Source organism: Pristiophorus japonicus, chromosome 4 (genome assembly GCF_044704955.1).
Source record: "Pristiophorus japonicus isolate sPriJap1 chromosome 4, sPriJap1.hap1, whole genome shotgun sequence".
NCBI lineage: Eukaryota > Metazoa > Chordata > Chondrichthyes > Pristiophoridae > Pristiophorus > Pristiophorus japonicus.
In genome coordinates, this window is record NC_091980.1 from 157,929,098 (window position 1) to 158,044,097 (window position 115,000).

The following is a 115,000-nucleotide window of genomic DNA, read 5'->3' on the forward strand; positions in this document are numbered from 1 at the left end:
TCTCATTGTGCTGCTCCCTCTCTCTGTCCGCACTCTCACTGTGCTGCTCCCTCTCTCTGTCCGCACTCTCACTGTGCTGCTCCCTCTCTCTGCACGCTCACTGTGCGGCTCCCTCTCTCTCTCCGCACTCTCACTGTACTGCTCCCTCTCTCTCTCCGCACTCTCACTGTGCTGCTCCCTCCTTCTCTCCGCACTATCACTGTGCTGCTCCCTCTCTCCACACACTCACTGTGCGGCTCCCTCTCTCTCCACACTCTCACTGTGCTGCTCCCTCTCTCTCTCCACACTCTCACTGTGCTGCTCCCTCTCTCCGCACTCTCACTGTGCTGCACCCCCTCTCTCTCCGCACTCTCACTGTGCTGCTCCCTCTCTCTCTCCACACTCTCACTGTGCTGCTCCCTCTCTCCGCACTCTCACTGTGCTGCTCCCCCTCTCTCTCCGCACTCTCACTGTGCTGCTCCCTCTCTCTCTCCGCACTCTCACTGTGCGGCTCCCTCTCTCTCCGCACTCTCACTGTGCTGCTCCCTCTCTCTCCGCACTCTCACTGTGCTGCTCCCTCTCTCCACACTCTCACTGTACTGCTCCCTCTCTCTCTCCGCACTCTCACTGTGCTGCTCCCTCTCTCCACACTCTCACTGTGCTGCTCCCTTTCTCTCTCCGCACTCTTACTGTGCTGCTCCCTCTCTCTCTCCGCACTCTCACTGTGCTGCTCCCTCTCTCTCTCCGCACTCTCACTGTGCTGCTCCCTCTCTCTCTCCGCACTCTCACTGTGCTGCTCCCTCTCTCTCCGCACTCTCACTGTGCTGCTCCCTCCCTCTCTCCGCACTCTCATCGTGCTGCTCCCTCCTTCACTCCGCACTCTCACTGTGCTGCTCCCTCTCTCTCCACACTCTCACTGTGCTGCTCCCTCTCGCTCCGCACTCTCACTGTGCTGCTCCCTCTCTCTCTCCGCACTCTCACTGTGCTGCTCCCTCCCTCTCTCCGTACTCTCACTGTGCTGCTCCCTCTCTCCGCACTCTCACTGTGCTGCTCCCTCTCTCTCTCCGCACTCTCACTGTGCTGCTCCCTCCCTCTCTCTGCACTCTCACTGTGCTGCTCCCTCTCTCCGCACTCTCACTGTGCTGCTCCCTCTCTCTCCGCACTCTCACTGTGCTGCTCCCTCCCTCTCTCCGCACTCTCATCGTGCTGCTCCCTCCTTCACTCCGCACTCTCACTGTGCTGCTCCCTCTCTCCGCACTCTCACTGTGCTGCTCCCTCTCGCTCCGCACTCTCACTGTGCTGCTCCCTCTCTCTCTCCGCACTCTCACTGTGCTGCTCCCTCTCTCTCCGCACTCTCACTGTGCTGCTCCCTCTCTCTCCACACTCTCACTGTGCTGCTCCCTCTCTCTCCACACTCTCACTGTGCTGCTCCCTCCTTCACTCCGCACTCTCACTGTGCTGCTCCCTCTCTCTCCGCACTCTCACTGTGCTGCTCCCTCTCTCTCTCCGCACTCTCACTGTGCTGCTCCCTCCCTCTCTCCGCACTCTCACTGTGCGGCTCCCTCCTTCACTCCGCACTCTCACTGTGCTGCTCCCTCTCTCTCCACACTCTCACTGTGCTGCTCCCTCCCTCTCTCCGCACTCTCACTGTGCTGCTCCCTCTCTCTCCGCACTCTCACTGTGCTGCTCCCTCTCTCTCCGCACTCTCACTGTGCTGCTCCCTCTCTCTCTCCGCACTCTCACTGTGCTGCTCCCTCTCTCCGCACTCTCACTGTGCTGGACTCCCTCTCTCTCCGCACTCTCACTGTGCTGCTCCCTCTCTCCGCACTCTCACTGTGCTGCTCCCTCTCTCCACACTCTCACTGTACTGCTCCCTCTCTCTCTCCGCACTCTCACTGTGCTGCTCCCTCTCTCCGCACTCTCACTGTGCGGCTCCCTCTCTCTCCGCACTCTCACTGTGCTGCTCCCTCCTTCTCTCCGCACTCTCACTGTGCTGCTCCCTCTCTCCGCACTCTCACTGTGCTGCTCCCTCTCTCTCCGCACTCTCACTGTGCTGCTCCCTCCTTCTCTCCGCACGCTCACTGTGCTGCTCCCTCTCTCCGCACTCTCACTGTGCTGCTCCCTCTCTCCGCACTCTCACTGTGCTGCTCCCTCTCTCCGCACTCTCACTGTGCGGCTCCCTCTCTCTCCGCACTCTCACTGTGCTGCTCCCTCTCTCTCCGCACTCTCACTGTGCTGCTCCCTCTCTCTCCACACTCTCACTGTGCGGCTCCCTCTCTCTCCACACTCTCACTGTGCTGCTCCCTCTCTCTCTCCGCACTCTCACTGTGCTGCTCCCTCTCTCTGCGCACTCTCACTGTGCTGCTCCCTCTCTCCGCACTCTCACTGTGCTGCTCCCTCTCTCTCTCCGCACTCTCATTGTGCTGCTCCCTCTCTCTGTCCGCACTCTCACTGTGCTGCTCCCTCTCTCTGTCCGCACTCTCACTGTGCTGCTCCCTCTCTCTGCACGCTCACTGTGCGGCTCCCTCTCTCTCTCCGCACTCTCACTGTACTGCTCCCTCTCTCTCTCCGCACTCTCACTGTGCTGCTCCCTCCTTCTCTCCGCACTATCACTGTGCTGCTCCCTCTCTCCACACACTCACTGTGCGGCTCCCTCTCTCTCCACACTCTCACTGTGCTGCTCCCTCTCTCTCTCCACACTCTCACTGTGCTGCTCCCTCTCTCCGCACTCTCACTGTGCTGCTCCCCCTCTCTCTCCGCACTCTCACTGTGCTGCTCCCTCTCTCTCTCCACACTCTCACTGTGCTGCTCCCTCTCTCCGCACTCTCACTGTGCTGCTCCCCCTCTCTCTCCGCACTCTCACTGTGCTGCTCCCTTTCTCTCTCCGCACTCTCACTGTGCGGCTCCCTCTCTCTCCGCACTCTCACTGTGCTGCTCCCTCTCTCTCCGCACTCTCACTGTGCTGCTCCCTCTCTCCACACTCTCACTGTACTGCTCCCTCTCTCTCTCCGCACTCTCACTGTGCTGCTCCCTCTCTCCACACTCTCACTGTGCTGCTCCTTTCTCTCTCCGCACTCTTACTGTGCTGCTCCCTCTCTCTCTCCGCACTCTCACTGTGCTGCTCCCTCTCTCTCTCCGCACTCTCACTGTGCTGCTCCCTCTCTCTCTCCGCACTCTCACTGTGCTGCTCCCTCTCTCTCCGCACTCTCACTGTGCTGCTCCCTCCCTCTCTCCGCACACTCATCGTGCTGCTCCCTCCTTCACTCCGCACTCTCACTGTGCTGCTCCCTCTCTCTCCACACTCTCACTGTGCTGCTCCCTCTCGCTCCGCACTATCACTGTGCTGCTCCCTCTCTCTCTCCGCACTCTCACTGTGCTGCTCCCTCCCTCTCTCCGTACTCTCACTGTGCTGCTCCCTCTCTCCGCACTCTCACTGTGCTGCTCCCTCTCTCTCTCTGCACTCTCACTGTGCTGCTCCCTCCCTCTCTCTGCACTCTCACTGTGCTGCTCCCTCTCTCCGCACTCTCACTGTGCTGCTCCCTCTCTCTCCGCACTCTCACTGTGCTGCTCCCTCCCTCTCTCCGCACTCTCATCGTGCTGCTCCCTCCTTCACTCCGCACTCTCACTGTGCTGCTCCCTCTCTCCGCACTCTCACTGTGCTGCTCCCTCTCGCTCCGCACTCTCACTGTGCTGCTCCCTCTCTCTCTCCGCACTCTCACTGTGCTGCTCCCTCTCTCTCCGCACTCTCACTGTGCTGCTCCCTCTCTCTCCACACTCTCACTGTGCTGCTCCCTCTCTCTCCACACTCTCACTGTGCTGCTCCCTCCTTCACTCCGCACTCTCACTGTGCTGCTCCCTCTCTCTCCGCACTCTCACTGTGCTGCTCCCTCTCTCTCTCCGCACTCTCACTGTGCTGCTCCCTCCCTCTCTCCGCACTCTCACTGTGCGGCTCCCTCCTTCACTCCGCACTCTCACTGTGCTGCTCCCTCTCTCTCCACACTCTCACTGTGCTGCTCCCTCCCTCTCTCCGCACTCTCACTGTGCTGCTCCCTCTCTCTCCGCACTCTCACTGTGCTGCTCCCTCTCTCTCCGCACTCTCACTGTGCTGCTCCCTCTCTCTCTCCGCACTCTCACTGTGCTGCTACCTCTCTCCGCACTCTCACTGTGCTGGACTCCCTCTCTCTCCGCACTCTCACTGTGCTGCTCCCTCTCTCCGCACTCTCACTGTGCTGCTCCCTCTCTCCACACTCTCACTGTACTGCTCCCTCTCTCTCTCCGCACTCTCACTGTGCTGCTCCCTCTCTCCGCACTCTCACTGTGCGGCTCCCTCTCTCTCCGCACTCTCACTGTGCTGCTCCCTCCTTCTCTCCGCACTCTCACTGTGCTGCTCCCTCTCTCCGCACTCTCACTGTGCTGCTCCCTCTCTCTCCGCACTCTCACTGTGCTGCTCCCTCCTTCTCTCCGCACGCTCACTGTGCTGCTCCCTCTCTCCGCACTCTCACTGTGCTGCTCCCTCTCTCCGCACTCTCACTGTGCTGCTCCCTCTCTCCGCACTCTCACTGTGCGGCTCCCTCTCTCTCCGCACTCTCACTGTGCTGCTCCCTCTCTCTCCGCACTCTCACTGTGCTGCTCCCTCTCTCTCCACACTCTCACTGTGCGGCTCCCTCTCTCTCCACACTCTCACTGTGCTGCTCCCTCTCTCTCTCCGCACTCTCACTGTGCTGCTCCCTCTCTCTGCGCACTCTCACTGTGCTGCTCCCTCTCTCCGCACTCTCACTGTGCTGCTCCCTCTCTCTCTCCGCACTCTCATTGTGCTGCTCCCTCTCTCTGTCCGCACTCTCACTGTGCTGCTCCCTCTCTCTGTCCGCACTCTCACTGTGCTGCTCCCTCTCTCTGCACGCTCACTGTGCGGCTCCCTCTCTCTCTCCGCACTCTCACTGTACTGCTCCCTCTCTCTCTCCGCACTCTCACTGTGCTGCTCCCTCCTTCTCTCCGCACTATCACTGTGCTGCTCCCTCTCTCCACACACTCACTGTGCGGCTCCCTCTCTCTCCACACTCTCACTGTGCTGCTCCCTCTCTCTCTCCACACTCTCACTGTGCTGCTCCCTCTCTCCGCACTCTCACTGTGCTGCTCCCCCTCTCTCTCCGCACTCTCACTGTGCTGCTCCCTCTCTCTCTCCACACTCTCACTGTGCTGCTCCCTCTCTCCGCACTCTCACTGTGCTGCTCCCCCTCTCTCTCCGCACTCTCACTGTGCTGCTCCCTCTCTCTCTCCGCACTCTCACTGTGCGGCTCCCTCTCTCTCCGCACTCTCACTGTGCTGCTCCCTCTCTCTCCGCACTCTCACTGTGCTGCTCCCTCTCTCCACACTCTCACTGTACTGCTCCCTCTCTCTCTCCGCACTCTCACTGTGCTGCTCCCTCTCTCCACACTCTCACTGTGCTGCTCCCTTTCTCTCTCCGCACTCTTACTGTGCTGCTCCCTCTCTCTCTCCGCACTCTCACTGTGCTGCTCCCTCTCTCTCTCCGCACTCTCACTGTGCTGCTCCCTCTCTCTCTCCGCACTCTCACTGTGCTGCTCCCTCTCTCTCCGCACTCTCACTGTGCTGCTCCCTCCCTCTCTCCGCACTCTCATCGTGCTGCTCCCTCCTTCACTCCGCACTCTCACTGTGCTGCTCCCTCTCTCTCCACACTCTCACTGTGCTGCTCCCTCTCGCTCCGCACTCTCACTGTGCTGCTCCCTCTCTCTCTCCGCACTCTCACTGTGCTGCTCCCTCCCTCTCTCCGTACTCTCACTGTGCTGCTCCCTCTCTCCGCACTCTCACTGTGCTGCTCCCTCTCTCTCTCCGCACTCTCACTGTGCTGCTCCCTCCCTCTCTCTGCACTCTCACTGTGCTGCTCCCTCTCTCCGCACTCTCACTGTGCTGCTCCCTCTCTCTCCGCACTCTCACTGTGCTGCTCCCTCCCTCTCTCCGCACTCTCATCGTGCTGCTCCCTCCTTCACTCCGCACTCTCACTGTGCTGCTCCCTCTCTCCGCACTCTCACTGTGCTGCTCCCTCTCGCTCCGCACTCTCACTGTGCTGCTCCCTCTCTCTCTCCGCACTCTCACTGTGCTGCTCCCTCTCTCTCCGCACTCTCACTGTGCTGCTCCCTCTCTCTCCACACTCTCACTGTGCTGCTCCCTCTCTCTCCACACTCTCACTGTGCTGCTCCCTCCTTCACTCCGCACTCTCACTGTGCTGCTCCCTCTCTCTCCGCACTCTCACTGTGCTGCTCCCTCTCTTTCTCCGCACTCTCACTGTGCTGCTCCCTCCCTCTCTCCGCACTCTCACTGTGCGGCTCCCTCCTTCACTCCGCACTCTCACTGTGCTGCTCCCTCTCTCTCCACACTCTCACTGTGCTGCTCCCTCCCTCTCTCCGCACTCTCACTGTGCTGCTCCCTCTCTCTCCGCACTCTCACTGTGCTGCTCCCTCTCTCTCCGCACTCTCACTGTGCTGCTCCCTCTCTCTCTCCGCACTCTCACTGTGCTGCTCCCTCTCTCCGCACTCTCACTGTGCTGGACTCCCTCTCTCTCCGCACTCTCACTGTGCTGCTCCCTCTCTCCGCACTCTCACTGTGCTGCTCCCTCTCTCCACACTCTCACTGTACTGCTCCCTCTCTCTCTCCGCACTCTCACTGTGCTGCTCCCTCTCTCCGCACTCTCACTGTGCGGCTCCCTCTCTCTCCGCACTCTCACTGTGCTGCTCCCTCCTTCTCTCCGCACTCTCACTGTGCTGCTCCCTCTCTCCGCACTCTCACTGTGCTGCTCCCTCTCTCTCCGCACTCTCACTGTGCTGCTCCCTCCTTCTCTCCGCACGCTCACTGTGCTGCTCCCTCTCTCCGCACTCTCACTGTGCTGCTCCCTCTCTCCGCACTCTCACTGTGCTGCTCCCTCTCTCCGCACTCTCACTGTGCGGCTCCCTCTCTCTCCGCACTCTCACTGTGCTGCTCCCTCTCTCTCCGCACTCTCACTGTGCTGCTCCCTCTCTCTCCACACTCTCACTGTGCGGCTCCCTCTCTCTCCACACTCTCACTGTGCTGCTCCCTCTCTCTCTCCGCACTCTCACTGTGCTGCTCCCTCTCTCTGCGCACTCTCACTGTGCTGCTCCCTCTCTCCGCACTCTCACTGTGCTGCTCCCTCTCTCTCTCCGCACACTCATTGTGCTGCTCCCTCTCTCTGTCCGCACTCTCACTGTGCTGCTCCCTCTCTCTGTCCGCACTCTCACTGTGCTGCTCCCTCTCTCTGCACGCTCACTGTGCGGCTCCCTCTCTCTCTCCGCACTCTCACTGTACTGCTCCCTCTCTCTCTCCGCACTCTCACTGTGCTGCTCCCTCCTTCTCTCCGCACTATCACTGTGCTGCTCCCTCTCTCCACACACTCACTGTGCGGCTCCCTCTCTCTCCACACTCTCACTGTGCTGCTCCCTCTCTCTCTCCACACTCTCACTGTGCTGCTCCCTCTCTCCGCACTCTCACTGTGCTGCTCCCCCTCTCTCTCCGCACTCTCACTGTGCTGCTCCCTCTCTCTCTCCACACTCTCACTGTGCTGCTCCCTCTCTCCGCACTCTCACTGTGCTGCTCCCCCTCTCTCTCCGCACTCTCACTGTGCTGCTCCCTCTCTCTCTCCGCACTCTCACTGTGCGGCTCCCTCTCTCTCCGCACTCTCACTGTGCTGCTCCCTCTCTCTCCGCACTCTCACTGTGCTGCTCCCTCTCTCCACACTCTCACTGTACTGCTCCCTCTCTCTCTCCGCACTCTCACTGTGCTGCTCCCTCTCTCCACACTCTCACTGTGCTGCTCCCTTTCTCTCTCCGCACTCTTACTGTGCTGCTCCCTCTCTCTCTCCGCACTCTCACTGTGCTGCTCCCTCTCTCTCTCCGCACTCTCACTGTGCTGCTCCCTCTCTCTCTCCGCACTCTCACTGTGCTGCTCCCTCTCTCTCCGCACTCTCACTGTGCTGCTCCCTCCCTCTCTCCGCACTCTCATCGTGCTGCTCCCTCCTTCACTCCGCACTCTCACTGTGCTGCTCCCTCTCTCTCCACACTCTCACTGTGCTGCTCCCTCTCGCTCCGCACTCTCACTGTGCTGCTCCCTCTCTCTCTCCGCACTCTCACTGTGCTGCTCCCTCCCTCTCTCCGTACTCTCACTGTGCTGCTCCCTCTCTCCGCACTCTCACTGTGCTGCTCCCTCTCTCTCTCCGCACTCTCACTGTGTTGCTCCCTCTCTCCACACTCTCACTGTGCTGCTCCCTTTCTCTCTCCGCACTCTCACTGTGCTGCTCCCTCTCTCTCTCCGCACTCTCACTGTGCTGCTCCCTCTCTCTCTCCGCACTCTCGCTGTGCTGCTCCCTCTCTCCGCACTCTCACAGTGCTGCTCCTTCTCTCTCTCCGCACTCTCACTGTGCTGCTCCCTCTCTCTCTCCACACTCTCACTGTACTGCTCCCTCTCTCTCTCCGCACTCTCACTGTGCTGCTCCCTCTCTCTTCGCAATCTCACTGTGCTGCTCCCTCTCTCTCTCCGCACTCTCACTGTGCTGCTCCCTCTCTCTCCGCACTCTCACTGTGTTGCTCCCTCTCGCTCCGCACTCTCACTGTGCTGCTCCCTCTCTCTCTCCGCACTCTCACTGTACTGCTCCCTCTCTCTCTCCGCACTCTCACTGTGCTGCTCCCTTTCTCTCTCCGCACTCTCACTGTGCTGCTCCCTCTCTCTCCGCACTCTCACTGTACTGCTCCCTCTCTCTCCGCACTCTCACTGTGCTGCTCCCTCTCTCCGCACTCTCACTGTGCTGCTCCCTCTCTCTGCACTCTCACTGTGCTGCTCCCTCTTTCTCTCCGCACTCTCACTGTACTGCTCCCTCTCTCTCTCCGCACTCTCACTGTGCTGCTCCCTTTCTGTCTCCGCACTCTCACTGTGCTGCTCCCTCTCTCTCTCCGCACTCTCACTGTACTGCTCCCTCGCTCTCTCCGCACTCTCACTGTGCTGCTCCCTCTCTCTCCGCACTCTCACTGTGCTGCTCCCTCTCTCTGCACTTTCACTGTACTGCTCCCTCGCTCTCTCCGCACTCTCACTGTGCTGCTCCCTCTCTCCGCACTCTCACTGTGCTGCTCCCTCTCTTTGCACTCTCACTGTACTGCTCCCTCTCTCTCTGCACTCTCACTGTGCTGCTCCCTCTCTCTCCGCACTCTCACTGTGCTGCTCCCTCCCTCTCTCCGTACTCTCACTGTGCTGCTCCCTCTCTCTCCGCACTCTCACTGTGCTGCTCCCTCTCTCTCTCCGCACTCTCACTGTACTGCTCCCTCTCTCTCTCCGCACTCTCACTGTGCTGCTCCCTTTCTCTCTCCGCACTCTCACTGTGCTGCTCCCTCTCTCTCCGCACTCTCACTGTACTGCTCCCTCTCTCTCCGCACTCTCACTGTGCTGCTCCCTCTCTCTCCGCACTCTCACTGTGCTGCTCCCTCCCTCTCTCCGCACTCTCATCGTGCTGCTCCCTCCTTCACTCCGCACTCTCACTGTGCTGCTCCCTCTCGCTCCGCACTCTCACTGTGCTGCTCCCTCTCTCTCTCCGCACTCTCACTGTGCTGCTCCCTCTCTCTCCGCACTCTCACTGTGCTGCTCCCTCTCTCTCCACACTCTCACTGTGCTGCTCCCTCCTTCACTCCGCACTCTCACTGTGCTGCTCCCTCTCGCTCCGCACTCTCACTGTGCTGCTCCCTCTCTCTCCGCACTCTCACTGTGCTGCTCCCTCTCTCCACACTCTCACTGTGCTGCTCCCTCTCTCTCCACACTCTCACTGTGCTGCTCCCTCCTTCACTCCGCACTCTCACTGTGCTGCTCCCTCTCGCTCCGCACTCTCACTGTGCTGCTCCCTCTCTCTCTCCGCACTCTCACTGTGCTGCTCCCTCTCTCCGCACTCTCACTGTGCGGCTCCCTCCTTCACTCCGCACTCTCACTGTGCTGCTCCCTCTCTCTCCACACTCTCACTGTGCTGCTCCCTCCCTCTCTCCGCACTCTCACTGTGCTGCTCCCTCTCTCTCCGCACTCTCACTGTGCTGCTCCCTCTCTCTCCGCACTCTCACTGTGCTGCTCCCTCTCTCTCTCCGCACTCTCACTGTGCTGCTCCCTCTCTCCGCACTCTCACTGTGCTGGACTCCCTCTCTCTCCGCACTCTCACTGTGCTGCTCCCTCTCTCCGCACTCTCACTGTGCTGCTCCCTCTCTCCACACTCTCACTGTGCTGCTCCCTCTCTCCACACTCTCACTGTACTGCTCCCTCTCTCTCTCCGCACTCTCACTGTGCTGCTCCCTCTCTCCGCACTCTCACTGTGCGGCTCCCTCTCTCTCCGCACTCTCACTGTGCTGCTCCCTCCTTCTCTCCGCACTCTCACTGTGCTGCTGCCTCTCTCCGCACTCTCACTGTGCTGCTCCCTCTCTCTCCGCACTCTCACTGTGCTGCTCCCTCTCTCTCCGCACTCTCACTGTGCGGCTCCCTCTCTCTACGCACTCTCACTGTGCTGCTCCCTCTCTCCGCACTCTCACTGTGCTGCTCCCTCTCTCCGCACTCTCACTGTGCTGTTCCCTCTCTCTCCGCACTCTCACTGTGCTGCTCCCTCCTTCTCTCCGCACGCTCACTGTGCTGCTCCCTCTCTCCGCACTCTCACTGTGCTGCTCCCTCTCTCCGCACTCTCACTGTGCTGCTCCCTCTCTCCGCACTCTCACTGTGCGGCTCCCTCTCTCTCCGCACTCTCACTGTGCTGCTCCCTCTCTCTCCGCACTCTCACTGTGCGGCTCCCTCTCTCTCCACACTCTCACTGTGCTGCTCCCTCTCTCTCTCCGCACTCTCACTGTGCTGCTCCCTCTCTCTGCGCACTCTCACTGTGCTGCTCCCTCTCTCCGCACTCTCACTGTGCTGCTCCCTCTCTCTCTCCGCACTCTCATTGTGCTGCTCCCTCTCTCTGTCCGCACTCTCACTGTGCTGCTCCCTCTCTCCACACACTCACTGTGCTGCTCCCTCTCTCTGTCCGCACTCTCACTGTGCTGCTCCCTCTCTCTCCATACTCTCACTGTGCTGCTCCCTCTCTCTGCACGCTCACTGTGCGGCTCCCTCTCTCTCTCCGCACTCTCACTGTACTGCTCCCTCTCTCTCTCCGCACTCTCACTGTGCTGCTCCCTCCTTCTCTCCGCACTATCACTGTGCTGCTCCCTCTCTCCACACACTCACTGTGCGGCTCCCTCTCTCTCCACACTCTCACTGTGCTGCTCCCTCTCTCCGCACTCTCACTGTGCTGCTCCCTCTCTCCGCACTCTCACTGTGCTGCTCCCTCTCTCCGCACTCTCACTGTGCTGCTCCCCCTCTCTCTCCGCACTCTCACTGTGCTGCTCCCTCTCTCTCCGCACTCTCACTGTGCTGCTCCCTCTCTCTCCGCACTCTCACTGTGCTGCTCCCTCTCTCTCCGCACTCTCACTGTGCTGCTCCCTCTCTCCACACTCTCACTGTACTGCTCCCTCTCTCTCTCCGCACTCTCATTGTGCTGCTCCCTCTCTCCACACTCTCACTGTGCTGCTCCCTTTCTCTCTCCGCACTCTTACTGTGCTGCTCCCTCTCTCTCTCCGCACTCTCACTGTGCTGCTCCCTCTCTCTCTCCGCACTCTCACTGTGCTGCTCCCTCTCTCTCTCCGCACTCTCACTGTGCTGCTCCCTCTCTCTCTCCGCACTCTCACTGTACTGCTCCCTCTCTCTCTCCGCACTCTCACTGTGCTGCTCCCTCTCTCCACACTCTCACTGTGCTGCTCCATTTCTCTCTCCGCACTCTCACTGTGCTGCTCCCTCTCTCTCTCCGCACTCTCACTGTGCTGCTCCCTCTCTCTCTCCGCACTCTCGCTGTGCTGCTCCCTCTCTCCGCACTCTCACAGTGCTGCTCCTTCTCTCTCTCCGCACTCTCACTGTACTGCTCCCTCTCTCTCTCCACACTCTCACTGTACTGCTCCCTCTCTCTCTCCGCACTCTCACTGTGCTGCTCCCTCTCTCTCCCCACACTCTCACTGTGCTGCTCCCTCTCTCTCCGCACTCTCACTGTGTTGCTCCCTCTCGCTCCGCACTCTCACTGTGCTGCTCCCTCTCTTTCTCCGCACTCTCACTGTACTGCTCCCTCTCTCTCTCCGCACTCTCACTGTGCTGCTCCCTTTCTCTCTCCGCACTCTCACTGTGCTGCTCCCTCTCTCTCCGCACTCTCACTGTACTGCTCCCTCTCTCTCCGCACTCTCACTGTGCTGCTCCCTCTCTCCGCACTCTCACTGTGCTGCTCCCTCTCTCTGCACTCTCACTGTGCTGCTCCCTCTTTCTCTCCGCACTCTCACTGTACTGCTCCCTCTCTCTCTTCGCACTCTCACTGTGCTGCTCCCTTTCTCTCTCCGCACTCTCACTGTGCTGCTCCCTCTCTCTCTCCGCACTCTCACTGTACTGCTCCCTCGCTCTCTCCGCACTCTCACTGTGCTGCTCCCTCTCTCTGCACTTTCACTGTGCTGCTCCCTCTCTCCGCACTCTCACTGTGCTGCTCCCTCTCTTTGCACTCTCACTGTGCTGCTCCCTCTCTCTCCGCACTCTCACTGTGCTGCTCCCTCTCTCTCTCCGCACTCTCACTGTGCTGCTCCCTCTCTCTCTCCGCACTCTCACTGTGCTGCTTTCTCTCTCCGCACTCTCACTGTGCTGCTCCCTCTCTCTCTGCACTCTCACTGTGCTGCTCCCTCTCTCTCCGCACTCTCACTGTGCTGCTCCCTCTCTCTCTCGGCACTCTCACTGTGCTGCTCCCTCTCTCTCCGCACTCTCACTGTGCTGCTCCCTCCCTCTCTCCGCACTCTCACTGTGCTGCTCCCTCTCTCTCTCTCCGCACTCTCACTGTGCTGCTCCCTCTCTCTGCACTCTCACTGTACTGCTCCCTCTCTCTCTCCGCACTCTCACTGTGCTGCTCCCTCTCTCTCCGCACTCTCACTGTGCTGCTCCCTCTCTCTCTCCGCACTCTCACTGTGCTGCTTTCTCTCTCCGCTCTCTCACTGTGCTGCTCCCTCTCTCTCTGCACTCTCACTGTGCTGCTCCCTCTCTCTCCGCACTCTCACTGTGCTGCTCCCTCTCTCTCTCCGCACTCTCACTGTGCTGCTTTCTCTCTCCGCTCTCTCACTGTACTGCTCCCTCTCTCTCTCCGCACTCTCACTGTGCTGCTCCCTCTCTTTGCACTCTCACTGTGCTGCTCCCTCTCTCTCCGCACTCTCACTGTGCTGCTCCCTCTCTCTCCGCCCTCTCACTGTGCTGCTCCCTCTCTCTCTCCGCACTCTCACTGTGCTGCTCTCTCTCTCCGCACTCTTACTGTGCTGCTCCCTCCCTCTCTCCGCACTCTCACTGTGCTGCTCCCTCCCTCTCTCCGTACTCTCACTGTGCTGCTCCCTCTCTCCGTACTCTCACTGTGCTGCTCCCTCTCTCTCTCCGTACTCTCACTGTGCTGCTCCCTCTCTCTCTCCGCACTCTCACTGTGCTGCTCTCTCTCTCCGCACTCTTACTGTGCTGCTCCCTCCCTCTCTCCGTACTCTCACTGTGCTGCTCCCTCTCTCTCTCCGCACTCTCACTGTGCTGCTCCCTCTCTCTCTCCGCACTCTCACTGTGCTGCTCCCTCTCTCTCCGCACTCTCACTGTGCTGCTCCCTCTCTCTCCGTACTCTCACTGTGCTGCTCCCTCTCTCTCTCCGCACTCTCACTGTGCTGCTCCCTCTCTCTCTCCGCACTCTCACTGTGCTGCTCCCTTTCTCTCTCCGCACTCTCACTGTGCTGCTCCCTCTCTCTCTCCGCACTCTCACTGTGCTGCTTCCTCTCTCTCTCCGCACTCTCACTGTGCTGCTCCCTCTCTCTCTCCGCACTCTCACTGTGCTGCTCCCTCTCTCTCTCCGCACTCTCACTGTGCTGCTCCCTCTCTCTCTCCGCACTCTCACTGTGCTGCTCCCTCTCTCTCTCCGCACTCTCACTGTGCTGCTCCCTCTCTCTCTCCGCACTCTCACTGTGCTGCTCCCTCTCGCTCCGCACTCTCACTGTGCTGCTCCCTCTCTCTCTCCGCACTCTCACTGTGCTGCACACTCAGTCCCATTGGGTGAAGATCCTTCTTTAGGTTCTTAGTGCAGGTCTGGTGGAGCACTGAGCCAAGAGCTTTGTACAGAAAGTGTTATGTATGCGAACCTCACCTGTGTGTAAGCCTTACCACTGGGGGGCACACCTGTGGGAGACTCATGGGTCACCTGTGTACCCTGGCGCAACCTGGTATAAAAGACAGTCCACTGCCTCACTTTGAAGTTATATTAAAGAAACCAAGGTCACAATGGTTTGAGTTTACAACACAGTCTTGTGGAGTTATTCTGAACTTAACAACTGGCGACGAGTTACAGATCACGAACTTTCATTGAAATTGCTGCTATTGGTATTCTTGAGAGATTTGTTGAGGGTGATGATTGGGAAGCTTTCGTTGAGCGTCTCGACTAGTACTTCATGGCCAACGACCTGGACATGGCTGAGATGGAGACCAAGCGCAGGGCGATTCTCCTCACTGTATGTGGGTCGTCGATATATTGCCTCTTCAAAGATCTACTGGTCCCAGACAAACCAACGGACAAGACTTACACAGAGTTGTGCACGCTGACTCGGGAACTCCTCCAGCCGAAAGAGAGCATCTTGATGTCCAGGTATCGCTTTTACATGCACCATTGCTCCGAGGGCCAGAACGTGGAGAGTTTTGTCACCGACCTAAGATGCCTTGTGGGACAGGGCGACTTTGCAGGATCCTTGGGGGAAATGTTGTGGGACTTTTTCGTGCTTGGAATTGGCCACGAGGGCATCCTTCGCAAACTGCTGTCTGCCGAATCCCTGGATCTGAACAAGGCCATCACAATAGCCCAGGCCTTCACATCCACGAGCGACAACACGAAACAGATAGCTTCATAGAATCGAAGCTCACCGCAAGTACTATGCTTAAAATAATGCCTTCAGCAAGCAGGACTGTACAGGGTAGGGCCCACACGATGACAGAGGCCAGGCCTAGGATGACAGAGGTCGTTGGGGAGTGCTAATGTGAATCCATTAACACCATGCAGGCGCTGCGGGGGCAGTCACAGAGCCCATCAATGTCGATTCAAGCACTATGTGTGCAAGGGCTGTGGAACAATGGGGCACCTCCAGCGAATGTGCAAGCGACCTCGGACCCACCACGTGACAAAGTCAGCAGCGAGCGAGCGATCCAGCACAGATCACGCTGAACGAGCAGGAGAGGCAACTCAACCGGAGGATGAGGAGGAATGTATGGGGTACACACCTTCACCACCAAAACCCTCTGATAATGTTAAAAGTCAAACTTAACGGCATTCCAGTCCCCATGGAATTGGACACGGGGGCGAGTCAATCGATTATGAGCCAGAAGGCCTTTGCGAAACTGTGGAATAACAAGGCACAGAGGCCAAAACTGAGCCCGATTCACACTACACTGCGCACTTACACCAAAGAACTTATACCTGTTATCGGCAGTGAGGCAGTGAAAGTATCGTATGACGGAATGGTGCATGATTTACCACTATGGATTGTACCAGACAATGGCCCAGCGCTGTTCGGCAGGAGCTGGCTAGGCAAGATCCAATAGAACTGGGACGACATCAAAGCACTATCCTCGGCAGATGATGCCCTGTGCGCCCAGGTGCTAAACAAATTCCCGGCGTTATTTGAGCCAGGCATCGGCAACTTCATAGGTGCCAAAGTGCAGATCCACCTTGTTCCTGGGGCATGGTCCGTTCATCACAAGGCCTGAGCAGTCCCATATCGAAATCGAGCTGGACAGACTTCAATGAGAGGAAATCATATCGCCAATTGAGTTCAATGAGTGGGCCAGTCCAATCGTGCTGGTACTAAAGAGTGACGGGACGGTCAGAATCTGCGGGGACTACAAGGTGACGATCAACCGAGTCTTGTTACAGAACCAGTACCCACTACCCAAAGCGGAGGACTTATTCGCAATGCTAGCAGGGGGAAAGTCGTTCACCAAGCTAGACTTAATCTCCGCGTACATGACACAGGAGCTGGCTGAACCATCAAAGAAGTTGACATGCATCAACACACACAAAGCACTGTTCGTGTACCACAGATGCCCCTTTGGGATTCGCTCGGCTGCGGCCATCTTCCAGAGGAACATGGAGAGTCTGCTGAAATCGGTTCCATGCACAGTGGTGTTTCAAGGCGTTATCTTGATCACTGGTCGAAACACCACCGAGCACTTGTACAACCTGAAAGAGGTTCTAAAGCGACTGGACAGAGTGGGACTCAGGCTGAAACACTCCAAGTGTGTTTTCCTGGCGCCAGAGGTCGAATTTCTGGGGAGAAAGATTGCGGCGGACGGCATCAGACCCACGGACTCCAAGACGGAGGCCATCAAGAATGCACCCAGACCACAGAATGTGATGGAGCTGTGTTTGTTCCTGGGACTCAACTATTTTGGTAACTTTCTACCGGGGTTGAGCACTTTGCTGGAATCCTTGCATTTGTTGCTACGCAAGGGTGATGACTGGGTTTGGGATAAATCTCAAGAAACAGCCTTTAACAAGACCAGAAATCTGCTGTGCTCTAACAAGTTACTCGTATTGTATGACCCATGTAAACGTTTTGTACTAGCATGTGATGCGTCGTCGTACGGGTCGGTTGTGTGTTACAGCAAGCAAATGTATCAGACAAACTGCAACCAGTTGCATATGCATCCAGAAGTTTATCCAAGGCTGAAAGAGCCCACAGTATGTGTTATATATGTAAATCTGTAAATACCATGTCTAATCACCAGAGGGCTTATCCCCTGGAGTCCCAAGGGATCTCACAATCCCTTGGGAGCACCTGTAGATAAGGAGACCTCACAGGCAAGAGAGGCACTCTGAGATCTGTAATAAAAGACTATAGTCATACCTTACTTTGAGCTTGCAGTATCTAGTCTGACTGTTTATTCCAGACATAACAACTGGCGACGAGATACAGATGACGAACCCCACCGTAACAATGCAGAGAACCGTGAGCATCCTGGAGAAATTTTCAGAGGGAGATGATTGGGAAACCTTCGTGGAGCGACTCAAACAATACTTTGTGGCCAACGAGCAGGAAGGAGACGTGAACGCTGCCAAACGAAGGGCGATTCTCCTCACTGTTTGCGTGGCACCAACATATGGCCTCATGAAAAATCTGCTCGCTCCAGCGAAACCCACAGACAAGTCATACGATGAGTTGTGCACACTGGTCCGGGAGCATCTAAACCCGAAGGAAAGCGTTCTGATGGTGAGGTATCGGTTCTACACGTACAAGAGATCTGAAGGCCAGGAATTGGTGAGCCACATCGCTGAGCTAAGGCGCCTTGCAGGACATTGCGAATTTGAAGGACACTTGGAGCACATGCTCAGGGACTTCTTTGTACTTGGCATTGGCCATGAAGTAATACTTCGCAAACTTTTGACTGTAGAGACCCCAACCTTGAGTAAAGCCATAGCGATAGCCCAGGCCTTTATCTCCACCAGTGACAATACGAAACAAATTTCCCAGCACACTAGTGCTGCTGCAAGTACTGTGAACCAAGTAATGTTGTTCCTGAATCGAAATGTACAGGAGCAGGAATTACACGCCTGCAGCTGCACGTCCGCAGATGTCTCAGAGTCCACCATCAAGGGTGGTGAATACAAGGCCATTAACACCTTGTTAGCGCTGCGGGGGTGATTATCATTTCCATTCATGCCGCTTCAAAGGTTTGCAAGGGCTGTGGAACAATGGGACACCTCCAACGTATGTGCAGGTGAGCTGCAAACCCTGCTAATCTTGCAACCACAATGTTGCAGAGGAGGACAGATCTACAGCGGATCATGACGAATCAGAGCCTCAGACCGAGGAGGCAGAGATATATGGGGTGCACACATTTACCACAAAGTTTCTCCTGATGATGCTGAAGGTTGAATTAAATGGACTCCCAGTGTACTAAACTGAGAAAGTAACAAAGGAACTGATTCCCATAATCGGCAGTGCTACCGTAAAGGTCTCCTACGATGGAGCGGTGCACGCGTTACCACTCTGGGTGGTACCGGCCGATGCCCCCACGCTGTCTGAGCGCTTTCGTCCGTTGACGACACCTCATGAGCCCAGGTCCTAAACAAGTTCCCCTCGCTGTTCGAACCAAGCATCGGGAAGTTCCAAGGAGCAAAAGTGCAGATCCATTTGATTCCGGGGGTGCAACCCATCCATCACAATGCGAGAGTGGTACTTTACATGATGAGAGAGGGTGGAGATCGAGCTGGACAGGCTGCAACGAGAGGGCATCATTTCGCCGATTGAATTCAACGAGTGGGCCAGTCCAATTGTTCCAGTCCTCAAGGGAGACGGCACCGTCAGAACCTGTGGTGATTACAAAATAACTATCAATCGTTTCTCACTGCAGGATCAATATCCGCTACCAAAGGCAGATGACTTATTTGCGACGCTGGCGGGAGGGAAAATGTTCACGAAGCTGGACCTCGGCCTACATGATGCAGGAGCTGGAGGAATCATCGAAAGGCCTCACCTGCATCAACATGCACAAAGGTCTCTTCATTTACAACAGATGCCCATTTGGGATTTGATTGGCTGCGGCGATTTTCCAGAGGAACATGGAAAGCTTGCTGAAGTTGGTCCCGCGCACTGTGGTCTTCCAGGACAACATCTTGGTTACAGGTCGGGATACTGTCGACCACCTGCAGAACCTGGAGGAGGTTCTTAGTCAGCTTAACCGTGTGGGGCTCAGGCTAAAATGCTCGGTGTGTTTTCCTGGTGCCTGAAGTGGAGTTCCTGGGGAGAAGAATTGTGGCGGACGGCATCAGGCCCACCGAGTCGAAGACAAAGGCAATCAAGAACGCACCAAGACCACAGAACGTAACGGAGCTGCAGTCGTTTCTCGGACCCCTGAACTATTTTAGTAATTTCTTGCCGGGTCTTTACACATTGTTAGAACCCCTGCACTCTACTGTGTAAAGGAGATGAATGCGTATGGGGTAAAAGCCAAGAAAATGCCTTTGAGAAAGCTAGGAAGCTGTTATGTTCAAACAAATTGCTTGTGTTGTGCGATCCATGTAAGCGTTTGATACTAGCATGTGATGCGTCGTCATACGGGGTCTGGTGTGTACTGTGACAAGAATTTGGGAAATTGCAACCAGTTGTTTATGCATCCAGAAGTCTGTCTAAGGCTGAGAGGGCCTAAAGTATGATTGAAAAAGAAGCGTTCGCGTGTGTTTACGGGGTAAAGAAAATGCATCAATATCTGTTCGGGCTCAAATTTTAATTGGAAACCGACCATAAGCCACTTATATCCCTCTTTTCTGAAAGCAAGGGGATAAATACGAACACATTGGCCCACATCCAGAGATGGGCGCTCACGTTGTCCGCATACACCTACGCCATCCGCCACAGACAAGACGCAGAAAACTGTGCTGATGCTCTCAGTAGGCTGCCATTGCCCACCACAGGGGTGGAGATGGCAAAGCCCGCAGATTTAGTTATGGTAATGGAAGCATTCGAGATTGAATGCTCAACAGATTAGAACATGGACGAGCCAAGACCCCTTACTGTCCTTAGTAAAAAAACTGTATTCTCCACGGGAGTTGGTCTAGCGTCCTGTTAGAGATGCAGGAAGAAATAAAGCCGTACCAGCGGCGCAGAGATAGGTAGAGAGCAGGCGGCTTCAGCAGAATACATATCATGATCGTGCAAATGTGTCACGCGAAATTGAGATAAGTGATCCTGTATTTGTGTTGAACTATGGACAAGGTCCCAAGTGGCTTCCTGGCACGGTTTTGGCCAAAGAGGGGAGTAGGGTGTTTTTGATCAAACTTTCAAATGGACTTACTTGGACCAAACCAAACTCAGATTCACGGACTATCCAGAACAACCCACAATAAACTCTACCTTTTTCGACCCTCCAACACACACACAAGTGGCAACCGACCCAGCGGTTGACCACGAAGCAGAACCCATCACCAGCAGCAGCCCAGCAGGACTCACCACCCCCAGCAGCCCAGTAAGGCCAGCTGCACAGCAGCCCAGCAAGGGCCTAACAAATGACTCACCAAAACCAGCAACTGCGCCGAGACAATCAACCAGGGAAAGGAAGGCCCCAGATCGACTCACATTGTAAATAGTTACACTATTGGCTTTCGGGGGGAGTGTTGTTATGTATGTAAACCTGTAAATACCATGTCTAACCACCAGAGGTCTTATCCCCTGGAGTCCCAAGAGATCCCACAATCCCTTGGGAGCCCCTGTATATAAGGAGGTCTCACAGGCTGGAGAGGCGCTCTGAGATCTGCAATAAAGGACTACGGTCACACCTTACTTTGAGCTTGCAGTATCTAGTCTGACTCTTTATCCAAGACATAACAGTACGGTTGAAAAAGAAGCGTTGGCTTGTGTATACGGGGTTAAGAAAATGCACCAATATCTATTTGGTCTCTGGTTCAAGTTCGAAACCAACCACAAACCGCTCACTTCACTGTTTTCAGAAAGCAAAGATATTAACACCAATGCTTCGTCCCACACCCAAAGATGGGCATTAACATTATCTGCGTATGATTATGTAATCCGCCACACACCAGGCACACAGAACTGTGCGGATGCCCTCAGTCGTCTGCCATTGCCCACCACCGGGGTGGAAATGGCACAACCCGCAGACTTGCTTCTGGTAATGGATGCTTTTGAGAGCGAGGGGTCACCCGTCACGGCTTGCCAGATCAGGACCTGGACCAGCCAAGACCCCCTGCTATCACTAGTAAAAAGATGTATCCTCAATGGGGGCTGGTCAAGGGTTCCCGGGGAAATGCAAGATTAAATTAAGCCTTTTCATCAACGCAAGGATGAACTGTCAGTCCAGTCGGATTGCCTCCTATGGAGGAATCAAGTGATTTTGCCCAATAAGGGCAGGAAAACGTTTATACATGACCTACACAATACCCACCCAGGCATAGTCATGATGAAGGCTATCGCCAGGTCGCACGTCTGGTGGCCCGGCATTGACTCCAAATTAGAGTCATACATACACCAATGTGACACTTGCTCACAGCTGAGCAATGCACCCAGGGAGGCCCCCTGAGCCTGTGGTCATGGCCCTCCAAACCTTGGTCCAGGGTCCACGTAGATTTCACTGGCCCCTTTCGAGGGAAGATGTTTCTAGTAGCAGTGGACACTTACTCAAAATGGATTGAATGTATAATAATGTCATCATGTACGTCCACTGCCACTATTGAAAGCCTAAGAGCCATGTTCGCCACCCATGGTTTGCCCGACGTCCTTGTCAGTGACAATGGACCATGTTTCACCAGCTCGGAATTCAACGAGTTCATGACCTGCAATGGCATCAAGCATGTCGGGTCTGCCCCATTTAAGCCCACATCCAATGGTCAAGCAGAACGAGCAGTCCAAACCATCAAGCAAAGCTTGAGACGCGTAACAGACAGCTCCTTGCAGACCCGGTTATCCAGGGTCCTGCTCAGCTACCAGACACACCCCCACTCGCTCATCGGGGTTCCCCCTGCAGAATTGTTAATGAAGAGAGCACTCAAAACTAGGCTCTCCTTAGTCCACTCGGACCTCAATGATCACATAGAAACCCACGGTACAGGCATATCATGTACCATGATCGCGCGGCAGCCTCGCGTGACATTGAAGTTAATGACCCGGTGTTTGTTCTAAATTACAGTCACGGTCCCAAGTGGATTGTTGGCACTGTCTTAGCCAAGGAGGAGAATAGAATGTTTGTTGTGAATTTGTTGAATGGGCAAACGTGCAGAAAGCACCTGGATCAGACCAAACTGCGATTCACGGACTACCAAGAACAGTTTGAGGAAGACCCTCCCATCTATGATCCACCAACACACACCCAACCAACAATTGACCTCACTGTCAACCACGAGAATGATCCCGCCTTGCCCGACAGTCCGATCAGACCAGCCTAGCTGCCGTGCAGCGATGACCTGACCAACTCACCTATGCCAGGACTTCAACTCAAGCAATCGACCAGGGAATGCAGAGCACCAGATCGCCTCAACCTGTAAATAACTTGTACTCAAGACTTCGGGGGGGGGGGGGAGGGGGGAAGTGATGTTCTGTATGTGAACCTCACCTGTGTGTAAGACTTGCCACTAGGGGGAACACCTGTGGGAGACCTATGGGTCACCTGTGTACCCTGGACAAGCAGGTATAAAAGGCAGTCCACCACACTGCTGCCTCACTTTGGAGTTATATTAAAGAGACCAAGGTCACAATGGCTTGAGCTTACAACACAGTCTCGTGGAGTTATTCTGAACTTAACAGCTACCGACCGGCTCGCAGCTTCCTTTCCCAATATGTGCTGCACAACTGCAGGTTATTGTTAACATCGTGGGGTACTGGGTCATGGTGACTAACCCCAGTACGGACGGCCAAAGAATATCCTCCATCCTCACTGCAGTTATGCTCAGGTGCATCACCCTTTCACACAGTGTGACTAATTCTTCCTGTGTTCCTGGGTCGGCCTGATGATTGGGTGGTCCCAGGGTCCCTCAATCAGTGGGTGCAGAATACTGTTGGATGAGGAACTGCACCATTGCCTTCGCTCCCTCCAGCTCCCGATAACCGCGCCGGGCCATGACACACATTATCTGGGCAATGAGCTTCTTCTCCTGATTGCTGCTCTTGTCCAGAACTACTGGTTTTATTGCGACCACGATCTGAACCGCCTTCCTCTCCCAGTGTGCTGAGATCCAAGTGATGAGGTGCTTTAGCACAGTGAATCTTCCGACTCTCATTCCTTGGCCAGCTGAGGCAGGAGAACATTGAGCACATCTGCAGAAACTGGGCTCAGGACTCTGAAACAACGAAGGATCTCAGTCTGGGTCTTCACAGCAAGACCATCAGTAGACTCCAGCCAAGCACCAATCTGCCGATGGAGCTGGTTAAGCAGGTTGTCCATTGGTGATTTTAGCCCGAGACACTTTACAATGCCACATCAGCCATCTGATGCAGAAATGCACAGTTTGTACCACTGTGCTGTGTTTTGTCCACCCCTGGGTTTCTGTGTTGGCATGGTTTTCATTGTGAGGCCGGGTTACATCACCCCCAGTTGTGAAGTGGGCCCTGGGTCATGTGCCCATATTGTCCTGCCCGCTGTGTGTGTCAGTTTAAAGTGGATGTTGGGTGTTAAGCCCAGACCTGAGATACAGACCTTACAGACAAGGCAACATTCACAACCCTGCACAGCCATATTGGATTCAGCAGCTGTTTGTTCCCAATAATGAACCCACCGCACCCCAGACTCTCAAAGTACTTGTGACACAATGTGTCGAAATGGGAGTGTCGGAGAGACATTTCGAGCAGAATTGCCCCAAATTGTTCATGTGTCAGGGATTGAAGCTGCTTAATGATGTCATCAGAAAGTTGTTGTGACATCAGAGCAGCCCATTGTGACATCAGAGCGGCCCTCTCTGACATCAGAGCGGCCTGCTGTGACATCAGAGCGACCTGTTGTGACATCGGAGCAGCCCTCTGTGACATCAGAGCGACCCGTTGTGACATCGGAGCAGCCCTCTGTGACATCAGAGCGGCCCGCTGTGACATCAGAGCGACCCGTTGTGACATCGGAGCAGCCCTCTGTGACAGCAGAGCGGCCTGTTGTGAGAGGTTTAAAACCCTTGTTGTCGATTGCCGACCAGCCCAGATTTCTCACCCATATGCTCCTTGCTTTCCTCCTTCAGCCTCTGCACTCAGTGACTCCTCATCCTCACTCATTTCAATCTCCCTCTCAACTCCCCTTATCCTTTCTCCTCCCATTTTACTGCCTCCCTGTTGTCCCTCAAACACTCCTAGCCATCACGGCCTCCCCTCTACTCGGTCATCTCTCCTGGCCTCACTACTTGCATGGTCTCAGTCATGGACAAGGCCATCTCTGACCATCCATTTTAACACCTGTAACCTCCTAACATCCAACCTTATTTTCATCTGCGTCCACCCCCGCAAAAAACTCTCTCACAAGAAGATAGGAACAGAACAGAGGGAGGCCATTCAGCCCCTCGGGTTTGCTCCACCATTCAATTAGATCATGGCTGATCTGTACCTCAACTCCACTTATCCACCTTTGCTCCAGATGCTTCCATAGCCTTACATAACAAAAATCTGTCTATCTCAGTCTTGAATTGTCCTAAAATCCACAGCCTTTTGTAGGGGGGAGTTCCTGATTTCTGCTACCCTAAGTGTTAAAACATTATTTCTTATTTCACTCCTGAATGGCTTGGCAGCGATACAGATACAGAGCCATACCTCTGCACTCACTGGTCAGTGACATGTGCCATTATGTAGCACCTATTCAGATCGAGGTCCGTTCCTCGCCAGGCTCTGGCTCCACCCCTTTCCCCTCTTGTGTAAGAATGTGACAAAGGATTTGTTTAACTGTAAAAGCTAACTTTTTCTTCAATTATATTACAGTCATTTAGAGAGAAACCTGCAGCAAGAAAGGATGATGTAATTTATTATTTTTTTGTAAACAGATGATTGTATCTGTTCTGTACTGTTTAATGAAATATTGGTCCAAATTAAATTGGAACTATTGAGGTAAATGAGCTTATTAAATGGTGAAAACCCAACTTTCATTGTGGCCACAGTGAAATTCTGGTTATTATTTGAAATTGTGTGAAGGTTTCTAATTCCGGACGTGAGACTTTCACATTTCAAAATTGGCAGTTTTAAGTTTGATAAATGTTTAATGATTGAATTGAAATTTTAAGACATTGGAGGTGATTCTGTTTGTTTAATCATCTTGGTGGTACAGGAAACATCTGGGATTGGAAACCTCTTTTAAAAAACAAACGCTAAAAGCTTAAAGACAATTGGGCCACGAAATCGGAGCCTTTACCGTAAGCCGATAAGGCTGGTTTGGAAGAAAACATGGTGGCCGCCTCGCTTCCGGGGTGTCCCGCGGCGGCGGCCATTTTGGGAAGGTCGGCAGCACTGCTGCTGCCTGCACTCGATGTGGAAAGATAGATCAGGCAGATGGTGACCTCAGTGAGTCTGCAATGCCGATTTGACGCATGATGTGCCATTTTGGACGTCGCCGCTCCATTTAACGTCCTCTCTCAATCACAAGCAGCTGAACGTGTATCCACTAGAAGAATGGACCCTACCAGCGCTACGTAAAGCGATCATCAACAGCTTGCAGCTGACTTGCTTTCGCATTTCTACAGTAGCATTGGGCTCAGTTCCCAGGGACTTTCGACAAATATTGGATATCAGAACAAATCTCTGCTGAAAGTTCACCAGCCTGTTTGTAAAGATGGGCGAGGCCCAGGTGAACTGTGATGGACAGAAATTCCCTACCAATCAAGGCGGATTGCTGTGTAAACAGACTCCTTTGGGAAAACAATGTCCCGAGAAGTGCACTCCCAACTGGTGACCAGCAGGAGATGGCTGGCCCATTGTCTGTCGGGCAATGAGCCAGTTAACTAGATCGGTTTGGAGAAATCACCGACCATTAAGGACATTAAAACATATCAAGAAGACATCAAACCTTTTGTTACCACGGAGACCAGGCCCCAGAAGGTGGGAAGAGGCCACAAAGGACTGGAGTGGATGACCCATCCAGACCTGGGAGGGAGCCTGGAAACCAGGCCCCGAGGCCCTGCATCCATTATAACACAGACAGCGGTCTGTGTATCGGAGGGGTATATCCGAGAGCCCTTTTGGATAGCTCGCTCTCTCTCTCGCCACTTCGCTCACCAAGAAACCAGCACCCCACCACGGGACGGATGGAACATCACGGAGAGCTGAGCCTCGCTCTTTCACCCCAATATGGACTGTAACTCAAACTGGGACTGGAATACTGCATCGGCGGTACAGAGCCAGGAGCCATGGCGTACGGGAAGCTGCAGCAAGTCCGCGGACAATTGGGGTGAGCATTGTCCACGCATTGTCCACGCCTACACATCCTTAACACCACTTAGCTGTGTGAAGGGGCGCTGTATGTCTGAGCCAAACCATAGGGGTTTAGTCTGGGAAGGTTCTTTTCCTGTGTACTGTATATTATATGTTAGGCCGTGGTAACTTGACATGGCAGGGGCTTGTTGGACAAGCCAGGGATGTATGTTTGTACTGTATTACACACTGTGCACTGTTTTACTAGTGGTGCGGTTGAACTTTATTAAACACTATACGGTTGAGCCTGTAAAATATCCGTGCCAGGTCTGTCCGTAGTAATCCCTATCGTCCAGAGCTTGTAGTAGGAGGTGTGTTTCGGGACGCCCGAGCAAACCACTACAGGCTCTGTGTAAGTTTGTGCAACTGTTTGGAGCTTTCTAGAGTTGCTCAAAGTTGCTGAGGTGACCGGGAGAGGTGCTGCAAGTGGAGAATGCCTTGATTCTCATTTAAAAGATTCTGCTCACACCACTTGCTCCCAGTCATACCGGCTGTAATTGCAGTCCCCCCGACAGGTAGACGGAACTTTCCGGAGGCAGTGAAGAAGAGGACAAGATGCTCGCAGAGGGAGGAGAAGGAGGGACTTGAGGGCACTCAGCAGGAGGCCTTACCCACCCAGGGTTTTCCGACAGCGCTTCTCTTCACTGCTCCTCAGCCAGGAGCCGTGTATTAGGTTCCGTTTCACCAAGGAGGTGGTCACAGAAGTCTGCCACCTCCTGGAACCAGGCCTGTAGCCTCCGAGCCGGGTAACGACGGCTCTCCCAGTGGCCTTCTAGGTCACCGGGCCCTCAATTCTTTCACCACCGGATCCTTCCAGTCCGGAGCAGGCGACACAGCTAACATCGCACAGTTTTCCATCTATCGCTGCATCTGGGAGGTCACAGACCCTCTGTACTGCAGGAGAAAGGACTTCACCCCACTCCAGGGATGAGCACAAAAATCTAGGCCGACACTCCAGAACAGTGCTGACGGAGTGCTGCAATGTCGGAGGGGCAGCGTTGAGGGAGTGCCGCACTGTCGGAGGTGCCGTCTTTTGTATGAGACGTTAAACCGAGGTCCTGTCTGCTCTCTCACGTGGATGTAAAAGATCCCATGACACTATTTCGAAGAAGAGCAGGACAGTTATCCCCGATGTCCTGGCCAATATTTATCCCTCAATCAACAGAACAAAAAAACAGATTATCTGGTCATTATCACATTGCTGTTTGTGGGAGCTTGCTGTGCACAAATTGGCTGCCGCGTTTCCCACATTACAACAGTGACTACACTCCAAAAGTATTTCATCGGCTGTAAAGTGATTTGAGACATCCGGTGGTCATGAAAGGTGCTATATAAATGCAAGTCTTTCTTTATTTTCTTTCTAGGAACCAATCATTCTTCCCAGTCCTTCCTGTAAATCCCCGATTTAAAAAAGGTGCGTCTGGACGTGACAAGAAGGGATCAGGCCTGTCCAGGATGCCCCTACAGTCAAATAGCCAGACAAGAGTGGCTGTCTCGGGTCACCCAGGAGAGAGACGAGAGGGGGGTTCATCATCACCATCATCATCATCATAGGCAGTCACTCGAAATCGAGGAAGACTTGCTTCCACTCAAAGTGAGTTCTTAGGTGGCTGAACAGTCCAATACAGGAATTACAGTCTCTGTCACAGGTGGGACAGACAGTGGTTGAGGGAAGGGGTGAGTGGGACTGGTTTGCTGCACGCTCCTTCCGCTGCCTGCGCTTGGTTTCTGCATGCTCTCGGCGACGAGATTCAAGGTGCTCAGCGCCCTCCCGGATGCACTTCCTCCACTTAGGGCGGTCTTTGGCCAGGGACTCCCAGGTGTCAGGGGGGCTTTGAGGGTGGCCTTGTAACGTTTGCTCTGCCCACCTGGGACTCGCTTGCCTTGTAGGAGTTCTGAGTAGAGCGCTTGCTTTGGGCGTCATGTGTCGGGCATGCGAGCAATGTGGCCTGCTCAGCGGAGCTGGTCGAGTGTGGTCAGTGCTTCGATGCTGGGGATGTTGGCCTGATCGAGGATACTAACGTTGGTGTGTCTGTCCTCCCAGGGGATTTTCAGGATCTTGCAGAGACATCATTGGTGGTATTTCTCCAATGATTTGAGGTGTCTACTGTATATAGTCCACAGGGACCTCATAGAAACATTTAAAATTCTGACGGGGTTAGACAGGTTAGATGCAGGAAGAATGTTCCCAATGTTGGGGAAGTCCAGAACCAGAGGTCACAGTCTAAGGATAAGGGGTAAGCCATTTAGGACCGAGATGCGGAGGAACTTCTTCACCCAGAGAGTGGTGAACCTGTGGAATTCTCTACCACAGAAAGTTGTTGAGGCCAATTCACTAAATATATTCAAAAAGGAGTTAGATGAGGTCCTTACTACTAGGGGGAACAAGGGGTATGGCGAGAAAGCAGGAATGGGGTACTGAAGTTGAATGTTCAGCCATGAACTCATTGAATGGTGGTGCAGGCTAGAAGGGCCGAATGGCCTACTCCTGCACCTATTTTCTATGTTTCTATGTTTCTATCTCTGATCCATACAGGAGGGCAGGTATCACTACAGCCCTGTAGACCATGAGCTTGGTGCCTGATCTGAGGGCCTGGTCTTCGAACACTCTTTTCCTCAGGCGACCGAAGGCTGCACTGGTGCACTGGAGGCGATGTTGAACCTCGTCATTGATGCCTGCCCTTGCTGATAGTAGGCTCCTGAGGTATGGGAAATGGTCCACATTGTCCAGGGCTGCGCCGTGGATCTTGATGACTGGGGGACGACTCAGGAGAGAGACGAAAGAGGGGGGGGGTTACACCTATACAAGTGCCCCCAGGAAGGGGGCAGGGGGAAATATACATTGGCATCTGTGCACCACAACTTAACTTAGCAGCTGGAAAGGAAAATAAACAAAACTGAGAAAGGTCGAGAAATGTTTGGCAATAGTTTATTATCAGTAAAAGATAATGGAATAGCGTTTAACTTAATGCATGTTAACGGGAAGCTTCTCTTCGCAGATGCTTTTTTAAAAAAAAGAAACAGGGTACTTGAAGTGTACTTTGCATGATATAACACTGTAATGACAGGAAACCCCACGGCCCCCTTCCAACGGGGAGAAATCGAGATATACACTGAGGGATGAGGGGATTAGACAGTCGGGAAGGCTTCATAAAACAGGACGGATGTCACATGGAGAACAATACATTGTGACTCACGGATGGTGTTACCCCAGCTGCGCTCGAAAGATATTTCAACAGGTATACAACAGCGAAATACTGCGGATGCTGGAATCTGAAACAAAAACAGTAAATGCTGGAAATCTCAGCGGGTCAGGCAGCTTCTGTGGGGAGAGAAACAGAGTTAACGTTTCAGGTCTGTGACCCTCGGTCAGAACTGGGAAAGTCCAAGATGTAACAGGTTCTTCAGGAAGTGCAGGGGCAGGGAAAGGGGGCGGGGAGGGAAGAACAAAAGGGAAGGTCTGTGATAGGGTGGAAGGCAGGAGAGATTTGAGAGACAAAGGGGATGATGGGCCAAAATGAGATGGTAATGGCACAAATTAGGGACAAAAGATGAGTCTACATAGGGTGTGAATGGCGGAATCATCACCAGCTGCCCTCGGAAAGAGAGAGGAAGAAGGGAGTTTGTAAAAAAAAAGGGGGGAAAAGGGAAATAAAATATGGGCAGAGGTTATGGCCTGAAATTGTTGAACTCTCTGTCCTCGGTCTCCTCCACTGTTCCAACGAAGCTCAACGCAAGCTTGAGGAATAGCACCTCATCTTTCGTTTAGGTACTTTACAGCTTTCTGGACTCAGCATCGAGTTCAACTTCCTGACGAACCGGTTACATCTCAAACTTTTCCAGTTCTAACCAAGGGTCACAGACCTGAAACGTTAACTCTGTTTCTCTCTCTCCACAGATGCTGCCTGACCCCTGAGTTTTTGCTCCAACAGGTACTCACTCCGCCTGTAAAAGGGGCGCGAACTCAGCCCTGACCGGTACTCTCCGGCTCGAGATCCAGCTTTGGCAAATTCGCGCTGGTGTTAACAGCTGTCAGCAGCTGTGCGCTGTGTTAGTATTTGAGAGATAGCGATCGGAGGCGGCCAAGTCCTGCAAGCTGCCTCTCCCCCTCCGGTGACAGTTCACACAAATTGCCCATTTAATACTAGTCGGTCAACAGCACACTACAGATCAAACTACATTTAATACCTCCAAACATGTCTAGTTCTGTTTCTAAACTATTGTTACTGTGTGTTACGGTGAATACAGGGTCTGTGAGCTTTGCTTCAGCAACAGCCACCCACCCACAATGCTGGGCTTGCAATCTCCCCGAGGTTGGTCGTCCCATCACTGGTCCCCAGCACTCTCAGTCTTCTCATAGATGTAGCTCCCGACAACTCCAGTGTTGACCCCTGTAAACAACAGCAAGGAAAGGACATGGGAGATGGAAACTGAGGCAGATTCATTGCTAACAGGTTCGAGCTGCTGAAACCCCCCCCCCCCCCCACACTCCTCCACGGCCTAGCTCCTCCCTATCTCTGTAAACTCCTGCACACCCCTCAGCTCTCCCAGACCTCCAATTCTGGCCTCTTGTATAACACCCCCTCTTCCGTGGCCCCACCATTTCCGGCCGTGCCTTCAGCACCCGAGGCCCCAAACACTGCCAGGTCGCTTAGGAATTCCGGGCCATAGAACAAACCATCCCAGTCAGAGGAGAGAGTCTTCTACACATAGATCATGGGATCCCAGTCAGAGGGGATCTGGTCTACACATAACCCACTGGATCCCAGTCAGAGGGGATCTGCTCTACACATAACCCACTGGATCCCAGTCAGAGGGGATCTGGTCTACACATAACCCACTGGATCCCAGTCAGAGGGGACCTGTTCTACACATAGATCACAGGATCCCAGTCAGAGGGGATCTGTTGTAGATATCAGTGAAGTGAATGGAGAGTGGGTCAGGTGTAAAATGGAGGCCGATTCTCCATAGCCCACGGTGTGTGATCCCCAGGACTAACCCATCCCCACGGTGTGTGATCCCCAGGACTAACCCATCCCCACGGTGTGTGATCCCCAGGACTAACCCATCCCCACGGTGTGTGATCCCCAGGACTAACCCATCCCCACGGTGTGTGATCCCCAGGACTAACCCATCCCCACGGTGTGTGATCCCCAGGACTAACCCATCCCCACGGTGTGTGATCCCCAGGACTAACCCATCCCCACGGTGTGTGATCCCCAGGACTAACCCATCCCCACGGTGTGTGATCCCCAGGACTAACCCATCCCCACGGTGTGTGATCCCCAGGACTAACCCATCCCCATGGTGTCTCCTTTATCCTCATTACCTTTAGGTCCAAACAGGATTCCGTAGCAGGGCTTGTGGCAGTATGGCTGCCCATCGTGCTGCATGAAGACAGACAGAAAGGCCCGTTAGTGCACAGCAACCCTCCTCACAGCTCACCTCCATTCACAGTCAAACACCAGCTCCTCTCAGCCAACATCACCAACACAGAGGATCTGGTCATTATCACATTTCTGTTTGTGGGATCTTGCTGTGCATTTCCCACATTACAACCGTGACTACTGTCTAAAAGTACTCCATTAGCTGTTAAGCACTTTGGGCCGTGCTGAGGTCCTGAAAGGCACCATACAAATGCAAGTCTTTCTTAACTGAAAACATTGCACGATGCGTAATTGTATGGTGAGGTCCCTCACCAATACCATGCGTATATTCACTCTGAATCACCTAAGTCTGGATGCTGCTCAGGGCTGGATTTTGGGCTTTGCTAATTACGGGGCGGTAATGGTGGCGGGGCGGTAAAGTTTACGCCCGGGAACAGTTTGCGTCTCAGTCAGCAAAATTGGTCAGCTGGGCCCTGAGTGTGGGGTGGACGCTAAGGGAGGCGTTACACACCGGCTCACCTCCCCCGGGCGGTAATGCCCTGCGACCCGCCGACACTGGCCCCGAAAACCCCGGCGGGGCGTTGGAATCTGGTCCCCCGCCTGGAACAGCTCACCGCCGCCATTGCGGCCTCTCTGGGGCAAAAACAGAGACAGACAGGAACGGGAAATCCAGCCCGAAATGTTCATGAAAAATAGCAAAGCAGAGAGCGCCATCCAGTGGCACACAGTATAGTGCAGCTGACAGCTCCTCACAGATCGCTCACTCTTAATCACCGGTGTCTCTGGTGCTTGTAACGTGTCAAATCATGAAGTGAGGGCGCCCCCAGGGTATTCTAAAGCTTCCCTTTCAATATTTTGCCTTGTGTTGAGTGTCCTGGGATTAAGACAGGCCAGTGGTTGAGGGGTGAGCTCACTCTCGTTGGGTAGAGCACAACGAGAGATTGGGAATGGCCGCACTTACAGAACTCCGCTCGAGACTTTTCTCTCAACCTTTTTTTTTTTGCGCTTCTGCTGAAGACCAAAATCACCCACAGATTGGTAAGTACCTGAAGGAAAGAAAGTTGTAGGGATAGGGGGAAAGGGCAGGGGAGTGGGACTAGCTGAAGGTGCTCTTGCAGAGAGCTGGCACGGGCCTGACGGGCCGAATGTCCACCTTCTGCACCGTAACCATTCTAGGATTGGTATTCAACACTGGCACCTGTGTAGGCACCGATCAACAAGCAGCTAACCCATACCCAGCTCACACTGACAGACATTTCCCCACACTGTCCTGAACTCACATATCCCCCAACCCCGGTCCCTACCCCCCGCACTGTCCTGAACTCACATATCCCCCAACATCAGGTCCCTACAACTCCCATGGGATCTTTTATGTCCACCTGAGAGCGTGGTTAATATCTCAGCCGAAAGACGGCACCTCCGACAGTGCAGCACACCCTCACCACTGGAGTGTCAGCCTAGATTTATGTGCTTAAGCCCTGGAGTGGGACTTGAACCCACAACCTCCTGACTCAGAGGCAAGAGTGCTACCCACTGAGCCACAGCTGACACCCAGCGTGGTATGTACCTGTATCAGCATCCCTCTCCACACTGGAGAATCCAAGGTCGTGGAGAGGCGCGAGTTGATATTTATAGAGAATTCGTAGACTCAGAATGATACCGGAGTTTAGAATGTTACATTGTGAGGGCAGGTTGCACAGACTAGGCTTATATTCCCTTGAATATAGAAGGTTAAGGGGTGATCTAATTGAGGTGTTTAAGCTGATTAAAGGATTCGATGGAGGGAAACTATTTCCTCCGGTGGGAGAGTTCAGAACACGGGGGCATAACCTTATAATTAGAGCCAGGCCGTTCAGGGAGTGATGTCAGGAAGCACTTCTTCACACAAAGGGCAGTGGGAATGTGGAACTCTCTCCCTGAAAAGGCTGTGGATGCTGGGGGGGCTCAATTGGAGCTTTTGCGACTGAGGTGGGTAGATTGTTGCTGGGTACGGATAGCGAGGGATGTGGAGTAAAGGTGGAGTTGCGACCAGATCCGCCACGATCTGATTCAATGGTGGAGCAGGTTCAAGGGGCTGAATGGCCTCCTCCTGCTCCTGAACAGATGTAAAGGGTGTCAATAACTGATGGAAACAGAAAGCAGAGAGAGAAATGGGCATGTGTTTATTGTTAAGAGTGAAGAATGGCCATGTAAAGTGCTGTAAAGTGAGCCTGGCTCTAAATCCAGCTGGGTGCCGACCCGAATCGTACATATCCTCGTCATCCCTGTGAGTGTTTCAGTCAGTCTGTAGTCAAACACCTCATCAATCTCATTCCCCACCTTCCCCCATGTTGACCACGTTGGCCTGTGATGGGTGTCCAGGATACAACTAATGACAGATCAGTTAAACACACGTCTGCTGTAACATGGTTACAGTAGCAACACATTCGCTCTCTGTAACCCCAGCAGGGGCATGTGACAGAGGCAGAGAATGAAGGCCTTTCTGTCTTGACATTAATTGGATTAAATAGGCATTCATTTTAGAATCATTCGACTGAGGAAAAAAATGTCATGCGCCATGCCAACAATTAAAGTCATGTCAACATTATTTAGTTCCATTTTTGTCTTCTCTTATAACCATTCAGCGTATTTGACTCGAACATTTTTGACCCACGCCCCGATCCAGCTCCAAGCCTCACAGTGAATAAAGAAGTTTTAAACACTAGGAAATATTGTTGTGATGAGGGTCTAGAGAAGCTTACGAAAAGATATACTTGCTTTGGAGGTAGTGCAGAGAAGGTTCACTGGGTTGATTCCAGAGATGAGGGGGTTAACTTATGAGGAAAGGTTGAGTAGGTTGGGCCTCTACTCATTGGAATTCAGAAGAATGAGAGGTGATCTTATCGAAACGTATAAGATTATGAGGGGGCTTGACAAGGTGGATGCAGAGAGGATGTTTCCACTGATGGGGAGACTAGAACTAGGGGGCATGGTCTTAGAATAAGGGGCCGACCATTTAAAACTGAGATGAGGAGGAATTTCTTCTCTCAGAGGGTTGTGGATCTGTGGAATTTGCTGCCTCAGAGAGCTGTGGAAGCTGGGACATTGAATACATTTAAGACTGAGATAGACAGTTTCTTAACCGATAAAGGGATAAGGGGTTATGGGGAGCAGGTGGGGAAGTGGTCCTGAGTCCATGATCAGATCAGCCATGATCGTATTAAATGGTGGAGCAGGCTCGAGGGGCCGTATGGCCTACTCCTGCTCCTATTTCTTATGTTCTTATGGGATTGTTCCCCTAAAAGCAGAGCAGGTTGTGGGCTGATTTGATCGAGGTGTTCAAAATGATGAGGGATTTGATGGAGTAGATCGGGAGAACCTGTTCCCACTGGCAGGAGGGTTGGTAATCAGAGGACACGGATTGAAGAGAATCAACAAAAGAATCAGAGGGAAGATGTGGAGGTATTTTTTTACGCAGCGAGTTATTGTGATCTGGAACGTGCTGCCTGAAAGGGAGGTGGCAGCAGATTCGATAGTAACTTTCAAAAGGGAATTGGATATATACTTGAAAAGGAAACATTAACTGGGCTACAGGGAAAGAGCGGGGGAGTGGGACTAATTGGACAGCTCTACCAAAGATCGGGCACAGGCACGATGGGCCGAATGGCCTCTTCCTGTGCCGTGAGATTCTATTACTCTATGATTCCATGTTTGAATCTCTCCAATCTGGTTTCCGCCTCTGTCACAGTACTGAAACAGCTCTCATCAAAGTCACAAATGACATCCTTTGTGACTGTGACAAAGGTAAACTATCCCTCCTCCTCCTTCTCGACCTGTCTGCAGCCTTTGACACGGTTGACCACTCCATCCTCCTCCAACGCCTCTCCACGGTCGTCCAGCTGGGTGGGACTGCACTCGCCTGGTTCCATTCTTATCTATCTAATCGTAGCCAGAGAATCACCTGCAACGGCTTCTCTTCCCACCCCCACATAGTTACATCTGGTGTCCCCCAAGGTTCTATCCTTGGCCCCCTCCTATTTCTCATCTATATGTTGCCCCTTGGTGATATCATCTGGAAACACAACGTCAGTTTCCACATGTACGCTGATGACACCCAGCTCTACTTGCATCCCTGATTATAATCGCTCAACCATTGGTGGCTGTGCCTTCTGTTGCCTGGGTCCCAAGCTCTGGAACTCCCTGCCTAAACTTCTCCGCCTCTCTACCTCTCTTTCCTCCTTCAAGACACTCCTTAAACCATACCTCTTTGACCAAGCTTTTGGTCACCTGCGCTAATTTCTCCTTATGTGGCTCGGTGTCAAATTTTTATCTCATAATGCTCCTGTGAAGCGCCTGGGGACGTTTCACTACGTTAAAGGTGCTATATAAATACAAGTTGTTGTTTTGTGGAAATACACCCCCGATAGGATTACCGTCATTCGGGTTTGGAGTAGCTGGGGTTTGAGTGGGACTTTTTCACTTCCTTCTATGAAATTAATGTGGCGACGTCTATTATTAACGTTACTGTGATATTTTACTAATTATCATTATCAAATGCACTCCTCGAAACCTGATCCCAACCTCGGTCCCGGTCCAGCTCTGCATAGGAACAGGAAAAGGCCATTCAGCCCGTCAACCTGTTCAAGGAGAAAATGCCAGGGTATCCCTCTCCCTTACCCGATGTTGTACGTCCAACCCCAGCGTGTCACCTTGATCAACAGCCACTGTGTGAACCAGCAAAGCTCACTCAACAGACACTGCCACAGCCATCGGAGTTAGGCAAAGGATGCCCCTGTAATGTTATGCTTGAACTGTATAAAACACTAGTTAGGCCACAGCTGGAGTACTGCGTGCAGTTCTGGTCACCACATTACAGGAAAGATGTGATTGCACTGGAGAGGGTACAGAGCAGATTTATGAGGATGTTGCCTAGTCTAGAGAATTTTGGCTATGAGGAAAGATTGGATAGGCTGGGTTTGTTTTCTTTGGAACAGAGGAGGCCGAGGGAAGATCTTATTGAGGCAGATAGAATTATAAAGGGCCTGGATAGAGTGGATAGGAAGGACCTATTTTCCTTAGCAGAGGGGTCAACAACCAGGGGGCATAGATTTAAAGTAATTGGTAGGAGGTTTAGAAGGGATATGAGAGGAATTTTTTTCACCCAGAGGGTGGTGGGGGTTTAGAACTCACTGCCTGAAAGAGTGGTAGAGGCAGAAACCCCCACATTTAAAAAGTACTGGGATGTGCACTTGAAGTGCCGTAACCTACAGGGCTATGGACCAAGAGCTGGAAAGTCATCATCATAGGCAGTCCCTCGGAATCGAGGAAGACTTGTTTCCACTCTTAAAGTGATTTCTTAGGTGGCTGAACAGTCCAATACAGGAATTACAGTCTCTGTCACAGGTGGGACAGACAGTGGTTGAGGGATGGGGTGGGTGGGACAGGTTTGCCGCACGCTCTTTCGCTGCCTGTGCTTGATTTCTGCATACTCTCGCCGATGAGACTCGAGGTGCTCAGCGCCCTCCCGGATGCTCTTCCTCCACTTAGGGCGGTCTTTGGCCAGGGACTCCCAGGTGTCTGGGGATGTTGTACTTTATCAGGGAGGCGTTGAGGGTGTCCTTGTAACGTTTCCGCTGCCCACCTTTGGCTCGTTTGACGTGAAGGAGTTCCGAGTAGAGCGTTTGCTTTGGGAGTCTCGTGTCTGGCATGCGGACTATGTGGCCTGCCCAGTGGAGCTGATCGAGTGTGGTCAGTGCTTCAATGCTGGGGATGTTGGCCTGGTCGAGGACGCTAACGTTGGTGCGTCTGTCCTCCCAGGGGATTTGTAGGATCTTGCGGAGACATTGTTGGTGGTATTTCTCCAGCGACTTGAGGTGTCTACTGTACATGGTCCATGTCTCTGAGGGACAGTACCCAACACTATTCACCCTCCAAACTGATACAATGAAAGTCTATCATCATCATCATCATCATAGGCAGTCCCTCGAGTCGAGGATGACTTGCTTCCACGTCAAAAAGTTCACAGTTGTTTCAATGAAGGACCTAATATTCCAGATCCTGAACTACATCCTGAAGGGTGGAAGATGCCTGTGCGTGGATTATTTTAACGTGTGGTGACCGTTGCACACCAGCCACCACACGGGCTTGACAGAGCTAGGTCTTGGTCCAGTGGCAAGGGTTAACCCAGACGACTGGAGACCTGCTCTGCTGCACGGACCTAGTGCGCGCACATATCGCAGTGTGGGCTGGCCCGTGCTGCCCCTGGCCCCGAACTCACGCCTCTCCTGGGCCCAGATCATGTCCCTCTAGTCTCTCGCCGCTCCTTCGCCCCGACCCCGCCGCTCCTGCTGTATCTGCCCATGCTCCAATCACCGACCTGGACCTTGCTGACATCAGTCTTCACTGCCGTCACCCTCCTGCACCAGCTCATGCTGCTCCCTGGAGTGGTAGGCAGCTACGCTGCTCCTTCCACTCCCCGGCCTGCTCCGATGGTGCTCGCAGGCCGGGGAGTGGAAGGAGCAGCGGGGCGGCCTGGCTCAGCAGGCTGAAAGTCTATGGGCACTGCTGTTTACTTTTCTCGCTGGACAAAAAGCAATTGTATTGAAAGAAAGGGCTGGTATTTATATAGCGCCTTTCACTAACCCAGGACGTATCAAAGTGCTTTCCGGCCAATGAAGTGCTTTTGAAGTGTAGTCACTGTTGCAATGTAGGAAACGTGGCAGCCAATTTTACATATTACATCGGATAACATTACATCAGATATACGGTACAGAAACAGGCCATTCGGCCCATCCAGTCCATGCCGACATTTATGCTCCACTCGAGCCTCCTCTCGACTTTCCTCATTTAACTCTATCAGCATAACCCTCTATTCCCTTCTCCCTCATATACTTGTCTAGCCTCCCCTTAAATGCATCTATGCTATTCACTTCAACCACTCCCTGTGGTAGCGAGTTCCACATTCTCACCACTCTCTGGGTAAAGAAGTTTCTTCTGAATTCCCTATTGGGTTTCTTGATGACTATCTGATTTTGATGGTCTCTAGTTATGCTCTTCCCCACAAGTGGAAACATTCTCTCTGTATCCACTCTATCAAAACCTTTCATCATTTTAAAGACATCTATTAGGTCACCCCTCAGCCTCTTTTTTCAAGAGAAAAGAGACCCAGCCTGTTCCTCCTTTCTTGATATGTATACCCTCGCATTTCTGGTATCATCCTTGTAAATCTTCTCTGCACCCTCTCCAGTGCCTCTATATCCTTTTTATAATACGGCGACCAGAATTGTACGTTGCGCACAGCAAGCTCCCACAGACAGCAATGTGACCAAAGAATCTGTTTTAATGACGTTGATTGAGGGATAAATACTCCCCTCTGCTCTTCTTCAAATAGTGATGTGACACTTTTAAAAAAAAAAATCTGGCATTTAGCTTTTAAAATATTTAATGTCTTTTTTCCTTTAAGTGTCCTTTAGGTTACTGCAGATGCTACGTGGTGTTTTTGTGAAATGTGTTGGGGAGGAGACTGAAAATATCTTTGGAGAACTGGCACCTTACACTGAGTCACGCTGCCATGTCAGCAGGCTGATAATAGGCACAGAACACAGCCAGGGAGGACTGGGACTGGGACAAGTATGTGTGGCATTTGACTGTGGCGGGGGCTGAGAACACACGCTACCCTGCACTGAGAATACAAAAGGGCAGATCACAGGCTTCCCACGGCCTCAGGCCTAGTCCATCAATTCTGATCCGCTCACTCTCGGCTAATTCTTAACTTCCATCTCAAAATTAAACTCCCTGACCTTTGGAACGAGTTGCCAAGTGAGGGCGGATTGACTGAAATGGAGCCAGGGGACGTCCTGAATATGCTGATTATCACAGTGTACAGAAGCACACAAGAAATAGGAGCAGGAGCAGGACATTGAATAAATTGAAGTCAGAGATAGACAGTTTCTTAACCGATAAGGGGTTATGGGGAGCGGGCAGGGAAGTGGACCTGAGTCCATGATTGGATCAGCCATGATTGTATTAAATGGCGGAGCAGGCTTGAGGGGCCGTATGGCCTACTCCTGCTCCTATTTCTTATGTTCTTAGGAGTAGGCCATTCGGCCCCTCGAGCCTGTTCTGCCATTCAATGAGATCATGGCTGATCTTCTACTTCAACTCCATTTTCCTGCACTATCTCCATATCCCTTGATTCCCTTAATATCCAAAAATCTAGCGATCTCGGTCTTGAATATACTCAAAGACCGAGCCTCCACAGCCCTCTGGGGTAGAGAATTACAAAGATTCACCACCCTCAGTGAAGAAATTTCTCCTCATCTCAGTCCTAAATGGCCGACCCCTTATTCTGGGACTGTGACCCCTGGTTCTAGACTCCTCAGCCAGAGGAAATATCCTCCCCACATCTACCCTGTCAAGCCCTGTCAGGCACGTGAGGTTATGTCTGATGCAGCCCAATAACAACAACAACTTGTATCTATATAGCACCTTTAACATAGTAAAATGATCCAAGGTACTTCACAGGAGTGAGATCTGCAAGGATTTGACACCGAGCCAAAAAAGGAAGGGCTGAGAAACGCCTTGGGGTGTTTGACTGTATTGAAAGGGTTATATAAATGTAAGTTGTTGTAGTTAGATTGACCCAGTTCTCTCAGCCACGTTGCAGCTCAATATCCTGTTGTAATTGTGCGATTTTCTCCTGGATTATAAATCTAGGTCAGCCCCAGTAAGCAACATCTGTAGCTGTATTGAGGCGGAAGTTTCATTTCCCACGGCGCTCCAGGAGCCCGACTCAGATCCACAACAGCTCAGGGAGCGGGGACAGATTAACTGATACCAGCCCCTGAAACCAGTGCCTCCACACACATGTGTAACAACGGCCTTCGCCCACCAGTCTCACGCCGGGTCCCACCCAATTAGAACATCGGGACAAGAAGCAACATGCAAACCCGCCCAGTGTCCGCCATCGTCATAAACGGTTCAATGGGGGGGGGGGCGGAAAGAAGACACGGGGTTGGGAGGGAGAGGAGACGGGGTGGGGGGGGGGGACTGGGGGGGTTGTGAAGGGGGATGGGAGGGGAGGGAGGAGGGGACAGTGGGCGTGGAGAGGGCTGGGGGGAGAAGGGAATGGGAGGGGATGGGGATGGGGGTTGATGGGAGACGTGGGGAAGAGGGAATGATGGGGTGGTGAAGGGAGACGGGGGGGGGCTAGGACGGGATGGGGGGAAGGAGGAAAAGAAGGATGGGGAGGAGGGTACGGAGCAGGGGGTAGGAGGGGACTGGGGGGGGTGATGGGAGACAATGAGGGGAGGGGACTGGGGAGAGGGGATGGGGAGGTTGAAGGGAGACGGGGAAGGAAGGAATGAGGGGGGTGAAGGGAGACGGGGGAGGAGGGAATGAGGGGGGTGAGGGGAGACGGGGGAGGAGGGAACGAGGGGGTGAGGGGAGATGGGGGGAGGAGGGGATGAGGAGGGGGGTGATGGGAGATGGAGGGACGGACGAGGGAGGCGATGGGAGACGAGAGAGAAGAGGGGACGAGGGGGGTGATGGGAAATGGGGGGAAGGGGACTGGGGGAGGATCAGTTCCTCTCTGATAGAAACATAGAAACATAGAAAATAGGTGCAGGAGTCGGCCATTCGGCCCTTCTAGCCTGCACCGCCATTCAATGAATTCATGGCTGAACATGCAACTTCAGTACCCCATTCCTGCTTTCTCGCCATACCCCTTGATCCCCCTAGTGTAAAGGACCTCATCTAACTCCTTTTTGAATATATTTAGTGAATTGGCCTCAACAACTTTCTGTGGTAGAGAATTCCACAGGTTCACCACTCTCTGGGTGAAGAAGTTTCTCCTCATCTCGGTCCTAAATGGCTTACCCCTTATCCTTAGGCTGTGACCCCTGGTTCTGAACTTCCCCAACATTGGGAACATTCTTCCTGCATCTAACCTGTCTAAACCCGTCAGAATTTTAAATGTTTCTATGAGAACCCCTCTCATTCTTCTGAACTCCAGTGAATACAAGTCCAGTTGATCCAGTCTTTCTTGATATGTCAGTCCCGCCATCCCGGGAATCAGTCTGGTGAACCTTCGCTGCACTCCCTCAATAGCAAGAATGTCCTTCCTCAAGTTAGGAGACCAAAACTGTACACAATATTCCAGGTGTGGCCTCATCAAGGCCCTGTACAACTGTAGCAACACCTCCCTGCCCCTGTACTCAAAACCCCTCGCTATGAAGGCCAACATGCCATTTGCTTTCTTAACCGCCTGCTGTACCTGCATGCCAACCTTCAATGACTGATGTACCATGACACCCAGGTCTCGTTGCACCTCCCCTTTTCCTAATCTGTCACCATTCAGATAATAGTCTGTCTCTCTGTTTTTACCACCAAAGTGGATAACCTCACATTTATCCACATTATACTTCATCTGCCATGCCTTTGCCCACTCACCTAACCTATCCAAGTCACTCTGCAGCCTCATAGCATCCTCCTCGCAGCTCACACTGCCACCCAACTTAGTGTCATCTGCAAATTTGGAGATACTACATTTAATCCCCTTGTCCAAATCATTAATGTACAATGTAAACAGCTGGAGCCCCAGCACAGAACCTTGCGGTACCCCACTAGTCACTGCCTGCCATTCTGAAAAGTACCCATTTACTCCTACTCTTTGTTTCCTGTCTGCCAACCAGTTCTCAATACACGTCAGCACACTACCCCCAATCCTATGTGCTTTAACTTTGCACATTAATCTCTTGTGTGGGACCTTGTCGAAAGCCTTCTGAAAGTCCAAATACACCACATCAACTGGTTCCCCCCTTGTCCACTCTACTGGAAACATCCTCAAAAAATTCCAGAAGATTTGTCAAGCAGGATTTCCCTTTCACAAATCCATGCTGACTTGGACCTATCATGTCACCTCTTTCCAAATGCGCTGCTATGGCATCCTTAATAATTGATTCCATCATTTTACCCAGTACCGATGTCAGGCTGACCGGTCTGTAATTCCCTGTTTTCTCTCTCCTTCCTTTTTTAAAAAGTGGGGTTACATTGGCTCCCCTCCACTCCAAAAGAACTGATCCAGAGTCTATGGAATGTTGGAAAATGACTGTCAATGCATCCGATATTTCCAAGGCCACCTCCTTAAGTACTCTGGGATGCAGTCCATCAGGCCCTGGGGATTTATCGGCCTTCAATCCCATCAATTTTCCTAACACAATTTCCTGACTAATAAGGATTTCCCTCAGTTCCTCCTTCTTACTAGACCCTCTGACCCCTTTTATATCCGGAAGGTTATTTGTGTCCTCCTTAGTGAATACCGAACCAAAGTACTTGTTCAATTGGTCTGCCATTTCTTTGTTCCCAGTTATGACTTCCCCTGATTCTGACTGCAGGGGACCTACGTTTGTCTTTACTAACCTTTTTCTCTTTACATACCTATAGAAACTTTTGCAGTCCGTTTTAATGTTCCCTGCAAGCTTCCTCTCGTACTCTATTTTCCCTGCCCTAATCAAACCCTTTGTCCTCCTCTGCTGAGTTCTAAATTTCTCCCAGTCCCGTTACAGGTGCTGCAGATATTCGGGCAAATGACCAAAAGCTCGGTCAAAGAGGTGGGTTTTAAGGAGCTTTATAAAAGGAGGATGGAGAGACGCAGAGGTTTAGGCAGGGAATTCCAGAGCTTTGGGCCTAGCCAACTGAAGGCACGGCCACCGATGGTGGGGCGAAGGGAATGGGCTGAGGCATTGTCAGACCGGGAGCCAATGTAGGTCAGCGAGCCCTGGGATAATGGGTGATAATGAGAGATTTAGAGAACATGATCCGTTCCCCCCAGCCCCTCACACTTTACCGGTATTGGAGTCTGAACATAAACACTTCCCTTAAAATAGTGGACAAATATGTGTGTTTTATTCTACGAATATCACCATGGGTAAGCTTCAGCCTAAAAGGCAGATATTGGCTGAAACCCCCAACTACCCATCTTTCTAAAGGGGGCTCTGCCAACTTGGGATTAACATACTGATCCCATTAGCCCCCTCTGTAACCTCTGACCTTCCGCTGGTTCCATTTTGTGCTGGCTCTACTTTTTCTCACAGTTTGGGATTTTTGATTTTGTTTTTTTTTCTTCACACAAACGCTGGGACTGATCAACACCTGGACTGACATCAGCTCAACACCACTGAGAGCAGAATAACTGAGCATTCACCTCGTTTGCTATTTATGGGACCTTGCTGTGCGCAAAATGGCTGTCACCTACATAAAAGAAAGACTTTCACGCCCACCGGATGTCGCAAAGTGCTTTACAGCCAATGAAGTACTTTTGGAGTGTGGTCACTGTTGTAACGTGGGAAACACGGCAGCCAATTTGTGCACAGCAAGATCCCACAAACAGCAATGTGATAATGACCAGATAATCTGTTTTGTTGGTTGAGGGATAAATATTGGCCCCAGGACACCGGGGAGAACTCCCCTGCTCTTCTTCAAAGTAGTGCCATGGGATCTTTTACATCCACCTGAGAGAGCAGACAAGGCCTCAGTTTAACATCTCATCCAAAAGGCAGCACCTCCGACTGTGCAGCACTCCCTCAGTACTGCACTGGAGTATCAGCCTGGATTTTTTACGCTCAAAGTTCTTGGAGTGAGACCTGAACCCACAACCTTCTGACTCCAAGGCAAGTAGCACTACCCACTGAGCCACAGCTAACACATAACAGCAGTGCTAAAGGACAGAAAGACTTGTATGTCTTCAGCACCTTTCACCACCTCAGGAAGCCGCAAAGCACTCCACAGACAAGCACCCAGTGCAATACTTTCACGTATCCCTCAACCCCGTCTGCCCTCTCAGGTTGGATGGAAAAGATTCCGTGGCAGTATTTGAAGAGCAGGAGAGCTCTCCCTCGTGCCTCGGACAAGATTTATCCCTCGACCAACATCACTGAAACTGATTATCTGGTCATTTATCTCACTGCTGTTTGTGGGAGCTTGCTGTGCACAAATTGGCTGCTGTGTTTCCCACATTACAACAGTGACTGCACTCTGAAAGTACTTCATTGTAAAGCACTTTGCGATGTCCTGAGGCTGCAAAAGGAGCTGTAAAAATGTGAGACTTTCGTTCGTTCTACTGTCAAGCTCTCTATTGTAAGGGCCTTAGCTTCTACTTGCATTGCGTCCTGTGTGATGGGATGTTTCCTGTGTATGTGGGCTCGACTCACTTTAATGCATTGGGCCCTCACGACACTACTATAATGAGGTGAGGTCCATTAGGATTTAGGCTAAGATTGTTCTAATCATTTCCATTTTGATGTTCTGGCAATGTAACCTTGTTAAAAATCCAATGATTAAACTGCAGGTCGTCAGCAATTAAGCTCGCACAACTTGGCGTGAAGTGAACTCATTCTTCGGCGTAGAAATTCGGGTGTGCCCATTTTTGGACGTGGTGGTGGGGGGGGGGGGGGCAGTGGTGGTTCCCAGGCCTGAATCGTGGGCCCCGATGTAATAGAGCTCCACCTAGTGGACTACGGCTGTAATAACAATAAACACAGTGACTATTTGCACTGTCCTTGTTCTGTCCTCCTGCGCCTGCGTCCGCTTGACTCCGCCTCCAACGCCCCCTGCCCGGAAACAGAACTGGAGGGGGGGCCCGGTAATTGACCATGTTGTTCCTCCAGGCCTGCGGGCGGCGGGCAGAGAGGCAGGTTGGGAGGAAGGGGAGAGAGAGACGGGGGGGGGGGGAGAGAGAGAGAGACACGGGGAGGGGAAAGAGAGAGAGCGATGCGGCGGGGGGGGGGTGCGTAGAGAGGCTGGGGGACAGAGTGAGAGAGAGACACGGGGAGGGGAATGAGAGAGAGAGAGATGGGGGGTAGAGAGAGACGGGGGAGGAGGCGAGAGAGAGAGATGGGGGGAGGAGGGAGAGAGACAGGGGGGGAGAAACTGGGGGGGTGGAGAGAGAGAGAGATGGGGGAGAGAGGAGAGACTGGGGGAGGAGAGAGACAGGGGAGGGGGGAGAGAGAGACGGAGGAGGGGGGAGAGAGAGACGGGGGAAGGGGAGAGAGACTGGGGCAGGGGGGAGAGAGAGATTCATGGGGAGGGGAGAGAGAGAGAGACTGGTGGGGGGCGGATAGAGAGAAAGACACGGGGAGAGGAGGAGAGGCGATCGGAGGTGAAAGAGGGAACACAGGGAAGACAGATCACATTCTTCCAGCCTCCTCTACACCCACACACGATTATTCGGAAAACTCATTGGAGGGAATGAAATCCGTAAGTCATGACACTGTCACTACTCACTTCATACCCAATAAACCTGTTAACAATCCATGACCCGCTGGGGAGACAGTATTTGTGCTGGGGTAAGGCACTTGGGCTGGAACTTGGGAGGTTTTTGCTGGAGATCTGTCTTCTGTGGCTTCTGAAGTCAGAATTGATCGAATTACACTTTGCAAAGTCAGTCATAACTTGGGCTAGGCAGTTCCAGTTACACATTCCAGAGAAACCTAAAGGTGTGACTTATCCTCCAAGGGGACCAATCAGCAAGAGGTCATGTGATAATGGAAAGCCAATCAGAGACAATGCGGCCATTTCGGTAGTGCAAATAAGCACGTCCAACAATATGCGCCATGCGGCAAGGTCATGTGACTCAGTCTCATTAAGGAGCCATCTTGTGTGTCTGTGCTTGGATAAAGTTAGCTGTATAAGGATATCACCCCCGAGGTACCCCCGATATTGCAGCGAGCTAGGCGATCGGACCGCTGCCCTCGGGTAAGTGAGGAGATGGGGGGAAGCGAGTCGGGGGATGGATAGGCGGGGGGAAATCAGTAGCCAGAGCGTTCTTTTAATGTGGGGTGGAGGGGCGTACTCTTGCTTCTCCCGACTCCACATTCAGGCAAGTATATTTTAAAACCGTATCTCGTTGGTTGTGGCCTAACAGGCGGTCACTTTACGGTTCTGTTAGGCTGCATGTTGGCCTGATTTTCCTGAGGGCAAACCAGTGGGGCCCCAAACAGGCATTAGGTCCTGTATTTGCATTATGCAAAGGCCCCAACACCCATTTCAGGCCTGGGCACTGCACGCTGATCCTTTGGCCTACACCAATATGGCGGGCAATGCACTTCCTGTCTGCCGATGGGAGGTTTAGCGGGCCAGTTAGTCCACCAAAAACAGCAGTGGCATGGCTAAATTTATAGGCCAAGGTCTTTTCCTCTTTTGATGACACTCTGACCTGAATTTCCATCGTCTCTTAGCCCCCAGTATAATCCCAGTGCTCACCTCGGCATGACCTCCGGAATTCAGGGTCTTGTTGCAGCGCTCACAGCGCAGACAAGGTCGGTGCCAATCCTTGCCCAGCGATGTCACCTTCTCAGCTGTGGACGATAAAAGGGACCGCACTTCACAAAATGGATCATTTCGAATTTCAGCTACAATTCCAATCTGATGGAGAAGGGAAAGTCTTGGGGGGGGGGATGGGGGGGGAATTGCCCCCTTTCTTTAAGATCTTTCCGCCCCAGGGCAGGCAGTGGGGCCGACCCATCCGGAACTGCCCCTGAGTCAGGGGGCGGTGGGCCGACCCATCCGGGATTGCCCCTCGGTTGGGGGGGGGGGGGGTGGAACAACCCATCCCCTGGGTCGGGGGGTGGAACGAACTATCCCCTGGGATGGGGGGGTGCGGGTGGGATGTCCCATCCGGGATTGCTCCTGGGTCAGGGGGCAGTGGGCACGTGATCCCCCCCGCGCCCCGTGTTTCCACTCCACCCGGCGAGCCAACCCCTTACTGCCCGTCGGGGGGGAAATTGCTCCGTAGAACCGTAACTGCTGCCGCCTGGCACACCTCAAAAGCTTTGCACGGCGGGCAGCTACCAATTAAAACAAAATGGCGGCCGGACTCCTGTGCCGGGCCCGACAATGGCGGATGCGGGTTCGGTCTGGCCGTCAGGCTCTTGGGTACCAGGCCACTGGCCCGGCAGAACCCCTCCCTGGTGGCCCAGTGGGCAACACCTCGGCCTCCCAGCGACTCTCGCCTTTAAGTGAAAGGGGGGGTGACATTGTGATGCGGCACGCCCGTGTCGCGCTGACCTCATCACCGCCGCGCTAACACGGTCAGCACGTGATGGACGCCGCTCTGCTCCCTCACAAACCCGCCCCTACACCACCTGAAACGACGCTCCAAAGCGCGGGGAGACGGTGTCAGAGTTAAAGAGCCCAATTTTCCCGGCTCTTCCCTCTGACTCTTGCCGGGCGTTAAATTTCCTGATCATCCCAATCGGCCTCCCCAACTTCCTGCTGAGGGAAATTTCGGCCCCTTACAGTCAGGGAGGTGGAGGTCTGCCCAGTTGGGGGGTTGGGCTGGGGGCGGTGGGGGGCGCGATTAAAAGGACACCTCTCACTGCTGTTACAACTCAAAGTACGTTCTGTCCTCGGGCTCCACGGAGATAGAGCCACAAACCCGCCAGCCTCAATTCTCCAGCTCGGCGGTCCCGCCAAACTGTCCCTCTGCATGGAGCGCAGGTTCACCTCCCAAATCTGCACGTGCTCCCCGACAGTGAGCAGCTGCCCATACCATGTGCTGGACTTACCAAAGTAGACCTTCTTCTCACACCGTGGGCAAATGTTGGGTTCCCCGGCAAAGGTAGTCATGCTTGACGCTGAGAAAGATTAAAAGAATCATGTTAAAGGGTTTGCAGAGTGTGTTGAACTGACTCGACACTAACTTTCAGTCTCTGTAAAGCTGTGGAATTCGCTGCCTCAGGGAGCTGTGGAAGCTGGGACATTGAATGGATTTGACAGAGATAGACAGTTTCTTAACCGATAAAGGATTAAGGAGTAGGCAGGGAAGTGGAGCTGAGTCCATGATCTGATCAACCATGATCGTATTAAATGGCGGAGCAGGCTCGAGGGGCCGTATGGCCTACTCCTGCTCCTATTTCTTATGTTCTTATGTATGCTCACAGGTTTGTAGAGCTGTTGAGTTGGGAGTGGCTTAGCTAGTCAAGTGATGGTCACAAGACTCAATAAAACCCCAGCCAGTTGGGCTCGGGGGATCCACGATGGGGCAGGTGGTTGTGAGCCTGGCGGATGAACTGGTAATGTGTAGTGTGATTGTTAAATCTTTTGCTAATAAACCAACTAGTTCTTCATAGCAATGTGTTGGTATGAATTCTTAAGCAAGGAACCATGAAGCAAATACATTACATCCTTAAAGTAGTAAAATGTCCCAAGGTGCTTCACAGGAGCATAATTAAACAAAGATTTGACACCGAGCCACATAAGGAGATATTAGGACAGGTGACCTAAGTCTTGGTTAAAGAGATAGGTTTTAAGGATTGAATTAAAGGAGGAGGCTGAGGTGGAGAGGTTCAGGGAGAGAGTTCCAGAGCTTGTTGCCTGGGCAGCTGAAGGCACGGCCAACAAAGATAGGACGAAGGAAATTGGGGATGGCCAAGAGGCCAGAATTGGAGGAGCGCAGAGATCTCGGAGGATTGTAGGGGCTGGAGGAGTTTATAGAGATAGGAAGGGTTGTGGGGCTGGAGGAGTTTACAGAGTAGGAAGGGTTGTAGGGCTGGAGGAGTTTACAGAGATAGGGAGGGTTGTAGGGCTGGAGGAGTTTACAGAGATAGGGAGGGTTGTGGGGCTGGAGGAGGTTACAGAGATAGGGAGGGTTGTGGGGCTGGAGGAGTTTACAGAGATAGGGAGGGTTGTGGGGCTGGAGGAGTTTACAGAGTAGGAAGGGTTGTGGGGCTGGAGGAGTTTACAGAGATAGGGAGGGTTGTGGGGCTGGAGGAGTTTACAGAGTAGGAAGGGTTGTGGGGCTGGAGGAGTTTACAGAGATAGGGAGGGTTGTGGGGCTGGAGGAGTTTACAGAGTAGGAAGGGTTGTAGGGCTGGAGGAGTTTACAGAGATAGGGAGGGTTGTGGGACTGGAGGAGTTTACAGAGATAGGGAGGGTTGTAGGGCTGGAGGAGTTTACAGAGTAGGAAGGGTTGTAGGGCTGGAGGAGTTTACAGAGATAGGGAGGGTTGTGGGGCTGGAGGAGTTTACAGAGATAGGGAGGGTTGTGGGGCTGGAGGAGTTTACAGAGATAGGGAGGGTTGTGGGGCTGGAGGAGTTTACAGAGATAGGGAGGGTTGTGGGGCTGGAGGAGTTTACAGAGATAGGGAGGGTTGTGGGGCTGGAGGAGTTTACAGAGATAGGGAGGGTTGTAGGGCTGGAGGAGTTTACAGAGATAGGGAGGGTTGTGGGGCTGGAGGAGTTTACAGAGATAGGGAGGGTTGTGGGGCTGGAGGAGTTTACAGAGATAGGGAGGGTTGTGGGGCTGGAGGAGTTTACAGAGATAGGGAGGGTTGTGGGGCTGGAGGAGGTTACAGAGATAGGGAGGGTTGTGGGGCTGGAGGAGTTTACAGAGATAGGGAGGGTTGTAGGGCTGGAGGAGTTTACAGAGTAGGGAGGGTTGTAGGGCTGGAGGAGTTTACAGAGATAGGGAGGGTTGTGGGGCTGGAGGAGTTTACAGAGTAGGGAGGGTTGTAGGGCTGGAGGAGTTTACAGAGATAGGGAGGGTTGTGGGGCTGGAGGAGTTTACAGAGATAGGGAGGGTTGTGGGACTGGAGGAGTTTACAGAGATAGGGAGGGTTGTAGGGCTGGAGGAGGTTACAGAGATAGGGAGGGTTGTGGGACTGGAGGAGTTTACAGAGATAGGGAGGGTTGTAGGGCTGGAGGAGTTTACAGTGTAGGGAGGGTTGTGGGACTGGAGGAGTTTACAGAGATAGGGAAGGTTGTGGGGCTGGAGGAGTTTACAGAGATAGGGAGGGTTGTGGGGCTGGAGGAGTTTACAGAAATAGGGAGGGTTGTGGGGCTGGAGGAGTTTACAGAGATAGGGAGGGTTGTGGGGCTGGAGGAGTTTACAGAGATAGGGAGGGTTGTGGGGCTGGAGGAGTTTACAGAGATAGGGAGGGTTGTGGGGCTGGAGGAGTTTACAGAGATAGGGAGGGTTGTAGGGCTGGAGGAGTTTACAGAGTAGGGAGGGTTGTGGGACTGGAGGAGTTTACAGAGATAGGGAGGGTTGTGGGACTGGAGGAGTTTACAGAGATAGGGAGGGTTGTGGGACTGGAGGAGTTTACAGAGATAGGGAGGGTTGTGGGACTGGAGGAGTTTACAGAGATAGGGAGGGTTGTGGGGCTGGAGGAGTTTACAGAGATAGGGAGGGTTGTGGGGCTGGAGGAGTTTACAGAGATAGGGAGGGTTGTGGGGCTGGAGGAGGTTACAGAGATAGGGAGGGTTGTGGGACTGGAGGAGTTTACAGAGATAGGGAGGGTTGTGGGGCTGGAGGAGTTTACAGAGATAGGGAGGGTTGTGGGGCTGGAGGAGTTTACAGAGATAGGGAGGGTTGTGGGGCTGGAGGAGTTTACAGAGATAGGGAGGGTTGTGGGGCTGGAGGAGTTTACAGAGTAGGGAGGGTTGTAGGGCTGGAGGAGTTTACAGAGATAGGGAGGGTTGTGGGGCTGGAGGAGTTTACAGAGTAGGGAGGATTGTAGGGCTGGAGGAGTTTACAGAGTAGGGAGGATTGTGGGGCTGGAGGAGTTTACAGAGTAGGGAGGGTTGTAGGGCTGGAGGAGTTTACAGAGTAGGGAGGGTTGTGGGGCTGGAGGAGTTTACAAAGTAGGGAGGGTTGTGGGGCTGGAGGAGTTTACAGAGATAGGGAGGGTTGTGGGACTGGAGGAGTTTACAGAGATAGGGAGGGTTGTAGGGCTGGAGGAGGTTACAGAGATAGGGAGGGTTCTGGGACTGGAGGAGTTTACAGAGATAGGGAGGGTTGTGGGGCTGGAGGAGTTTACAGAGATAGGGAGGGTTGTGGGACTGGAGGAGTTTACAGAGATAGGGAGGGTTGTGGGGCTGGAGGAGTTTACAGAGATAGGGATGGTTGTGGGGCTGGAGGAGTTTACAGAGATAGGGAGGGTTGTGGGGCTGGAGGAATTTACAGAGATAGGGAGGGTTGTGGGGCTGGAGGAGTTTACAGAGTAGGGAGGGTTGTAGGGCTGGAGGAGTTTACAGAGTAGGGAGGGTTGTGGGACTGGAGGAGTTTACAGAGATAGGGAAGGTTGTGGGGCTGGAGGAGTTTACAGAGATAGGGAGGGTTGTGGGGCTGGAGGAGTTTTACAGAGATAGGGAGGGTTGTGGGGCTGGAGGAGTTTACAGAGATAGGAAGGGTTGTGGGGCTGGAGGAGGTTACAGAGATAGGAAGGGTTGTGGGGCTGGAGGAGGTTACAGAGATAGGGAGGGTTGTGGGGCTGGAGGAGTTTACAGAGATAGGGAGGGTTGTAGGGCTGGAGGAGTTTACAGAGTAGGGAGGGTTGTGGGGCTGGAGGAGTTTACAGAGATAGGGAGGGTTGTGGGGCTGGAGGAGTTTACAGAGATAGGGAAGGTTGTAGGGCTGGAGGAGTTTACAGAGTAGGGAGGGTTGTGGGGCTGGAGGAGTTTACAGAGATAGGGAGGGTTGTGGGGCTGGAGGAGTTTACAGAGATAGGGAAGGTTGTGGGGCTGGAGGAGTTTACAGAGATAGGGAGGGTTGTAGGGCTGGAGGAGTTTACAGAGATAGGGAGGGTTGTGGGGCTGGAGGAGTTTACAGAGATAGGGAGGGATTTGAAAGCGAGGTGAGAATTTTAAAATCAAGGGGTTGCCGGACTAAGATCCAGTGTCGGTCAGCAAGCACTGGGGTGATGGGTGAACGGGACTTGGTGCGAGTTAGGACATGGGCTGACCATCCCCAGCAGCCCTGAGAATGTGGTGGTGAGCTGCTGTATAGCGCTGTAGGATTGATGCAACTGAGGGGGCAGTTAAGAGTTAACCACGTTGGTGTGGGACTGGAGTCACATGTAGGCCTCACTGGGTATGGACGGCAGGTATATAAATGGGGTCGGAGAGTCTAGTAAGGAGGAGAAACTGAGGGAAATCCTTATTAGTCGGGAAATTGTGTTGGGGAAATTGATGGGATTGAAGGCCGATAAATCCCCAGGGCCTGATGGACTGCATCCCAGAGTACTTAAGGAGGTGGCCTTGGAAATAGTGGATGCATTCACAGTCATTTTCCAACATTCCATTGACTCTGGATCAGTTTCTATGGAGTGGAGGGTAGCCAATGTAACCCCACTTTTTAAAAAAGGAGGGAGAGAGAAAACAGGGAATTATAGACCGGTCAGCCTGACATCAGTAGTGGGTAAAATGATGGAATCAATTATTAAGGATGTCATAGCAGCACATTTGGAAAGAGGTGACATGATAGGTTCAAGTCAGCATGGATTTGTGAAAGGGAAATCATGCTTGACAAATCTTCTGGAATCTTTTGAGGATGTTTCCAGTAGAGTGGACAAGGGAGAACCAGTTGATGTGGTATATTTGGACTTTCAGAAGGCTTTCGACAAGGTCCCACACAAGAGATTAATGTGCAAAGTTAAAGCACATGGGATTGGAGGTAGTGTGCTGACATGGATTGAGAACTGGTTGTCAGACAGGAAGCAAAGAGTAGGAGTAAATGGGGACTTTTCAGAATGGCAGGCAGTGACTAGTGGGGTACCGCAAGGTTCTGTGCTGGGGCCCCAGCTGTTTACACTGTATATTAATGATTTAGACGAGGGGATTAAATGTAGTATCTCCAAATTTGCGGATGACACTAAGTTGAGTGGCAGTGTGAGCTGCGAGGAGGATGCTATGAGGCTGCAGAGCGACTTGGATAGGTTAGGTGAGTGGGCAAATGCATGGCAGATGAAGTATAATGTGGATAAATGTGAGGTTATCCACTTTGGTGGTAAAAACAGAGAAACAGACTATTATCTGAATGGTGACAGATTAGGAAAAGGGGAGGTGCAACGAGACCTGGGTGTCATGGTACATCAGTCATTGAAAGTTGGCATGCAGGTACAGCAGGCGGTTAAGAAAGCAAATGGCATGTTGGCCTTCATAGCGAGGGGATTTGAGTACAGGGGCAGGGAGGTGTTGCTACAGTTGTACAGGGCCTTGGTGAGGCCACACCTGGAGTATTGTGTACAATTTTGGTCTCCTAACCTGAGGAAGGACATTCTTGCTATTGAGGGAATGCAGCGAAGGTTCACCAGACTGATTCCCGGGATGGCGGGACTGACCTATCAAGAAAGACTGGATCAACTGGGCTTGTATTCACTGGAGTTCAGAAGAATGAGAGGGGACCTCATAGAAACGTTTAAAATTCTGACGGGTTTAGACAGGTTAGATGCAGGAAGAATGTTCCCAATGTTGGGGAAGTCCAGAACCAGGGGACGCAGTCTAAGGATAAGGGGTAAGCCATTTAGGACCGAGATGAGGAGGAATTTCTTCACCCAGAGAGTGGTGAACCTGTGGAATTCTCTACCACAGAAAGTTGTTGAGGCCAATTCACTAAATATATTCAAAAAGGAATGAGATGAGGTCCTTACTACTAGGGGAATGAAGGGGTATGGTGAGAAAGCAGGAATGGGGTACTGAAGTTGCATGTTCAGCCATGAACTCATTGAATGGCGGTGCAGGCTAGAAGGGCCGAATGGCCTACTCCTGCACCTATTTTCTATGTTTCTATGTTTCTATGTATCCTTCCCTAAAAAACATTAGTGACCCAGTTGGGATGTTTTTATTACAACAATTTGACAGGGTTTACCTTTACCACCTTATTATTTTCAGATTTTTCAAACCGAATTCAAATTCTCAAACTGTGGTGGTGGGATTTAAACTCACGCTGTACGGAATTATTATTGCAGGCCCCTGGATTACTAGCCCGTGTAATATAACCACTACACCGCCATGCCCAACAGCAGTCGCTGGCTGCCTGTCACCAGCTGTAATGTTTTCCTCCACAATCAATGCTCAACGTCTCTCGCGGGTTTCCATGGCAACGCCAAGAATTCAATCACACAGAGCCAATCACACAGGAAAAATAATGGAGACTGTCATCGCACAGTGACAAAGAGGTGACCCAGTTGCATTCAGTGCCTTCAGTCATGTAACCGCGCTCTCAACATTCATTATTCATGCTGCTTTCCATTGCTTTGATGGTCCGAATGTAGTCACAAGGATGGAACGAAAACAAAGCTACTGTTTGGGTTACACGAGAAGCCAGAGATAAGCAGAACAATCGCAAATGCTGGAAACGCCTCAGCAAGTCAGGCAGATGGGTGGACATTTGAGGTGTGGCCCTTCATCAGCCCGACTGCTGGGGGAAAGAGGCCCTTGGATGGGACTGACTGAAACTAAAGTGGGCAGTGGCGAATAGTTGAAAGTCAAAAGTACAGACACATCAGGCACATTTACAGATAAAAGAACTTGCATTTATATAGCAAGTTTCACAACCTCAAGACATCCCAAAGCGCTTTACAGCCAGTGACGTATTTTTTTGAAGCATAGTCACTGTTGTAATGCGGAAAACATGGCAGCCAATGTGTACACAGCAAGCTCCCACAAGCAGATAATCTGTGTTAGTGATGTTGGTTGAGGGTTAAATATTGGCCATGGGCTATTTAACATCCACCTGAGAGAGCAGACAAGGCCTCAGTTTAACCTTCAACCTGGACAATGCTGCACTCCCTCAGCACTACACTGGAGGACCAAGCCAAGGTGTTGTGCTCGAGTCTCCAGAGCAGGGCTTGAATCCATGACCTTCTGCCACAGAGGCCAGAGTAAGTTACCACTGAGCCACGACTGCCACCTCAATAGCCTGTAAAACAAATTGTAAAATGCAGCAAAGAAGTCGAGGCTGAGGGTCATGCACTGGGCCTGAGGCCCTGGTCCTCGCACCTTTGCTGGGGCCCTTGGGAGGGGCCGCAGTTTTCAGCGCCACTGTCTTTGGAGCTTGGTCCTCGTGGGCGGTGGCCGGCTGTGCATTGTTGGCTGGCGGAGGCTGGTCATAGATGAAGGAGCCGAAACCTCCAATGTTGACGCCTGAAAACAAGAGGCAAGAACAAAGTGTGAAACAACGAGCGCAAAATCAACAAATGTCATGTATGCACCTGACAGGATGCTCACAGGATTGTAGAGTTGATGTTGCCTGCCTCTCTTCCGCGGTTATGTTCGCGCCAGGGTGTCCCTGGAGATGGAGCACGCGGTGTCCACCGGTACGCTCGCGGCCTTCCGCGAGAGGTGGGCGCCGGAGGGACTGGAGTGCATCATCACCCTCGGCAACCAAATTTTAATTTGACCGTTTACGGTTCACAAAGTTTTATTTGTTTATTTGTCGGTTCTAGTGCCCCTTTAATAAGGGGGCACGTAGCTTTATAGTTTAATTAAAATAGTTGTAGAGCTGTTGAGTTGGGAATGGCTTAGCCAGTCATGTGATGGTCACAAGACTCAATAAAACCCCAGCCAGTTGGGTTCGGGGGATCCACGATGGGGCAGGTGGTTGTGAGCCTGGTGGATGAACTGGTAATGTGTCGTGTTAAATCTTTTGCTAAAAAACCAACTAGTTCTTAATAGCAATGTGTTGCTATGAATTCTTAAGCAAAGAACCCATGGAGCAAATACATTACACCTCCAACCATATCACGGATGTTGCTGTCAACTGTGTTACTTTTCCCAAGGGGCTTAGGGCGTTACATTGTGAGGACAGGTTGCAGAAACTTGGCTTGTAGAAGATTAAGGGCTGATCTGTATGAGGTGATGATTAAAGGAGTTGATATGGTAGAGAGAGAGTGAAACTATTTCCTCTGGAGTCCAGAACAAGGGGATCATAACCTTGAAATCAGAGCTGGGCCGTTCAGGGGTATCAAGCGCTTCTTCACACAAAGGGTGGAGTAAATGTGAAACTCTCTCCCCCAAAAGGCTGTGGATGCTGAGGGTCAATTGGAACTTTCAAGATGGAGATGGATAGATATTTGTTAGGTCATTGGCAAAAGAACCATTGGGTATTTTTTTAAATAGAGCTAGTTGTTGTGATCTGCAACAGGCAGTGGGAGCAGATTCAATAGTAGCTTTCAAACGGGAATTGGATAAATACTATACGGGCAAATTTTGCAGGACTATGGGGAAAGAGCAGGGGAGTGGGACTAATTGGATAGCTTTCAAAGAGCCGGCACAGGCACGGTGGGCTCCTCCTGTGCTGTACGATTCTATAACTGACTTAAAATGTGGCACAGAGGAAGTTTGTAATCCTATTAAGAAAGAAAGACTTGCATTTATATAGCGCCTTTCACGACCACCGGACGTCTCAAAGCGCTTTACAGCCAATGAAGTACTTTTGGAGTGCAGTCACTGTTGTAATGTGGGAAATGCAGCAGCCAATTTGCGCACAGCAAGCTCCCACAAACAGCAATGTGATAATGACCAGATAATCTGCTTTTGTTCTGTTGATTGAGGGATAAATATTGGCCAGGACACCGGGGATAACTCACCGGCTCTTCTTCGAAATAGCACCATGGGATCTTTTACGTCCACCTGAGAGGGCAAACGGGGCCTCGGTTTAATGTCTCATCCAAAAGATGGCACCTCTGACAGTGCAACACTCCCTCAGCACTGCATTGGAGTGTCAGTCTAGATTTTTGTGCTCAAGTCCCTGGAGTGGAACTTGAACCTACGACCTTCTGACTCAGAGGCGAAAGTGCTACCCACTGAGCGACGGCTGACAGCTGTTGACCCAGGGTGGGTATTAGTGCTGGGGTTAGCTGCCCCACTATGCTGGGAGGATCGATTCGCCACTCACCTTTCGGTCCGTACAACGTTGCGTAGCAGGGCTTGTGGCAGTAAGGCTTGTCATCATGCTGCAGAATAGGGAGAGAGAGAGAAAGATTGTTAGTGACAAATCATTCAACCCGCACAACATTTCTTCATATTGTAGCAGTGAACACGAAATATACAAAGCAAGGCAGACAAATTGAATGGATCACTTGTGTAGATTCCAAAATACAGCAAAGTCCAGGAATGAAGCATGTCGGCTTAATTCACCAACGCACTGCCCGACAGTGTCTCCCATATCACCGTGCTCGGCAGTGTCTCCCATATCACCGTGCCTGACAGTGTCTCCCATATCACCGTGCCCGGCAGTGTCTCCCATATCACCGTGCCCGACAGTGTCTCCCATATCACCGTGCTCGGCAGTGTCTCCCATATCACCGTGCCCGACAGTGTCTCCCATATCACCGTGCTCGGCAGTGTCTCCCATATCACCGTGCCCGACAGTGTCTCCCATATCACCGTGCTCGGCAGTGTCTCCCATATCACCGTGCCCGACAGTGTCTCCCATATCACCGTGCCTGACAGTGTCTCCCATATCACCGTGCCTGACAGTGTCTCCCATATCACCGTGCCCGACAGTGTCTCCCATATCACCGTGCTCGGCAGTGTCTCCCATATCACCGTGCCCGACAGTGTCTCCCATATCACCGTGCCTGACAGTGTCTCCCATATCACCGTGCTCGGCAGTGTCTCCCATATCACCGTGCCTGACAGTGTCTCCCATATCACCGTGCTCGGCAGTGTCTCCCATATCACCGTGCTCGGCAGTGTCTCCCACATCACCGTGCCTGACAGTGTCTCCCATATCACCGTGCCCAGCAGTGTCTCCCATATCACCGTGCCTGACAGTGTCTCCCATATCACCGTGCCTGACAGTGTCTCCCATATCACCGTGCCTGACAGTGTCTCCCATATCACCGTGCTCGGCAGTGTCTCCCACATCACCGTGCCTGACAGTGTCTCCCATATCACCGTGCCTGACAGTGTCTCCCATATCACCGTGCTCGGCAGTGTCTCCCACATCACCGTGCCTGACAGTGTCTCCCATATCACCGTGCCCAGCAGTGTCTCCCATATCACCGTGCCTGACAGTGTCTCCCATATCACCGTGCCTGACAGTGTCTCCCATATCACCGTGCCTGACAGTGTCTCCCATATCACCGTGCCCGGCAGTGTCTCCCATATCACCGTGCCCGACAGTGTCTCCCATATCACCGTGCTCGGCAGTGTCTCCCATATCACCGTGCCTGACAGTGTCTCCCACATCACCGTGCCTGACAGTGTCTCCCATATCACCGTGCTCGGCAGTGTCTCCCATATCACCGTGCCTGACAGTGTCTCCCACATCACCGTGCCTGACAGTGTCTCCCATATCACCGTGCCTGACAGTGTCTCCCATATCACCGTGCCTGACAGTGTCTCCCATATCACCGTGCCTGACAGTGTCTCCCATATCACCGTGCCTGACAGTGTCTCCCACATCACCGTGCCCGGCAGTGTCTCCCATATCACCGTGCCCGACAGTGTCTCCCATATCACCGTGCTCGGCAGTGTCTCCCATATCACCGTGCCTGACAGTGTCTCCCATATCACCGTGCCTGACAGTGTCTCCCATATCACCGTGCCCGGCAGTGTCTCCCATATCACCGTGCTCGGCAGTGTCTCCCATATCACCGTGCTCGGCAGTGTCTCCCATATCACCGTGCTCGGCAGTGTCTCCCATATCACCGTGCCTGACAGTGTCTCCCATATCACCGTGCCTGACAGTGTCTCCCATATCACCGTGCCCGGCAGTGTCTCCCATATCACCGTGCTCGGCAGTGTCTCCCATATCACCGTGCTCGACAGTGTCTCCCATATCACCGTGCCCGACAGTGTCTCCCATATCACCGTGCTCGGCAGTGTCTCCCATATCACCGTGCTCGGCAGTGTCTCCCATATCACCGTGCCTGACAGTGTCTCCCACATCACCGTGCCTGACAGTGTCTCCCATATCACCGTGCCTGACAGTGTCTCCCATATCACCGTGCTCGGCAGTGTCTCCCATATCACCGTGCTCGGCAGTGTCTCCCATATCACCGTGCCTGACAGTGTCTCCCACATCACCGTGCCTGACAGTGTCTCCCATATCACCGTGCCTGACAGTGTCTCCCATATCACCGTGCCTGACAGTGTCTCCCATATCACCGTGCCTGACAGTGTCTCCCATATCACCGTGCCCGACAGTGTCTCCCATATCACCGTGCCCGACAGTGTCTCCCATATCACCGTGCTCGGCAGTGTCTCCCATATCACCGTGCCCGACAGTGTCTCCCATATCACCGTGCTCGGCAGTGTCTCCCATATCACCGTGCCCGACAGTGTCTCCCATATCACCGTGCCGGGCAGTTGCACTTTATCAGGGAGGCTTTGAGGCTGCCCCTGTAATGTTTCCGCTGCCCACCTGGGGCTCGTTTGCCATGAAGGAGTTCCGAGTAGAGCGCTTGCTTTGGAAGTCTCGTGTCGGGCATGCGGACAATGTGGCCCGCCCAGCAAAGCTGGTCGAATGTGGTCAGTGCTTCAATGCTGGGGATGTTGGCCTGGTCGAGGACGCTAATGTTGGTGCATCTGTCCTCCCAGGGGATTTGTAGGATCTTGCGGAGGCATCGTTGGTGGTATTTCTCCAGTGACTTGAGGTGTCGACTGTACATGGTCCATGTCTCTGAGCCGTACAGGAGAGCGGGTATTACTACAGCCCTGTAGACCCTGATAAAGTGCAACATCCCCACTGACACCTGGGAGTCCCTGGCCAAAAACCGCCCTAAGTGGAGGAAGTGCATCCGGGAGGGCTCTGAGCACCTCGAGTCTCATCGCCGAGAGCATGCAGAAATCAAGCACAGGGAGCGGAAAGAGCGTGCGGCAAACCAGTCCCACCCACCCCTTCCCTCAACTACTGTCTGTCCCAACTGTGACAGGAACTGTGGCTCTCGTATTGGACTGTTCAGCCACCTAAGGACTCATTTTTAGAGTGGAAGCAAGTCTTCCTCGATTCCGAGGGACTGCCTCTGATGATGATGATGCCTGACTGTGTCTCCGATATCACTGTATCGGGCTGTGTCACAGTGTGTTACTCAGCAGAAAGCCCTGGGGAACTGCACCACACTTAATGTTCCTGAGCTATTTCCGCACTTACGTCCCTGAGGGTTCTAGGACCACCCCACCTGATCGAATGCGTCGCTATTTCTTTGTCACCCACTGGCATAGTTGGTCTCTGCACCTGTTACACTCTCCAGAGACAGTGTGACTCTGTCTGAAATGTGTCCGCAGCCAAGACCGACTCGAAGAATTCGCAAAATGTATCTCAAATTTCCAGATGCTCCCCGCTAAAATCGCTTCAAAGGGATCATAAAATCTCGCAGCGCAGGAGGAAGCCATTCAGCCCATCGTGCCTGTGCCGGCTCTCTGAAAGAGCTGTCCCATTAGTTCCACTCCCCTGCTCCTTCCCCATAGCCCTGCTAATTTTTCCTTTTTCAGTATTTATCCAATTCTTTTTTGAAAGTCACTGTTGAATCTGCTCCCACCACCCTTTCAGGCTGCGCGTTCCCGATCATAACTCGCTGCATAAAAACATTCTCAATTCTTGCCCAGGTTCTTTTGTCAATTATCTTAAATCTGTGTCCTCTGGTTATCGACTCCCCCTCGCCAGTGGAAACTGTCTCTCCTTATTTACTCGATCACAACTCCTCATAATTGTGAACGCCTCTATTAACTCTTCCCTTAACCTTCTCTGCTCCAAGGAGAGCAATCCCAGCTTCTCCAGTCTCTGCATGTAACTGAAGTCTTTCATCCCTGGCACCGGCCTAGTAAATCCCCTCTGCACCCTCTCCAAGGCCCTGACATCCTTCCTAAAGCATGGTGCCCAGAGCTGAACACAATACTCCAGCTGGGGCCTAACCCGGGTTGTATATAGGTTTAGTGTAACTTCCTTGCTTTTGAACTCTATTCATAAAGCCCGGGATTCTATTTTTTTTTTTCCGTAGGATATAACAGACCCATCTGCTCCTGCGATCACTGGAGCCTTGAAATTACAGTTGGTGAGATCAATGGACAGACGACATTCCTTCATGTGCGATGTTACAGGAGACGTCAGCCCACTTAAAATAAACAGGGAAAATGCCCGTATTCAAATCATGGCCCGAGGATTATCACATGACTGGAGTAAAGCTTTCATCCTGTAATGGTGCCCACAGTAATTTTGAGGCTTACATACATGTAAATAGTCGTAACATAGCTACCAGGGACTGCTGCCCTGTTAACCCTTCGAGTACTTATCTTTATTCTCTTTAATCTTCCCTACATTTCATTCCCTGTACCTGTTGAAATTATTCCTTTCATCCATTAGGTTTGACCTTGTCCTTCAGAAATTGGTTCTTGCAATTTTAAGGACACTATTTTGTCCTTGTACAAGACCTTTATCAGGCCTCAACAACAACAACTTGTATTTATATAGCGCCTTTAACGTAGTGAAACGTCCCAAGGCGCTTCACAGGAGTATTATGCGATAAACATTTGACACCGAGCCGCATAAGTAGAAATTAGTGCAGGTGACCAAGGTATGTTTTAAGAAGCGTCTTGAAGGAGGAAAGAGAGGTAGAGAGGTGGAGAGGTTTAGGGAGGGAATTCCAGAGCTTGGGGCCTAGACAACAGAAGGCATGGCCACCGATGGTTGAGCGATTATAATCAGGGATGCTCAGGAGGACAGAATTAGAGGAGCGCAGACATCTCGGGGGGTTGTGGGGCTGAAGGAGATTACAGAGATAGGGAGGGGCAAGGCCATGGATGGATTTGAAAATAAGGATGAGAATTTTGAAATCGAAGCGTGGCTTAACTGGGAGCCAATGTAGGTCAGCGAGCACAGGGGTGATGGGTGAGCGGGACTTGGTGCGAGTTAGGACACAGTCAGCCGAGTTTTGGATCACCTCTAGTATACGTAGGGTAGAATGTGGGAGGCCAGCCAGGAGTGCGTTGGAATAGTCAAATCTAGAGGTAACAAAGGCATGGATGTGGGCTTCAGCAGCAGATGAGCTGAGGAAAGGGCGGAGACGGGCGATGTTATGGAGGTGGAAATAGGCGGTCTTAGTTATGCTGCGGATATGTGGTCGAAAGCTCATTTCAGGGTCAAATACGACACCAAGGTTGCGAACAGTCTGGATCAGTCTCAAACAGGAGTTGGGGAGATGGATGGAGTCAGTGGCTAGGGAACGGAATCGATGGCTTCGGTCTTCACAATATTCAATTGGAGAAAATTTCTGCTCATCCAGAACTGGTTGTTGGACAATTTAGAGACTGTGGAGGGTTCGAGAGAAGTGGTAGTGATCCTGTCACTAGGAATACTGTGTCCAGTTTCAGTCTCCTCAAATGGTGGTTGATATTAAGGCTTTGGAAGGGGTGCAGAGGAGGGTCACTAGACTAATTCCCAGTTTAAAGCATCTTCGTTACCCAGATAGGTACTACACTCAGATGCTGAGAGGCCTTTCCCTTGGCTGGAGAATCTCGAACTAGGGGGCACATTCTCAGGATAAGGGGTTGGCCATTTAGGACTGAGATGAGGAGAAATGTTTTCACTCAGAATGGTGAATCTTTGGAATTTTCTACCTTAGAGGGCTGTGGAGGCTCAGTCTTTGAGTATATTTGAGGCTGAGACTGATAGAGGTTTGGACTCTGAGGTATATGGGGATCAGGTGGGAAAGTGGAGTTGAGGGTGAAATCAGCCAAGATCTTATTAAATGGCGGAGCAGGCTCGAGGCCTACTCCTGCTCCTATTTATTATGTTCTTATGTCAACCTGGATTGTGTGCTCAACGAACCCACGACCTTATGACTCATGGGCGAGTGTGTTATCACTGAGCCATGGCTGACACCACATTGACCAGCTTCCTGAGGCAGAGGAGTTGAGGTGACTCCAGATTGACACACTGGGCAGTGGAAGTTCAAACCAAGTCAACCGTCTGCCAGCCTCGGTCACCTGCTATCGGTATTGGGCAGACCTGCTCTACTCCACTTGTTGATATGAGCCAGACTGGCTGGCTCAATAAAGGGACCTGAAAGGTCAGGCCTATCTGGGCAGGGGTGGGGGGTGGGGTCTGGGAGTCGACCCACCCACCTCCAGATCACCCTGCCAGCCAATGGTCTGACTGATCATGAAAATAAAATGGAATCATAGAATGGTTACAGCACAGAAGGAGGCCATTCGGCCTGTCGAGTCCGTGCCGGCTCTCTACAAGAGCACTTCAGCCAGTCCCATTCCCCCGCCCTTTCCCCGTAGCCCTGCAAATTTTCAATTCTCTCAGGTACTTATCCAACTCCCTCTTGAAAGCCACGATTGAGTCTGCCTCCACCGCCCTTTCAGGCCGTGCATTCCAGATCCTAATCACTCGCAGCATAGTCATTTTTTCCTCATTTCGCCTTTGGTTCTTCTGCTAAGCACCTTAAATCTGTGTCCTCTGGTTCTCGACCCTTCTGCCAATGGAAACAGTTTCTCTCAGTCTACTCTGTCCAGACCCCTCATGATTTTGAACACCTCGATCAAATCTCCTCTCAACCTTCTCTGCTCCAAGGAGAACAACCCCAGCTTCTCCAGTCTATCCACGTAACTGAAGTCCCTCATCCCTGGAACCAGTCTTGTAAACCTTTTCTGCACCCTCTCTAAGACCTTCACATCCTTCCTAAAGTGCGACTCTCAGAATTGGACACAATATTCCAGTTGAGGCCGAACCAGTGTTTTATAAAGGTTCATCAAAACTTCCTTGCTTTTGTACTCTATGCCTCTATTTATGAAGCCCAGGCTCCCGTATGCTTTTATAACCGCTTTCTCAACCTGCCCTGTCACCTTCAACGATTTGTGCTCATACACCCCCAGGTCTCTCTGTTCATGCACCCCCTTTAGAACCCTTTAGTTTCTATTGCCTCTCCCCATTCTTTCTACCAAAATATATCACTTTGCACTTTTCTGCTTTAAATTCCATCTGCCACGTGTCTGCCCATCCCACCAGCCTGTCGATATCCTCCTGAAGTCTCTCACTATCCACCTCACTGTTCACTATACTTCCAAGTTTTGTGTCATCTGCAAATTTTGAAATTATGCCCTGTACACCCACATCCAAGTCATTAATATATATCAAGAAAAGCAGTGTTCCCAGTACCGACCCCCGGGGGAACACCACTGTATACCTTCCTCCAGTCTGAAAAACAACCGTTCACCACTACTCTCTGTTCCCTGTCACTGAGCCAATCCCGTATCCATACTGCCACTGTCCCTTTTATTCCATGGGCTTCAACTTTGCTGGCAAGCCTATTAAGTGGCACTTTATCAAACGTCTTTTAGAAGTCCATGTACACCACGTCAACCGCATTTCCCTCTCTGTTACCTCATCAAAAACTCAGTTGGTTAAACACGATTTGCCTTCAACAAATCTGTGCTGGCTTTCCTTAATTAATCCACACTTGTCCAGGTGACTGCTAGTTTTGTCCCGGATTATCGTTTCTAAAAGATTCCCCACACCGAGGTGAAACTGAATACTGAACACGTGTGCAATTATTAAATAAGCAAACAGCAAGGATAAAGTCTGGTGCCGGTTACAATATGAATCAGCTGTTGAAAACCACTGACAGTGGCAGTCAGGCAGAAAGCTGACCACCACCTTGTCAAGGGCAGCTAGGCTTGGGTGCTAAATGTTGGCCTCGCACGCAGCATCCACATCCCACAATGTATTCAAAATATGCCTCGACATTGCTGTTGAAGTGATGGATGGATAGCCTTGTGAGACTCCTTAACACAAGACAATCTATCAGTACAATGGGCCAAACACTCTTTCATTGATTTGAAAACCTCAGAGTACTGGGCTTTGTTATATTTTCTAAATAGAATGAGGCCTTCAAACAGTGCGATCAGTGATACGCAGCGCTTCTCCTTGGTCGAGAAGGGGTTAACAATTTTTGCCCCTTTCCGTGCTGCTCAGTGGCTCTGGTGGCTTTAACACATTGCAGATTAGCCCTGTCAGAAACAATTGAAGGCAGGCTTCCAGAATGCCAAAACAAATATTGTGGCTGAGATTGGAAACACATGCCTTCTATTACTAAGTGCCGCAGCAGCCCGGCAGTCAAGCAAGCTCTCTTCCTGATTTCCTGGGGATTGTGACCATTTATCATCGGCACAGTCAGCTATCGGGGTAAGATGATAAGCAAGAAGCCGAGAGCAGGCTGTTGGACCCTCCAGAGCCCCGGATACAGTCACTCCCCTCGATCCATGGTGATCAGCATGTCATCGAGCCCAAGCTCCGCAACAGTACACTGCAAGCTTCTGGGGTTCTGGGGAGACTAATCGTCCGTCCGTGCCCACATCCACTGCTCCAGTTCAGGCTGGGCATTGTGCCTTGTCCACCGGATCTTTGGGGAGGAGACGGCCTGATTCATGTTCTTGGCAGCCCAGTGAGCCCGGCAGCTTCAGCTGGCCCCCTCCCATCTGGCCCCCTCCCAATGACCCCTCCCAACTGTACACCCTCCCAACTGTACACCCTCCCAACTGTACACCCTCGCAATGACCCCTCCCATGACCCCACCCATGACCCCGCCCAATGACCCCTCCCAACTGTACACCCTCCCAACTGTACACCCTTGCAATGACCCCTCCCATGACCCCACCCATGACCCCGCCCAATGACCCCGCCCAATGACCCCTCCCAATGGCCCCTCCCAATGACCCTCCCACCTGTACTCCCTCCCAATGACCCCTCCCAATGGCCCCTCCCACCTGTACTCCCTCCCAATGATCCCTCCCAATGACCCTCCCACCTGTACTCCCTCCCAATGACCTCTCCCAATGACCCTCCCACCTGTACTCCCTCCCAATGACCCTCCCACCTGTACTCCCTCCCAATGACCCCTCCCAATGACCCCTCCCAATGACCCCTCCCACCTGTACTCCCTCCCAATGACCCCTCCCAATGACCCTCCCACCTGTACTCCCTCCCAATGATCCCTCCCAATGACCCTCCCACCTGTACTCCCTCCCAATGACCCCTCCCAATGACCCTCCCACCTGTACTCCCTCCCAATGACCCCTCCCACCTGTACTCTCTCCCAATGACCCTCCCACCTGTACTCCCTCCCAATGACCCCTCCCAATGACCCCTCCCAATGACCCCATCAATGACCCCTCGCAATGACCCCTCGCAATGACCTCTCCCAATGACCCTCCCACCTGTACTCCCTCCCAATGACCCTCCCACCTGTACTCCCTCCCAATGACCCCTCCCAATGACCCCTCCCACCTGTACTCCCTCCCAATGACCCTCCCACCTGTACTCCCTCCCAATGACCCCTCCCAATGACCCTCCCACCTGTACTCCCTCCCAATGATCCCTCCCAATGACCCTCCCACCTGTACTCCCTCCCAATGACCCCTCCCAATGACCCTCCCACCTGTACTCCCTCCCAATGACCCCTCCCACCTGTACTCCCTCCCAATGACCCTCCCACCTGTACTCCCTCCCAATGACCCCTCCCAATGACCCCTCCCAATGACCCCTCCAAATGACTCCATCAATGACCACTTGCAATGACCCCTCCCAATGACCCCTCCCACCTGTACACCCTCGCAATGACCCCTCTCATGACCCCTCCCATGACCCCTCCCACCTGTACATCCTCGCAATGATACCTTTCACCTCCATCCAATGACTCCTTCTGCCAATTCCCCCCTTTCCTCCCATCTGTCCTCCAACTCCCTCCAATTCAGAACAACCCCCTGCGTTCCTCATGCAGAGATCAAGGGCCAAAATTGCCCCTCCTCCAGGTCCATTAGAGGCAATAATAGGACGGTGAGGCCTTCCCGATGGGGCTAGAGGATGGGCCGACACATCCACAATTGTCCCCGTTGGGTACCTGCCGACCCCTTACCGCCTGGCGGTGAGGGAAATTGCCCCACGGGAGCAAACGCACTCCAGGCGGTGCCCCCGACAGTGTTTCCCGGCCAGAGGCCGCCAGTGTCTGGGAGGCCCCGCCGCCCTTAACAGGAAGGGCGCTAGGCCTCGGCCGCCATTTTAGTTTAATTGGCGGCCGACAATGACAGTCACGGGTTCAGCCGGGCCGCCAGCAGGCAGCCTGGCACCTCCTCTTGGGTACGGTGTCGCTGATCTGTTTGGAGCCCTCCCTGGTGGCTCAGTGTGCGCCACTAAAGTGGCTGCAAAATGGATTGGGGCGGAGAATAACCATTTAAGTCGAATTAACCGCCCCGTTTGGGACAGAGGGTAATTTCGGAACCAAAGCCTCTGTACAGCAGGAAGGAGAAGGCGATACGGGGGGGAAGGCAAAGAGATGGGAAGGGAGGCCAAATGCAAAGTCAAAGGATTTAAGGATAATTTTTGAAAGGGACAGATGACTTCCTAATACTTTATTGACCTTAGTGATGACACCTTTATAATTACAAAGAAATGCACAAAATGTACAGCACAGATACAAGCCATTCGGCCGAACGGGTCCGTGCCGGTGTTTATGCTCCAGACCAGCCTCCTCCCTCCCTCCTTCATCTCACCCCATCAACATATCCTTCTACTCCTTTCTCCCTCACGTGCTCATCGGGATTCCCATTAAACGTAACCTTGCTATTCGCATTAACTATACCTTGCCACAGCAAATTCCGCATTCTAACCACTCTGTCCGTAAAGAGGTTTCTTCTGGATTCCGTATTGGGTTTATTAGAGATTATCTTGCCTCTGGTTTTGGACTCTCCCACAAGTGGAAACATCGGGGGTGCGGGGGGTGATTTTAACCTCCGAAAATGGATGGATTTTGGTCGGGTGGGATGTAAAAATGTTAAAAACCTGAATCCCAACTTCAACCGGCCCCTGTGCGGCTTTAATGGAGGCGGGACGGGACGGGTGGGTGGGTGGCCATTCACCCCAGTCACAGGCGGCAGGGTGGTCATTTAAATATTACAATGAGGCTGTGTGCCTCATATTTAAAGAACATATTAAATTTCACACTCACCGGCCAGGTTTCTTGGGCCTTGGGAAACCTGGCAGCTAAAGGGAGGCGAGCAGGTGGTAAGTGCCTTTCCACTTAGCGACTGGGTCCAACTTACCTGCTCCACGCACCCGCAGCAATCTCCACCCCCGCACACCCCCCCCCGTCCCCCAGCTCGTGCGATCTCCCCTCCCCTGCTACCAGCCTAGCTTCTCTACGTTTACCCAATCAAACCCTTCAACATCTCACCACTCAGCCGTCTCTTCTCTAGACCCTGCCTGTTCAGCAATTCCCGATAGTTATACAGTGACCAGATACATCACTAGTTGTAATGTATTTGCTCCACGGGTTCTTTGCTTAAGAATTCCTAGCAACACATCACTGTTAAGAACTAGTTGGTTTATTAGCAAAAGGTTTAACAATCTCACTACACATTACCAGTTCATCCACCAGGCACTCAGCCACCTGCCTCATCGTGGATCCCCTGAACCCAACTGGCTGGGGTTTTATTGAGTCTTGTGAACATCACGTGACTGGCTAAGCCACTCCCAACGCAACAGCTCATACTTTCAAGAGCATACGTTGCAATAATCATGCCCAAATCATCTTTATTAATGGACACCTATTCATCGTGTCTATGTTTAATAGTTAATAATGTGATCGGAGAAGCATGAGTTTGGGCCCAGAAGAACCGAGGGCCCGGGGGAAGCACGGGCCAGCCCACACTGTGATATGTGTGCGCACTAGGTCTGTGCAGCAGAGCTGGTCTCCAGTCATCCTGGGTAACCCTTGCCACTGGACCAAGGCCTAGCTCTGTCAAGCCCGTGTGGTGGCTGGAGTGTAATGATTACCACACGTTAAAATCCACGCACAGGCATCTTCCACCCTTCAGGATGTAGTTCAGGATCTGGAATATTAGGTCCTTCATTGAAACACCTGTGAACTCATCCTTTTCTGGTGTGGAAGGAAGTCATCGTTGTTTCAAGGGGCTGCCTATGATGATGATGGTTTAATAGTTCCTCTCCCAACATTCATTGCCTCACATCTCTCACATTAAATTCTCTCTCCCAGGCCTCAGCTCATTCACTTCATTTCTTCAGATCCCTTTGAACGGGTCAATCTCTCCTTCACTGCTGTCATCGCGCCTATTTTACAATCTCTGCTCTCAGTTGCTGGTCATGGAGGGAGAGGTCTCTGATTGGACGGAGGCTCATCAGAAACACATTTCCCAGAGGGCTCCTTTAATAGGCATTAGGCCCCAAGGTAGCATAGGCGACCGCCAGGGACACCTAAATAAATGGGCCCAACGGTTTCTGCGGCGGCCGGAACACACACACATTCGCCATTGCTAGATTTGTCAGCGTCACGCCGAGAAACAGGCACAATGCAAACCAATTCTTACCCCCACAATAAAACTATGAGGGGTCTGGATAGAGTGGATAGGACTAACCCGTTTCCCTTTGCAGAGGGGTCAACAACCAGGGGGCATAGATTTAAAGTAATTGGGAGGATTAGAGGGGATTTGAGGAGACATTTCTTCACCCAGAGGGTGGTGGGGGTCTGGAACCCACTGCCTGAAAGGGTGGTAGAGGCAGAAACCCTCACCACATTTAAAAAGTGTGTGGGTGTGTTGTGAGGGTGTGTTGTGTGGGTGTGTTGTGTGGGTGTGTTGTGTGGGTGTGTGTGTGTGAGTATGAGTGTGAGTGTGTGTGTGTGTGGGGTGTGTGTGTGAATGGGTGTGTGTGTGTGGGTGTGTGTGTGTGTGTGTGTGTGGGTGTGTGAATGGGTGTGTGTGTGTGGGTGTGTGTGTGTGGGTGTGTGTGTGAATGGGTGTGTGTGAATGGGTGTGTGTGTGTGGGTGTGTGGGTATGTGGGTGTGTGTCTGTGTGGGTGTGTGTGTGTGTGAGAGTGTGTGAGTGTGTGAGTGTGGGTGGGTGTGTGTGGGGGTGTCTGTAATGTATGTACCTGCGAGTATGCTTGAGTTGGGAGTGGCTTAGCCAATCACACGATGTTCACAAGACTCAATAAAACCTCAGCCAGTTGGGTTCGGGGGATCCACGGTGGGGCAGGTGGTTGTGAGCCTGATGGATGAACTGGTAATATGTAGTGCGATTGTTAAACCTTTGCTAATAAACCAACTAGTTCTTAATAGCAATGTGTTGTTGTGAATTCTTAAGCAAAGAACCCATGAAGCAAATACATTACAATGTGTGTAGGCGTGAGGTGTCAGTGTCGGGTGTGTGTCGGGTGTGTGTGGGTGTGTGTGGGTGTGTGTGGGTGTGTGTGTGGGTGTGTGTAGGTGGGGTGTGTGGGTATGAGGTGTAAGATGTGTGCATGTGAACAGAGAGTTTGACGGGGAACTGCTAACTTTCACATTGGGCCTTCTGCCCCTCGCTAGCTGGTTACAGGGGTCCCAGCGGGTTACGGAGGTCCCAATGGGTTATGGAGGTCCCAGTGGGTTACGGAGGTCCCAGCGGGAGGTACTCACCGAGGCGTGGCTGCCTGCTGACAGGATCTTGTTGCATCGCTCACATTTCAGACAGAACTTGTGCCAGTCTCTCCCCAGCGAAGACACCTTCTCAGCTGCAACAACAGAAGCATCAGTCAGTCAGAATCCTCACTCAGTTACTCATTGACCCACAACAGGCACATTCGCAGCCTCACCGCGCCAAAGTGGCTATCGCTTTCCTGCACGTATGTCTGAACTCCAAAGGGGCAGGGAAACCATTAACGGATAAATGTTCCCCATGTTAACTCCTTAATCTGAATCCCCCTCCCTGTTTATCTTCTCTAAGTCCTCTGCTTTCTCCCAAAGGAGAAAGGGCAGGGGACCTATCCCCTGTCAGAGCAGCTGTCTGAAAAGAAAGGACTGCATTTATATAGTGCCTTTCATGACCTCAGGGTGTCCCAAAGTGTTTCAAAACCAATGAAATGCTTTTGAAGTGTAGTCCCTGCAGTAATATAGGAAAGTCGGCAGCCAATTTGCGCACAGTAAGCTCCCACAAACAGCAATGATCAGATAACTTGTTATAGTGATACTCTTTAGGTCCGAGGTCATTCACTTTGGACCGATAAAGGATACTTTCTAAATGGTGAAAAGCTAAAAACAGCAGAGATCCAAAGAGACTTGGGGGCCCAGATACACAGATCATTAAAATGCCACGAATAGGTTCAGAAAATAATCAAACAGGCTAATGGAATGCTGGCCTTTAAATCTAGAGGACTAGAGTACCAGGGGGTAGAAGTTATGCTGCAGCTATACAAAGCCCTGGTTAGACCACACCTGGAGCACTGTGAGCACCACACCTTAGGGAGGATATATTGGCCTTGGAGGGAGTGCAGCGTAGGTTTACCAGAATGATACCTGGACTCCAAGGGTTAAGTTACGAGGAGAGATTAAACAAATTAGGGTTAAGCAGTGATCTGATCGAAGTTTTCAGGATATTGAGGGGAACAGATAGAGTTAGACTATTTCCGCTGGTTGGGGACTCTGGGACGAGGGAGCACAGTCTAAAAATTAGAGCCAGTCTTTCAGAAGAGAAATGAGGAAACACTTCTACACACAAGGGATGGTAGAAGTTTGGAACTCTCTTCTGCAAACAGCAATTGATGCGAGGTCAATTGTTCATTTTAAATCGGAGATTGGTAGATTTTTGTTGACCAAAGGCATTGAGGGATATGGACCAATGGGTATATGGAGTTAGGCCACAGATCAGCCATGATCTCATTGAATGGTGGAACAGGCTCAAGAGGCTCAATGGCCTCCTCCTGTTCCTATGTTCCTATGATGTTGGTGGAGTCATAAATCGTGGCCAGGTCACTGGAGATAACGTTGTTTTTCTCTCCTTCCCTCCAAGCAACTCCAACGGCCGAGATTGGAAATTTTAAACATCCAGAATCGTGGGGAGACGAGACCGAGATACTGAGATACACTGAGTATCATCCACACTCAATTCAAAGTAGCTTAATTCAAACAATTGCTTCATTCAAATTAGCATTAAATGCTTTTCTGTGTTATTTACATTATTTAATTTTGGATAACTCAATTTTCTATCATGTCATCATCATCACAGGCAGTCCCTCGAAGGATGACTTGCTTCCACGCCAAAAAAGGATAAATTCACAGGTGTTTCAATGAAGGACCCAATATTCCAGATCCCGAACTACATCCTGAAGGGTGGAAGGTGCCTGTGCGTGGATTTTTTTGCACACCAGCCACCACACGGGCTTGACAGAGCTAGGTCTTGGTCCAGTGGCAAGGGTTAACCAGGACCTAGTGCGGACACATATCAGTGTGGGCTGGCCCGTGCTGCCACTGGGCCCTTGCCTCTTCCGGGCCCCGATCGCATTGCTCCACGATCACGCGCCACTCCTGCGCCCCAACCTCACCGCTCCTGCTGTACCTGCCCACGCTCCAATCAGTGACCTGGATTTTGGTGATGTCCAGTCCAGTCGCCCTCTTCACAGCACGCACTGTACCGTGACATGGTATGCTCCTTTGAAGGTCCTGACCTGTTGATGGTCCTTGAGGTCTAGTATGTAAAAGGACTTTGAATCGCCAGCAGTGCATTGTAAAACAGCTCTGAACTCAAGGTACCCAAACAGGAATATAACGGATATATTCATAATTATATTTCGACTGCTTGCTATTTTTGGACAGTGGAGGGCATTTCCTCTTGGCTGGGAATCTTTGGTACAATGCATTCCAATTCTATTCCCCCCAGATTTCTAATGTGACCAATGCTTTGGCATTGGGTCGGAGTTTAACCCTTTCATTGCTTCACTTTGATGATGCAGAAGCTCTCAGTACTTTTCTTTTTAAGTACATAAAAGATCCCACGGCACTTATTCGAAGAGGAGCAGGGGAGTTCTCCCCGGTGTCCTGCCCAATATTTATCCCTCAATCAACACCTGGATCAGATTATCTGGTCATTATCACATTGCTGTTTGTGGGAGTTTGCTGTGCGCAAATTGGCTGCCGCGTTTCCCACATTACAACAGTACTTCATTGGCTGTAAAGAGCTTTTGGACATCCTGAGGTCGTGAAAGGCGCTAAATAAATGCAAGTCTTTCTTTCTAATGTCACTGTATGTACTGGATTCACACCTGGGGAACGATCACTTCCCAGGGCACGGGGCAGGGGAGGGGAGGGGCGGAGGGATGTGGGCCCTGTACTATGGTATTCTGGCCAACATGCTTCCCTCATCCAAAACAGGATTAACATCACATTCCTGTGACCAGAACAACGACTCCATTTGCAGACAGAGGTAAGTGTCAGCTGTCACTCAGTGGGTAGCACCCTCACCTCTGAGTCAGAAGGTTGTGGGTTCAAGTCCCACTCCAGGGACTTGAGCACATAAATCTAGGCTGACACTCCCAGTGCAGTGCTGAGGGAACGCCGCACGGTCGGAGGTGCTGTCTTTCAGATGAGATGTTAAACCGAGGCCCCGTCTGCTCTCTCGGGTATATGTAAAAGATCCCATGGCACTATTTCTTCGAAGATAAGCTGGGGAGTTATCCCTGGTGTCCTGGCCAATATTTATCCCTCAATCAACATAACGAAAAAGCAGATTATCTGGTCATTATCGCATTGCTGTTTGTGGGAGCTTGCTGTGCAAATTGGCTGCCGCGTTTCCCACATTACAACAGTGACTACACCCCAAAAGTACTTCATTGGCTGTAAAGCGCTTTGAGACGTCTGGTGGTCATGAAAGGCGCTATATAAATGCAAGTCTTTCTTTAATTCATTGCTGTGACGTGCTTTGTGTGTAACTGCCAGTATGGTTAGGATTGTCCCTTTAGAGAGCGAATTCAGACGTCTGGTGTCAACAGATTAGCTCAAGTATTAATAATAAACACTGCTCAATAAATCATCCCTTTCAAGAAATGTTATAAAGCTGAAGAATTGTATAAACAGGGCAGCGACCATCGTTGTTCTCAGCGGGACACACAGCTCTATCACGGAGGAAGCACCTTCCATCCCCAGCTCCAGGCCCTTCCCAGTGGAATTCCAATCCCACCACTTCCTACAGAAGTTGCTTACAGCGTTGGGACAGATTTTTCAAACCTTCCCCACTGTCAGCTTCCTGAACGTGCCGACATTTTCATTTCAATCTGGGATAGATTGAAACGAGAAGCGAGGTGGGTGGATGCCAGACACGAGAATCCCAAAGTAAGCGCTCTACTCGGAATTCCTTCACGGCAAACGGGCCAAAGGTGGGCAGCGGAAACGTTACAAGGACACCCTCAAAGCCTCCCTGATAAAGTGCAACATCCCCACTGACACCTGGGAGTCCCTGGCCAAAGACCGCCCTAAGTGGAGGAAGTGCATCCGGGAGGGCGCTGAGCACCTCGAGTCTCATCGCCGAGAGCATGCAGAAAACAAGCGCAGGCAGCGGAAGGAGCGTGCGGCAAACCAGTCCCACCACCCCTTCCCTCAACGACTATCTGTCCCACCTGTGACAGGGACTCTGGTTCTCATATTGGACTGTTCAGCCACCTAAGGACTCATTTTTAGAGTGGAAGCAAGTCTTCCTGGATTTCGAGGGACTGTCGATGATGATGGGGTGGATGGAGTTCAGATACAGATCAGCCACGACCTAAGTGAATGGTGGAGCAGGCTGGAGGGGCTGAATGGCCTGCTCCTGCTCCTGTGATCCGACGCGGAATGGGCTGGTGGAGACGGGAGGCGCGCACTGGGAGTAAGTGGGCTGAGGGGTCCGTCCAAACGTGTGGGGAAAGCCTGCAGTTCCCTCGCTGGGAGGCCCGCCCACACCACGAACCTCAGAGTGAGCCAGGTCTCAATGTCCACAGCCTTCAAAACCCAGCGATCCTTGGAGCCAAATTAGGGGAAGGCCCCAGGCAAACTATTAACTATCGCACCGTGAAAACAACCCGTCACATCAGCCAAGTCCTCAAGATGGTGAGGCCACACCTGGAATACTGCGTGCAGTTTTGGTTTCCATATTTACGAAAGGATATACTTGCTTTGGAGGCAGTTCAGAGAAGGTTCACTAGGTTGATTCCAGAGATGAGGGGGTTGACTTATGATAAAGGTTGAGTAGGTTGGGTCTCTACTCATTGGAATTCAGAAGAATGAGAGGTGATCTTATCGAAACGTATAAGATTATGAGGGGGCTTGACAAGATGGATGCAGAGAGGATGTTTCCACCGATGGGGGAGACTAGAACTAGAGGGCATGATCTTAGAATAAGGGGCTGCCCATTTAAAACTGAGATGAGGAGGAATTTCTTCTCTCAGAGAGTTGTAAATCTGTGGAATTCGCTGCCTTAGAGAGCTGTGGAAGCTGGGACACTGAATAAATTTAAGACAGAAAATAGACAGTTTCTTAAACAATAAGGGGATAAAGGGTTATGGGGAGCAGGTGTGGAAGTGGACCTGAGTCTATGATCAGATCAGCCTTGATCTTATTGAATGGCAGAGCAGGCTCGAGGGGCCGTATGGCCTTACTCCTGCTCCTATTTCATGTTCGTATGTTCTTATGTAAGTGCAAGCTGGTGGGACTGGGCACTGCAGGACTAGAGGGCAGGAGTATGGATTAATATGTTCCCAGCAAGGCCGACTATTTCAGCGATTCGCCAACAGAGTAACTGACATTATACTTGAGCACATAATCTAGGCTGACACTCCATTGCAGTGCTGAGGGAGTGCTGCACTGTCGGAGGTGCCGTCTTTCGGATGAGACGTTAAACTAAGGCCCCGCCTGCTCTCTCAGGTGGATGTAAAAGATCCCATGGCACTATTTTGAAGAGTAGCAGGGGAGTTATCCCTGGTGTCCTGGCCAATATTTATCCCTCAATCAACATAACAAAACAGATTATCTGGTCATTAACACATTGCTGTTTGTGGGAGCTTGCTGTGCGCAAATTGGCTGCTGCGTTTCCTACATTACAACAGTGACTGCACTCCAAAAGTACTTCATTGGCTGTAAAACACTTTGGGACGTCCTGAAGTTGTGAAAGGCGCTATACAAGAAGGGTAAGAGAGATAAACAAGAAAATTATAGGCCTATTAGTCTAACTTCAGTTGTGGGATAGTGACTATAATCTGTTATTGGGGACAGAGTGACGGAGCATCTGGACAGATATAAGATGATCAGAGTAAGCCATACATAACAGACCTAGTTGAATTTTTTGAGGAGGCAACTGAAATGGTGGATATGGGAGTATCTATGGATGTTATTTATATGGATTTCCAGAAAGCATTCGACAAGGTTGCACGTAAGAGACCATTAACAAAAATGACAGCACATGGAATTGGAGGCAACCTATTGGCTTGGATAGGGAATTGGATAGGAGACAGAGGGTAGGGATAATGGGTATGTACTCTAATTGACAGGATGTGACCCGTGGCGTTACCCCAGGGATCTGGACTGGGACTGAAGCTTTTCACTATTTATAAATGAGTTGGATGACGGAATAGAGAGCCGTGTATCTCGGTTTGCTGACAGCATTAAGTTAGGTGGCTCAGTAACTTGTGTAGATGGGAGCAGAAAGATGCAAAGGGACATTGATTGGTTAAACGAGTGGGCAGAACTGTGGCAGATGGAGTTCAATGTGGGAAAGTGTGAGGTCATCCAGCTTGGACCTGAGAAAGATAAATCAGAGTATTTTCTTAATGGCGAGAAGTTAGGAACTGTGGATAAGCAGAGGGATTTAGGGGTTCAAGTACAGAAATCACTAAAAGCTAAGTGGGCAGGTACAAATTTTTTTTTTAAATGCTAATGGAATAAAAGCAGAAAATGCTGGAAATACTCAATAGGTCAGGCAACATCTGTGGTGAGAGAACAACAGAGTTAATGGTTCAGGTCAGTGACCCTCCGTCAGAACTGAAAAAAGTTAGCGATGTAACGGGTTTTAAGCGGGTGCAGAGACAGGGGGAGGGGAGGAGCGGAGGTCTGTGATCGGGTGGAAGGATGGAGAGATCAAACGACAAAATGGATAATGGTGCAAGGCAATTGGATGTTGGCCTTTATCCCCCAAGAGGGCTGCAATACAAAGGGTGTCACGTTATGTTACAGCTGTACAGAGCTCTGGTTAGATCTCATCTGGGGCACTGCATTCAGTTCTGGGTATCTCACCCTCGGAAGGATATATTGGATTTGGAGAGGGTGCAGAATCTGGATCTAACAGGGTTAAATTATGAGGGCAGGTTGCATAGACTAGGCTTATGTTCCCTTGAATATAGCTTAATGGGTGATCTAATTCCAGTGTTCCAGATGATTAAAGGATTTAATAGGGTAGATACAGAGAAACTATTTCCTCTGGTGGGAAAGTCCAGAACACGGGGGCATAACCTTAAAATTAGAGCCAGGGTTTTCAGGGAGCGAAGTCAGGAAGCATCTCCTCACACAAAGGGTAGTGGAAATCTGGAACTCTCTCCCCCAAAAAGCTGTTGAGCCTGAGGGTCAATAAAAAAATTTCAAAACTGAGATTGATAGATTTTTGTTAGGTAAGGGCATTAAGAAATCAAGGCGGGGCGATGGAGTTAAGAACATAAGAAATAGGAGTAGGAGTAGGCCATACGGCCCTTCGAGACCGCACCGCCATTCAATATGATCACGGCTGCCTTAGGCCAGTTAAGGTACAGATCAGCGATGATCTAACTGCTCGGCGGAACAGGCTCAAGGGGCTAAATGGCCTACTCCTGTTCCCATAAATACAAGTTTGCTCTTGCTTACTTTTAAACAGAAGTGTGAAATGTCAAGGTTGGGGGGGAAGCTCAGAGAGTGACTGCCCAGCCCCGCCATTAACAGCCCCTGCCTTTAAGAAACTAAAATGCCGTGACAGGATGTAGTAACTCATCTCCTAAAATAGCAGCTGACGAGCGGGCCAATGATGGAAAGGCAGTTAAACTATTGGAATAATGGTAGGAAATAACTGAGGGAAATTGAGTGACCGGTGCACCGGGCTCCATTGTTCTTGATGGAGCGTCAAGTGCGCGTGACATTTGAACCATCAGGGTGCAGAGTGAAAGAGAGAGACAGGCATATTCTGGGCCTAATCCGAGTATGGGGCCTGCGGGGCCTGGTTGCCATGGGCGACCAGTGGGATGATGGAAAGTGAATCTGAAGAGCTCTTTGAACTGGCTGTGTCCCTGGACCTTTCACAGGCTTCAGCAATTCTGAAGTCATGGCATGATGCTTTCCAAAACTACGCATCGCCCAACCCTTTCAACTTGAATCCTGCTGTAAATAAATGAATAATGTGGCCTTTTGTTCACTGGGCTGCATAGAGCAACTGGCCTGAGGCAGCTGGCGCCCTCCTACACACACTCAATACAGATGCACAAGCAACTCCCTGCTCCCGTCTTCATGCTGCAGAGGTATCGGCAAAAGACGGACACGCAGACAGAGCAGACAGACAGGCAGGCAGGCAGGCAGGCACAGACAGACATAGAGCCAGAAAGATAGAAAGGCAGCAAGAAAGAGAGCAAGAAAGAGAGAGAGAGAAGAAGAGAGCGAGAAAGGGAGCGAGGAAGATCGAGAAAGAGAGGGAGGAAGAGAGCGAGAAAGAGAGAGAGGAAGAGCAAGAAAAAGAGAGAGGAAGAAAACGAGAAAGAAAAGGAGAGAGGAAGAGAACGAGAAAGAAAGAAAGGACTTGCATTAATATAGCATCTTTGTGTACGCGCGTGTGTGTGTGCTTATGTGTATACGGTGTGTGTGTGTGTGCTTATGTGTGTACGGTGTGTGTGTGTGTGCTTATGTGTATACGGTGTGTGTGTGTGCTTATATGTGTACGGTGTGTGTGTGCTTATGTGTGTACGGTGTGTGTGTGTGCTTATGTGTGTACGGTGTGTGTGTGCTTATGTGTGTACGGTGTGTGTGTGTGCTTATGTGTGTACGGTGTGTGTGTGTGTGCTTATGTGTGTACAGTGTGTGTGTGTGCTTATGTGTGTACGGTGTGTGTGTGTGTGCTTATGTGTATACGGTGTGTGTGTGTGCTTATGTGTGTACGGTGTTTGTGTGTGTGTGTGTGCTTATGTGTGTACAGTGTGTGTGTGTGCTTATGTGTGTACGGTGTGTGTGTGTGTGCTTATGTGTATACGGTGTGTGTGTGTGCTTATGTGTGTACGGTGTGTGTGTGTGTGTGTGTGTGTGCTTATGTGTGTACGGTGTGTGTGTGTGTGTGTGTGTGCTTATGTGTGTACAGTGTGTGTGTGTGCTTATGTGTATACGGTGTGTGTGTGTGCTTATGTGTGTACGGTGTGTGTGTGTGCTTATGTGTATACGGTGTGTGTGTGTGTGTGTGTGTGCTTATGTGTGTACAGTGTGTGTGTGTGCGTGTGCGTATGTCAATGTTCCCATGAAGCTATGTGCCCGCCCGCGATCTGGAGGTCCCACGCAGGTCACCCACCGGCTGTAGATTGGGAACGTCGTGCCTGGGGGGGAAAGTGAATGGGGCCCGCAGCCTGATAAAGGGGCATGCCTGCCGAAACCTGAGAGGGAACATTGGTGTGTGGGTGTGTGACCTGATAGAGGTCGGTGAAATTGTGAAAGGGTTTGATAGGGTAGACGCAGAGAAGGTGTTTGCACTGGGAGGGGTGGGGGTTGGGAAAACCAAAACTGGGGACCATAAATACAATACACTCACTAATAAATCCAATCGGGAATTTAGAGAAACTTCGTTATAGAAAGAAAGACTTGCATTTATATAGCGCCTTTCACAACCACCGGACGTCTCAAAGTGCTTTACAGCCAATGAAGTACATTTGGGTGTAGTCACTGTTGTAATGTGGGAAACACAGCAGCCAACTTGCGCACAGCAAGCTCCCACAAACAGCATTGTGATAATGACCAGATAATCTGTTTTTTTGTTATGTTGATTGAGGGATAAATATTGGCCAGGACACCGGGGCTAACTCCCCTGCTCTTCTTCAAAATAGTGCCATAGGATCTTTTGCATCCACCTGAGAGGGCAGACGGGGCCTCGGTTTAACGTCTCATCCAAAAGACAGCACCTCCAACAATGCAGCACTCCCTCAGCATTGCACTGGAGTGTCAACCTAGATTTATGCACTCAAGTCTCTGGAGTGGGACTTGAACCCACAATCTTCTAACTCAGAGGTGAGTGTGTTACTCACTGAGTCACGGCTGGCACTGCGGCCTAGAGAGAATGGTGAGACTGTGGAACCCGCTACCACAGGGAGTAGTTGAGGCGAATAGCATAGATGTATTTAAGGGGAAGCTGGATAAACACATGAGGGAGAAAGGAATAGAAGGATATGTTGATGGGGTGAGATGGAGAGGGGTGGGAGGGGGCTCGAGTGGAGCTTAAACCCCGGCACGGACTCTTTGGGCCGAAGGGCCTGTTTCTGTGCTGTACATTCTGTGAATTTTTGATTCCACTCTCTCCACACAGTGGTGGGGCCAGCACCTGGGGAATTTTTAGCCACACACACACACACACACACACACACACACACACAAACGCACGCCATGTCTCGGCCCACAGCTGAAACGCCCCACCCATCTTCCTGGACTGTTCCAGACACACACAGTATGCTCTCTACAGCAGGTGTCCTCACACACAGGCTGCACATTCTCACAGGCGGAGAATTTATTCCAAACACCCAGTCAGCTCACCACCCGCAGAGCCTGACCACAACTGGCGGCAACTCGATCCCCCCCACCCCCCCCCACCCCCAGACTGCCCGTGCCGATCTGCCCAGTGACAGTGCGGAGGGAGGCACGAAAGACAAGCGGAACCAATCCAGGGGTTGGAGTGATTCAGACATCGGGCAGCACGCGGCAAGTATCGGCAACGCTGAGAGGCACAGTGTCCTTTTACAGGAGAATAGCTAGCTCCCCGTTAATGCAGCAGGCATCTGGTGTGAGAGAACGCTGACCCAACCCGTCGATCGAGGGGCAGAACACACACCCTGAAACGACTGCAGCCCTGTCTGCCTCGTCTTGCTCAAACTTTCGCTTACTTGTCCGCTCATTTTTTTTCTCCAATAAAAATGTTACAAATGTAACGTGCACTTTGCCCGTGATATTTTTTCCATCTGTAACACTCAAACTTCAAAACCAGCAGCAAGCCTCCCTATTCCTGTAGTGTAGTGGCTACGTTACTCGACCAATAACCCTGAGAACGTGAGTTCTAATCCCACTGTGGCAGTTTGACAACTTGTGAAGTTAATTTAATAGAAAAACTCGGGGCTGGATTTCCCGGTGCTGTCCGCTTCTGTTTGTGCCCAGGGGGGGCGACAATGGCGGCGGTGATCTGTTCTGGGTGGGCGGCCAGCTCCCAGCATCCCGTGGGGTTTTCGGGGCCGGTATCGGCAGGACGTGGAGCTTTGCCACCCGTGGGAGGCGAGCCGGTGTGTAACGCCCTCGGTTGTGACATCGGCTCGATTTATGACTCCTGCCCGACCCATAATGCTGCATGGTAAAACAGGCGGTCCGAGCTGTAGTAGCTGCACTGAGGTCAGTAATGTCCACCTCAGGGAAGTCTGATCCTTTCTTCTTTTACTTTTTTTGCAATTTATGTTGTGGTGGCGTGGGCTATGTTTTGGGACTGTTTTGGGTGGGGCATTTTCAGGGTTTTTCTCTCCCCCGGCCTCTCTCAGGGCGCTCCCAGGCCGGCTGTTTAGCTGGGGATTTTCCCTTGCTCAGCCGGCCTAGCGCCCCGAGAGAGGTGTCTAACGCCTCCCTTAGCGCTCCGCCCCACACTCAGGGCCCAGCTGACCAATTTTGCTGACTGAGGCACAAACTGTTCCCGGGCGCAGACTTTACCGCCCCGCCGCCATTACCGCCCCGAAATCAGCAACGCCCAAAATCCAAAGTCTGGTATCAGCAACCATGAAACAGCCGGATCGTCGTTAAAAACACTCTGGTTGTTGTAACAAAGTCGGATTGCCCCAGCACTGCACGAGGAGTGGTCAGGAACCTCCGTCAATGCCACATTAACAGGTTCAATCTCGCTCCCCTATCTCCTCGGACTCCGGGCCCATTGTGCAGGTGACCACCCTGAGCTGTGAGCCTCAGTCAAAGGTAATCCACTGGGCTTCACACGTCAAAACTGGCCGCTATACACAGGCCTGAACCAACGGCAGAGATCGGAGTGGGCTCGGGGTTTGGGACACCTCTCACAGGACACATCCTCAATCCTGTGCTCTAATAGCTCTCTGTTCAAAAAAACCTCCCTTCCTCCCGTCTGCAATGTGTTTGCTTCATGGGTTCTTTGCTTAAGAATTCATAGCAACACATTGCTATTAAGAACAAGTTGGTTTATGAGCAAAGGTTTAACAATCACACAATACATTACCAGTTCATCCACCAGGCTCACAACCACCTGCCCCATCGTGGATCCCCCGAACCCAACTGGCTGGGGTTTTATTGAGTCTTGTGAACATCACGTGACTGGCTAAGCCACTCACAATGCAACAGCTCTACAAACTGTGAGCATACTCACCGGTGTTTACATTACACTGGGTGCTTCCAGTGAGATGCCTTGTTTCCTGTCCCCCCGGTTCCCCATTCGCCCACTTGTGGAAACAATCTCTCAGGTGTTTACCCATAGTAAGGTCGCCAGGTTTATCGCGTCCCTTCACCAGTCTGCTCTCGCTCTGCAGGAAATGCTGGTTCCCCCACATCCACCCCACCCCCCAGTCTCCCTCTCCCCCCACACACACCCCACCCCCCAGTCTCCCTCTCCCCCCACACCCACCCCACCCCCCAGTCTCCCTCTCCCCCCACACCCACCCCACCCCCCAGTCTCCCTCTCCTCCCACACCCACCCCACCCCCCCAGTCTCTCTCTCCCCCCACACCCACCCCACCCCCCAGTCTCTCTCTCCCCCCACACCCACCCCACCCCACAGTCTCCCTCTCCCCCCACACCCACCCCATTCCCCAGTCTCCCTCTCCCCCCACACCCACCCTAACCCCCAGTCTCCCTCTCCCCCCACACCCACCCCACCCCCCAGTCTCTCTCTCCCCCCACACCCACCCCACCCCCCCCCAGTCTCCCTCTCCCCCCACACCCACCCCATTCCCCAGTCTCCCTCTCCCCCCACACCCACCCTAACCCCCAGTCTCCCTCTCCCCCCACACCCACCTTAACCCCCAGTCTCTCTCTCCCCCCACACCCACCCCACCCCCCAGTCTCCCTCTCCCCCCACACCCACCCCATTCCCCAGTCTCCCTCTTCCCCCACACCCACCCCACCCCCCCAGTCTCCCTCTTCCCCCACACCCACCCCACCCCCCCAGTCTTCCTCTCCCCCACACCCACCCCACCCCCCAGTCTCCCTCTTCCACCTCCGACCAATCCCCTGACCCCCAGTCCCTTGTCTCCCTCTTCTTCTCAGTCTGCTGAAACTCTCTCCTTTCCCTGCCCCCCTCACCCCGCCCCCCCCCCCACACGAACCCTGTCCCGTGGTCCTTGCTTCCCCCAGTCAGAACATAACATAAGAGCATAAGAATTAGGAGCAGGAGTAGGCCATTCAGCCTCTGAAGCCTGCTCCGCCATTCAGTGAGATCATGGCTGATCTTCGACCTCAACTCCACTTTCCCGCCCGATCCCCATATCCCTTGATGCCCTTAATATCCAAAAATCTATCCATCTCAGTCTTGAATATTCTCAAAGACTGAGCCGCCACAGCCCTCTGGGTTAGATAATTCCAAAGATTCACCACCCTCTGAGTGAAGAAATTCCTCCTCATCTCAATCCGAAATGGCCGACTCCTTCTCCTGAGACTGTGACCCCTGGTCCCGCTCCCTCCTCAGGAAGGCAGAGTGTCAGCACCAACCACACCAGCCGGCAACGTTCCACGGGGAAAGAGATAAACCCTGTCACATCCAGTCTATTCCTGTGGACTGTCAGGGCCATAGGGTAAACGAGTTCCCCGACCACTCACTGTGCCAACAGATTATGGGCCACATTTCCCATCTTATCGTCACCTACTAACAGCAACACACACCCAAAGGTCTGAGCATGAATCTGCACAACAGTAAGTGCCGTCAATCAACCTGCCTTTGACACAGCTCCGTCCAGGACCTGGCAATGGTTGAGCAAGCCCTGTATTTTATTTTAATATTTACTCTGCCTTTCCGACCTGCCCGGATGGAGCAGGCCCTCTTGCACCATCTTGCTTCAATCTTCTTGTGATCATATCTCCTCCTTTGTAGGGGAGCATGTCAGCTGTGGCTCAGTGGGCGGCACTCTCGCCTCGAAGTCAGAAGGTTGTGGGTTCAAGTCCCACTCCAGGGACTTGAGTGTAAAAATCCAGGCTGACACTCCAGTGCAGTGCTGAGGGAGTGCTGCACTGTCGGAGGTGCCGTCTTTCAGAATGCGATGTTAAACCGAGGTCCCGTCTGCTCTCTCAGGTGGATGTAAAAGATCCCATGGCACTATTTCGAAGATGAGCAGGGGAGTTATCCCTGGGGCCAATATTTATTCCTCAATCAACATAACAAAAAAAACAGATTATCTGGTCATTATCACATTGCTGTTTGTGGGAGCTTGCTGTGTGCAAATTGGCTGCTGTGTTTCCCACATTACAACAGTGACTACACTCCAAAAGTATTTCATTGGCTGTAAAGCGCTTTGGGGTGTCCGGTGGTTGTGAGAGGTGCTATATAAATGCAAGTCTTTCTTTCCTTTCCCTGCTTCCCTGATGCCGGAGTCGGACGAGAATGTAGGAATTCCCATGGTTACAAATCCATTATAATAAAAGGAGATCAGTTCAAAACTCAGCACCAGCTCTCCGGGCTCATCCTGCCCCGAACGGTTCGACTTTGTGATCAGGGGCCTGTAATGTATGCACCGGAGAGAATGCTCACAGGTTTGTGGAGCTGTTGAGTTGTCAATCACGTGATGTTCACTAGACTCAATAAAACCCCAACCAGTTGGGTTCGGGGGATCCACGATGAGGCAGGTGGTTGTGAGCCTGGTGGATGAACTGGTAATGTGTAGTGTAATTGTTAAACCTTTGCTAATAAACCAACTAGTTCTTAATAGCAATGTGTTGCTGTGAATTCTTAAGCAAAGAACCCATCGAGCAAATACATGCCTGGGCCCAGAAACAGCCATTTATCCCGCGGCCCTGCCCACCCAATCCTGCTGATCCTTTCTTCACAAGCTGTGGTCCCAGAAAATCCATGGATCCTGATTGCTACAACATGAGCTGCTGGCCTTCGATTGCTTTTCTTGCCAACATTTTTCAGGCCAACATCCCCAGCATCGAAGCACTGACCACACTGGGCCACACTGTCCACATGCCCGACACAAGACTCCCAAAGCAAGTGCTCTACTCGGAACTTCTTCACGGCAAGCGAGCCAAAGGTGGGCAGAGGAAACGTTACAAGCCTCAAAGCCTCCCTGATAAAGTGTAAAACCCCCACTGACACCTGGGAGTCCCTGGTCATAGACCGCCCTAAGTGGAGGAAGTGCATCCGGGAGGACGCTGAGCACCTTGAGTCTCATCACCGAGAGCATGCAGAAACCAAGCACAGGCAGCGGAAGGAGCGTGCGGCAAACCTGTCCCACCCTCCCCTTCCCTCACTGACTATCTGTCCCATCTGTGACAGGGACTGTGGTTCTCGTATTGGACTGTTCAGCCACCTAAGGACTCATTCTAAGAGTGGAAGCAAGTCTTCCTCAATTCCGAGGGACTGTCTAAGATGCTTTTCTTGTGTCGGGTATTCAGTCCAAGCAGTCCTGAGTTGTACTGTTTCCTGCCTTGACGATTTGCGTGTTGCACGGTGTAAACCTTGCTTTGACTACTGTGAAAATCTTCAACACAGCGACGGTTAATCCCAAAATAGATGTAAAGCTGGTGCCTTCCAGTGCTGTGTGTAGAGAGAGGTCACAGCACAGCCCACTGAATGAGCATTCAAAAACATCTACAGGCTGCAGAAGGTATCATTCAGGCAGATACTTGGGCAGCGAGACCTTCCCACAGCAAGAATATAAGAAATAAGAATGGGAGTAGGCCATTTGGCCACTCGAGCCTGCTCCGCCATTCAATAAGATCATGGCTGATCTGATCATGGACTCAACTCCACTTCCCTACCTGCTCCACATAACTCTTCACTCCTTTATCGCTCAAAGATCTGTCTATGCCTTAAATATATTCAATGACCCAGCCTCCACAACTCTCTGGGGCAGAGAATTCCAAAGATTCACGTCGCTCAGAGAAGAAATTCCTCCTCATCTCCGTTTTAAATGGGCGACCCCTTATTCTGAAACTATGCCCCCTAGTTCTCGATTCCCCCACGAGGGGAAACATCCTCTCTGCATCTACCCTGTCAAGCCACCTCAGAATCTTATATGTTTCAATAAGGTCACCTCTCAATTCTTCTAAACTCCAATGAGTATCAGTGGTATGGAAGCTGCCCGATCGCAGCCAGTACCCCCAAACCCAATCCCACCCCTCCGAGCTGAGACAAGGTCAAGCCGATGATGCAGGACATCTGTGGCCCATTCCACCCGGAGCTGAGGGCCCAATCGCACCTCCAGCTCTGTGTAAGACTGCTGGCTCCCTCTTCAAACACATCGCTCGCCTCCACTCCCGCCCCAACCTCAGCCCCACAGACATCTTCATCACTGCCGGACTCCCTTCTCGAATACCTTGGCTCCTGGCCTCCCGGCCTCCACCGCACAGAATCGTGCAGCACAGAGAGACAAGGGCTTGACCAGGTGGATGCTTGGAGGATGTTTCCACTGATGGGGGAGACTAGAACCAGAGGGCACGATCTTAGAATAAGGGGCCGCCCATTTAAAACTGAGATGAGGAGGAATTGCTTCTCTCTGAGGGTTGTGAATCTGTGGAATTCGCTGCCTCAGAGAGTTATGGAAGCTGAGACATTGAATAAATTTAAGACAGAGACAGACAGTTTCTTAAACGATAAGGGAATAAAGGGTTATGGGGAGTGGGCGGGGAAGTGGACCTGAGTCCATGATCAGATCAGCCATGATCGTATTGAATGGTGGAGCAGGCTCGAGGGGCCGTATGGCCGACTCCTGCTCCTATTTCTTATGTTTTTCTGTATAAAGAGGCCATTCAGCCCATCGTGTCTGTGTCAGCCCTTTGAAGGAGCTGTCCAAATAGTTCCACCCACTGATCCTTTCCCCATAGCCCTGTATTTTTAAAGTATTCATCTAACTCCCTTTTGAAAGTTATTATTGAATCTGCTCCCACCGCCCTTTCAGGCAGCGTGTTCCAGATCACAGCAACTCGCTGCATTAAAACAAAATTCTCCTCATCTCCCTGTGGTTCTTTTGCCGATTACCTTAAATCTGTCTCCTCTGATCACTGACCCTTCTGCCAGTGGAACCCGCTTCTCCTTATTTACTGCCAAAATCCCTCATGAAGTCGAACACCTCTATCAAAGCTCCCCTTAAACTTCTCTGCTTTAAGGACAATCCCAGTTTCTCTAGTCTGTGCACATCCAGAACCCAACCCCAGGGCATCCCGCTCATCCATCACCCCAAACTTTGCCCATCTGCTCGGTTCACTGTCCCGTCAGCACAGCAAGCTCAAAATCCTCATCATTATCTTCCCCTCTTCCCCAGCTCCGCTGCCCCCCCCCAGTCACATGGTGCAGATGGTGATCAAGTGGTGCGGAGGGTGATCCAGTCACATGGTGCGGAGGGTGATCCAGTCACATGGTGCGAAGGGTGATCCAGTCACATGGTGTGGAGGTGATCCAGTCACATGGTGCGTAGGGTGATCCAATCACATGGTGTGGAGGATGATCCAGTCATATGGTGCGGAGGGTGATCCAATCACATGGTGCGGAGGGTGATCCAGTCACATGGTGCAGATGGTGCTCACATGGTGCGGAGGGTGATCCAGTCACATGGTGTGGAGGGTGATCCAGTCACATGGTGCGGAGGGTGATCCAGTCACATGGTGCAGATGGTGATCACATGGTGCGGAGGGTGATCCAGTCACATGGTGTGGAGGGTGATCCAGTCACATGGTGCAGATGGTGATCACATGGTGCGGAGGGTGATCCAGTCACATGGTACGGAGGGTGATCACATGGTGCGGAGGGTGATCCAGTCACATGGTGTGGAGGGTGATCCAGTCACATGGTGCAGATGGTGATCACATGGTGCGGAGGGTGATCCAGTCACATGGTGCGGAGGGTGATCACATGGTGCGGAGGGTGATCCAGTCACATGGTGCAGACGGTGATCACATGGTGCGGAGGGTGATCCAGTCACATGGTGTGGAGGGTGATCCAGTCACATGGTGCAGATGGTGATCACATGGTGCGGAGGGTGATCCAGTCACATGGTACGGAGGGTGATTACATGGTGCGGAGGGTGATCCAGTCACATGGTGCGGAGGGTGATCACATGGTGCGGAGGGTGATCCAGTCACATGGTGTGGAGGGTGATCCAGTCACATGGTGCGGAGGGTGATCCAGTCACATGGTGCAGATGGTGATCACATGGTGTGGAGGGTGATCCAGTCACATGGTGTGGAGGGTGATCCAGTCACATGGTGCAGATGGTGATCACATGGTGCGGAGGGTGATCCAGTCACATGGTGCGGAGGGTGATCACATGGTGCGGAGGGTGATCCAGTCACATGGTGCAGATGGTGATCACATGGTGCGGAGGGTGATCCAGTCACATGGTGCGGAGGGTGATCACATGGTGCGGAGGGTGATCCAGTCACATGGTGCGAAGGGTGATCCAGTCACATGGTGTGGATGACTAGGAAACCATTACGGCGAAGCTCTTGTGGTTTATTACTTTATTTCAGCTCCTTCCTCGGATTACAGCCGTAGAAATCCATGGACTCCCCTTCAGTCTCCTTTATCTGGCTCCTGGACACAGCTGCCCGGCTCCCTCTCCTGCTCCAGGCTTCATTCTTCTTTGGCAAACCGTTTTGGCAGGAACCATGGAAAAGTCAAGTGCTTCGGATTTAACCGATGGGCCAACAGCTGAGGCAGATCGCAATTTTCGGAGCCGTTCTTGAGAATAAATGAAGAGAATGGCAGGGGCAGGTAGCAGGCCAGTAACCAGAAGAACTGCACAATTCAGTCAGCTTCGGAAGAGAAAGACCAACCAAGCTTTCAGTTCCCTCCAATTCTGGCCCCTGGCACATTGCTGATTAGGGTTAGGGTTAGGGTTAGGGTTAGGGTTAGGGTTAGGGTTAGGGTTAGGGTTAGGGTTGCTCCACCATCAGTGGCTGCGCCTTCTGTTGCCTGGGCCCCAAGCTCTGGAACTCCCTCCCTAAACCTCTCCGCCTCTCTACCTCTCTCTCCTCCTTCAAGACGCTCCTTAAAACATACCTCTTTGACCAAGCTTTTGGTCACCTGTGCTAATTTCTCATGTGGTTTGGCGTCAAACTTTGTTTGAAAACTGTCCCGTGAAGGGTCTCGAGATGCTCCACTACATTAAAGGCGCTATATAAATACATGTTGTTGTTGTTCTTTGGATCCATGGACCCCGATATTTAAGAGGAGTGAGTGGGGGGGGCGGGGGGTGGAGGTTAAGCAGGGGCAACCCAGAAATCCCGTGGCCACAGAGGTCCTGCAGGCATTAACGACATTGTTTTTTTGATGCTGCGCTCTTTGTCCGCCGCCTTTGCCTCCGTGCCCACTTCTTCAGCCAGGAGTCCCCCTCCCCCCACACACACAGCGGATGCTCTCTCTGGTCTCGCACTACCCAGACCCCTCCCTCTGACCTCTCACCCTCTCTAGATTTTTTCATTGGGAAATGCCGACGGGACATTGGCCATCTCAATGTCTCTGCTCCCCTCACTCACTCCAACCGACCTCCTTCTGAACTTGCAGCACTCCGCTCACTCAGATCCAACCCTAACCTTGTCATTAACCCTGCTGACAAGGGTGGCGCTGTTGTTGTTTAGCGAACAGACCTTGCAGAGGCTGATCGCCAACTCTCTGACACCTCCTCCTACCTCCCCCTGGACCATGACCCCACCACTGAACGTCAAGCCATCATTTCCCAGACTGTCACTGACCTCATCTCCTCTGGAGATCTTCCCTCCACAGCCAGCAACCTCATAGTTCCCCAATCCCACGCAGTCCGCTTCTACCTCCTTCCCAAGACCCACAAGCAGGACTGCCCCGGTAGACCCATCATTTCAGCCTGTCCTTGCCCCACAGAACTTATTTCTTCCTATCCTGACTCTATTTTTCTCCCCTTGTCCAGTCTCTTCCCACCTACATCCACGACTCCTCCGACACTCTCCGTCACAGCTTCCAGATTCCTGGCCCTAACCGTCTCCTTTTCACCACGGACGTCCAATCCCTCTACACTTCCATCCCCCACCAGGATAGCCTGAGGGCGCTATGCTTCTTCCTCGAGTGAGGCCCAACCAGTCCCCATCCACCACCACACTCCTCCGCCTGGCTGAACTTGTTCTCACATTGAACAACTTCTCCTTTAACTCCACTCACTTCCTCCAAATTAAAAGTATTGCTATGGGAACCCGCATGGATCCTAGCTGTGCCTGCCTTTTCGTGGGATATGTGGAACATTATTTGTTCCAGTCTTACTCGGGTCCCCTCCCTCACCTCTTTTTCCGGTACATCGATGACTGTATCGGTGCCATTTCCTGCTCTCGCCCTGAACTGGAAAATGTCATTCACTTTGCTTCCAATTTCCACCCTTCCTTCACCTTCACATGGTCCATCTCCGACTCTTCCCTTCCCTTCCTCCACTTCTCTGTCTCCATCTCTGGGGATAGGCTATTGACCAGTACCCACTATAAGCCCACTGACTCCCACAGCTACCTGGACTGCACTTCCTCCCACCCCACATCCTGTAAGGACACCATTCCATTCTCCCAGTTTCTCCGTCTCCGTCGCACCTGCTCTGATGACGCCATCTTCCACACTCATTTCTCTGACATGTCTTCCTTTTTCCTTAACCGAGGATTCCCCTCCGCCGTGGTTAACATGGCCCTCGACCGTGTCTGTTCTATTTCCTGCACCCCTGCTCTCACCCCTTCCCCTCCCTCTCAGAACCACGACAGGGTTCCCCTTGTCCTCACCTTTCACCCCACCAGCCTCCACGTTCAACGGATCATCCTCCGCCATTTCCGCCACCTCCAGCGTGATCCCACCACCAATCACATCTTCCCCTCCCCTCCACTCTCAGCGTTCCAAAGGGACTGCTCCCTCCGCGACACCCTGGTCCATTCCGCAGTCACCCCCAGCACCCCCTCCCCTTCCCACAGCATCTTCCCGTACAAGCGCAGGAGATGCAACACCTGCCCTTTTACCTCCTCCCTTCCCACTATCCAGGGACCCAAATACTCCTTCCAGGTGAAACAATGATTTACTTGTTCTTCTTTCAATTTAGTATCCTGTATTCGCTGCTCACGATGTGGTCTCCTCGACATCGGGGAGACCTAGCGTTGATTGGGTGACCGCTTTGCAGAGCACCTCCTTTCATTCTGTAAGTGTGACCCTGAGCTTCCGGTCGCCTGTCACTTTAATTCCCCGCTCCACTCCCACTCCGTCCTCAGCCTCCTACACTGTTCCAATGGAGCTCAACGCAAGCTCGAGGAACAGCACCTCATCTCTTGTTTAGGCAATTTACAGCCTTCTGGACTCAACATCGAGTTCCATAATTTCAGACCATAACCTCTGGCCCTATTTTCCAGGCAGCAGCTGTTTATGATTCTGCCATTCCCGTTTGCAACATTTAATCTCTCCTGCCTTCCACCCTATCACAGAACGTCCCCTTTGTTCTTTTCCACCCTTTCCCCTGCCCCTGAAATTGCTTAAAACTTGTTACATCTCTAGCTTTTCCCAGTTCTGACGAAGGGTCATCGACCTGAAACGTTAACTCTGTTTCTCTCCCCACAGACGCTGCCTGAACCGTTGAGTATTTCCAGCATTTTCCTGCTTTTGTTTCTATCTTTTTGTTTAAATGTTGTTTCCCCACACACGGCAGCCGGCCAGATCGGCAGGCGGGGGACCACAGCGGGGGACCCCTGGAGACTCCCGACTGGTGGCCGAGGAGTTAATATCGAGGTCTAAAGGGCGAAGCCTGAAACGTTAACCTAACTTTCTCTTTCGGATGAGATGTTAAACTGAGGCCCTGTCTGCCCCCTCAAGTAAAAGATCCCATGGCACTATTTCGAAGAAGAGCAGGGCAGTTATCCTCGGTGTCCTGGCCAATATTTATCCCTCAAGCAACATAACAAAAAAACAAGATCTGGTCATTATCACATTGCTGTTTGTGGGAGCTTGCTGTGCGCAAATTGGCTGCTGCGTTTCTCACATTACAACAGTGACTGCACTCCAAAAGTACTTCATTGGCTGTAAAGTGCTTTGAGACACCCGGTAGTCATGAAAGGCGCTATATAAATGCAAGTCTTTCATTTTTTCTCTTTCAGACGCTGTGTGTTTCCAACTCTGTCTGTGTGTTATATTAAAACGCCACTGAGAAAGTGAAACGTATCTTAGAAGAAAAGAGAGAGAGAGAGAGAGAGGGGGAGAATTGATCTTCAGAAGCTGCAACGTCCAAAAAGTATCAGCACAGGAAGGAGAGAGGCAGCGAAGTAGCTGTGTTTCAGTGACAATTGCAACGCCCAACGCCCCAGCCACAGGACATCAAAAGGTCATCTGTGTGTCTGCACAATGCTGTCCTGTTTATTCTCTCCCCGCTGGAAATGGAGATGGAAGCAGAGATTCCCCATGGAAAAAATTACCAGCACGCCAGGGAGACCATGTGACAGGTATACGACAAAAGCCCCCCTTGTCTCTCGCAGGGCAGCCCCTGCCACCCAGCCCCCTTCCCCTGCCATGCTGTCTCTCGCAGGGCAGCCCCTGCCACCCAGCCCCCTTCCCCTGCCATGCTGTCTCTCGCAGGGCAGCCCCTGCCCCCCAGCCCCCTTCCCCTGCCACGCTGTCTCTCGCAGGGCAGCCCCTGCCCCCCAGCCCCCTTCCCCTGCCACGCTGTCTCTCGCAGGGCAGCCCCTGCCCCCTAGCCCCCCCTCCCCTGCCCCGCCCCCCTCCCATTTAACCCACCCACAAACCATTCAATACTTTCCTGCCTCCAAATCATTGGCACCTTTTATTGCTGAAGTAAACCATTCGTCATGATGAATAATAGACTGCCAAAACCCAAACGTTTCCACTCACCTTCCGCTCTTTACGTGACTTTGTTTTGAACCAGTGAGTTTGTTTAAACACAGTATGAGGGTATTCATTCAAAAATATTTGGACAGGAGTCAATTTGCTTATAGCTTTGGCTGTTGTATTATGAAAACCCTCGCAGCCTGCTAAACACTAACAGCAATATCATAAACGCAGCACTCCCAGGAGCCCTGCAGATTTAATTCCCAGCCCTGAAATAATTCCCTCACTGTTGGCTCCTCAAAATGGAACTATTATTATTCCTTCGCTGTCCTGTTGTTATGACAACTCAGTACCGCCCATCAGTTCCATCCCAACTGTCAATTCTGCTCTGTTTAGAATTCTCCGCAGATTAGAATGATTTATCTGCTTATTATAAATATACCAGATGACAGGATTAACTTAAAATCCAGAGATTGCAATGGTATTCACAATCCACTCAATCTTTCATAATCTGTTTTCCTACATTACAACAGTGACTACGCCTCAAAAACTACCTCGTTGTCTGCAAACGCACTCGGGGACATCCCGAGGTCACGGAAGACTCGGTGTCACTGAAAGTCCTTTCTATCTTTGGACCCATTGGGACTCACAGCTGCCAATGTGCCAAAACGGGCTTGGTGCTTGGGGCAGAACTTTGCGTCACTGTCGCGCTTTCGGTCCACTGGAAATCAGCATGAGCTTTCAACTCCTGCATTTCCCAGCACACTTCAACATCCACATTTCCTGATTCAAATAGGAGAGTTCAGAAATATGCTAGGGTCCGACCTAGAGCTTTTCGCTCGTTCATTGCAATCTACAGTTCACACATATACTTATCTATCTCTCCCCTCAATCTCGCTAACTTATACGAACATAATAAATAGGAGCAGGAGTAGGCCATTCGGCCCCTCGAGCCTGCTCCGCCATTCAATAAGATCATGGCTGATCTGACCTTGGCCTCAACTCAACTTCCCTGTCCGCTCCCCATAACCCCTTATCGCTCAAAAATCTGTCTATCTCCACCTTAAATATATTCAATGACCCAGCCTCCACAGCTCTCTGGGGCAGAGAATTCCAAAGATTCACGACCCTCTGAGAGAAGAAATTCCTCCTCATCTCTGTCTTAAATGGGCTTCCCCTTATTTTGAAACTATTCCCCCTAGTTCTAGTCTCCCCATGAGCGGAACCATCCTCTCTGCATCTACCTTGTCGCGCCCCCTCAGAATCTTATATGTTTCAATTAGATCATCTCTCATTCTTCTAAACTCCAATGAGTAGAGGCTCAACCTGCTCAACCTTTCTTTATAAGACAACCCATTCATCTCTGGAATCAACCACATGAACCTTCTCTGAACTGCCCCCAATGCAAGTATATCCCTCCTTAAATACGGAGACCAAAACTGTACACAGTACTCTAGGTGTGGCCTCACCAAAACCTGTACAGTTGTAGCAGGACTTCCCTACTTTTATACTCCATCCCGCTTCTATCTATCAATCTAAGGAAAAAGGAAGACTTGTCTTTATAAAGCTCCTTTCATGACCAAAGTGCTTCACAGCCAATTAAGTACTTTTGAAGCGTAGTCACTGCTGTAATCTAGGAAATGCGGCAGCCTATTTATGCACAGCAAGCTCCCACAAACAGCAATGAGTAAATGACCAGGTAGTCTGTTTTAGTGATGTTGGCCAGGACGCTGGGGATAACTCCCCTGCTCTTCTTCCAATAGTGCCATGGGATCTTTTACATCCACCTGAGAGAGCAGTTTAATGTCTCATCCGAAAGGTGGCACCTCCGACAGTGCAGCGGTCCCTTAGCACTGCACTGGAGTGTCAGCCTAGATTTATACGCTCAAGTTTCTGGAGTGGGACTTGAATCCACAACCTTTTGACTCAGAGGCGAGTATGCTGCCCACTGAGAAGGGAGAAGATGGAGAAGATATTTTTTTAAAGATTGACTCACCTATTGGCAGATAACTGGTTTACATTGATACACTTAGGCCACATTGTCCGCATGCCAGACATGAGACTCCCAAAGCAAGCGCTCTACTCGGAACTCCTTCACGGCAAGCGAGCCCCAGGTGGGCAGAGGAAACGTTACAAGGACACCCTCAAAGCCTCCCTTGTAAAGTGCAACATCCCCACTGACACCTGGGCGTCCCTGGCCAAAGACCGCCCTAAGTGGAGGAGGTTCATCTGGGAGGGCGCTGAGCACCTTGAGTCTCATCGCCGAGAGCATGCAGAAATCAAGCGCAGGCAGCGGAAGGAGCGTGCAGCAAACCAGTCCCACCCACCCCTTCCCTCAACGGCTATCTGTCCTACCTGTGACAGGGACTGTGGTTCTCGTATTGGACTGTTCAGTCACCTAAGAACTCACTTTAAGAGTGGAAGCAAGTCTTCCTCGATTCCGAGGGACTGCCCATGATGATAGCGGTGAGTGCGGACTGGAATTTCACGGATATGCCCTGCCTCTACCCCAGACAGTCTCCCAAAGTCCTGCATTATCTGTTATTACTCCATGTGATTTATTGCTGAAACTAATTACTCGGAGTTGATTTTAGAGGCTCGTGACAAGGCTGGATGGCTTTATGGAACGCGCTGAAATTCTGCAACACTGAGTCTTCAAACAGTAGCTGGAGATTTTACAAGTTACTCCCATCCACCACCCCCGCAAGTTGTAAAACATTTTGCCAATCATTTCCACGACTCTAAAGAAGTTAAAAGATCTTTATTTTTTCTTTCCCAGTCACATGTTAAGGGTTGTAGCATTTCATGGTGCGGGTCAAAATAATTGCAGCTGTCTTTCAACAGTGAGGCTACACCTCACCACCATCTGGACCAAGAACTGTAAGCAACACCCAGGAACAACCACAATGTGTATTTATATAGCGCCTTTAACGTAGTGAGACGTCCCAACGCGCTTCACAGGAGTATTATGAGATAAAAAATGACACCGAGCCGCGTAAGTAGAAATTAGCTCAGGGCTTGGTCAAAGAGGTAGGTTTTAAGCAGCGTCTTGAAGGAGGACAGAGAGGTAGAGAGGCAGAGAGGTTTAGGGACGGAGTTCCAGAGCTTGGGGTCTAGGCAACAGAAGGCGGGACTGGACAGGTTAGATGCAGGAAGAATGTTCCCGATGTTGGGGAAGTCCAGAACCAGGGGTCACAGTCTAAGGATAAGGGGTAAGCCATTTAGGACTGAGATGAGGAGAAACTTCTTCACTCAGAGAGTGGTTAACCTGTGGAATTCCCTACTGTAGAAAGTTGTTGATGCCAGTTCATTAGATATATTCAAAAGGGAGTTAGATATGGCCCTTACGGCCAAAGGGATCAAGGGGTATGGAGAGAAAGCAGGAAAGGGGTACTGAGGTTGAATGATCAGCCATGATCTTATTGAATGGTGGTGCAGGCTCGAAGGGCCGAATGGCCTACTCCTGCACCTAGTTTCTATGTTTCTATGTAAGGTATGGCCACCAAGGGTTGAGCGATTATAGTCAGGGGTGCTCGAGATGGCAGAATTAGAGGAGCGCAGACATCTCGGGGGGTCGTGGGGCTGGAGGAGATTACAGAGATAGGGAGGGGTGAGGCCATGGAGGGATTTGAAAATGAGGATGAGAATTTTGAAATTGAGGCGATGCTTAACCGGAAGCCAATGTAGGTCAGCGAGTACAGGGCTGATGGGTGAGCGGGACTTGGTGCGAGTTAGGACACCTCTAACTTACGTAGGGTGGAATGTGGGAGGCCAGCCAGGAGTCTAGAGGTAACAAAGGCATGGATATGGGCTTCAGCAGCGGATGAGCTGAGGCAGGATAAAAATCTCTGGTTACCTTGTTAGGTTAACAGTTTACAAACTATTCTTTGTGAGGAACTCCCTGTAAATATTCACACACTCCCGGGGACCCCCTGTAAATACTGACACAGTCCCGGGGACCCCCTGTAAATACTGACACACTCCCGGGAACCCCCTGTGAATATTCACACACTCCCGGGGACCCCTTGTAAATACTGACACACTCCTGGGGACCCCCTGTGAATATTCATACACTCCCGGGGACCCCCTGTAAATATTCACACACTCCCAGGGACCCCCTGTAAATATTCACACACTCCCGGGGACCCCCTGTAAATACTGACACACTCCCGGGGACCCCCTGTAAATATTCACACACTCCCAGGGACCCCCTGTAAATATTCACACACTCCCGGGGACCCCCTGTAAATATTCACACACTCCCAGGGATCCTCTGTAAGTACTGACATACTTCTAAAAAGCTCTGGAAAGTAGTGGTATATTCTTGGGCCCCCTATAAATTGACTCACTCCTCGTGACACCCTCCCCAAGCAAAATGCCTCTGGGATCCCCTCTCATAACAGCTGAAAGAGTTAACAACGTCAAAGGAAAACATTATTGCTTTTGTAAGGAAGTAGACATAACAGACCAGTAACAGCAAATACAGCAGCCAGACAATAGAACTTCAGATACTCAGTAACGCCCCATTATTCAGTCTGATTATGTGCTCAAGTCCCTGGAGTGGGACATGAGCCCATGACCTTCCGACTCAGAGGTGAGAGTGCTACCCATTGAGCCACAGCTGACACCTTGGAGAAGGACTCGAGAAAAGAAATATACCTCCTGCCTTGAAAAAGTTTGGTTCAGTCGGCAGGCACTGGGCCTCCCGTTCACCCCGTTGCTGGGAGTGATGGGCTGACTATGGGAAGGGTCTGATTCAAATTCCCGCTCGCAGAGTCAGCCTCCGAGAAAAACAGGAGTCGCTGGGTGTAAAAAGACCCAGGTCCATCTCGTTCGCCTTCCATCATCCTGGTCGTCACATGGTACAGCGATAATGGAGCTGTTGGCCAATCACAGCAATCGATCTCTATCAATTGGTCCAGAACAGACCCAGACCCAGTGGTGGGGAGCTTTGGGAAACACAGGTCCACAGTCACTGGTTCCTCCGGAGCACTACACTCCCCACACGCCATGTCTCAGATTACTCACATACTGGATCCCAAAATAAGAAAAAGATTTATCGTGGCATTTGAACATTTAAATAATGCAGCGCAGGCTGGTAACAGAGCGGGGGTATAGCTGACCATTTGAAAAGTCTACACTCTCTCGTTGCTTCCTCCACACTCCTCACGTGTCCATTTTTCAGTCACCAGCATTTCCCCCATAAAGGTTTGCTGCAGCCTTTCAGAGCTGCGGCCTTGCTCCATGGTTCCCCAAGACCTTCATTATTTGGAGCCAAACTGCACTTTGCAAGAATCAAGAGTGCTCAGCAAACTGGGCAGTGCATCACCATGTAAAATCTGCTTCCGTGTTGATCCCTGCAGGGATCAGTATCATCTGGTGGATGGCTATTGAGCAATGTGCCGATCTATTCCACGCCTGCAGGGATCAATATCAGAAGGTGATGTCTATTGAGCAATGTGCCGATCTATTCCACGCCTGCAGGGATCAATATCAGAAGGTGATGTCTATTGAGCAATGTGCTGATCCCTGCTCTTCGGTTAGTTTTCAAAATGAAAAAAAAAAGAAAAGCAAAGAGCAGTCGTCAGTAGCACCCAAACCAGACCTGGTCCCGACACCGCACTCGGGAATTGTCTCCAACATAAAGCTGGCAGCTTTCCTGCGGAGCTGCTGACGGTGAAGCAGGGCCCTCTTGTTGTGGGAACAATAAGCTTGACAGAGGGTGCTGGAGAAAGTGTCATGGGGCATTGAGTGGGACAATTACAGAGAGTGCATGCTACACACACACACATCAATGTTCGCTCTCATTTTTTTTGCCCGCGCACCCCTTTAATGGGCTGTGCAGGCCGTTCAAAATTCCACGGATGTGCGTTTTTTCTGTTTAAAAGCTGGCTCATTGGCTGCGCGGGACCTGCAGAGCGCTGCACGACTGTGCAGCTTAACGGCAACATTGACACGCACACATATAGATATAGATACAGATACACACACACACACACACACAGACATATACATACACACACACACAGACATATACATATATACACACATATATATACACACATATATATACACACATATATATATACATATACATACATATACATACACATATATACATGCATACATATATATACACATATACATATATACACACACGCATATATATATAGACATTTAGAGACCGCATGGATGAACTACAACAATTGTACATCCCTGTCTGGCGTAAAAATAAAAAAGGGGAGATGGCTCAACCGTGGCTATCGAGGGAAATCAGGGATAGTATTAAAGCCAAGGAAGTGGCATACAAATTGGCTAGAAATAGCAGTGAACCCGGGGACTGGGAGAAATTTAGAACTCAGCAGAGGAGGACAAAGGGTTTGATTAGGGCAGGGAAAATAGAGTACGAGAGGCAGCTTGCAGGGAACATTAAGACGGATTGCAAAAGCTTCTATAGATATGTAAAGAGAAAAAGGTTAGTAAAGACAAACGTAGGTCCCCTGCAGTCAGAATCAGGGTAAGTCATAACGGGGAACAAAGAAATGGCGGACCAATTGAACAAGTACTTTGGTTTGGTATTCACTAAGGAGGACACAAACAACCTTCCGGATATAAAAGAGGTCAGAGGGTCTAGTAAGAAGGAGGAACTGAGGGAAATCCTTATTAGTCGGAAAATTGTGTTGGGAAATTGATGGGATTGAAGGCCGATAAATCCCCAGGGCCTGATGGACTGCATCCCAGAGTACTTAAGGAGGTGGCCTTGGAAATAGCGGATGCATTAACAGTCATTTTCCAACATTCCATAGATTCTGGATCAGTTCCTATGGAGTGGAGGGTAGCCAATGTAACCCCACTTTTTAAAAAAGGAGGGAGAGAGAAAACAGGGAATTATAGACCGGTCAATCTGACATCGGTAGTGGGTAAAATGAAGGAATCAATTATTAAGGATGTCATAGCAGCGCATTTGGAAAGAGGTGACATGATAGGTCCAAGTCAGCATGGATTTGTGAAAGGGAAATCATGCTTGACAAATCTTCTGGAATTTTTTGAGGATGTTTCCAGTAGAGTGGACAAGGGAGAACCAGTTAATGTGGTGTATTTGGACTTTCAGAAGGCTTTCGACAAGGTCCCACACAAGAGATTAATGTGCAAAGTTAAAGCACATGGGATTGGGGGTAGTGTGCTGATGTGGATTGAGAACTGGTTGTCAGACAGGAAGCAAAGAGTAGGAGTAAATGGGTACTTTTCAGAATGGCAGGCAGTGACTAGTGGAGTGCCGCAAGGTTCTGTGCTGGGGCCCCAGCTGTTTACATTGTACATTAATGATTTAGACGAGGGGATTAAATGTAGTATCTCCAAATTTGCGGATGACACTAAGTTGGGTGGCAGTGTAAGCTGCGATGAGGATGCTATGAGGCCGCAGAGTGACTTGGATAGGTTAGGTGAATGGGCAAATGCATGGCAAATGAAGTATAATGTGGATAAATGTGAGGTTATCCACTTTGGTGGTAAAAACAGAGAGACAGATTATTATCTGAATGGTGACAAATTAGGAAAAGGGGAGGTGCAATGAGACCTGGGTGTCATGGTACATCAATCATTGAAGGCAGGCATGCAGGTACAGCAGGCGGTTAAGAAAGCAAATGGCATGTTGGCCTTCAAAGCGAGGGAATTTGAGTATGGGAGGGAGTTGTTACTACAGTTGTACAGGGCCTTGGTGAGGCCACACCTGGAGTATTGTGTACAGTTTTGGTCTCCTAACTTGACGAAGGACATTCTTGCTATTGAGGGAGTGCAGCGAAGGTTCACCAGACTGATTCCCGGGATGGCGGGACTGACATATCAAGAAAGACTGGATCAACTGTGCTTGTATTCACTGGAGTTCAGAAGAATGAGAGGGGATCTCATAGAAACATTTAAAATTCTGACGGGTTTAGACAGGTTAGATGCAGGAAGAATGTTCCCAATATTGGGGAAGTCCAGAACCAGGGGTCACAGTCTAAGGATAAGGGGTAAACCATTTAGGACCGAGATGAGGAGAAGCTTCTTCACCCAGAGAGTGGTGAACCTGTGGAATTCTCTACCACAGAAAGTTGTTGAGGCCAATACACTAAATATATTCAAAAAGGAGCTAGATGTAGTCCTTACTACTAGGGGGATCAAGGGGTATGGCGAGAAAGCAGGAATGGGGTACTGAAGTTGCATGCTCAGCCATGAACACATTGAATGCAGTGCAGGCTCGAAGGGCCGAATGGCCTACTCCTGCACCTATTTTCTATGTTTCTATGTTTCTATATACACATAGATATACACACACACATATATACACACACACATATATACACACACACATATATATGTATATATACGTGTATATATGCATTTATACATATATGCACACATACATATGTACACATACGTATATACACACACATATATATACATATACATACATATATATATACATACATATGCATATATATATAAATAAATACATATATACATATACATTTGCACATACATAAACACACACACACACACATATATCTATATATACATGCATATATATATATACATACATATATATATGTATATATACACACACATACGTGCATACATATATTCACACATATGTCATCATCATCATTGGCAGTCCCTCAAATTGAGGATGACTTGCTTCCACGTCAAAAAGTTCACAGGAAAGGACCTAATATTCCAGGTCCTGAACTACATGTTGAAGGATGGGAGATGCCTGTGTGTGGATTTTTTTAACGTGTGGTGGCCGTTGCACACCAACAACCACATGGGCTTGACAGAGCTAGGTCTTGGTCCAGTGGCAAGGGTTAACCAAGACGATGGGAGACCAGCCCTGCTGCACGGACCTAGTGCACACAGATATCGCAGTGTGGGCTGGCCCGTGCTGCCCCTGGGCCCTCGCCTCTTCTGGGCCGCCCACTATACAGCATCTGAAGCAACAAACATTTGGTCAGACAGCAGCTATGTATGCAATGCAGTTATGGCCTTGCCCCATACCAAAAAACTGCGTACTATTATACACACACATATATACACACATATACATATATATATACACACACATATATATACATGCATATACATACACACACACACATATACATACACATTAACACACATAAATACATACATATATACATAAATAAATACATGCATACATACATATATATATACACTTACACATATACATCGACATACATATATACATCCACATACATATGTACATGTATACATATATACACATATATACATACACATATACACATACATATATACACATATACACTCAAATATATATATACACATACAATTAAACACACACATATATATACACACAGAAAAATATATGTAATTTATACATACACATATATATGCTCACACTCACAAATATATACACACACACATATATAGATATATATGTATGTATATATATATATATAATGCAATACATATAGTGAAAAATGTACCTTTAGGCAAATGACAGTTGCTATTAATGCACAGATGAAGCAAAATTGCTGATACAGTATCCGAACAAACTCCCTAGTTAGCAACATCGCAACAGCTCACATCTGCTGGAAGAAAAATCTCCTCATCTTCCCTCTGGTTCTTTTGGCAATTATGCTCAAGGTAATTCAGCTCTCTCATGGTGCTCGGCTGCAGCTCAACACCGAATGTTCATGTCCGCTATACCCCCATATATTCATAAAAGCCAGCGCACCCTGGGTGCAGCATTCGCTGTACCGAGCCATCCCAGAACTTCGCCGAAAGCAGGGACGGTAGACTTAAATCAGAGTCTGTACTATAATCGCTCAGTGTTGTGAAAAGTGGTAATTAATAGCTGGGATGGGTAAACTCACCAATTTCCTGCTCAGAAATGTGTTTCTGTATATCTGGTGGGTGGGGGAGCATGTGCAACATAAAATCTCAGCTACAACATGGTCTGAAATTCCTCTTTTAACTAAGAGGAAATGAGGAGAATGTACACAGCGAGTTGTGATCTGGAATGCACTGGCTGAAAGGGCGGTGGGAGCAGATTCAACAGTAGTTTGCAAAAGGGAATTGGATAAATATTTGAAGGGGGAGGCGGTCTGCAGGGCAATGGGGAAAGAGCAGGGGACTGGGATTAACTGGACCACTACCAAAGAGCCGTCACAGGCACGATGGGCTGAATAGCCTCCTGTGTGGCGAGATTCTAACCAATTATTACAATCATGAAAAATCCTTGCTTGACAATCAGAAATGCTTGAACACCACAATGTCCTTAACGGCTCACTAATTCCAGAGAAAAAAAACAGGTTTTCTCCCATTATTGCATGAAAAGGAATTTGATTTTCATCAGATCTAGCAACGACAATGGGGACAGGGTGAACAGTGGGCGAATGTCAGCTTCTGACATTGGCAGTAAGTGAGGCTGGTGTTTGGGGGCTGGGAACAATTGTTTCAACACTGGCCCCTCTCTCTGCAAAGAGAAACCACCTTGCTCCTGATTGCAAACACACACAGCCACACACCCTTACCCACTCTCCCAGCCTCTGATGGTTCTTCATTGTAACCCCCCCAGTCCCATCAGCATTGTGGGTTCCGGGGATGGGGGGGGGGGGGGGGCGCGGAGATTCTATTGTCGGGATCAGACCCACCCTATCACAATACTTAGCCATTCAATGAAGGACATTTTTTTTGTTTCTTATCTGTGTGTGTGTGTGTGTCAGGTCGCTCCCCAGACACCAACCAGTTACAAACCTCTCCCCCATAAACTGCACAGGGCGATTGATTCTGTCTGTCTCTTTCTCTGCCTGTGTCTCTGTGTGTAAACCCATGTCAAATACCAACCAGTTACAAACCTCTCCCCCATAAACTGCACAGGGCGATTGACTCTGTCTCTGTCTGTGAAATGACACTTGCAAACATCGCCCTGGAATAACACCGTCCACACACACACACACAGCAGAAATATTACAGCATCTCTTTTTTGCAACCACAATGCGAGCGAGGCAAGGCGAGGCAGGGCAGGAGTGTTGCAGCGTATCATATGCAGGCAAATCGCGTTGTTGAATCCTCAGCCAGAGCCTGTGTCCCAGCGCCTTGCGGAGCTGAGCAAGACTGAGTGTGAGTGTGTGTGTGTGCCTTTTCTGCCTGAATGATGCTGGCTTGTGAAACGATGACTGGAAATCACCGTTTCACAAATGCCTGCTGCAAACTCAAATTGCATTTTAAAACGGTAAGGCTGAGGGAGGAGAATAATGTGTGTGTGGGAAGCCCATCATCCAAGAGCTGTGCCCCCGCCCCACACACACACCGGTCCCTCGCATTCTCTGCAATAAATGGGGAATAAAACGGGCTTGTTGTTTGCTTACCGAAGTAGACGGTTTTGTCACACTTGGGACACTTGGATGCCATGGCCGGTGCTCCTGGTGCTGCTGCTGTGTCAGTCAGTGAGCTGCACTCGCTGCTTTCCCAGCACAGGGCAGCTTCCCAGCCCAAAGCATCCCTCCCTCTCCCTCCCTCCCTCCATCATCAGGCTGGTTGGCTGCTCACTCGTCAATCGCTGCAAACCTTCCCCACCCACCGCCTTCCCCGAGATCCAGCTCCAAGCACACACACACACACATTGCTCCATTTTTTAGGGGCAGGAGGAGCTGGATTCAACATAGAAAATAGGTGCAGGAGTAGGCCATTCGGCCCTTCGAGCCTGCACCACCATTCAATATGATCATGGCTGATCATTCACCTCAGTACCCCTTTCCTGCTTTCTCTCCATACCCCTTGATCCCTTTAGCCGTAAGGGCCATATCTAACTCCCTCTTGAATATATCTAACGAGCTGGCATCAACAACTCTCTGTGGTAGAGAATTCCACAGGTAAACAATTCTCTGAGTGAAGAAGTTTCTCCTCATCTTGGTCCTAAATGGCTTACCCCTTATCCTTAGACTGTGACCCCTGGTTCTGGACTTCCCCATCATCGGGAACATTCTTTCTGCATCTAACCTGTCCAATCCCGTCAGAATTTTATATGTTTCTATGAGATCCCCTCTCATTCTTCTAAACTCCAGTGAATATAAGCTTAGTCGATCCAGTCTTTCTTCATATGTCAGTCCCGCCATCCCAGGAATCAGTCTGGTGAACCTTCGCTGCACTCCCTCAATAGCAAGATATTAGCAAGATAAGTGGCAGATATCACCACCAGATTGGGAGATGGTCGACTCATCCTCAGAGAGGGCAGCCCTGGCATTTTGGGGGCAATTGCACCACCTCTCCACCTCTCTACCCCCCTTTAAGACACTCCTACCTGGTGGGTTCAAGTCCCACAGCAGGAACTTGAGTACAAAAAAAAAATCCACGCTGACACTCCAGTGCAGTGCTGAGGGAGTGCTGCACTGGCGGAGGTGCCGTCTTTCGGATGAGACGTTAAACCGAGGCCCCATCTGCTCCCTCAGGTGGATGTAAAAGATCCCATGGCACTATTTCGATGATGATGATCATCATCATAGTCAGTCCCTTGGAATAGAGGAAGACTTGCTTCCACTCTAAAAGTGAGTTCTCAGGTGACTGAACAGTCCAATACGGGAATTACAGTCTCTGTCACAGGTGGGATAGACAGTGGTTGAGGGAAGGGGTGGGTGGGACTGGTTTGCCGCACGCTCCTTCCGCTGCCTGCGCTTGATTTCTGCATGCTCTCGGCGATGAGACTCGAGGTGCTCAGCGCCCTCCCAGATGCTCTTCCTCCACTTAGGGTGGTCTTTGGCCAGGAACTCCCAGGTGTCAGTGGGGATGTTGCATCACTCCTTTAAGACGCTCCTTAACACCTACCTGGTGGGTTCAAGTCCTGCACCAGGGACTTGAGCACAAAAAAAAATCTAGGCTGACACTCCAGTGCAGTGCTGAGGAAGTGCTGCACTGTCAGAGGTGCCGTCTTTAAGATGAGAAGTTAAACCGAGGTCCCGCCTGCCCTCTCAGGTGGACATAAAAGATCCCATGGCACTATTTCGAAGAAGAGCAGGGGAGTTATTCCTGGTATCCTGGCCAATATTTATCCCTCAATCAACATAACAAAAAAACAGATTATTTGGTCATTATCACATTGCTATTTGCGGGAGCTTGCTGTGCGCAAATTGGCTGCCGCGTTTCCCACATTACAACAGTGACCACACTCCAAAAGTACTTCATTGGCTGTGAAGCACTTTGAGATGTCCGGTGGTCATGAAAGGTGCTATATAAATGCAAGTCTTTTTTTCTTTAAGACACTCCTTAAAACCTACCACTTTGACCAAGCTTTTGCTCACCTGCCCTAATATCGCTTTCCACGGCTCGGTGTCAAATGATCTTTTATAACGCTCCTGTGAAGCACTGTGGGATGTTTTACTATGTTAAAGGCGCTGTTTATTACTCACATTACAACAGTGTCCACACTCCAAAAGTACTTCATTGTCTGTAAAGCGCTGTGAGAGGCCCAGTGGCCGTGAAAGGCGCTATATAAATCCAAGTCTTTCTTTATATAAATGCAAGCTGTTGTTATTAACTCCCAAGCTCAGAATGTCCAAAACTAATTTTTAAATTTAGAAAAAATTAAGAGGACTGTGGGTCTATAAAGGGTGCGAAAATTGGTGGTAGCCCGTAGTATGGGTCTGTGAAAGGGCAAAGGTTCATTCCTTCTGGGGACATGAGCTTCGCTGGTGAGGCTGGCATTTATTGCCCATCCCGAATTGCCCCTGAGAAGATGATGGTGGGCTGCCTCCTTGACCTGCTGCAGTCCGTGTGGTGAAAGGGACCCCCACAGTGGGAGGTTAGCAGCAGCGGTAACCTGTAGCACCCGCTCTGCTGGCGATGATGTCGCCATCACCCGTTTTCGCCCAGGAACAAAAATTGGGGAGCGCCTCCTGCAGCTGCCCCAGGCAATGCCAGCAACAGCTTCAGGGGGACGTGAACCGGGCTGTAGGACCCTCGTGGGGCCCTCGTTAAAGGGGAGGTGGCAGCCCTGTAAAATATAAAGTGGCATTTTCCTTCTGCGCCCCGTTGGCGGCCTCGATCGCGGGGTCCGCACCGCGTTTGGTCACTCTGCTTGAGGCTGTTGGCATGGCACTCCTGCTCCCCGGTGGTCCAGGGAGGCCCGGTTCATCCCTGCAGAGTTTGCAGCTTGGGTCCTTCCCTTTAATGAAGGGAAGAGCCCTGTTATGTCTTTAGATGCTCTGATAATGACTCCACGAGGCAATGTATTGTACTTGAACTGTAGTGACCTTAGTCCATTTAATGTAACTCCAGACTGAGGATCTCACCTGGTGGCCTGCCTTTTATACTAGGCCAGGCACACCTGTACAGGTAACTTACAAGTCTTCCACTGCAGTGCCCTCTGGTGGCACACCTTATGTAATAGTATAGGCAGTAACAGGTCTAGATACATGACAAGCCCCTCCTACACAGCAGCGTTTCGCGGCCCAGTGCGAGCGCTGAGCCCTGTATCCGGCCTGTCCGCCGCACTCTCGCCCCAGTAAGGAAGTAAAACGCGATATTTTGTGCTCCACTTCCTTTCGGGGGTTGGGGGGGTGGGGGGAGGCAGGGGAGGTAACCCGAATTTTTCGAGCGGTGCGGACCTCTGTGCCTGCTGCAGAATGTCCCGCCTCCCAGATGTTCCTGCCCCCAAATGGAGCGCAACGGAACTTCGCCCCAATATTTCCACCAATCGCTGGACTTCTATATCCTGAAGAACACACGCAGCAAATGTGCCTGTCGCCATTTCTCCTACACATGGGACATATTAAACCCAACTTCAAACACGCCTTAATTATACATATGTTTAGTGCACAAAAATGCCATGCCAAGACAGTGATTTGGCTTGTCTTAGTAACATCCAGTCCTAATAACCGGCTGAATCATGCCCCAGATCACAGCCCTGTGATTAACTGCCCAGGAATACGACTGACTCTGTAATAATCACACCAAAAGTAAATTGGCCAGCCAACATATGTTCCCAGTGATACCAACAGTCCCAGAGAGCAAGGGCAATTCCACATCTTGTCATCTACAAACCCAGAAAAATATTTAGAATCAGTAGGTTCAAACTATCATGTACTACAGTTTTACCACTTGAGCACATAATCCAGGCTGATGCATCAGGGCAGCACTGAGGGGGAAGGGGTGGTGGGAGTTCCAGGAGTCCATGAATTCCCTGGAGTGGGATTTGAACCCACAACCTTCTGACTTCGAAGTGAGAGTGTTATCCACTGAGCTGAGGCTGACATAGAAAAATAGAAACATAGAAATTTACAGCGGAGAAGGAGGCCATTTCGGCCCATCGTGTCTGCGCCGGCCGACAAAGAGCTGCTCAGCCCTTGGTCAGCAGCCCTGAAGGTTACATAGAAACCTATGAACAATGGTGGAAAGGCAAAGAGCACCCAGCCCAACCAGTCCGCCTCATACAACTGCGACACCCCTTATACTGAAACATTCTACACTCTGCCCCAACCGGAGCCATGTGATCTCCTGGGAGAGGCAAAAACCAGATTAAAAACCCAGGCCAATTTAGGGAGAAAAAAAATCTGGGAAAATTCCTCTCCAACCAATCCAGGCGATCGACACTAGTCCAGGTGATCACTCTGGCTGTATTCTATTCCCTGCAGTACTTACCATTATATTTGCGCTGACCAACAAAAGATCATCCAGTCTAATCCCAATTACCAGCTCTAGGTCCGTAACCCTGCAGGTTACTGCACTTTAAGTGCTCATCCAACCATCTCTTAAAAGTGGTGAGGGTTTCTGCATCCACCACTCTTCCAGGCAGCGAGTTCCAGATTCCCACAACCCTCTGCGTAAAGAAGCCCCCCCCCCCCCAAATCGCCTCTAAATCTTCCACCTTAAAACTATGCCCCCTCGTAATAGACCCCTCCAACAATGGAAATAGGCCCTTAGTATCCACTATGTGCAGGCCTCTCCAGCCTGGTTCACTCCACTATTGGATTCAAGCATTGTTGATTCCTGAAGACGTGCAAAGCGCCACCAATTGGATGGGCAGTCACCACTTGGAGTATTTTTTGTCGCTGTCCCTTTAAGAAACAACATTTGTGCCTTCCCTCCAAATCTCAAGTTAATGGCCTCGAAATTCGGGTCAGTTAATCACAGGGCTGTGATCTGGTGCACGATTCAGCCGGTTATTAGGACTGGATGTTACTAAGACAAGCCAAGCCACTGACTTGACATGGCATTTTTGTGCACTAAATATATGTACAATTAAGGCGTATTTGAAGTCGGGTTGAGTGAGCTGTCAGTTCTGTTATGTATTTAACCCCTTGTAACCTGTATGACACCTGACCACCAGAGGACCCACCTGTTGGAGTCCCAAGGGATTCCAGCATCCCTTGGGAGCACGGTATATAAGCAGGCCACCCGCGAGGTACCTGCACTCTGGAGTCTTATTAAAGGAACTAAGGTCACCCTTGCTCATTGTACACAGTACTCAGTTTCATCCTTTATTTTGAGTGTACCAAGTTCAGAACACTGTCTCTACCGATTTGGATAGATGTCAAAGATCCCGTGACGTCATTTGAAGAAAGTTCTCCCACTGTCCCGTCCAGCCATCTTTCAACCAAAGCCAGATTAACTAGTGGCTGACAGGGTTTGTCAGTTGTGGGACCTTTCTGTGTGCAATGTGGCTGCTGTTTTGCAACGTTTAAGATTCTGAGGGGGCTGGACAGGATGGATGCAGAGAGGATGTTTCCTCCCGTCAGGGAATCTAGGACTAGGGGGCATAGCTTAAGAATAAGGGGAAACGTTTCAAGGAAACCCTCAAAGCCTCCCTGATAAAGTGCAACATCCCCACCGACACCTGGGAGTCCCTGGCCAAAGACCGCCCTAAGTGGAGGAAGTGCATCCGGGAGGGCGCTGAGCACCTCGAGTCTCATCGCCGAGAGCATGCAGAAATCAAGCGCAGGCAGCGGAAAGAGCGTGCGGCAAACCAGTCCCACCCTCCCCTTCCCTCAACGATTGTCTGTCCCACCTGTGACAGGAACTGTGGTTCTCGTATTGGACTGTTCAGTCACCTAAGGACTCATTTTTAGAGTGGAAGCAAGTCTTCCTCGATTCCGAGGGACTGCCTATGATGATGAAGGGTTTGCCCATTTAAAACGGAGATGAGGAGGAATTTCTTCTCTCAGAGGGTCGTGAATCTGTGGAATTCTCTGCCCCAGAGAGTTATGGAGGCTGGGTCATTGAATATATTCAAGGTGGAGATAGACAGATTTTTGAATGATTACGGGGAATGGGCAGGGAAGTGAAGTTCAGGCCAAGATCAGATCAGCCATGATCTTATTGAATGGTGGAGCAGGCTCGAGGGGCCGAATGGCCTACTCCTGTTCCTATTTCTCATGCTCTTATGTTTTTAGCCTACAGTAGTGACTGCACGTCATTGGTTGTGATATGTGCTTTTGGGGGTCTTGGGGACATGAGAAAGTGCTACACAAATGCAATCAATTATTTCTCAATACATCGGATTACATCGGATACACGGCACAGAAACAGGCCGACCGGCGTTTATGCTCCACTCGAGCCTCCTCCCGTCTTTCCTCATTTAACTCTATCAGCATAACCCTCTATTCCCTTGTCCCTCATATACTTGTCTAGCCTCCCCTTAAATGCATCGATGCTATTCGCTTCAACCACTCCCTGTGGTAGTAAGTTCCACATTCTCACCACTCTCTGGGTAAAGAGGTTTTTTCTGAATTCCCGATTGGATTTCTTGGTGATTATCTTATATTGATGGCCTCTAGTTATGTTCTTCCCCACAAGTGGAAACATTCTCTCTGTATCCACTCTATCAAAACCTTTCATCATTTTAAAGACATCTATTAGGTCACCCCTCAGCCTTCTTTTTTCAAGATAAAAGAGATCCAACCTGTTCATCCTTTCCTGATATGTATACCCTCGCATTCTGCTATCATCCTTGTAAATCTTCTCTGTACCTTCTCCAGTGCCTCTATATCCTTTTTATAATATGGCGACCAGAACTGTACGCAGTACTCCAAGTGTGGTCTAACCAAGGTTTGATACAGGTTTAAGCATAACTTTCCTATTTTTCAATTCCATCCCTCTAGAAATAAACCCCATTGCTTGGTTTGCTTTTCTTATGGCCTTGCAAACCTGTGTCATAACTTTTAGCGATGTGTGTATTTGTACTCCGAGATCCCTTTGTTCCTCTACCCCACCTAAACTCTCACCCTCCAAGTAATATGACCTCCCTATTCTTCCTATGAAAATGTACTACTTTACATTTATCTGTGTTGAACTTCATTTGCCAATTATATGCCCATTCTGCAAGTTTATTAATGTCCTCCTGTAATTTGTTGCAGTCCTCCTCAGTATTGACTCGCCCCCAATTTGGTGTCATCCCCAGATTTAGAAATTGTGTTTTTGATTCCAAAGTCTAAATTGTTAATGTAAATTGTGACCAACAGTGGTCCCAGCACTGATCCTTGTGGAACACCCACCTTCGGCCACTGTGAATAGCTACCCTTTACTCCTACTCTCTGCTTTCTGTCTTGAAGCCAGCTAGCTATCCATTCTGCTACTTGTCCCCTGACTCCGCATTCTCTGTTCATCAGTCTATTATGGGGTACTTTAGTTAAGCATAAAGACATTGGGAGTCACTTTAACTTCGGCGATGGTGTAAGATGGGTGATATGCAATTAGCCCCCCATCATACACCCTGAACCGATTGTACTTTCTGGGCGAAGTGTATAACAGGCGGGCAATTCCTGCCCATAGTTAACATGAGCCACCCACTCATCACCAGAGTGGGTCAGTCGCTGATCTGTGTGCTGATATTTATCTTTTCAAGGGGAACTTGGAACCATAGCACAAATCACATTAAATCCAGTTTACTGCAAGTATGAACATTGTTAGTCCCATTATTAGTAGAATAACAAGGGCAGACCGATCCTGGGGATGAAGCCTGCTGATGGGAACTGGTGCAGCACCAGGGAGAGAGAAGGCTGCTTTATAACAACCACAACATTGTAACTTTAGCTTGCCTTAAATTTTTTATCAGCTTGAATTTACTTAGTGTCATAAAAACCCCACTAACCTCCATTGAAATGCTGTCCCTTATTTTGTCCTGTGTGTGACTGAGAAATAATTAAATAGAGTAATAACTCCCCGGAGCCTTGAGTTAAGAACATAAGAAATAGGAGCAGATGTAGGCCATTCGGCCCCTCAAGCCTGCTCCACCATTCAATACGATCACGGCTGATCATCGACCTCAACTCCACTTTCCCGCCCGATCCCCATATCCCTTGATTCCCTTCAACTCCAAAAATCTATCTCAGCCTTGGATATATTCAGAGTTCAGCATCCACAGCTCTCTGGGGCAGAGAATTCCAAAGATTCACAACCCTCTGAGTGAAGAAATTCCTCGTCATCTCAGTCTTAAAAGACCGACCCCTTATCCTGAGACTGTGCCCCTAGTTCTCGAAACTCCAGCCCGGGGAAACAACCTCTCAGCATCTACCCTGTCAATCCCCTTCAAAATCTTGTATGTTTCAATGAGATCATCTCTCATCCTTCTAAACTCCAGAGCGTATAGGTCCATTCTACACAATCTCTCATCCGAGGAATCAATCTAGTGAACCTCCGTTGTACCACCTCCAAGGCAAGTATATCCTTCCTTAAATAAACGGTGCACAGTACTCCAGGTCTGGTCTCACCAAGGCCCTGTACAATTGGAGCAAAACTTCCTTAATCTTATACTCCAATCCCCTTGCAATAAAGGACAACATGCCATTTGCTTTCTTTATTGCTTGCTGTACCTGCATGCTCGCTTTCTGTGGCCCCGAAATTCACGGTCCTGGGAAGGACCGTTACTGTTCACTTGCGCAGGCCATTCGTCAAAATCGATTGGTTGCTGCTTTGGGCCGCCCCGACTAATACGTCCTTACTATACAGTATAAATGCACACGAGGCCCATGCTTGAGAGAAGGTCAGTCTGTGACCTGTCCTTTATTCCTTAGCACTCAAGTGATGAAGGTGGGTGGAGCTTCCCCTTTTATACTTGAAGGTCCAGGTTAGGAGTGTCTCCCACCAAGTGGTCATTGTTCTCACAGTGTACAACTTAGGTCAGATTATACATGGGTTACAATGCTGGTTGAATACATGACATTATCTCCCCCCCAAAGTCTTATTGGGATCACAGGTTGATTCTCTCTGGTGGTTTACGCTCTCTTGTAGAGCGCCTGAGTTGGGGCTCCGGTTGTTGGGCGCTGGCCTGAGTGTCTGCTGTTTGCGGTGCCTCAGGCCTATCCAGACTGCCCACAGTGATTGTGCTCTGCTCCCTTTGGTTCCAGTGTTCGGCCACCTGTGGAGGAGTGAACTCTATATCGTGTTCTTCCTCTGCTTCTTCTATGGGGTTGCTGAACCTCCTTTTTGTTTGATCCTCATGTTTGCGGCAGATTTGTCCATTGGTAAGTTTAACTACCAGAATCCTATTTCCCTCTTTGGCAACCACAGTGCCTGTGAGCCATTTGGGCCCTGCAGGGTAGTTGAGGACAAAAACAGGATCATTTACATCAATACATTGCCCCCTCGCATTCCTGTCATGGTAGTCATATTGTGGCTGGCGCCTGCTCTTGACAATTTTTTTCATGGTGGGGTTTTTAAGGGATAGCCGGGTTTTGAGCGTCCTTTTCATTAGCAGCTCCTCGGGTGGAACCCCTGTGAGCGAGTGTGGTCGGGATCTATAGGCCAACAGGAGGCGTGATAAGCGGGTTTGTAGGGAACCCCCTTGGATTCTGAGCATCCCCTGTTTGATTATCTGCACTGCTCGTTCTGCCTGGCCGTTTGAGGCCGGCTTGAACGGTGCCGTTCTGACATGGTTAATTACATTGCCTGCCATGAAGTCCTGGAATTCAGTGCTTGTGAAGCGCGGGCCATTGTCACTGACCAAGATGTCCGGTAGACCGTGGGCAGCGAACATTGCCCGTAGACTTTCTACCGTGGCAGAGGATGTGCTTGAATTTTAAATGTTACACTCGATCCATTTGGAGTAGGCGTCTACTACAACCAAAAACATTTTTCCCATGAAAGGACCTATGTAGTCCACATGGATGCGTGACCAAGGCTTGGCGGGCCATGGCCAGGGGCTAAGGGGGGCTTCCCTGGGCGCATTGCCCAGCTGGGCACACGTGTTGCACCTGCGAACACAAAGTTCCAGATCTGCGTCTATCCCTGGCCAGCAAACGTGTGACCTGGCAATTGCCTTCATCATGACAATGCCCGGGTGCTCATTGCGGAGTTCTCTGATGATCACCTCTCTGCCCATCTGGGGCATGACTACGCGGTTTCCCCACAGTAGGCAATCGGCCTGAATCGAGAGTTCATCCCTGCACCTGTGAAATGGTTCAAATTCCTCAGGGCATGCCCTGTACGTGGCTGCCCAGTCCCCATTCAGGACACATTTCTTGATTAGAGACAATAGCGGGTCTCTATTTGTCCAGACTTTAATCTGACGGGCTGTCACGGGTGAGCCTTCGCTTCCGAAAGCTTCAACAGCCATGACCATCTCAGCAGCATGCTCGGTAGCCCCTTCAGTGGTGGCTAGTGGGAGCCTGCTGAGTGCATCGGCACAGTTTTCGGTGCTCGATCTGTGCTGAATTGTATAGTCATAGGCGGCTAACGTGAGTGCCCACCTCTGTATGCGGGCCGATGCGTTTGCATTTATGGACTTGTTGTCGGCCAAAAGGGACGTTAGGGGTTTGTGATCTGTCTCCAGCTCAAATTTCCTGCCAAACAGTTACTGGTGCATTTTCTTTACAGCATATACACATGCGAGCGCCTCCTTTTCTACCATCCCGTAACCCCTTT

General features: G+C 51.1%; 1 protein-coding gene across 1 annotated transcript; it reads right to left on the reverse strand.

Moving 5' to 3' along the window:
* Nucleotides 1-28,930: 28,930 nt before the first annotated feature.
* On the reverse strand, nt 28,931-104,655 carry crip2 (cysteine-rich protein 2). The gene is made up of 8 exons (XM_070878719.1): nt 104,518-104,655; nt 70,576-70,670; nt 57,056-57,113; nt 55,159-55,302; nt 47,947-48,015; nt 46,643-46,737; nt 31,348-31,405; nt 28,931-30,409 (listed from the first exon to the last, which is right to left on the reverse strand). The coding sequence occupies exons 1-8, from the start codon at nt 104,558-104,560 to the stop codon at nt 30,345-30,347; spliced, it is 627 nt and encodes a 208-aa protein (XP_070734820.1). The 5' UTR covers nt 104,561-104,655; the 3' UTR covers nt 28,931-30,344.
* Between the last annotated feature and the right edge of the window lie 10,345 nt (nt 104,656-115,000).

What these genes read in the sequence shown, in the direction of transcription:
- crip2 (XM_070878719.1), bottom strand. Translation starts at nt 104,560, where the DNA reads ATGGCATCCAAGTGTCCCAAGTGTGACAAAACCGTCTACTTCG. An exon ending in TCCCAAGGGCCCCAGCAAAG is followed by an intron (nt 48,016 to 55,158) that starts GTGCGAGGACCA and finishes AATCTTTCTCAG; the next exon opens with CGTCAAGCATGACTACCTTT. An exon ending in TGAGAAGAAGGTCTACTTTG is followed by an intron (nt 46,738 to 47,946) that starts GTAAGTCCAGCA and finishes TATCGTCCACAG; the next exon opens with CTGAGAAGGTGACATCGCTG.